Consider the following 144,179-nt stretch of genomic DNA (forward strand, 5'->3'; position numbering starts at 1 on the left):
TATTTATGTTGGTTCACCAAAAACAGATTAGTGACAAACAAAACCCTTACTGTCTAATTGAAACTTTGTCCTCAACCTAGGCAATATGCTTGTGCATGCAAGTCCATTTTGAACAACTGTGCTCTGTACAGCCGTGTATGGTAACCCCTTCCTGTAATAATCAGCAATTATGCAGTCTTTTCCATGGTTGTGGTATATCTTGAGAGAGAAGGATTATGGAGATTCAAAGGGAGAAGTTATTTTTTTTGGGCCTGGGGCTCGGTCACTCAGGCACGGCTGGCTGCCGGCGGAGCTCACGGGCGCGTCACTGCAACTCCCCCTGGCTTCTGCTCCGCGGCTGCTGAGTGAGCCCTCATCTGGGACTCTCCTCAGCTCTTACTGGGACAGTGGCGCGGCTGCCCCTCTGTTGGTCTTCCTTGGTCTCTTGTGTTCTGGGGGCCTCTGGATGTCTGGAGTTTTGATCTCCTCCATACCTGCTTCACACCCCGGAGGACGGGGCTGTGGCCCCCCCACACTCCCTAGCAGATCGTTACATGGAGAAACCTTTGGAATACAAGCGCGCTGATCCACACAGGTATGCACACGGGTGTTCACTGCTCGTAGACCCAAATTACACCTTTCTTGGCTGCTACTTCGAAGCACATCTGTCCTGCGTGCTGCACAACAACATTGAATATTTAGTATTTACTGCTGTTTACACTTAGCTAGATTAATGCAATGGTGTTGTGTTTAGTATGTTGCTTTGTTGTTGTTTGTTTGTCTTTTTGCTTGTTTTCTATTCTTCTCTCAACAGGTGATCCAGGAGATTTTTATTTTTTTTCTCCCCCCCTTTCTCACTGTCCCTCTCCTCTTCTGTTTTTCCTTTCCTTCCTCTTTCTTTCTCCCTTTCCTATCTCTCACTCATGTCTGTCCCGTCTGTAACATCTGGAAATTGTATTGTATTGTATCTTTATTTGTTTCAGACATATAAAACAAAAAACAATATATACACACTACATATATTTTCATTTACAGATACGAATATATATGTAGATACACACACACACACGTATGTGTTCAGATAAACAAAAAATATATAATGAAATAAAACAAAATCGTCTGACATAATGTAACAATGTTTGGTCTGAAAAATATAATAAATAATAAAAACAAAGATCGACCAAATGGACCAATACGGCAATGCCACGATGATCCATTTGGCAAAGTAAATCCATTGGGTATCCTTGTTGGTCTTCAGACAACAATTCTGACGGCTAAAGAACCAAATGGGACAGGCGGGAATAAAATAAAATAAAATAAATAAATAAAATAAATAACCAATACTGATGCAAACAAACTACAACTAAGGCAAAATGATGCAACAGAATATATAAACAATACTTTGTTGAATTATCTCCACCAAGGAGTTTCTGTTGTTTTGTCATGTTTGCATGTGTGAGTCTGTGAACACAACAGCATGAATTCTCATGAAAATCTGTAGAGGTCTAGAGTGGGGTCCTATTAACAATACAATAACTCAGTCTGGCTCATATCCACCAAGGTCTCGAAGCCTCACACCTTAGAAACTGTGAGTCTTATGAGTGTGGTGCGTACGCTCAGCGTTTAGAAAGAGCATCGTCACATTTGACCTCTGATCTTAATTTTACACTTCAGACCGATACTTCAAGTTGACCCAAAAACACATTATTTTTTCTTCAGTATGTTTAAAAACAAAACAACTTTAATACAAACAAAATTCAGTTCCCATAAAAGTAAATACTGCTGAGAGAGTACGGCATTGCATGGACGTATTGAAGTGTTGTACTGCACTGATGCAGGTTTGCACTCTCACAGTGCTTTCTTGTTGTTCATATTCTACATACCCCATGCATGTGATATTCCTGAGTTTGTGCAGCATGTTGAAGACTGTAGTGTCTGTAAATGACGTGCAAAACTTTCCATATTTCCAAAAAGAAAAGACGTTTACGGGTCAAACTGCAACAGTCAATAATTGTAAACACTGTCACGTCGTGTCCATGACAGGAAACAAATTCAGTGGTTCCCCTCAAATCTTTTTTATTTTTCAGTACTTGTGAATATTTTACATGTTACACCATATTTCATAAAATGATGAAGTTGCAGAAATGAAAATGAAACCGATCACATACCAGATCCAGTTTTCTGCCAGTCATACAAAGCTTTGGCTGCAGCTGACCTGATGATGGTGCGGTGTGAGCTTTTAGCCCAGGGACGCTTCTTAACCTAAGTCATCATCAGTAATGACCTTCACACGCATGCTAACCCTGTGAATTTGTCATTTTTGCTTAAAGATTACTCTTCAAAATCTTGGAAATAAGAGGACAAAGAAAAGGACATGATTCTAAGATATACACATCAAAAGTCTTTTACATTTTTTCCCATGACTGCCTGCTGTTTGCTGTCCTGATTTAAAGCAGAAGAGAGACAGATGAAGAGAAGAAAACATTAGGCTGCTTCATTTAAAGACAACTTTTTAAAAAAAATATTGAAGTAAGTGCAGTAAAAACTTTCCATCTAACACCAAGGTGGTACACAAAAACACCAAATACTGCAAAACGTTTTTCAAACTGCACATTGATGTTGATGCTGGAAGCTCTTTCATTTCAGGGGCTCTTTCTGCCCCCGAAAGGGCGAGAGCTGGACTAAACTGTTGATGCTTTGTGCTGATGTCAGCAGTGGTAATATGGAAGTGGAGCGTAGTATAGTAATCTTTTTGTGTCACTGTGATGTCACATAATGTTGTGTAGAGAAAATAATGAGCTCCAACAAAGAAAGTGCCAATGTCCACTAAAATGAAATCTGTCATTGGTTTCACACACAATTTGAAAATGAAATGTTGAAAACTGTGCAACAAACTTCAATTCAGTTTTATTTATGCAGCGCTTCATCACAACAACAGTCACCTGAAGGCAGTAGTTTGTTTTTCCTCATGTGGACAAAGAACGTAAAAAGATCACAACATCCACTAAGATCCATCGTGTCCCTGGCAAATTGTCCAGCGTTAGACACACGATGCTTAAAATGCACAAAAAATAAGAAGAATGACCTGTTCAATAAAGTTATCCACATTCTGGCTTTATAGTGTTTCCATTAAGAGCTTTCCTATTTGGGTCGTACAAACAGGAGATAGTCCTACAACCTATGACCTCCTGACCCAGTATGAACCTTCCAGATCCCTCAGGTCATCTGGATCCGGTCTTTTATCAGTTCCCAGAGTCAGAACCAGACACGGAGAAGCTGCATTCAGCTTTTATGCTCCTTATATCTGGAACAAACTCCCAGAAAGCCTCAGATCAGCTGAAACACTCAGTTTATTTAAATCCAGGTTGAAGACTCACCTGTTCTCAGCTGCATTTGAATAAAGCACCAAATCCACACTTTAAGCTTAAATTTCAAAACTTACATTTAACTACTGATTTTATCTACTGTTCTGATTTTATCTGTTTTGATTTTATCTGTTTTGATTTTATCTGTTTTGATTTTGTATACTGTTTTGTTTGTTTGTTAGTTAGTTTATTTGCTTGTTTTAATCAATTTTAAATCATGCTTTTTATTTGTTCTTGTTTCTAATGTCTCTGTAAAGCACTTTGAATCACCTTGTTGTTGAATTGTGCTGTACAAATAAACTTGCCTTGCCTATAAAAGAGGTGGATGTTAACCCAAACAGGTCTCAGCTGACTCTGTGAAAGTTAAAAAGATTAAGTTTGTTATTTAACACATCAAACTGACTGCATATCTACTTACAGTGTGTTTTTGCCTGCCGTCAGTGTTGAGCTTGCTGTGCATCATAATGAGGAGGGTCCATGTCCCAGCTCATGTTTGTAGCACACACGGATGCCTCATTAAAACAACCAAAGTTAGGTTGCAGTGAAATGTGTTTGATCTGCAGAGTTAATTAATACAAACATCTTTTCCTCCACATTAATGGAGGAAGTCAATGACTGACATGTCTTAATGAGTTGAGTAGTATTGAATTACACAGTAATATGTAGAAAACAGAGTCCACCACCTGCTGCCCGCACTGTGGCAGCATGTTGAAAGTAAAATGTCTTTCCAATATAGAAGCTGCAGAATGAAACTGAGTCAGTCTATTTAACCAGCCCTTTGAGCTCCTTCCAAATGGTCTGTGGACTGCTGGTTATGGGAACGTAACATTTCTCGTGGCGATGATACAGAATGAATCAGAGCAACTGAGCTGTTCATCGTCACAGTAATAGTTTCACTTCTGGGGATCATAGCCAACACAACTCTCAGCGCTCAAGTACTGTTTATATTGCTAATCTGAAAACCTTGAAGCTATTCTGACATAGTGATTACAACCTCTTCAGCTCACTGCTTTATCACGTAGTGATGCAGGGAAAACAAAATCCCCTCACTGGTATTTACATAAACCCAATCTTACTCATTTTGTTTCCAACTTTCCAGATCCCACTAACACAGATACGTATTTGGACACACTTGTTGTCCTGACAGAGCAAAACGAATGTTTCCTGATCAGCAGTTTAACTTCTTCATTGAGTAGCCTCTAAATTTGGAAGCTGTGCTTCGGTTTGTGTATTTATAACGTGTTTACAGTCCCTCCTCCAATGACGAAGAAAAATGTTAGCTTAAACAAAATGAACCAACCGCAGTCGTAACCCTGGGCAACCAGAATATGTCGTTTAAAAAAGAAAAAAAGAAAACTTTTGTTTTGTCAGTCAGTGAAACAAAGAAATAATTGTTATAACTAATAAACATCAAAAATATTTTTAAATATAAAAATGGCCAAAGTTTCCCCAAAGGACAGGTTGAGGGAAGAGTTAAAATGATCTATACCTGTAATGTTTGAGACTCTAAGCATTATTTTGACATGTTGGTAGAAGGAAGTCAGGCTCAGACCACCAACACTTACAGAAAGTTCAAGCCAAGCTTAGCATTTGTTCAGAAATAAGGAGATTTGTAATCTGCCTGCTTTTCTGCATCTTTATCTTGATCACAGATGGGCCTGAGTCCTGTCAGCGATGGGATTTCATTCTGCTTTGATGGCTCATTGGAGTCTAATCATCACATTGAATATCTCAATAAAACATGTTCAAGTCATTCGACAGTGCTGTCCTTGCTGAAATAGATATATGTAGGATAGGAAAGTTTTGTCAAAGTATCAAAAGAGTTTCTTTTCTTTTCTTTTCTTTTCTTTTCTTTTCTTTTGGGTGGAAACACACAGACCACACCAGCACAGAGAGCCAGTCTTTCACCTTTTAAAGTCTACTGGTGACTCCTCTGATTCAGGGTTGTGTTTCCTTTCCTTAGAACTTTTGGAAATAATTTTACCAGAAAAACTGTTCTTCATGCTAACATGTGCGAGCCTTCATTTCAGATGTGTCATTTCCTCTAATTTCTGAAAATGTTTGTAACTAAAACTAAAACCAACCCCAGACCAGTCGACAGTGGACGATAGCAGACTAACTCTCCAGGATTTCTTCTTAAACAATCACAGTCAGACCCACAGTCTGATTTTCTTTCGCACTTGCAGCAAAGTTGCATTAAATTCTTCAAATACATGATGGTAGAGTAAAACTACAAATATGAGATGGAGGGTAGCCTTGAAAGCACGGCAGCTGAGAAATCTTTCCAAGAATTGAACCCATTTCAGTTTGTAATATTGTTGTGTAATGTATACTTGTGAGTGACATACAAAGAGACCCATTCATTATAGTTCAGATGATTTTGCTTTAATTATTTTTTAACAACCAAGTCCTGTAAAAGAGAATCAATAAGCTGACAATCTGAAATCTTACAAACTATCTTTAAATTTTCCAAACAAAGAAAAACTTCCTGCTGCCACTTTCACCCAGTGATTGCAAAGCAATCTGCTTTTATCCACAAAGATCCTGCAACTGTAGCACAAAACAGCTGTGTGTGTGTGTGTGTGTGTGTGTGTGTGTGTGTGTGTGTGTGTGTGTGTGTGTGTGTGTGTGTGTGTGTGTGCGTGTGTGTGTGTGCGTGTGTGTGTGTGTGTGTGTGTGTGTGTGACTGTGGGAAGTGGGGGTGGGGGGTAGATGAACAAATAAAAGGGTGAAGTCAAAACACCAGCCAGGCCGTAGCTCTTCTCATTTATTTGTTGTACAAATATATCTGGGAGACAGAGACAGAGTTGTCGGATGCTTAGCTCACTGACCTGTAGCCACAGCACACTTGCAAAACAAAATCATGCCAGAGACAAACAGGAGATAGGCCATATTTCTTGGTCCCTGTGACAGAAGGGTGAGGTGAGGTGCTGGGATGGGGGTCTCCTCCTGCCAGCTTGTCTGGGTAGGTGCCCTGTGCTCCCTAATAATCGGAGCTGCAGATATAGGCCAAGGCAGGACCTTGTTGTGAGGTCAGAAGGGAAGCACAGTGATCGATAGAAGCGGTCTCCCTGAGCAAACACTTCAGTGGTAGATATGTGCTGTGGTTAGCTTAATGGTCTTTGCATTAAGCAGTTAGACATAACTCATCAATGTCCACCAACAAACTAGGGAAAGGGCAGCAATGATTAATGGTCTATATGTTTAAATGTATCCCGACATCCTGAGCACACTGAAAAGTCAGAAACTCATTTTTCCCAAACCCCAAATTAAATTGGAGACACTACAGTTACCGAAAGATCTGGGCGGGTGGGGAGTGCCAAACATAGAAAATTATGTTCTCTCAATGCAAGCGAGGATTCATGAACATTCTGGGCTGCCACGGCTAAATATTGAGGAAGTATTATGTAAACCATCCTCACCTGTTAGCTTTCTAGGGAAACGCCTAAATGACTTACCTCACGTAACAAAGCACAACCCACTGATATATAATGCTATGTGGACGTGGGGAAAACTGAGAAAACTTTTTAACAGTAGTCATCCGTTTAATATTTTGTCAATGCTTATAAATAATCCAGACCTTCTGACATAGTGTTGAGCTTTGTGGGATGGCATAAAGTAGGTGTAAAGAGGTTTTATGACCTCTTTAAACATGGTGAGTTTAAATCATTTGAATCCCTGAAGTCCCAGTATTCTGTGTCAAAGACTGAGTTTTATAAGTATTCGCAATTGAGACAATATGTGTTAAAAAATGCTAAATCATTACAAATCTCAACAGCCTCTTCTCGGTTGGAGAAGTTTCTTCTGGATAAAAGGGAGCATAAACATTTTGTATCAAAGTTTGATTCAGAGATTTATGCCCTAATTGTGGATAAACTGGCATGGTTGAGAAAATCTTGGGGGACGTTGCTTAAATGTGAAATAGATATACAGGCATGGGACAAAATCCTGCTCCTTCCATCTAAAATCTCTGTTTGTAACCGATTTAAAGAACTGCAGCACAAAATTTTGCACAATGTGTACATTTCTCCGTATATTTATAGTAAGTATAATATGGGAACATCTCCAAATTGTCTCCAGTGTAAGGCCGGAGTGGGCACTAGATTTCATTGCTTGTGGGAAAGTGCTATTATCCAGTCACTTTGGAAAGAGGTCTGCGCCAATGTTAGTACAGCCATTGGTCATCAGGTGACAGAAAACCCATTAATGTGTTTATTGGGATATATCCCTGTCTCACTGGTACAACATGAGCATGTGATTCAGTCACTGTTAATGTTGGCCAGGAAAAGCATTATGTTGAGATGGGAGGGGGCTGAGCCTCCCTCCATTCCTCTATGGAAGTCGCTCATCATTGATGTTATGACTCTGATCAGGCCGGGACATCATATTGATGGGAGCTCCCGAATTTTTGTGGACAAATGGAAGAAACCACTGGAAACACTGGGAGCAACCTGTAAACTGGATTCTAATGGACAACAATTATGGACATAATTTATCACAAGTTCTCTGTGGACTCTGGACAATGTGTAATATTCTAGTGCTGTGCAGTGTTACTGTCTTGGATGTGAAGCAGTCTTGTATTTGTTGGAGAAAAAAAGTTAAATAAAAGTAAAAAAAAAAGAAGAAAAAAAAGAGAAACTCACTTTTTCTTTTTTCATTGTACCGATAAAGGGAAAACAAAAAGTGGACCCTAGTGTGTTTGTTACCATGACGCTTATAAAATATCCATTTATTCTGATGCCAGGTGAAGGCCAGCCACAGACACAACGTGCTGCTGCAGTGTGCCTCACAGAGGAAAACTAAACATTACAAAAACATTTTAAACGTATAAAATTCAATATGTGAAATCAGATTTATGATGCAGTTGTTCTTGTTCCCATGCTACCACTAGGGGGTGCCAAATTTAAAGGACTCCAAATCAATACACTGCCTTTGAAATCTCATCAAGCTGTGTTTTATTGTCATCAGGTTTCATGTCCTGGTCCTGGGTTGGTGACCCAGCGCTTTGTGTTTACTGTTATTATGTTCTAGTTTATTCTGTTTTGTATTTGTTCGTAGGGTTTGAGTCGTGTGTTTACTGCTCCGATCATCCCTACCTGTGTCTGTACCGAGTCTGAATCCTGCATTTTGGGTCCACCACAGAAAACCAGAGTTTTTGTTTTTGTCTGGATATCCTAAACTGCTGCAACACACATACTGTGGAAAAAACAAGGCCAGGAGCACTGAAGGTGCAATCAAGCTCTTTAACTATGGTGTAGACACGAAAACAAGTGGAGCAGTAGTATGTAAAAGTATGTGAACAGCACTGTGGAGAGAAACAGAGTGCCAGACAGGATTCTCCAATGCTGGAGAATGGAGAAGTGCACTGGTACTGAATTTCAAGAACAAGGGTGATGTGAGGAACACCTAGAAGGTCAGTAAGAATCTCACTGCATCCAAGAGAAGAACTGTGGTGCTGTAGGAGAAAGTGACAGAGAAGTACTGACAGTGGTGCATGAAATGCATTCGGACAGCAAAACAGTTGTGAGATGGGTTCAAGGTGGAGATGGGATTACATCAGGCAGCTCTGAGCCTTTTCTTGTTTGCAGTGCGGATAGACAGATGATAGACAGATGCTTAGGAGTTTTCCTAAGCAAGATGTTTGCACACATTACTGTGAGTGAGAGTGGGCGGGTGGAAGAGAGCCGGGATAGCTGAAGGTATACGCTGGAGAGAAGACGAATGAAAAACAGAATATATGTGTGTGAATGAGAAGGAGACAGGTGGAAACAAACATGTGCAGAGGAGGGTTAGAGGATAGACTGGACAAAGTATGGAGCCTCCAGGCAGAAGGAAACAAAGAAGAGCTCAGTGGAGGTTCATGAAGGTGGATGTTCAAAGGGTGGCAGAGGAGGATCCCAGGGATGAAACTGTAACTGTGTGTAACTGTATTGTTGCAGTTTTATTGTGGAACAGGTGTCTTATGTAAATGAGACCTTGAGTCTCAGTGGGCTGAAGGTAATGAAGGTTAGATAAATAAATAAAATGGAAACAGATGATCTGCTGTGGCGGCAAATAAAACAAGAACCCAGAAGAAGTGTGATAAGCAGCAGACACTCAAATTTCATTTCACCAAATCTGAAGTAAAAAGTCCTTGTAGGCCATAACATAATATACTTTTACTCTGACAGTCCATTAGAAATGTTAGTAAAGGCACCAAAAGCAAAGCATGGCAGAAATGCTGCACCAGGGAAACTGTCCAAAGAGGTCAAAAGTGTCTTTCATCCCAGGCTGTAAATGCTGCAGTTTGTGGGACTTCATTTTTCCGCTCTGGATTTTGTCCTCTGGTAATACTGTCTTTATTACATCACTGGACCTGTTTTCTTGTAAACTGAAGAAACACAAAACAAACAGGCCCACCTCCTCAAGGACAGTCAGCGGTCTATGAAACTGTTCTGATATGAATGAATGTGAGAGTTTTGCAGCACAACTGCAGTCACCATTGTGTTCATCCGGTCTTTAAAAATCACACTGGGGGCCTAACAGTTGAGGACTCTCAGCTTTGTCCGTCTCACAGTGACCCTCAGCGCCCTGACGGATCTTCAGGAGCCACCCACGGCTTCCTGCATCAGCTAACAATAGGCAGTTGGACTTTTTCTTTGCGCTTACCAAGCAAAATGACTTGTCAGAGTCAATTATTATTAATGGCGATCTGTATCGTTTTGCTGAAACACCCTCTTATGTGCTGGCACCACTCTGTAGTATGTAATCAATCAGCAAGTGCAGATAAATATAGCAATCTGCCTCATGAAGTAGCAAACATGGTCTCAACAGCCAGTGTAACAATAAGCTGATAGACTTACTAAGCAATATCTATATGTAGGCCTATAAGGAGTTAGCCTGTAGCATAATTAGGTTTAGGGTTTTTAGGCTTATACGATTAAACATAAACTCATTTTTAAAATCTCTTCTGATTACATGAAATGTGCAACACACTCACATAAAAACTAACAAAACTACAGTAACAATATCTTTTAGAGTAATCGTACAGAAATACGCTAAAACACTAAAACAGCCTGTTTCGTTTTTCCCAGTTATTATTATTAACGTTAAATTGTTTTAAGCCTACCAGAGTTGAAACATTTCTTTTTCTACTGTAATGCAACCATGTGGATCATTCAAATGATGAAAGAAGAAAACAAAGATCGAAAGAAAACACGCGTGTTTTATTCTCTAAACGTCGAAAGCTGAGCGCTTTTCTAATCTTCTCTCACAATTTATTCATTCACTTGCACGTTTAGTGCGTCTCCTCCATCGGCTCGGCTCTTCTGTCCAGGCATTTTTCTGTGGCTGCGGAGAGCATCTGTCACATGACTCGGCATCCACCAATAGCAGCGTGGCAGCCTAACTTTGGCGATAAGGGAATCGCAGTAAAGAGCGAGCGAAGGAAAGGAGTTTCACTCTGAGCTCGTGAATGGTCATCATCGTACTACACTTTCTATTGGCCCTTCTGGGTCCTAAAGCATCCCGATATAGACAGCACTCACCCGGAATTCTGTTGGCCTTTCTTTCTTTCTTTCTTTCTTTTTTATTTTGCTCTCCTCTGCAGCCCATGCAAGGCTGCTGCAACACCTACATCCAGGTTTTAATCATCAGACAATCATCACTGCCTGCCTGCTGTCTGCTGCTCAAATGTTGGGAGACAAGGCTCACGGTAAGTGCCTCCGTTTTCCTACATGGCCTTCTACACTCCAGCTTCTGTCACCTTCACAGCTGTGACTTTTTATTTTAACCAAATGCTTGTCAAGAAACAAAAATCAGCGACATGCAGTCAGAAAAATATTCAAAGAAACACACAAGCTCCAAAGAGCCACAACGCGTCGTTTAATTATTAAGTTAATTCAGACTGTTTGAAAATAAGACGGCAGCATTTTTTCCTCAATGCAAATTTCAATTAACTGAAACAATCATCAGTCCAGGAAAACATCTGTCATTTTTTTTACATTGTTTTAAAATCTTGAAATATTGCTGCTCTGTGAAAAATAAAGAAAAAAATATGATATTGCTTATGATCTAATAATAATACTACCCGTCAAACTGCGAGGCCTCCACACTTCACTGTTCAGCGGCCTTCATTTCGTTTTACCGCCGATTCACTTCAGTGTGTGCGGACAGTTTCTACAGAAACGTCAAAGACAAACAAACAAAAACGGTAAAAATAAAAAACTAAAAGTAAACATTCAGTCACCGCCGCGTGTGTCGGTAGGTTCATGAACGACGTCAGCTTAGAGACTGAACCACGAGACTCAGCAGCGGAGTCAGATCAGGTGAAAGCAACAAAACCACAACAACAAACTGCAGACACATTTCGTTGTTAAGAATAGTCTGTCAGTTATTTCATAATGCAATAGAGAGAGTCTCATTGATGCCGATAGTGGCTGTATGTAGATTCATTTTTATTTGACTTTTCTTAATTTAAAATAAAAAAATAAAAAACAGGTAGATATACGCATAACGTTTTTCTGCGGTTTGCCTCCGTAGAGATGAGCTTCTCTAACAACACACAAAATTAAAGCTTAAATTTACTTAAATAACCTTTCGGGCAAAAGTCTTTAAATACATCCGCTCTTGTGTTTTTCATCTAATTTGTTTTTATTTATTTTTTATTTTTATGTATTTAAAAAAATATAATTTATTCATTTAAAATCTTACATAACCCAATAATTCCACTCCTACATAACATTTATTTAACTGTATGATGTAAACACATTTCATAATTTACATCTAGAAATGCCTGTAAAATAATTAAATGATTTATTGCAATTTATGTATTTAAACTTCTATTAGAAAAAAAACACATTATCGTTATTTCATATCACATTCACATGAAAACAAACTGTCAAAGGTTGAGATGAAACTACAATAAATTGTAGGAAAATGATTAAGTGCCGAAAAGTAAAAAGTCATGTTTGTTGGAATAATGCACAATATTACGCGAATCTGTATTTTTTTTTTATTCGTTTTTTATAATTGATAATTCTTTTAAAAAACACGGCAGAAATAATTATCAGAGGCGATTTGCATGGTAGACTCACTGTGCGTGTGTGTGGCAGGTGTGACTTTAAAGGTGATGGAGTACACATACGACGAGGACCTGGAAGAGCTGTGTCCTGTGTGCGGAGACAAAGTGTCTGGATATCACTACGGCCTGCTCACCTGTGAGAGCTGCAAGGTACGCAAACGGTAGCCATGCGCGAGGACATGCGCGAGGACATGGTTTTTTTATTTATTTGAAAATGAGCGCTAACCACAAACCTGCTGCTAATTATTGCTTCTCCAGCTGTTAGAAATAACTGCTGAACTTGTCTGAATTTAATGTCCGTGAAACATAAATGCAGCGAAAAATGGACACTTACGTTATCCCAATTTAGCTAACGTGTGAAGGCTTTAATGTTAATGAAATGTGCTTCGAAATAATTAAATCTAAATACAAAAACGGCAGTCGCTCTCGACCTTTTATTTTGAAATCTAAACCCAGTCGTTTGATACCAGTGTGTCGCTCGTTTTCAGGGCTTCTTCAAGAGGACAGTGCAGAACAACAAGAGGTACACGTGTGCGGAAAACCAGGAGTGTAAAATAGACAAGACCCAGAGGAAAAGATGTCCCTTCTGTCGGTTCCAGAAATGCCTCAGTGTTGGGATGCGGCTGGAAGGTAAACTACTACAACAATAATAATAATAATAATAATAATAATAATAATAATAATAATAATAATAATGAAACAGGGACATTTTGCCTGTGATTTGCCACCATTTATTTTAATATGATAAAATAAATCTAATAAATAATATTAAAGTCTATCTGAGGCCACTTCTTTATGCGATGGTGCTGGCTATCATGCAGTGTTTCCTGCACACATGGGATGGGATTGATTCCCAGACAGCAATGCAAAGGAAAGCACCTGCTTCCGTAGCAGAAAAACGACACATTCTTGTCTTGCTGATAAAATTCTGGAGACTCCCCGGGGAAGAAGGAGTAAAGCTGCACAGACTCCTCGGGGATTCTTCTCAGCCCTAAAAAGGGAAGCAAAAAAAAAAAAAAAAAAGACAGACAAGGCTGTTAATTACTTTGTAGGAATACTGTGAACAAGAGTTTAGTGCTCATAAAGCTCAGCACGTCTGCACAGTGTAAGAGGCAGTCGATGGTTTTTGGGTCTGTAAACCTGTTTTCTCCTTTTGTCTCATGTGTGACAGCGGTGCGTGCAGACCGCATGCGTGGGGGTAGGAATAAATTTGGCCCCATGTACAAGAGAGACAGGGCCTTGAAACAGCAGAAGAAAGCTTTGATACGATCCAACGGTTTCAAGTTGGAGAGCACGGCTCCTCCGCCAGCCTCTCCTCTGCAGGCAGACTACGGCTTCACTGGCACCTTGCACACCCTTCCCACCATCTCTAAAAGCCTGCTCCCCTCCACCCCGAGCTCCATCACTCCCACAGACTACGAGGCTAATCTCTACGGACCCCCGTCTTTGGGTATGGCCATGCAGTCACACGTGCCCCTCACCACCCAGTACCAGTACACAGCCTTTCCCGGAAGGGCGATTAAAGCCGAGTGTCCCGACTACACCAGCTCCCCTGAGACTCTTACAGGATACCCTTACCCAGACATGTACCCCTCAGCCTCGCTGCAACCCCCCAGCCTGCCGCCACTGGTTCTGGAGCTGCTGCGCTGTGACCCGGACGAGCTGGTCGTCCAGAACAAGATTGTGACTCACCTGCAACAGGAGCAAAACGGCCGGGGTCGGCTGGAAAAGCCCAGCACCTTCAGCCTCATGTGTCGGATGGCAGACCAGACTCTGTTCTCCATAGTGGAGTGGGCTCGGAGCTGCATCTTCTTTAAGGAGCTGAGGGTGAGTAGCAAACTCTTTACCGTGTTGAGTGTTTGAAATGAACCGTACATGGTTTCACTTGCAAAACATGTGACAAAGACACAATACATGTACATACAGGCTCCATGCAGTATTTTAGTAAACCTGAGATCTACCAGAAAATGCTTCATAACCCAAAATTAGAATTTTCATGTGGCGCATTCACCCAAAAAGAATCTGTCGGTTTAGATTTGAGGGATGTTTTCTCAGACTCAGCCGCTTGAGTCCCACATTTGGTTTTCCAAGAATTCACAAATAAAAACTGAAATAAAAGATACGAAAGAAAACACATATTGATCCAGTGACAATCAAGCAGTAAAAGCCGAACATTTCTGAAGATCTTTTATGGTTATGTCTAAAATATGCAGAAGTGAAAAAATAAAAGTTCATCACGCTCACAAAAGCTTTTTACAAGGACGGCTGAATCCATTCTTCCTTTGTTTCTGTTTGCTGTTTGTCAGAAAAAGGGAGCACGGTGCCGCGATGTTACTGTTTCTGAAAAGGATTAAGACGATGGCTTGTTTTAAGTCTGTATTAATAAGTTCACAGGCTTTCAGACCCAACAAACACATGAATGCAATTCAAATGTGATGAAGCTGGCGCCCACGGCTGACTCACAATCCACTCGCAGTCCATTCAGAAAGTGTTCCCAGCACTACTGCTGCTGCTATCACGTTCTCATAGAGGCTCTCACTTGCTTGAATTCATGTGAATGCTATTTCTGATTTCACATTTCTCAAATGTCCCGTTAATTTTTACTGCAGAGGAGAATTTCTTTTTCATAACTCTTAAAATATGTTTTTTTCCTCTAAACGAACAGAAAGAAGTGCTCTATTAAACTTCAATAATTATGATGTATGACAGTAATGACAGATTAAAGCGAAAACAAGGGTCTTTCTAAGGTGTTGAGCAACCAGAACAGCTTTAATTCTTCAAATCTCTCTAAATCTGCTGAAGGGAGAAACACCATTCTGCCAAAAAATCTTCTCTTATTTGGTCGAGTATGCTGGTGACATGTCATACAGGTGTTTGGTTGGGCTGAGATCTGGTGTGTGAAGGCCAGTGCATAAACCTGATGATTGTGGCCCGTAGATGGGGATAAGCAAACCTAAACCATGGCAGCAAAAAGCCTCACCAAGCATAACAGAGTCAACCTTTTCCTTTAATTTGTCACCAGTCCCCATTATTACATTATATGATGTCCTGTTACAGTCAGTGCCTTCAATAAGTTTTTCTTGAAAAATCAGTGTTCCTGATATTGAACTGTTATTTCCAACACTGCGCAGCTCTAAAAAGCTGCAGTTGGAGTAACTGGACTAGTTGGTCTGATGTCGTTTAGCTGTGTAACACAGCACTTTCAGCCTCTTATTTCCTCCTGGTAGGTGATAATATCACACACACCTCAGAGAATGATGATCAAACATCTGTCTGTGTGCCGACCCGTCTGTGTACGCTGTAAGCTTTAGCAGCGCAGTCAGAACGAAGTCAGAACTCACTGCGCTGCTGCTGATGGCACTGCTGCACGCACACCTCGTATTCTGAGTGAAAATGGAGAATTATTATTCTTTCCTGACAAATCAGACAGGTAACACAACAAAGACAAAAATGTCACCTTCTTCAATAAGTCATGATATGATGTGTCTGTGCTGACGAACAATCATCTGTCAACCAGCCATGGCCAAAGGGATTCTACCAATTAAACAGTTTAACTAGCAACAAAAGGTTGATGCTGTCCTTGGTGTGATTTGGTCCTTGGTGTCTTTTCATCAGATGCAGTTTATTTACTGAGGTACAGTCAGAGCAGCTCTGCTCCTTTCCTGCTTCACACGCAGTCACGTCTAGATATTTACTCCTGGGTCTTGGATGTGAGGAGCCAGTGGTTCATATTCTTGCATGTGAAAAGCATTGAGTGGTTTCCTTATGACTGGATTTACTGCTTGCAGCAAAAAGATCATGCATACAGCAATTTATGCAGTCAAGTCAAAAACTAATCATGCAAAATTACCAAAAAAAGAAAACACAAGAAAACCTACAATGATCGTCAGATAAACCTTTCTGTGAGTCCAACCTGCATGCAGGGAGATGGAATTTGAATTGTAACAGTTCTTCCCATTGAGCTCAGTTTTTCTTTCTCCAGTGACAAACACTAACCCCCACCCCTCTCTCCCCCATTGTCAGAGGCCGAACAGTTTTTTAAAATGTTAAATATAAGAATGTTTTTCCAAAATCCTTCATGGGTTTTGCTCTGGTCTACAGATCCGATGAATTTTAACATCTAATAAGACTAATAAGACGTAACATCTTATTAGTTTCAAACATTAAACACAGTATTAGGCCCTCTGATGTTTTTGTACGATTTTGTAAGCTCTTTGTGTGTGTGTGTGTGTGTGTGTGTGTGTGTGTGTGTGTGTGTGTGTGTGTGTGTGTGTGTGTGTGTTTGGAAAGCTTTATTGAGTAAGTGTAGCTCACAGCTTCCAGATTTTATAACATTTTATTCGAGCTTACTGTCCTGCTCAAATAGCAACTCAAAGTATGAACTGAATGAACTAAAAATGATTATTTGTTTCTGAGAACATCGATGCATGCTGATTAATTTATTTTATTGTTACTTATTTATTGTTATTTTATTGTTACTTTGTCTGTTTATTGTCGCAGAGACAAAGCTCCCATTGTGGGGATGATGGTTTTTTTGGTTGCATCTTCTCACACTAACACAACGAGGTATCTTTATACTGCGTCTGTGCCTGTGTGAGGGGATACTTGGCCAAACTGCTGCTCAGTCTCAGCAGCACAGGAGGAACACACAGCAGCTCATCATATTTTGTTATCAACAAATATCATCAGAATATACAGTAAATTTTAATATCTGATCATTTTAATCCAGCTGCAGACATTTAATTCTTTCTACTGATAATGTACAAAGTGTGTGTTGGTATACAGTCGACACAAGCACAGTACAAAGTTTTGGGATAAATATCCTCTCAGTTTTAGTTAAAAAGATGTTCTAGTGTTTGGTCCTGACAGCTCCTCTAAGGAGGTCAGGACCTTGGCCTCCTCACCAGTAACATCAAATCATCTGCTTGGGATCATCTTTGACCAACATCTAAATATTGAATCTGACTAAGCTCGCTAAGCTCATCCAGTCTCGTTTCCTTCATCGAAGATATATCCCCCCAAAATCAAATCTTTACTGTCATTCAATCATCTGGAACTTTAACTGCTGCTCCTGCTTAGCCAGTTTCCTGTTGGTGCAGAATACAGCAGCAAGTCAACAGCTACTCAGGACTCACATATCATACCTATTTGCGCTTTCCAGTTTGGCTGAATCTGTGGTTTGTTTTATACAACTGCTGAAAAGTCATTTTTAAAAATCTTTCCCTCTATATTGCATCTATTTGTAGGTATAGAAGTGTGTTGGAATTAATGTTGGACCGCATGGTTGACAATGCGTCTGCATGTTGGAACATGCATGCTTATACATTTGAGCTGAGGAGCACTTTTAACTCTGTGATGCACAAATACATTTATATTAATTATAATTATTATTACTACTTCACTTTATGTGAAGCAACAGTAGAGCATTATGCTCGGCCTATCTCTTCAGTGATTGTCAGAAACCCACTGCACTCATGGTGTCACAGAGTCACAAAACCAAAATGTAAATTTTGTGGAAGAAACACAAAAAACAACACATTATGACAAAATATGCACACGCTGGAACATTCCACAACATGCCCATTCCCAGTTATTAATTTACAGCTAGAAACATAATAATGGTCATTTATTCTCACCAATTATCAGTGATATTTAAAATAATGTAAATGGAGAAGGTATTACGGGGGGGGGGGATACACCTCTGAAGATTAGCATGGGTTACACAAATACTTCATGTTAGTCTTCAAATAATGCAAACTAATTAAAAACTGAATATAAGATACAAAGGTGATTTTCTTTTTGCTAATATCAAATTATTTACTCGTACATATATATAACCCGGCAGCAGGAAATCAATGAGAGCTAACCTTAGCCTTCTGTAACCTTAGGCTTTGTTATTTAATATAAAACATTTTAATCAGACTTAGAAATAGTTGTAATTACAGCATATAATTTGTAGCTTTCATTTAAAAGAGCACATTATTATAATTAGTAGTAGTCATAGTACTAGTAGCAGGACTGCTAGTACATGCTGCACAATTATTTTTCCTGCTTGGACAAACAGACATAATCAATCACGACAGAACAATAATAAATACGAGTGCTTCTTTTTTTAACCCATTGCTTGGTAGTTGGAAGGCAACGTGATGGTATTATAATATCTGATATATATAACATTCTTAGTAAGATATGTTGTAAATGCATTTTCAAGCAAGTATTGCTGCTATAGAGAAACCTAAATCTGACAAACAACAGATTTACTTTGGACTGGTTTGGTTCTCACGGACTTCATGAAATGTCTAATTCTAGATGTCAGACTAAACAACAGCTTTTAAAACATAATTATATCGCTTCAGATTTGAAATATGTTCTAATTTGCATTAATGTCTAATTCCCCGTTCATAAAAGTTTTGTCAGGCCATGAACCAAAATACGGAAAAAGATGAATAATGCTGGTTTTCCTCTTATATCCTTATTTTGAAGTGACAGCTTTTCTCACAAGTTTCATTTCCCTGCCAGGAGTCTCCTTTTATACACATCCAATGTACTTGTGCTGACATTTACACCATTTTTATGCACAGTGGACAGCCAACATGGACAGTGAGAACAAAGCTGTGCATATTTTGCCAAGAAAGCCTCCTGCTGAAAGAGCCGTTTCCCTGGGCTGGATAATTACATTCCATGCAGACGATAACGGGGGAATGTCAGCTCTCCATCGCAGCTCTTCTCTGCGCTTGCCTACATTGTTACTAAATTATTTGCCGAATGAAAGCTATCGATTGCTGCAATTTCCCCAGAGGTGGCCTTTGTCTGTCATATGTTTGACCTTCTGCTCACCTGGTGATGATGGAAAACGTGGCTGAGATGCACACAATGAACACAAACGCTACTAAAGGCTGGAAATTTTACTTAAAATACACGTTATTCATGAAAATATGGACAGAAGGCAAAAACTGCATTTTGGAATGACTGCAGGGTCAAACTTATTAAAGATCACATCTAAATATTAAATCAAAAACTTTGGATTAGTTGAATGTTGCTTTCTGGTCATGAATTATTGCTTGTGTTCTTTGCTCCCCAGAGTGTGTGATATATTAGTGAACGTGCACTCAGAGTGTTACCGCAGTACTCCAAGTGTTTCGCTAGTTACTAAACACAGGTGCACAGAAAGCAAACAACCCCCAGGTTTGTTTGAAAAACTGTCATATCACTTCTCTATCAAAGCTCAGAAGATAAATAACTGACTGATTGGCATGCAAGAAGCTCTGCTGCTATATTCCCATGCTTGCACTGGTGCTGCATGCACATTTCTGTTCCCAAGTTGCCACTTTGACCAGAACTGTCAAAACTAATATATTTTCTTAAAAGTCACTAACACCATATTTGTTAGCTGGCAGGGCCAGGTCCAGCCTCTGCAACTCAAAATGTAATAGCTGTCTTTGGAAGATCAAGGCTGGAAACAGACCTAGAAGGAATGGTGAAGTACATTCATCATTCTCTACCTCGAGAATAAAGCTGTGTTCATATCAGATCATTCTGCCTTGCAGTACTTGGGCCAGTATAGTTGCTGGAACGCTTTTGGAACCCTGAACAGTTAAAACAAGGGTTCAGCTGATAGCTGGAATCAAGTTAAAGTGTTTTGAGATATAATCAATAAGTCCTCTGATTTAGATTTTTTTGTAGCCCTGTTCTTTTGTTCTGTTGTCATTACAAAAAAGCAAACTTCAATCATATAGCTGTGGCTGTCCAATAAGAAGAAAGTAGCAAGAAGCCCAAATTATTACACCAAAGTTTAACCAGACTTTATTTTATCAATGTGAAAACCAACTGATGACCAAATGAAGCCATCTGTGAGGTTACTGCTGACACAACAAAGCATAGAAATAGAATTAGGGGTTGTTTTTGCTACATTCAGAATCTAGAAAATTTGCTTACAGCTTTTTTAACCAAATAGGTGATGATTTTTAAAAATTCCTGAACTGCCAACCCGCCCATCGGTGACCTTTTCCACATGCAACACAGATATCGCTTGGGAAATATCATCACGGTTGGCTGCTCTGCAGAGGAATGGATACAGTATCAGTGTGCGGTTGCGATGTCAGTAAAGGCAGTAGACTATGACAGACAACATTTACAGTTTCCTGTCATTTCATAAAATATGGCCCTCACAGGTAATATGACACTTAACACGTATATACCTGACATATCAGTTTCAACCCAGCAGAGACACAAACATTAAGAATCCATGTGGCAAATGAAAGAAATGCCGTCCTTCTACACTCAGCCTGCTATTTCTGAGCTTTTTTTTGTGGGCCGCAGCTGAGTGTCCAACTTCTCTTGGAGAGGAAGCAAAGGAGGTCGCCGAGACCTCTTGCTTCCTTAACCCCTTCCTTTATCACTGCACGCCCAGACCCCCACCACTGCACCGGTGCAGATGAGTGTTGTGGCAAGACTGCAACCTCTGTGACTGATATATAGCTTCATTCAGATGGACTGTAATTCTGTCAGCTCCATGTCAGATGAATGGGGTCTGGGCCTATTAGCAGCTGCGACCGCAAAATTACTGACTGCTGTGTCCTTCACTTTACAGACAATATTGTGGCAGCAGGATTATGGGTGTGATACAGTCGGGTGGGGGGAAACACATATGCACCCATCCCCCAGAGCAGAGCAGAAAAGGGAAAGGTGGGGGTGCTGGGGAGAGGTGAGGAGGCTGGAGAGGTCCTAGGTGTTGCTGGGCCAGTATGAAAGGAGAGTACACACACACACACACACACACACACACACACACACACACACACACACACACACACACACACACACACACACAGATGTTTTGCTATTAAAAGCCTAATTTTTCCCCCCATAGTCCTTTTATTTTAAACTAATTGGTGACAGTGGTGTAAATATTTTTCGTCTTTCTGGTCAGAAACGAGCTCAATGTGAGAGCGAGTTTATCAAACAATATGAGATGTCTTTTGTTTTCCACTGAGTTCATCTTTGTTCTTTGTCTGCTTTTCTTGCGTCTGTCTGTCTGCGTTTCCTGAAGGTGGGAGATCAAATGAAGCTGCTTCATAACTGCTGGTCTGAACTGCTCGTCCTGGATCACATTTTCAGACAAGTGCAACACGCAAAGGAAGACAGCATTCTGCTGGTGACCGGCCAGGAGGTAACAACTCCCTCGCACAACTTCCCATCAGCACACCACCCAGTGTGCTCCACACATTGCACCCAATCCAGAGGAGTTTTGTTTTTACTGTTTTCGTATAAAAATATATATACACTATGTTTAGCAGTATTCATTTATATTTCACTGGCTGTTGATATCTGTACTAACATATTCTGATCCTAACAGTAGTTCAAATTCTAATGCAAAATCTCCATGCTCTAAACTAAATATAGAGAGACATATGTGTCTCATCAAAAAAAACATATAGTTTTTTTTATTTGCCAACAATTATTAGTGAAATAAACTTAACAGACATATAGAAAAAAAGGGAAACTCTGGAAAGGCCATTTATCCAATAAATCTCTCAAAGTCCAGTTTAGTGTTAAAGTTAAGGCTATTTATGTTTCTTTGTCTTTATTTAATTCACCTTACATCAGTGTTTGCAAGCATATATAATTCTGGTGGTTAGACTGTCATCACTGTGAGGTGCAGGGACTCTGGAATTTCCCCGGGATCGATATTCTCTACAAAATGGGTGCAGTTAACCTCGGGGAACAAGTAAGCTTTAGTGTTTGGAAAGTCAAATACTTAACATGACACTGTGGAAAAAAATTAAATGTCACACTTATGTACTCAGAGGTGATCCAAGCCTTTGGGTTTTGAATGTAATCGTGTCCCCCGCTCACTGCTGCCCCGTCCAGGGGGAGTGGATTTGTTAGCCATGTGCTAAACAGGCAAAAAATCCTCCAACGCACTAACCCGGGATATTTGTCTTTGCTAAAGTCTCATGAATATAAGGGGCAAAGGAAATAACCAGTAGCCCGTGTTGCAGGTGGAGCTGTCATCCATCCTGTCTCAGGCTGAGGGGACACTCTCCAGTCTGGTCCAAAGAGGTCAGGAGCTGGCAGCGAGGCTGCGGGTGCTGCAGGTCGACCGCAGAGAGATCGCCTGTCTGAAATTCCTCCTCCTTTTCAACCCAAGTGAGTCATCTTGTTTGTGCATCATTGCTGCAATACAATGAGGGGATGCATTATGACGGCAAATAACTAGCATCCGGCACCGTTACCGTTGCTTCCATCCAACTTACTACGATGTTTTTACAAACTGCTGATAAGTTTCTCAGCTTAGAGGCTGAAGGAGGAGACACAATACAGACATTTCAGATAGAAAGTCTCTTCTTCTAAAAATGATTATTTAAGTACAGTAAGAGGGAACCTTTTGACCTTTTTTGCAAATAAAACTGTTTTGAAAAGTGTGGACTTATGTGTGTGGTCTGTAAATCACGCATTTTTCAAAGGCTAGCAGATGCAAAAATCAATCAACTTCATGGAGGTGCTGTCTTTTCTCAGATTGTGAATAGCAACACTGACATCCTAATGAAAAAAATGTCACAATTGCAGATAATCTGCAGGAGCATTTTTATCTATGAGGTTACAAGTGTTTTCCAAACTGGCCTTTTTCCCTCCAATAAATTCACTTAATTAAATTTCTAGGCTTGACAAAAGCTGATATTAACAAAGACATCCTCCTCCATTGTCCACTAATGGCATTCAAAAGAAGCGTAATGGATGGGTCTATCATTTGATAGCAGGGCCGGCATTCATGTAGCGGCTTGTGCAGATGGAGAGAGCATAAATGTGGCTCGAACAGATTCCCTGAAGTGTTTGCTGTTTAGCGCTGGCAAAGCAGGGAACAAAGAGCTTTTTGAATGAGGAGAGCACTTGTCATAGGCAGAAAATATTTGCTGCCTTTGGCAGTGGCTCCTTTGCTTGCTCTGTTGCTTTCCCTCATCTTCAGAGTCAGGTTTGTCAGGGGTAATTTAATTGCCCTTAAGCAGTTTGAAAAGATGATTCAGAACATTGATTCAAAACATTTAATTACTGCGTGAATGGATTCTCAACGATGAGCTCAGCTGATGCTGAATGCCAGTCCACCAGAGGGCTCGGCTATTGTCTCACATGCACCGCGCACGCATAAAAACACACACGCAGCCACCCACACGCATTCACCTTACTAAATACATAAAGTATAGGTACATCATACACATAAAGCTAGTACTGAAAAAAGGCCATGTGGACATTGGTTGCACACAACTGTTTTTCTTTGGCAGAAACTTAAACAACTGAGTTAAACCAACACAACTTATTCATATTCAATAAGCCTGTGCATGTTGTGTTGATAAAACGCGACTGAAACATGTTCAGATGAAGTAAGTTGAGCTCTTGGAATATTTTAATTCTTCGCAATTTTGTCATTTTATTTGAACATTACTCAATAACCTTTACCCCAATACTACTTGGTCACTTAAATACTACATGTTGACTTCATATTACATAATGTTCAACAAAGTCTAGAGTGTGGTTAACATAAAAGCTGAATGGATCTACAATGACTACCATCCTCTTTATCCGGGTTGCAGGGGTATAACCCTGAACTGACAGCTCTATCACATAGAGACAAACAACCATTTGCACTCACATTCACGGTAATTAAGAATCACAAATTAACTTAACTCTAATAACTGCACGACTTTTAACTGTGGGAGGAAATCAGAGCACCCAGAGAGAAACCACTGCAAACTAGGCAGATTGTGGATTTGAACCCAGAACCTTCTTGCTATGAGGCAACAGCACTAACCACCAATCCAGAATTAACAAAAGCAGGAAAGCTGTGATTTCAAGGCTTGATGCAGAATTTTCTGTACGTTTTTGTCCTTGACAAGTTAAACCACAATAAATAGCGATAGCATGCACGGTGTGTGTGCAGTTGTCTGCCTCCTATAACTCCACTGATTTTACTGCAGCTTGAAATCTCGTGTGATCTTGTGAATTTCATGAGTCCAGCAACTAACCACTCTCACTAGATTGTATCAGGTCATCTCAACAAGAACAAATTAAACAGATCCTGCATGATTTAATTACATTCAAGAAAGAAACATGAACTTTTTGTGTTCAAATTACAAGGAAGCCTTTTTTAATGTAACAACCACCCAATTTACTGTTTTCGGTAAACTGAAAAAAGTAGAGGCGGCTGCTCGACTTGCCTGAGATGGATGCCTTCCTCAAACCACGATCCAAAGAGTGCGAGACTGGAATCCCGTGCAGGGTCGCGAGATTTAACGTTGCTATATTATTGACTTACTTCAATCAAACATGATATGAACAATTTAATCTACCCTCTCTGCATATCATGTAGCTTCTACACTATATAGTTACACTTAACTTTAAAGCATGAGGCACTTGTGTTAAATACACGCAAGATGCTTACATAAATCCAAGAGATGGCCAATCCCTTTTTTTTCAGTGTATTTATCCCTCAAATGAATGATTTATGAGCGCTTTTAAACCGATTTTGAAATAAAGCCTTGAGTCCTGCTGCACCTTTTGCTCTGAGAGGGAAAAATGTTCTTTTCTTGGCCAGTTCTGGTTGGTCAGTAATGGTAACCTTTACGTCCAAATTTGGCTAAAAAGTGAAGCCGACTTTTCATAATTAAAAAAAAATGTTAAAATTGAATATAGATCAGACCAGGTCATTGTGTGTTGCACGTAGAGCTTGTATGGCCCTCAAATCACTTGCAACACACGTCTTTGTGTGCTACATTTTTGCCAGCCCTTCCCAACCTCCACCCATCCATGGCCCATAATGGCCCCCACCTGTGCCTGGCTCTGCTGGAGGTCTCTTCCCGTTAAAAGGGCTTTATTTCTCCACCACTATTTAAAATGTTGGGTTGAATCGTCGCTGCTATATAAGTAAACTGTTATACTTGGTAGTGGAGTGGTTAGCACTGATATGGAGAAAGGTCTGGATTCAAATCTGCTGTGTTTGAGGAATGCACACGTGTTCAGCGCTCTTCCTTTGAACCTGAGGTGACGTTCGTTGTTGTCAAAAGCGTCTTTTTAACTTATTTTTGCAGGGTGGGAACAGATTACAAACACCAACCACAAAGCCTGTAGAACCTTCATACCGGTGGCTTAACGAGCTGTTCATGTTACTGATAACGCAGCCTTCAAACTGGGCTGAAATGAACCTTCAGCATCATCAAACAGCTAATAATACTGTTCATTCATCGTTTTGTGCTCATCACAACCAGGCCCCGCCCTTCGAGTTAACAGGATTGTTTTGTTTGGGTCTGCACGATATGACTCTGCCTCAGTTTGTGTTTCTGATGCTGTTGGTACAACTGCAATTCCAAGGTGAAAATGTGCAGCTGTGGTGAAGATGAAAAACCCTGTGTGTGTGTGTGTGTGTATATATATATATATATATATATATATATATATATATATATATATATATATATATATATATACACACACACACACACACGTAAAGCCAAGGTTAACTGACATAGCAGAACAATAGTTAGATACTTAGAAATGTTTCTAAATGAAAATGGTCTTTACACAGAGCGCTGCCGGCTATGATCAGTGTGAATCGCTCCATAAGCCTTTACAGAAGTAACAAATTTTCAGAGGTGGGACCAAGTCATTGTTTTGCAAGTCTCAAGTAAGTCTCAAGTCTTTATCCTCAAGTCTCAAGTCAAGTCTCAAGTAATGTCAGGCAAGTCAGAGTCGAGTCTCAAGTCACTGGTGTAAAAGTCCGAGTCAAGTCACAAGTCTGAAACTTTGAATTTCAAGTCCTTTCGAGTCTTTAAAAAAAACAAAACGAAAAAATAATGTTGCAGTTATGCTAAATGTAAATATTAGACCATGTAATTTTAAAATCTGTGTTTTTCTCAACACATGACAAAATAGTGAACTTAGAAAATATACACAAATTGTGAAATTGCACCTCTTTAAAATGCAGCTCAATTAAACCTAGCTCCAAGAATAATTTTCACCGACAGTTCTGAGATAAGCTGCATGTTATTCTTGGATGCGGTTGTAGGACCGGCTTTAAAATCGCATGACAAAAATATCATACACATTAAAAAAAAACTGAATCACCAACGTAGCCTGGACAACATTTGCTAGTTAGATGAAGTCAGCTATCTCATCTTAGCATATTTATATGCATATTTATAATCATACGGTTCTTGGAGTGAGTGCATACACTCATGAAGTTTAGTAACTTCAGGTCACTGCAACAAGCCCAGGTACAGTTTACCGACGGATGGGTGCAGGACCTTGAAACGCACCGTGTAGAACGAAAGACCATCGTACGTATCATAAGTTTACCAGTCTCACAAATCGTCGTCATAAATACACATTCCTTAACCGTTTATTAATAGGACCTTTGAGCTCAACGGTAATTAATTAGTAGTGGAAATAATTTCTGGTAGCATCACAGAAATGTAGCAGTGACAATAATACTGTATGCTGTAATCGTACTGGACAATTAGTGATACAAACCTGTTTTATCCTGTGAATAAAAGTATATGTTTTTGTCAATGTACCATAATAACAGAAGCGAAACACAATATTGTGTCAGGACAATTCACTATTTATGCACAATAAATAAAGGAGCATAGCGCGACAATTTCTGTTCAGCGCCAGACTTGCTTGTAACCTATATCACCAATTATGTTATGAAAATGACGTATTAACTACTAAAAAACACTGACCTTCGTGTAAATGCTTGGAGCAGACTAACCTGTGAGCTGGAGTGTTCTGGGACGTTATATTTGATCTTTGAATGGCTGCGATCCAGGCCATCCGTCGCGTCTTTGTTACTTCAGAAACATGGCTCGAACAATTTCTCTTCAACGACGTAATCCGATAACAACCGATCTCTTTACCCGTCGGCTTCCCGTGGCTGTCATGCGACCGGCTATTGCAGTTAATAATACAACAGCTTCTTGACATTTTTGTGTTTCTTTTTATCGCTGTGTAACTGATTTCAATTAAAAGCCTGCGTGCGCTAGTACCGCTTGCCACGAGTTCCCAGAATCCTTTGCGGTTCTACCCGTGAATGACGTCACATTTTCAATCTCTATATAATATGCATGTTAAATTTTATATTTGGGGTAAAATATCAAGTCTTTTCAAGTAAACCGGTTCAAGTCCAATTCAAGTCCCAAGTCATTGGTGTAAAAGTCCAAGTCAAGTCACAAGTCTTAGAACATTTTTTCAAGTCAAGTCTAAAGTCATAAAATTAATGACTCGAGTCTGACTCGAGTCCAAGTCATGTGACTCGAGTCCACACCTCTGCTAATTTTCACATTGGTGTGAAAAACATACCTGCAAATCTTTTCTGAAGCAGCTCCCAGTCCTCTCTGGTCCATAGTTAACTTTTGATAATAAAACTTTAGTCTCAAGAAGACAGAAATGTGCAGAACAAATTATAACAAGTTATTTTACTTCAAATGGCTAAATGGTGCTGAGTCAACGCTCATCACTGTGGTGACCCATGCAGGGTTTAGTCTGGGGCGTGGTTGTTTGTTAAGCCACCGACATAAAAAGACGAGTTTGTGAAAAAGGAAACATCTGATGTCTTGTTCCAGCTCCACACTGTGCTGATGTACTTCATCCCCAAGTTCACAAAACATTTAAACAGCTTTGATGTTTGTTGGCTTGAATTCCTATTTTTTGACTTTGGAGATGTGCATTTTATACACAACATCCTCCATGTGTGACATTCATGGTGATGGGTAGGGTTTAACATTCTTTATAGAATTTGTTCTGTAGTCTGAACAGGCTGCCAATGTCAAATTTTATATATGAGACAGACTTTGCACAACATCTGCTAGAAAAGCCACATTTCTACTGCAAAAATGTGTCTGTTTACATATGACTTCAAACCCAGCATTAACCAAACCGACCTTGGTCTCCACCTTGGACAGCTCACCGGTGATGTGGCGCATATTAATAAATGAATGATTTCTTTCTGCACTCGTCAGCCAGTTTGTAATTGCTCACACATTAACCTGAACTAACTTTGCTCTCTTTAGATGTAAAATTGCTGGAGAACCAGGCGTTTGTGGAGGGCGTCCAGGAGCAGGTGAACGCTGCTCTGCTGGAGTACACCCTGTCTGCCTACCCTCAGTTCCAAGAGAAGTTCAGCCAGCTGCTGGTACGGTTGCCGGAGCTGCGCTCCCTCAGCACGCAGGCCGAGGACTACCTATGCTACATGCATGTGAGTGGAGAGGTGCCCTGCAACAACCTGCTGATCGAGATGCTGCACGCTAAGAGGGCGTGTGTGTGAGGAGCGTGAGCAGGACGCTCCGCCACCATATATTATTTGTCTAGGTGAGAGTGTGTGTGGACGGAAAAGAGCGAGTGACGAAAATGTTGAATGACACTAGACAGGTTCCCCCGGGTCACCTTTGTGGCACTTTTTATGTTTTGAGTTGGATGGAAAAAAAGTTCCTTAAAGTTTGGAATTATAAAGCTGCGTGTGTGCTCACCGGTAGTTTGGAGATTTTGAATATTAATGTTTTCATGTCCTGCAGAGCTACATTAACGTGACCTTATACCTATAAACTGGATTTTCTAACTTGTTTTCAAGCATCTAAAGTTCGACCTGCGTATAGAGTTACATTCTATCTATTTTGAGCAAATATAACATGAATTCCACAGAGCTGCCCATCAAACAGTTACTCTTTAGATACACGTCATTCATTGCCACCTTTTTCAATCTGTAACATTCACACTCAAACTATCTTTGTCGTATCGCTACCAAATTTTGACAAGGCCTTCAGCGTGAAATTTGCAGTCACATCACTGGATGGAGGTATTTGCTGGATGAGCAAATGTTTACTTTTTACAGCAAATATTTGTTTTCTCTTTCCAAAGTAATATTTTAATATCTGAATGAGACGTTTTTGATCCCAGTATCTGATGCTACATCCTAGATGCTTATCCTAGATTATCTTTATTATTTTGATGATGTCATGTCGTCAGACTAGAGTAGCACTGCTAGAGAAGCCCAACAGACATAAATAAAGTTTAGTTTAAATCTATCTAGATGTTAATATATAAATGCCAAGGCAGTATTGAGAAAAACACATTAAGTGTTTTATCAAACAACAAGAAGAGAAAGTGAGAGAGAGGCAGAGAAGAGAGAGACAAACAACGCAGGAGATAAAAGAGAGAAACTGTACACAGCGAAGCTTTGGAGCTGACAGGAGCTACAATAGACGCATCAATGTGCACTTGGTAATGACAATGACAGCAAACACGTGAGAAGCACGCCTGTAATGTTTGTCCTTCGGCTCAGTCCGTAAAGATGCAGGGAAGTAAAAGGTGCATCTGGTCACATTTGGCTCATCCATGCGAGTCACGTGCTCATTCACACTGGTGTCACTTTTCAACACATCGGGCTGCACGCCATCCAGGAGCGATGCGTCTCACGCGGATTTTGATCAGATGATCCAAACTTGTTGCTTTCAGTAAGTTCCTTTGTTTTCAGAAAATTACAAAAGGAGGTGAAAACCCACATCTCAGTAGCCCTCGACTGCTTTGTGCTTCTGAACTGAGGTTTAAAGAGTTTCAGTTTTCCTTGAAAAAACATGATTTGAGCAAACACACAAAACAAATTTGTGAGGACTATTTTCAGCCACCATTGTCCATGTGGTGGACGGTAGCAGGACAGGGGACTGTTATGTGACATGTTAAAAGGAATGTTTGTGTCCTGTGTCACGCTTAAAGGGGACCTGTTCTGTTCACTTAGAGAGTAGCTTTAATTACAGTTACAAGTTAAAATACATTACCCTACTGGATACACTCAAGCTCGTTTAGCCCCGCCCCCTTTAAATGGTGGGTGGAGCTTCTGTGGTCACAGCCAGGTGACCATGTTTGGGATGCACACGTTCAAACGTATTAATAACTGAATTATTGGCAGCTTCTAAAAACAAAACACTGAAAAGTATAATATTGTATTATTGTTGTACCTTGATTTGGTGCTACATAAATAAAACTGAAGTGAAACATAAGAGAAGGATATTAATGAATCTGGTTAAGCTCATTTCAGCTTCACTTAACATGCTTGAATAAATAATTACAGACGTATACGTGTGTGTGATGTCTCCTGTAACAGCGTCCAGTCAGAGGGAAAACATTCAGGCTCACAGGGATTTCTCTTTATTTGACTTCATTATTTGAATGTTTAATATGAACATACACCTCTGTAACAGGACACAAGACTAAATATAAAATTGGAAACTCCACTACAGATTCCCTTTAAGTGACGGCAATATTTAGAGATATCTGATGACTTTGCTGATGCATTTGCTTGTTTGTTTGTTTTTTAAATTATGTACATAAACAAAAATCAGGTGTTATTCTCATTTGTTGAAATTTGACCTCCAATTTTCAGGATAAATAGTTCATTTGTTTATTCAGCCTTAAGAATGTTAGAAGTTATTTATCTTCATTCTCCGCCCACTGCTCCATTCTGATGACATCATCACGGATGTTGGTGACAGTGCTCAACGAGAGCGGCGAGACAAAGCTAGCTTACAACAAGCTGTACAGCTGACCTGTGGTTGTTGACGTGTTGCTTAGTGGGCATTTCTCTTCAGATTTAGCGAGCACTACGTGAAAGAGCAACGTGTGCAACGACTCGCGGAGCCAAACTTTGTACCACAAAGAATAATGACAGCGTGCTTTAAACCGAGGCAGTCGAGCATCCACTGCATCGCAGCCCTGAAGTCTGTGTTTGCAGCATCATCTGTGGCACTTCCTTTGTCCCACGCTGGGTTAGGGTCTCACACAGTCAGAGTGACAGTGAGAGTTAAAAACAGTCAAATGTTTTAATGTTGTGCAGCTGTTTAAGATCATTTGTTATTGGTCCACTGATGTGGGCGTCGACAATCACTCCTCCAGCCTTACCTTTACGTCTGTCACACCACCTGCACACACGCACACACACACTTAGTGTTCCAATTGAGATAGTTATGTGTAATCACTCTGTATAGTATATTTATGTTGTGAAGTGAATATCTGCTGCAAGATAAAGATACATTTCAGCACAAAAACGTTCTCTGCTTTATGTTGAGGTCAAATTGCTACTACTGTGGAGCTGATTCTCTTGTTTTCACTTTCTTTGTTCTGGTCTTGGTTCTCTCTTCTTTCCTGTGAGTTGAGCGTCTGTCCTGTCTTAAACTGAAGTGCTTTTCTCCTCAAAGAGAGAGTGACCAAAATCTTTTTTTGTTTTTTAAATATATTTTATTGTAACAGCATCAAACCAATAAAAAAAAATCAATGAAGTAAAGCTCGATTGGTGTGTTGGCTGTTTTTACACAACATTCATCAGCTTTGCACTAAAGGCACAGAGCGTTGTTTCATTGTGGAAATATTCCCGTCAGTTATGTTATGTTGTACAACACGAGTGACATCCTGACAGGAATGTCAGTGGTTTGAAATATACAACAGTTATACTGACAGTTCTTCCAAAGGGTAGCATGTCTTTTAAAGATGTTTTTATTTATGCATTTAAAAAATATTTTTAACCTCCCAACATCTACCAGCTGATCAGTGACCTGTCTAGGGTTTGTTTGTTAGCCACATGCTAAACAGGCAGACTAGACAAACAACATGTTTCTGTCTAAAGCTTCTGTTGGCGTTTCAAATAAAATTCTATTTAAAGGTGTAGATGTTAATTTAATCACAGACAGGTCGCCAATGATCTGGTGGATATTAAGCGATTAAGGATGCCAGAACAGAAACTGTCTTCCTCTACTGTCCAACTACATAATCTCTAAATATGCACGATTTATAAAAACATGTCAAATTCTTACTTTGATATCTGAACAGTATTTTGATCATTTCCCCTCCACATACTGAGACCGTTGTTGCTGTAGAACAAATTACACGAGCACACAGTTACTGTGGCAAATAACACGAGCCAGATACATCGGATTTCAGGCACAAACATACTCATTGCTCCACTTGTTTGTTGAGATCTGGTCAGTACAAATCTGTGTTTTACACTCCACATGTTGAACTGTACGTCTACAGTCTTACTTTATGAACATTAAACCCACATTAATAATCTGAGTGGTCCGCTGAATCTGTTCCTTTTTCTCATCTTTAATGCTAAGCTGGATTCGGAGCTATTTCCACTGAACTTGTGGGCAGGAGGAAGCAGAATGAAGCCTGGCATTTATTGTGCATGAGATTTAAACGAATGAGAGAGCAACATGTCTAAATGTGTCTAAATGGGAAATATGATTAGATAACCATCCCATATACAAAGACACTTGCACATGGTTGTATTAGAAATTCATTATGGCAGCAGCTTCCAGTTGTTCCTGTTGTTTCCTGAATATGATGCAGAATTCCCTGGAACAGTTTTCAGGGAGGTACTTTAGATCTGCAATCACAGAAACCTGGAAAAAGCTCTAACTAACTGACTGACAACAGGAGCACCGCGAAACACCTCCGAGCTGATGATATTTGGGTGAAGTGAGGGTGAAGGTTACTGTGACAAAATATTTCTACAGACATTTAAACAAGTGGCCACAAACTCAAAGGTCTCCCGAGAAAAAAAACGAAACATCACTAATTTGTGTCGGATTATATGCACCTGTATATAAAAGATGGACACGCTTCCTCGTGTTTTCTGGACTCAGTATATTTTGCAGCCTGAATGTTTCGGGTGGGATCGTGCTGGTGTTCTGTGCAGGCCCGATCCACAGATATGCGCTAATTAGTGCTTAGCTGAAGACAGACTAATTAATGCGACCAAAATGGAGCACACTGCCCCACGCAGTATTTGTCAGATAACGCTGATGGGGGAGGAGTTAGCACACACCTGTTGGTTACAGGTGCCTGTCAGGAAAAGCAGCATCAGGCTGTAAACATGCTTTTTAATGCTGTCGAGTTTACGGGGACTGATTTGGATTTGGCATCGCACTTGTGCCCTTTTCTCTAATTAACAAAAGATGGAATGATAGAATCTATCGCTGCGGGTCACCTGTGGGACATTGGATTTGCTCACAGTTAAGTGTGAGGTCGTAAAACCTGCTTCTGATTTTGCACTTTGAACTGAAAAACATGGGCACATTGTTCTGGAGCAACAACAGTGAACAGAGCACATTTTTGTGTGTGGACTGCGTGTCCTGGGATTTAAAAGCCTCTTCAGTCCAACATTTGCCAGACATCAAATGAGTAAACTATCAGACGGATTCTGATGAGATCTGAGAAGAGGACAGTGACGGCATCGGGGCTTCATCTTCATCCATTTTTCAGCGTCATGACGATGATGAAGATGCGTGTGTAGATACTGAGTATAGGTTCCACTCCATTTGTAGTTCAACAACCTGCGTTGAAATAGCAAATTGAAAGGCATTAGCTATGACTCCCAGCTCCGTCTGACATTTAATGTTGTCTGCGTTACGGGAGTGAGAGCATGTTTGTGTACAAAAGAGAAGAGGGGGACCGAGAGGAATGAAAGGCTGAGCGAGAGAGAGCAGGTGCTGGAGTGGTTAATGGCTGACAGCATGAATGGCCAGCGCTGAATTTTTCTGATTAAGGGAATGAACTTCTGCTTTGTCTCTGCTGTCAACAATGAACGCCCGCAGCACTCCAAACCGTCCTCCTAGGCGCCTAAACATTTAATGAATCTATTCCAAACTTCCTTCTCTCTACCGGCGGCCAATTTGGAGCCATTGAAGACAACCTAGCCCTCTGGAAATATGGGGACCATCTGTTGTGTGTGTCTGCACATTCATCTTTATGAAAGACAGCTATGCGGCCTAATGCTACACGCTAAGCAGGAAATAGAGACAATGGGAGAAAAGGTAACCTGCCCCTCCTTAATTTTTGCACCCCAGCTCTCTCTATTAAATGTGGATTTTCTTCACACCATTGGAAGGAATCTCATCATCCTAAGTGAAAAATTACAGCTACTATGTTTTCTTCTGCTCTTTGTGCAACAAGCATTGAAATTACTCTAAAAACAGCATTCCACATTCTAACAGCATTATAGAGCTCTTATACTATTAAAAGATAATATCAACAAAAGCCCACTGAAGTATATGAGTCACTTCATTCAGACAACTCAAATGTCAAATGAGGAATTTGAATGAGCATAATTGCAGATGCTTATTTCTATTTTGTTCTCAAGGCTTTTTTGAATACGCCATGTAGTGTAGTTTGAAGGCAGATAAAGAAGAAACAGGTAGGATTCGAAGCACTCCTAACACTGGAATCTGTGAAGGCACAGAGGCCACAGATGGATATTAAAACGGTAGAGGCAGCCAACAGCACGAGGTCATTTTCAGAAACCTATAGGTGATGGCATTGACCAAACTCATCTCACAAAGAGTGAATAAACGCAGCTCTGCCATCAGAGGTTCTCTGATCAGAACGATCACAGAAGTATGGAGCACCCACCATCAGGCCAGGGTTAAGGTTTCATGTGCACATAGAAACAAAGGTTTAATTACACACTCTTTCTACACGTCCGGTCAGTGTAATGGTCGGCAGACTTGTACCGACCGCTCAAGCTGCTTTAACTTTACACACCAATTACAGTTCGGGCTTCAGTATCTTGCCCAAGGACACTTAAAACTGCACACTGGAGGAACAAGGGGCAGGTTGTCCCCACATCAGGTAGTGCAGGGACAACCTGAACCAACTGATGAGCCACAGCTGTCCATAATTCTAAGCCACAAGGACAGTTGTTGGCTACTATACAACAACTGGATATTAAGTGGTCAACAATGCGATTTACTTCTCTGGTACACAGCAAAATCTCCAGTGTTAAATTAACACTTTTGACAGTGTTATATGTTTAAAAGTAACCTAGTCAGTTTTGAAGATTAACAATGACTAACACTGAGAAGTGCTGATTTTCTAACACTGGAAAATAACTCAAAATGTTAGAAATATTCCAGTGTTAGAAAATCAGCACTGCTCAGTGTTAGTCATTGTTAATCTTCAAAACTGACTGGGTTACTTTTAAACATATAACACTGTCAAAAGTGTTAATTTAACACTCAGAGGTGTGGACCCATATAGACACTCTCTAGTGTTAATTTAACACTGGAGATTTTGCTGTGTACTGACGCCGACAATGAGCTGACAGGATTTCACAGATTTCATTTATTTTATGACCCCCTGAAATCCTGTGATTGTCTGATTTTTGCACACTGTGATACATCCAGTTTGCCCGTCTGAAATGGAGAGCACCAAGTAAGGCTTGTGAGCGAGTCCAGCAACAGACTTCAAATCAATTCAATGCAAAAACATTCATATTTTCAACAACTGCTGTTTGTTGTTTTTTTCAGAGAGGGTGTCTCTGTGTGAAGAAGAGCTCCTGCTGCTGTTTACTGTGCAGTTCAGTCACTGCTGCTCACATCAGACCAAAACAACTCGTGGCCTTTAATTCAGTCGTTCCACTTCACTGTTCACCGGCTGCCCTGCATTGCTGTGTTTGCTGTCAGTTTGTAATTATTTATTGCTGCTTCTCCTTAATTCTGACTTTCAGCTCGGTGCCACTATTTCAGCTCATCATGTTTGATACTTTCTTCTTTTCCTCACAAGTTCTCTTTGCATCATTTTCTCTGTTCTGCTGTTGAACTTGTGGTGTGAACGTAAAGCAACACATTCCCAACCAACTCAAACACAGTATCGGGGGATTTTAGCTCTGTACCTGATGGCTTGAACCCCGTCAGCTGTACCACCTGTTAACGACAAAAACACGATACATTCTTAGTCAGCAGATGTAATAGAAAACATTATGTATTGATAACGCATACACATGACTTACTTGGTTTCCGGATCCTGGGTTCAAAAAGAAACTCACAAAGCTCTCCTTTCTGAAACTCTCTGCAAGCACAAAATACACCTAATTGCATTTAAACTTTGCATTTGTCTTTGAGGACACACACAGTTGCTTATGCAAGGCCAAAGTAGTCTTATAAGCACATCACAGTACAAAGGAAGCTTTATAAAACACGGAGAGAATGAAAAATGCAAACAATTTGAATGACAAAAGAGCATTATGAGAATTTTCATGGAGAACTTTTTTCTTTTGTTTCTGCCTCTGTTTATTAACAATGAAGCGTTTAATCACTGCTTATGTCAGCAGGACAGATGGGATCAACTCATCTATGAAAAGAGCCGAGTCTGAAGCACACTATTAAAACGTATCATTCATTCAATCATCATGGCCAGGGGTCGGCAACCTTTCTGATGAGGCAAGGCAAGTTTATTTGTACAGCACAATTCAACAACAAGGTGATTCAAAGTGCTTTACAGAGACATTAGAAACAAGAACAAATAAAAAGCAGGATTTAAAATTGATTAAAACAAGCAAATAAACTAACTAACTAATTAACAAACAAACAAACAAACAACAGTATATAAAATCAAAACAGATAAAATCAGAACAGTAGATAAAATCAGTAGTTAAATGTAAGTTTTGAAATTTAAGCTTAAAGTGTGGATTTGGTGCTTTATTCAAATGCAGCTGAGAACAGGTGAGTCTTCAACCTGGATTTAAACAAACTGAGTGTTTCAGCTGATCTGAGGCTTTCTGGGAGTTTGTTCCAGATATAAGGAGCATAAAAGCTGAATGCAGCTTCTCCGTGTCTGGTTCTGACTCTGGGAACTGATAAAAGACCGGATCCAGATGACCTGAGGGATCTGGAAGGTTCATACTGGGTCAGGAGGTCACTGATGTATTTTGGTCCTAAACCATTCAGAGCTTTATAGACCAGCATCAGAACTTTAAAGTCTATCCTCTGACGGACAGGCAGCCAGTGTAAGGACCTCAGAGCTGGACTGATGTGGTCCACTTTTTTTGGTCTTAGTGAGGACTCGAGCAGCAGAGTTCTGAATGAGCTGTAGTTGTCTGACTGATTTTTTAGGTAGACCTGTAAAGATGCTGTTACAGTAATCAAGCCTACTAAAGATGAATGCATGGACTAGTTTTTCCAGGTCCTGTTGAGACATCAGATCTTTGATCCTTGAAATATTCTTGAGGTGATAGTAAGCTGACTTTGTTATTGTCTTAATGTGTTTTTGAGGAGTGCATCTAAAATTCCCCCAGAGGTCAGTGTGCCATATGATTGCATTAGCAATAAATTTAATAATGCTCTATACTAACAGTTACTCACTCTATAGAACCACTTTATAGAATTGTATTTGTTCGCAGATGTTGGCAGCTGTCAGCGAATAGTTATCAGCTATATGAAACAAATCCATAACAAGAACTCCATAACAGCAAATGAACTGTACAACAGAAAATGCAAATGCTATCTATGGTCTCCTCACAACAATGATAAGAAAAATAAACTGGGCCAATATGGCATGTTTGTTAATACAGAGACACACATGTTAATGTGATCGCTGGTCTCCGAGTGTCCAGCGTTCAGACGGCTACCTGAGGACTCGTGTGAGAGAAAATCTGCTCACACAGACATGTAGAGCCAAACACTGTCAATAAGGCCTCTGCAATGTTCTGAAGACAGTTAAACCTGTCAGGTAGTGATGTCCAGCAGGTGAACATGCAGCTCCATGAACACGCACAGCTGTGGATTCCAGCTGTGCTCGTAGTTCTGCAAACTTTGACCCCACAGAGTCGAGCTTTTCAGTTCAATCAGCTGCATTTCGATGTCCTCTGTGTCCAACCAGTTAACGAGAGACAAATCCAGCTGCTCATTAAAGCTTTCTGGTTTGAATGGTTTGAATCTGGTAGTTGGGGTTGTTAGCTAACATACTGTCATTAAGAAGCAGCACAACTAATGTGTCTATGCGAGCTAATTTGCGATGTGCAAAGTGACAAACAAACAAGAGAGTAAAGCTGATCAGCTGATCATTGATCAGTTTCATGATTGAAGTAGCAACAGTAGAGGGAGGGGGGATATGGAGGACCACAAGAGCCTCGAAATAAAGAATCCTGTGCTTAAATAATGAATTGTACAATTCTGCATTTGTAAATTCATTTTTGAATTCCAATTTAATAAACTTCATTTCAAAAACCATTTTCGAATTGCACTTTAATATTAAGTGATTTTCAAAATGCTTCAATTTCCCTTTCCTGTTTGCTCAGGGATTAATTTTTGGATTAGCAGTTGGATTAACAACTTCATTTTAAAAATCCTGCTGCTATTCAAATTAGCCACACCGTGGGATGTAAGGAGCTCTCTGATTGGTTGGTCAGACACAGGCTGTCTGCCTGGACTTTTGTAGCTCATAGCTTCGCCCTGCTAAGAAGCGTGTGTGCTCGTGCAAAGGCCGTCCAACCTCGGGATTTACACTCGGCTCTACACGGATAAATGAAGAATGAAGGAACCCTGCAGCGAAACGGAGAGCCCAACCTCTGACTGAGTGCCTGTTTATGCAGTCTGACCACCTGTGAAGGTAACGTGCTAACATGGCTAACGCTAGCATCACCGCACGTAGCCCCGTTATTTTAAGGTCATCTTAGCTTAGCTTCTTCACAAATAAAGCTGGAAGCAGCTCAGACTGTTAGAACCAGCACTGAGGCCTGTTACATTTATACAGTGTTAGAGCGACGGCCTTTAAACTAGCGATTAAAATGCTGACAGTAAACCCGTCAGTCCAGATGTTACCACATTACTTTGTGATACTTAAGAGTTAAAACAACTGAGACAGGCTGATTAAAACTGGAGATCACACTACTGGTTTCAGTTCATTTAATATGTGAGTGCACTGATTCATTCTCAACTGGACATAAACGATGATCAAAGGTTGTATGTATGAGGAATTCATCCAATCCCAGCCTCTAACACAGTGCGCTGAATCTTAGCTTTGAATGTCCAATATATTCTAATCAGTGCAATGTAAGCATTCACTGAACCCACAGTATCTACACCTGTGTGGCAAATGTGTGGTAAAGACACAGATAATGAAATTTAATTATTAATACAATATACATCATGAGAAACAAAAGTTGAAATTGATTCAGCTCAGTACTTTTCTCTGTATGCTGTGATTATAAAGGCCTTAAATTCTGTGATATATACTGTAAATGATTTTCACAGAGGTCTTAAAGTAGTTAAATCACTGCTGATAGTCTGGTTGTTCATATTTTCACGTTTTTGTGTCTGTAGGGCTGTTTGATGACGATGTGGACTCCTCTGGGACATGAGGACACACCCACATCTGTTCCATACTGCAGCCATTAGGGCTGCCACGATTAGTCGACTAGTCACGATTACGTCGACTATCAAAATCGTCGACGACTGATTTAATAGTCGACGCGTCGTTTGAAGCTTTGTAAGATCACAAAAGACGCAGGAATAAGTAGCAGGATTTAAGAGTGTAATAACGGACTGAAACAGAAGATGGCAGCACTGCATGTACAAGGATGCCAGCTGCCGTTAAACCCCGAAGAAGAACAAGCTGTGTCCCAGAATTCATAGCGCAGCCCAGCTCAGTTTCCACCAATGGTGGCAGCTGTTAGTTTTAATATTACTTATTATTCTTTCTGGGTCACAAAATAAACGTTTAACATATTTTCAGGCGAGAATGTAGCTGTGTAAACCTCAAATATCTGCTCAGTTTATCAGGACACCACATATTTTCAAAAGCGCTCCGACGTTTTCGGAGACGTCTGTTACCCACTAGCTCGATAGCGAGCCGGGGGCTAGGTCACTAGAGCCGTGAGAACACCGGACTCCCAGCCGTCACTTAGATAACTTTAAAATGTTATTGTTTGGCTTTTTTTTTTTAGTATTTTATTTGTTCCTGAGTAAATCAGTTTGTCTGAGATTAAAGTTATAGTTTTTACTCAGCTGAATAAACATCAAGCAGACAGCTGATCATCAGAAGTGTGAGATGCTCAGAATATACTCCAGTGTCCTGTTATATTTTAGATAGCAAGGAGTTTATTAAACTTCACCGAAACAATCTGCAAATTTAATTAAAATTTAATAAACTATCATCTTGTCTTTATTTTTAGTTAGCACAGACCTTAAACACTTAAAGCTGTAAGCTAATGATAGTTATATAAGAGCAGATGCTGCTGGTGCAATAAGCTGTAGTTTTACGTCCAATGGATGATGATCTGATTAGTCGACTAATCGCAAAAATAATCGGTGACTAGTCGACTATCAGAATAATCGTTTGTGGCAGCCCTAGCAGCCATTGATGCTGTTACGGGTGTGAGTCAGCTTTGGGGCCTCAGACGCACACACTGGAAAACCAGCACCTGGACTTCATGCAGGAGAGACTGCATGAAGTTTTTATCTGATGTCAAATGTATAGAAATCATACATATACCAACAAGACTGTACATCACTGTCACCACAGCGTTTGTTTTCATTCAAAGGCTTCATGGCTTTAATACCTGGGGGGCCGGTCTCTAGGCCGATGTTCTGTCCCAGTCCAGCCCTGCGCACGACACGCAGTGAATTAATCTGAGAAGGTGCATTAAAAAATAAATGGCCGGGCCAGCGCTGCACATCGCAAATTAGCTCGCATAGACACATTAGTTATGCCGCTTCTTAATGACGGTATCTTAGCTAACAACCCCAACTACCAGATTCAACTTGTAATTGGCTAAAAATAACTTCGCCTACCGGTGAGAGGGACGTTGCTAGCTGACAGTTTTTTCAAGTGATGTTGAAATTTCCACGTTCCAACACTTCAAATGCTTCAGCAGCTGTTCGCTCAGCGCAGCATCAGCACTGCGGAAATACACGGATACATCCGTAGACTCGAGACAGATAAAACCAGAAAGCTTTAATGAGCAGCTGGATTTGTCTCGCATTAACTGGCTGGACACAGAGGACATGCGCGTGGCTCTTGTGGTCCTCCATAGGGGGAGAGAATGAGAGGAGAAGAAACAGCTGTGCAGCAAAGACACAGAATAAATCCAGCTTTGCGTCTTTTTCCATTGTAGCTGAAGTCCGGGACAAACTGTGTTCCTTTTCAGCTCAATACGAAACGCGTAATATTTTCTCTGAATACGAGACAGGTTGGCAACTCTACTAACTAACCTTATGAATAAAATAAAGTTCACTATCAGTAACATCATAGCACCACCCAGCTGTATAGAAACTCTGTCATGCTAGCTCACGCAGTACGAGTTATTGCAACTGACTGTAAAAAGTCAGCACAACGAAAATAAACTCCAGCTAAACTTAGTTTATATCTGACCCAGATAGACTGCAGCTCATAACTTCTCACCTGAAGTTCAGTTCACCTGACACTCGGACCGGCAGCCGCCCCGGGTCTCTCCTCCTCCTGCCTCCCCTTTCCCTCATCCACCTGCTGGCCTCTGTGGAAGCTCCGCCACAGCCACCACCAAATAACTGAGTTATTTTTCACATCGGCCAGCATCTGCCCAATCCACCACCTTTTGTTTATACCGTTACAAAACAAAAAAAATCATCGGCCCATAAAAACGAAAAATCACGGCCAGTCCAACTATGGTCGTGCCATCAGTTAACCCTTCGCGTGCCCAGGGTTGCCGACCCCCGATCATGGCTAATGACTTCTGAGGGAAGTCTTGTTCAGAGATGACGATCTTTCAGTGACCTGAAATATGGAGAATAGATTTTTCTTGTTTTTAATGACCTGCTGAAGGTTGGTCCAGCATCTCTGTCAGGACTGTTTGAAAGTGTTGTTTTAGATGATTTACATCACAAACATTACAGAACATATTCTTTGGCACTGATATAGTGATGCAGCTGTCACAGCAATGTGAGCAGTTGTCTTTTAACCCAACATGTTCATAAATGATGCTGACTCAGTGCATTTAAATACGCTGCTGAGGTGTCCTTCACAAACATCGACGTAACAATCTGGGCAAGAGACTCAGCGTTTCACATCACAGACAGCTCGTCATCTCTAATAGAATATTTGAAGCAAACATGCTGTTTTTCTTGACCTTAACTCAAGTTAGTTTTTATTTATATAGCTCAATTTCCAAACAACAACCATCTCAATCATCATAGCAGGGAGGAAGAACTCCACTGAACCAAGCACATAAGGAAGTTATCATGCTTCTACAGGTTGATGGTCCCCTGATTTAGCCCTAACAGGGGACCATGTTAGGGATTGGGTTAGCTGACCAGAGGGGCCGATGGCGCGATATGGCAGCCTTGCTTCTGTCAGTCTGCCCCAGGGCAGCTGTGGCTACAACTGTAGCTGCCTCCACCAGTGTGTGAATGTGAGAGTGAATGAATAGTGGCATTGTAAAGCGCTTTTCGGGGCCCTCAAAGCGCTATATAAATGCAATCCATTATCATTATAACAATAAGTTCTATGATAACAAACTCACTCATATTCATGCCTGGATGAGTTTTCCAGAATCATTTTGATATGAAATGTTTCTAAATGTCACAGTGTTGTTACTGAGTTTGTGCCTTCGTCCAAATACTGAACTAAGTCACCTGACTAACCTTCTAGTTTGCTTAATGTGTGCATTAAAGTACATATCTTGGTTATAAATCAGACTCCATGGTTCTCACTATTCTTCTAGAGGTGAAAAATAACTCGTGCAAGACTTTTTGTCTTCAAAACATGCCTTTAGTTTAACTGAAGGATTTGCAGATAAATATAACTGCGCCACAATAATACTTCATTCAATGTTTTCTTATGATAATATTCACAATGGCCAAAAGTCAGTTGATGATGGCTGCATCACATCCACAGCATCTGATAAGTCTGAAGGATGGCTGATTTATTATAGTTCCCACAATAACAGTTTTTGTAACTCACAAAGACTCATAACACTGAAGCTGGATCAAGGTGATGTTTTCTTGCTGTCTCCAGAGGAGGCAGCCGCTGTGTAGTGTTCACAGAAACATCATTCAGCTACACTGCAGTGGGATTGCTTCATCAGATAGGGTCATAATCAGATTCATTTTGTGTTTTGCATTGGGTGATAAACCTGTTGAGTCATAAATGTATAAAGTGTGATCAAACATTATCATAAAAAAACTTTTTAATCAGCCAAAGCCCAACAATAAGACGATTATGGTGATTGTGAGGCAAATATACAGGCGGGTCTATGTGCATTTAGATAACCAGGGCTACAGAACCTGAAAACATGTAGATGCTAATAATCACTGTCTGTTTCATGGAGTTTGCAAAAAGTTTTTTTGAGATTGCTCCGCCCACCTCACCCACCTCCCTATTCAGTTTTGTTCTCAGTGTTGGGGTGAGAGCAGGCTGGGCAGTTTGCTCTGGGTCATTACTTATTGCACTGTACATCTGACCAGTGCTGCAGCGTTTGGCTGAATCTGAGCCTTCTTCTAACAGCAGACACATGATCAGTAAACTCCAATCAGTGTTCTTAACAAAATGTGTGATATTTGAGTGAGGAGCACATCACGTCAGCTCACCGTTCTTGATGACCATGGATGTGGAAGTAGTGCCGGCAGGTACAGACGTCTCACTGGTCTCAGGGCTGGAGGTCGTCGGTAGGCTGTGGCCCCAGGAAGTGATCGGGGTCCTCTGAGAAGGTAGGAAGCTGGTTGGCTGGGAGCAGTTCTGCCAAAACATCACAATCCAGTCCATATTTCAGTCCACTTTTCTGAAGAGGGAATTTATTTTCTGTCCCGATGGATCCTTCTGCCCACTCACCGTGAAAGATAAGGCCTTTCTCTTTTCTTTGATCCTCTTTATGGCATTCCTCACCTAAATGAGAAGCAGTCTTTACACCCACTGATTTGTCCAAAAGGCTTGCAGCCTCACATAATGCACAAGGATGTGCTCTGATTTTGCAGGACAAAAGCTGGACTGAATGCATTTACCTCACTGTTGTAAACAGCATAGACTAAGAAGATGTACAGACCCTGTGGAGAGAAGAGAGGTGCACTAAGAAGCACGTATGAAGACAGAAAAGAATCATCTCCATTCATACTGACTATATGGATTTCACTGCTCTGTTTTGTAACCTCGCTCAAACAAAGCTTTCATACTGTGGTACCGTCATTCGATGTGGTTTTCTACTCCTGACAAGAGCTGCAGTTAGAGTCAGCAAATTTCAGCTTCAGCTCAACTGAACGCAATACTACAAATTTTAGAGCTGCATTTCATGGCTCCCCAAAAAGCTGATTCTGTTCATGTGGACGTAGAAACGATTCATCACTCATCCAAGTGACTTCATCAGTCTCAGCTGCAGGTTTCCTCAACCTGATAATCAGAGCACTGTTCATTGATCAGTGCCCATGAGTACCATTCACAGAGCGTTGGAAAGTAATCAGATGTTGTGCTAATAATGTAACAATAGGGTAAAATATAATAATTACATGTAAAATACTTAAGGCTGTATAGAATACTTACTGAGATGTGTGACCACTAACCATGTCATATATTAACTTGTCCAAGTGACCCCAGTCACATAGCCCTAGATTGTCAGTGACAGCTGGTCACCACTTGTGTATTACCCAGCTGGCACAACCCTTTTTGTGATTGCTTTGGTTGCTCCAATAGTGCTGCAATTGTAGTTTGAATGGAAGTGATGGACTCTACAAACACTGTCCAGGTTCTCTCAGTCGTAGTGAAACTTTGAAAAATGTGACACAAACTGGAAATGGAGATTAATCGCCTTCAAAGTAAAAGCTGTATCTTCTGAAAAATGGCTGCAAAGGCAAAGCTTCTCCATCTCCAGTCTGTGCCACACTTTTTCAGTTGCATTGCTGCTCAGCTAGTGTTTGCAGACAAACATGCATCTATGGGGAATGAGCCAGCAATCAGAACAATACCTATGAAGGTTTTTACTGCAGCAGCTTGCTTTCACCCAGCAAAGACAGCACCCTCCAGAAACCACTGCCAAGCAGTAACCAGTATTAGTATCACATCCACTATGGCAGACAACTACTGATGATGTGATGTGAGAACTGAACAGGCTGGATTCACAGATTTTGAATTCTGTCAGAATGAGGCTGTCAGACGCCCAAATCAGAAATAAAATAAAATCCTCAGCAAAGAATTCCTCTTCTTCATAATAACTCCACTTTATAAGCATTTTGAATGTAAGCATTCATCCTGTGTGCAACACACCCACCACCCCTCCTCTTCAAATATCCAGCCTTGCGTGTCTCTTACTTTGTCTGAGCTCACAGACTCATTTCTAATTGCGTCCCTTATTACTCCCAAAGACAATGTTAGCATCTCCCATCTTTTTGTTGTGCAACTCTGTCTAAACCAGACGTTGACTGATCTCACTAGCATGTTGTGACGCTCTCCTTGCACTCTTCCTCCACCTTCATTACCTCTGCTTCTTGCATCTTCACCGTTACACCTGTTGCCTTCCCATTCACACATATATATCCTGTCTTCTGCTCTCGACATACATTCCCCTTCTCTACAGAGCATACCTCCACATTTCCAGGTTTCCCCCACCTGCTCCCTACTCTCACTGCAGATCAGTGTTGTCTAATAACATCATTATCACAAAGAGTCTCCTGCCTGACCTCATCTGTCAGCTTGTCCAGCAACATTTAATCTTTGCCCTCACTTGCTGCTTCTTCTTTAATCCTAAAGGTACGCTAACGACTGTGCTGATAGCACCTTGCAGTCTCCTGCACCTTCTTCAGGATGTAGTACACCTGTGGGCACCTTCCTCCTCTCTTATATTTCACTCTGTGAGTTCAGCACAGCCCTTCCAATCCTTGTCAGGAAGTCCACTACCATCTATCCTTCCACATTCCTTTTCCTAATGCCAAACCTACTCAACACCTTGTCATCACCTTCGCTCTGTTCACCTTTATACCAACTGTTGTGTGCTCCAATTACAACTCCAATTAGACAGCAGTAACACAGTATCAGCTGGCAACGTGTTAGCCAAACCACTGCAGGTGTTCGTTGCTAACCTGGGCCTGTTTGATTTGCCCTTTCTGATGCAAACCTCCCAGTTTCTCCAGGCCTGGGACCAGCATTGAGAGTACACTGGTTTGTGGTTCCCCATGGCTGGCTTCTGTTATGCTAGGTCTTTATTATTGTTAATATTTTGTTTCTTGTTAAATTATTGCCTTTGTGTGTATAAATAAGCATGTTCTGTGTGACATAGCTCTTACTAAAGCCTCTGTGTTCTTACTAGTATTTTAAGTACATATGTCCAACATGTCTTTAGTTCTTAATTCTTTTGATTATGAAAACAAATGTAATTTTACTAAAAATTAAAAATATATTTTTTTCATTATTAAGTTACTTTTGTTCTCGGGTCATAGTTAAAAACTACAGTGTGTAAAATGAATGATAAATGTAAACTGAGATGTCGTGAAACATTTAAATACTGCAGTCAGTTCATTGTATGATTAATAGGTAACTGGCTTGAATGGTTCAACTACTGAACTGGACAGTGTGTGAACATTTATTAATTCATCAGCGTTATTTGTTTTCCAACACATGTTGTGTCTTTTCCTGGAGTAACACTTTTAATTTCAGACTTTGCTGAAGGTTCAGAAGACATGCAGTCTCATAAATGCTCATGTAAATACAAAGAGATGGGATATAGTAGCTATGCTGTACTATAGCTACTGTACCCCCCTCCACCATAACCTGCAGTGTGTCTAACCTCAAATGATATGTTATTATTCTTTCTCTCTACACCCTTGTTTTTTCTTTTTGTGGAAAGAAGAAGAAGACAGGCTGGCCCAGCATCCTCCTCCTACCTACATGAGGAAAAACTCCTACTGTAGTGTTATCTGCCCTCAGCTGGACACTGGCAGTAAATCTAAATTAACAAGCAGCTCTCTGAGGGTCACCCAGGGGCTAGCTCATTTTGATTAATTAAAGACCTGGGAAGGGCAAAGAGGGGTGGGAGGTTTAGGAAAGGACAAGAGAAGAAGGAAGGAGGCAGAGAGGGAGAGATGCACAGAAAGCTACAAGAATAACAGAGCCAGTGTGTGGAAAGAGGGACGTAAGGATGAATGTGAGAGAGGAACTGAGTCCTGTGTTATCAGGAGAGCTCGAAGTAGATGTGGTATGACCTGTGGTTCAAAGTACTGACTGCCACCTCCCACACACACACACACACACACGCACATAAACAGAACACAAAGACATATTAAAGTATTTTGTGGTGAACTGCTGCAGCTTGGCGGTGGTGCACTTTTAGAGCTCAAGTCAGTGATGTCACTTCCTGCATCGTCATGATTCTATCAGATAAACAAAACTTGTCTTCTGTCAGCACTCAGATATATGAACATCTGCCAAAAGTTCTTCAAACCAACTACTTATTGAAGTTCAGTGATATAGGAGGTGTCTCCAGCATCTCACACACACACACACACACACACACACACACACACACACACACACACACACACACACACACACTAAAAACAACAGCAGATATCACAGCAAAAAATAAAAAATCATATTACTGCTAAAATACTGATACTAATGACTACTGAGAGAAAGTTGTTCATTGTGACCTGGTGAATGTTGAAAGTTTAAAATATGCCCATATGGAAAAGATATTTATAGGTCTTATAAAGTTTGTATCTGTCTTGTGTGAAACTTGTATGAAAAGCATACAAGAATGAAAACAGATATAAGATCCCTTGAAAAATGATATAAATGAAACTTGTATGTTTTGGATATTTACTAAAACAATATATGAAAGTGGCCACTTTCATGAGTGAATCATATCAGCCTTATATGAGTCACTATATGAAGAAGGCCACATCTGATGCAAGTCTTTTATAAGTTTATTCTATTTCTTTTCCATATGGGGAGCAACTCAGTGGCACCATGATCCTGTATGCACTGTTTTTATGTATTTATTTTTTCCATGCATCTCGAAAACTACTCTGTTAAACAACGCTGCAGATGCTTTACATTCTGTAAAGGCCTGTGCTGGAGATGTGTTTGTGGCTGCATTCTCTTATGAAAGCTGGTATTTGAGGTATAACTGGGGTTATATGGGCTCAAAATGTGGTCATAAATATTTTGTACTTGTAAAAAAGATTTGTATGTGTAAAAAAGATTTGTGTGTGCATAAAAAAGATTTGTATGTGTAAAAAAGATTTGTGTGTGGACTTAGAAAAAAAAAAACCCTGCAAGTTACAAGTACGGATTTTGACCCTATTTTTCTTCCTTTCATCTGATTGGTCAATGTCATGTCAATCACAAATGTAACAATCCAATCAGAGAACAGATGGGTTTGGCTGTCGGGAGGGGCGCTTTTTTGAACTGCAGGTCCTTGAAGGGTGACAATGACAATAAATACTTAAATGAAATGAAATGATACAGTTTGAAGCTGGAGGATCTCTATATAAATATCCGATAGCAGCTAGGTCCCCTAACTTTCAGTAGCTGTTGAAAGGAAAAAGTTGTGGTATATCAGTGGTTAGAAATACCGTTATTACTTTAGGATTAGTTTAACACAAAGTCAGGGCTGACCCAGGACCATTGCTGTGAGTCACAGTGCGCAGCATAAAAGTCCTTTGTGTGTGTGTGTGTGTGTGTGTATATATATATATATATATATATATATATATATATATATATATATAACATTCTGTTACTGTAACTTCTGTCAGTGCTGTGCTTTTGGAAACCGAATTTCCCAGAGGAACCCACCCGAGGGATTAATAAAATTCTATCTTATCTCTTATCTTATCTTATCTTTCACATCGGACGCAGGATGTGCTGCTAATGCTAACTGCTAACTAAAAGCCAAGGATCCAGAATTTGTTACGCTGGCTGCTGGGCTCTGTGGGTTTTTGCAGCAGCTCTACCTGTACTAGATGCACCTGCTCCTTGTCTTTTCTATCTCTGACTTTATGTCCTCTACAAGAGTTTCTGTTTTTTTTGCTGGTTCTTCAAATGTTCAATAAAAACATGTATGCTAATTCATAACGAAGAAAGCTTTGTAATGAAGATTGTCATTTCCAAAACACTGCCCGCCCCCACCCCGCGGTCCGCAGCGCTGTTGAAAAGGCTGTGGAAGTCCCTGTATTAAACACGTAGACCTGTGACACAAAAATCACCAAACTCAGACGACCACAGACTGTTTTCCTTCGTGGTGATGAAGGAAAACGCTGGGTTGGCATGTAAAAGGGCATTTATTCCCTTCAAAGACCTGCAGTTCAAAAAAAGCGCCCCTCCGATAGCCAAACCCATCTGTTCTCTGATTGGATTGTTACATTTGTGATTGATGTGACATTGACCAATCAGATGAAAGGAAGAAAAATGGGGTCAAAATTCGCACTTGTATCTTGCAGGGTTTTTTTTTCTAAGTCCACACACAAATCTTTTTTACACATACAAATCTTTTTTACCCACACACAAATCTTTTTTACACACACAAATCTTTTTTACACACACAAATCTTTTTTACACATACAAATCTTTTTTACCCACACACAAATCTTTTTTACACATACAAATCTTTTTTACCCACACACAAATCTTTTTTACACACACAAATCTTTTTTACACACACAAATCTTTTTTACACACACAAATCTTTTTTACACACACAAATCTTTTTTACGCACACAAATCTTTTTTACACACACAAATCTTTTTTACGCACACACAAATCTTTTTTACAAGTACAAAATATTTATGACCACATTTTGAGCCCATAGGGTTAATCTTATTAGATATAAGTCCCTGTAGCAGTAATGAAGAAATGGAGCCTGCAATGCTGTTTTTTCTTCTTTCTCCCGTAGTGTGGATGTTTTCTGTCTCCTTACAACCTTCTTCTCTTTTCCCTTCTCTTCCCTTTACTCCTAATGGCTGCTCCACCATTAGCCTGGTTCTGCCGGATGTTTTTTCCTGGTGCTTGCTCATAGGTAATTATCTGATTGTTGGTGTGTCTCCCTAATTTTGTTGAGTCATGAATTGGCTTGAACTGAAAGGCAGCCTGATTGCTCATCTCTGTTGCAGGTACTTGTTGGCTTTGGTTGGCATACAGTCAGTTTTAATGCCGTACTGCTTTTTATTGCTACAAACTGTGTGTTAGGTTATTGTCTAAATGACTGAAGAATGTACGTATAAGGACATCACTGTATCAATAATGTGATTGTAATGTGATTTCACATTACACAATACTTCTGACATTACATACGTATGCTGTCTTTGGGAGTAGTGTTAAAAAGATGGCATACATTGTCATTGCTATGCAGATCATATCCAGCTTTATTTATTCAGACATGTCTGCAGTAATCATGTTATCGCCTGGATTTCAGTCCCGCCTTCAATAGAAGGTTATTCTCATTAGATCCCCGCCTGCTTATGAGTCTGCATGTGGCGTTCTCATTTATCATCAAACCTGACAATCGCCCTAAAACTCCTTCACTTCATGCAGAACACTGCAGGCTTACATGTGCTTCCTACAGTTTCCTAAAGTACAATGAGAGGCTTCAGCTATCAGGCCCCTCTACTATGGAACCAGCCCCCAGTTTGAATTATAGTTGTATTATTGTTCATGAATACAAGTGAATTGAATTGAGTTGAATTGGATTTGAACTTTAGGATTAAAATGAGTCTTTTTGATCAAGCTTATAATTGAAGTGAAACTGAATCCCCTGGTGTGGTGCAATAGACTTCTGAGAGGCTTCCCATGATGCACTGAGCATTTCTTCTTCACTCATCACTTTTCAGGCTCTGTGTGTTTATACACCACTACTGTACTGAATTTTAATAGAGGTGGTATTCTCCAGAGGTGGGACCAAGTCATTGTTTTGCAAGTCTCAAGTAAGTCTCAAGTCTTTATCCTCAAGTCTCAAGTCAAGTCTCAAGTAATGTCAGGCAAGTCAGAGTCGAGTCTCAAGTCACTGGTGTAAAAGTCCGAGTCAAGTCACAAGTCTGAAACTTTGAATTTCAAGTCCTTTCGAGTCTTTAAAAAAAAAACGAAAAAATAATGTTGCAGTTATGCTAAATGTAAATATTAGACCATGTAATTTTAAAATCTGTGTTTTTCTCAACACATGACAAAATAGTGAACTTAGAAAATATACACAAATTGTGAAATTGCACCTCTTTAAAATGCAGCTCAATTAAACCTAGCTCCAAGAATAATTTTCACCGACAGTTCTGAGATAAGCTGCATGTTATTCTTGGATGCGGTTGTAGGACCAGCTTTAAAATCGCATGACAAAAATATCATACACATTTAAAAAAAACTGCATCACCAACGTAGCCTGGACAACATTTGCTAGTTAGATGAAGTCAGCTATCTCATCGTAGCATATTTATATGCATATTTATAATCACACGGTTCTTGGAGTGAGTGCATACACTCATGAAGTTTAGTAACTTCCGGTCACTGCAACAAGCCCAGGTACAGTTTACCGACGGATGGGTGCAGGACCTTGAAATGCACCGTGTAGAACGAAAGACCATCGTACGTATCATAAGTTTACCAGTCTCACAAATCGTCGTCATAAATACACATTCGTTAACCGTTTATTAATAGGACCTTTGAGCTCAACGGTAATTAATTAGCAGTGGAAATAATTTCTGGTTCATCACAGAAATGTAGCAGTGACAATAATACTGTATGCTGTAATCGTACTGGACAATTAGTGATACAAAAAACCTGTTTTATCCTGTGAATAAAAGTATATGTTTTTGTCAATGTACCATAATAACAGAAGCGAAACACAATATTGTGTCAGGACAATTCACTATTTATGCACAATAAATAAAGGAGCATAGCGCGACAATTTCTGTTCAGCGCCAGACTTGCTTGTAACCTATATCACCAATTATGTTATGAAAATGACGTATTAACTACAACAGCAGACTGACCTTCGTGTAAATGCTTGGAGCAGACCCGTCGGCTTCCCGTGGCTGTCATGCGACCGGCTATTGCAGTTAATAATACAACAGCTTCTTGACATTTTTGTGTTTCTTTTTATCGCTGTGTAACTGATTTCAATTAAAAGCCTGCGTGCGCTAGTACCGCTTGCCACGAGTTCCCAGAATCCTTTGTGGTTCTACCCGTGAATGACGTCACATTTTCAATCTCTATATAATATGCATGTTAAATTTTATATTTGGGGTAAAATATCAAGTCTTTTCAAGTAAACCGGTTCAAGTCCAATTCAAGTCCCAAGTCATTGGTGTAAAAGTCCAAGTCAAGTCACAAGTCTTAGAACATTTTTTCAAGTCAAGTCTAAAGTCATAAAATTAATGACTCGAGTCCAAGTCATGTGACTCGAGTCCAAGTCATGTGACTCGAGTCCACACCTCTGGTATTCTCCGCTGTTGTGCTGGTTACACTAACATGTATCGTCACAACATCACAGCACTGGATACACTTCACTATGCAGCTGCTAACCAAGAAGGTGGAGGAAGACTGAACCACTGGAAGAGGCTGGGGTTCTTTGTTTCCCTCTTTACAACAAAAGTGCAAAATGCTTTAAACCTTTTTTAATACATTTCATCATTTTAACAATAAACCTTTTTGACAAAAGTAACCAAGTAATTGATTGCTTGAATACCTAATTCAACCCATTCAAGTGAAAAGGCCGCCCGAATGAGCCAATGGGAGATTCTTAAACATTTATTGGGTGTTCAAAGACTTTCCACGCTACACAACACATTCACCAATTCACGAACACATCCATATTGCACTTTATTCTATGCACTTTTTAAATTTTTTGAATCACACCCACTCACTGACTGATGCACCTGGAGCTACTCTCAGTATAGAATTGTTCCCTTGAAAAGCCGAGGTTCAAAGCACTGACATTCCAGTTGGTAGATAACCCCCAATACATAAGCAACTGTAATGTTGCAGTAATTATGATTAATAAAACACAAATGTTACTTTTCACAAGACAGTCTACAGTTACACCTCTGCTTTCTAACCATACAAAACAACCAATACTTGTTATTGTCTCTTTGTTGTATCATTTGAAGTATGCGGTTATCTGAGAGCATCTCATTGGGCAGTTACCTTCAGGGAGTCCTCTGTGCTGTTTGGTCCAAACACCTCTGTGGTGTGTTTTATTAATGTTTCATCACGCTGAGCTTGTGTATTATATGTTTCTGTATGCCATTTACTCATTTAAGAGCCTCTCCTGTAGATGACATGTGCACGTCATAAAGCCAGAAGTGTGGCTTTTGGCATCAAAAGTCTAAATGAATGATGTAATTTGAATTCTCCTCTCTGAGTAAATGAAGAAGAAAGATTATATATCACATCGACACATTGTCTAAATCAGGGCTGCCCAATCCCAGTCCTCGAGAGCTACTATCCTGCAGCTTTTAGATGCATCCCTACTCCAACACAGCTGAATCAAATGAATGGCTTGTTATCAGGCCTTTGCCAAACACGATGGCATGCTGAAGAGGTAATCAAACCATTTGATTCAGCTGTGTTGGAGTAGGGATGCATCTAAAAGCTGCAGGATAGTAGCTCTCGAGGACTGGGATTGGGCAGCCCTGGTCTAAATGAACACAATTCAGCTGCTGTTTTGTTTCCTTTTGCAAGTAACCACTAATATTACAGCAATATGCAAAGAGCTGGGGCTTTGCTTACCTGGAAGGAGTTGAGAGCAATGAAAATATAGGCAACTACCACAGACAGATGGACAAGCACGCCACACAGCCAGGTCAGACCCAGGACAGGCAGCAGGATCAGAACTGGACGGGTCACAGCCCTGCAAGCACACATGTACATGAAACATCCATGAACACCGGGTGTGTGCAAAGATGAGCTCGAGGTCTCACACCTATGAAAGAAAATTCACCTTGTGTTGATTCCTGAGTACTTTTCTTTCTCTTTCTTAACCCTGTTATAAAACTTGAGGACAGACAGAAGGAACGAGCAGAGCGGAGTTTTCAAGTTATTTTGATGACATTTTCTTCTCAGATATTTCCTCCTTGAATTCTCATCAAAGATCTCTCCATAGCTAAAGATTTTACCGCCTACCACAGTCATGCTCCTGTTCCTTTGCAATCTTTCTTTCAATGATCCCGGTGCTTATACGGCCAATAACCATTTCATGGGGCAAGGCAGAAGAGGTTGCCTTTGTTCAAACCACTATTGTTGTCACACTGCTGCACCTGGGTAGAGAGATTGAGTTTTCAGACTACACTGTGTCTGCAAGGACAAAGCCAACACTCTCTTCCCTTTTATTTTTGAAAGTCGTTTTCCCTCTAATCTCTTCAATTGACGTAACACCCCTCTCGCTCTCGCTGTCTCTTCGTTCCCTCACAAACAGACTGAAACAGCTTTGGGCTGAGATAAAAAGGAAGAGAGCTGCTTGATGCTGGGTTGAAGCATTTTGTTTACCTGAATCTGAAATTATCATCAGGTAAAATATGTGAGATCCCAGTTTCTCCTTCAGACAGCAAGACTTTCTAATTGTAATATTTTGACCTGTGCATTATCCTCTGACAAGCACATTACTGAAGAATGCCCACACATTCTACATATAAAATATCTACAGGTACATGTAGATGTGCATTAAATAATAATTTCTTCCCTACCTGTAATGATTTTAACATCTTAACCACTTTTTAAAGAATATCTGCTTAATTGGAAGCAGAAAACTAACATTTATAGGATGTAATGGGAAATATATTTGCACGGTTTAAAAAAGTAACGTTTATTTGGGCCTAAAACAAAAGACACACCTTAAACCGGTCGATGATGAAAGAGTGGATATTAAGGGGGTAAACATCAAATGGTTTGGATTCATTTTGTCCAGAAAATGAAAACTCGACTGTGTCTGAAATAATATTTACGTAAAAAACAACAAAAACTCACCACAGATCTGCATTTTAACAGGAAAAGAAAAAAGCATATCGTAGCAGAGCTACTAAGTTTAACTGTAGCACTGCAACAGAACTGGGTGGAAGTCGTGTTTGCTGCTCAGCATTTGGAAGACTAATACATTTTTACATGTATGTAATTAACAGTTAGTGTAGCAGGACAACAACACTTTGTTGTTTCTGCCACAACTTTAAGGGCAACAATGACTGTTACATAAAACGAACAAACACCGTACTGTACGACATCTACAGAGAGCGTTTGGCTGTCCTCTTCCTCTGTGCCTCTTCCAATCCTGGTGGGGAACTCATTTTTTCAGGTATCTTAATTTTAAGAGGACTTGATAGGAACAGAAATGCTAAATAGGAGAAGGGAACAATCCGGTCCTTTAATGTGAGGAGAAATTCTAAAGAAAAGTGCTTTAAAGAATAACAGTTGTAGCAAAGTTGTAGCAACCGCACGCACGCACACGCACGCACGCACGCACGCACGCGCACACACACACACACACACACACACACACACACACACACAGAAACAATTGTGCAGGGCCCAGGTGTTAAGCTGATAAGCACTTACAACTCCCACAGTAAACTCCCCGTCTCTCACACTGTCTCTATTCATCATGGGTTGCTCAACCAAAAAGAAAATAGCAAGCTTGTGTGTATCTGTGTGAAGAGAGAGAGAGGCAGAGCGAGTTTGGCCAGACAACAGAAGAAAAAAAATCGTAGGAGAGCACAGAAAAAGCAGGAGGAGAGGGAGTGACAGAGAGTGCTACAAACTTTATTGTATCTCACCAGGTAAGGTCATAGGTTTGCATCTTTGATGCTGAGCTTGGACTGAGCATCTTAGCACGGCGACGAGCGCTGGAAACAGTCACCATGACAACCCGACACAGCACAACCGCATTGACCTGCAGGCAGAGGACAACAGCATCAACACGGCCTCCGGCAAACACAAGACGTGCCACTGCAGAACCACTTGGCCTCCAGCTCACATGAGGAGGAGGGAGATGTTCCCCTTCTGCTCAGGCTGCAGGAAATCAAATCACAGCAAACAGCATTCAGTGAATGCAGTGTACGTGATTTCAGTTTGCACAGCTCCTCGCCTCTGTCAGGTGGAGGGAACAGAATATACAAATTAAGGAAACACTCACTGTTATGATTCTGCAACAAATCCAGAATGACCTGATACTCTCATTAAGACATCCAGGTATTTGTTTATATATTTGTATTTCTATTAGTAAAATTTACCGTATGAATAGGCAAACCAAATAAATGCATTTTGTCATAAAGCATTTTTAATAATCTTTTAAAAATATAAAATTTGCATTTTTTGCCCCCACATTTGATTAGCAGGTTCTTTGCAGCTCCTTGTTGATGCATTGTGATGTCATTTTTGTCTACTCTCCAGTTTGTGTTTGGTTTGGTGACTCTGTGTTTCCCTCCCTGAGCCTGGATCTGTTGAAGTCTTCCCATTAAAAGCGGGTTCTTCCTTCCCACTGTCTCATAGGGAATCATTTGATCTTTTGGATGATAATATTCTCCTCTAATATTGCGGTGTTTTAACCTTATAAAATGAAGTGATTGAAAAGAATGGGAACTTATATGTAACACATTTAAATATTCTTAAAAAACATAAAAAACACCACACAAACAGACACATAAGACAAAGTGTAAAGTCTCTTCATCAGGATATAAGTGGCTACAAATAAAAATGTTATTTTTTGTAAACTTTCTTTTCAATCTCACATCACTTGAACCTTCTACTGTTAAAAACGACTCTGTTAGTAACAATAGATGATCTCTAATTTTTTAGTATAAGGATAGTTACTTATGTGGTTACTGTTGGCTTAATTATGGCAACAGCATTCTGTCAGATTATGTCTAAGATTTATTACATCATGGTGATGGTAGTGGTCAGAGGGCCCGGTGGTGCCAGTGTCCGGCAGCCTCGCCTCTGTCAGTGCGCCCCAGGGTGGCTGTAGCTACAATGTAGCTGCCATCACCAGTGTGTGCATGTGTGTGTGAATGGGTGGATGACTGAATGTAGTGTGAAGCGCTTTGGGGTCCTTAAGGACTAGAAAAGCGCTATACAAATGCAGGCCATTTACCATCTATAAACTTTCATGAAATTTGGAACAAAATGTGCGACATGAAATTTTGTTTGCTTGGCCAATAAAGATACTGAATAGAATGAAAATCAGGGACAGATACAGCAAAAATAAGATTACATACTGTCAAGACAAATATCACAGGTCCCACAAAGGCCCAGATTGTATCGGTCTTCACATTGAGCCAGCAATGATCGTCTGCTTTGTATTTGTCCATGGATATCACCAGGGTTACCCCAACAACCAGAACAGGCACACCTGAAAACAGTTTAATAACAGAACAACTGCATATCAAATAATACTATGAGTTATAGTTATAGTTCTATATTTTTACTTCATTTACAGTTTTTTGTGCTTATTAAATTGGTTTTGGGATTTTTGTCTCAGTTTGGTGTGGTATATTACATTATTAGTATGTTAGTGTTCGGTTTTTAAATACATCATTTTTATTATAATGTGTGCATTTTTCAAGGAAATTTTATAAGAAGTTATAAAAGACACAACAGATGTCACGTCTCATCCTCAATGTGCGCCAAGGCTCTCTCACGCCAGTTCTTCACACAAAGACCAAATCCAAAGATATTTCCTCTAATTTTAAATTATTTACTTTTGTAATTCCATAATATGAAAGTTTTGTTTCTAAAGTTCTGTTTTTACTTGTAGTTTTTAGTTTATCGTGCTGAACTATACCAGCCTTGCTGTGCTGGTGTCACAGAGGCGACACGTTTAAAGACGTTGCTTCAACAGAGGAGCGCTATGAAGCCTGTCCCACTGAATGTCTCCTCTGAAGGGTAACTCTGCACATCTGCATGGAGAGATGAGAGGAACACCTGAAAACTGTTTGTGCTTCACTTCTCATCATATGACAAAACACGCAGACTCACAGATGGATCTGGGAAGTTTGAAAGTCAGGTGCAGGAAACTTGTTTTGTTTGGTTTGTTTGCTATTTAGTAGGAATCATGTCTAGAATATAAAAGAGTTCATCTGCAGTTTGACTGATTAACTACTGTAAGCATGTGTAACATGTGGCTTTAGACAACATCAGGGCTCGCCATCATTCTGCTTCTGCACATCTTTCACAGTTTCACTGGCCACCAGTACCAGCTGAGCCAAGCTACAGATCAAAACACAGTTTGGTTGTTGGATGACTTCTGTGCCGTAGTGGTATCTAGTGACAGCAGACATGAGCACATGTTTGAAAGGAATGAAAGTTGGACAAAGAAACATAAGCAGAACTACTTAGTGGCCACTATGTGCTACAGTGACGTCTACATTTTACACTTTTAATGTAGCAGCATCTTCTCTAGACTCAAAGTAAAGCTAGTTAACTCAGTCTTCTTCCCAATCATTGTCTTATTCTTGTAGCAGCTGAACTACGTAATGTAGCTTTAAAAGTGACCTTGTCAGGGATTTGTGAACGCACAGAAACAATAAACGTGTACTCTCTCTGTGGTTAGATTATCTGTATCCTTTGAGGAACCACTTTATAGACAGAATAATTTGACACTGTTGTTAAAGCAGCTGTACCTATTTTTGTTGTTAATACAAATTTCGTCAAAATGTCATTCAGACTGCTGAAAGACTGTGACGGACTTTGCAGTTATTACATTTAAATAATGCACAAATAGCCCAAAAGGTGAGTTTGTAAGGAGAGCCAACCAAACCAAAACTAACTGTCTGTTTAACATACACGACCATTCTTGTTGTATTTATGCTGCTAAATGTTGTTTATGCTACACTGAGCCCACTCAACAAAGTGAACACTTTACTATCATTAAGGCCACTTTGGTGAATATTAGTGATGTGCACAAAAGCATCGGCTCTTTGTATTAACTGTCTTCCCACATCCATCACACACAGCATCACTTCTATGCTGAACGTAAACGCAGCTATGATCTGTGAACAAGTCAAGACTGTGCGTTTTGTGCTCTAATGTTTTGTGACTCGGGTTTCTCATTGGCTCCCACTCTTGCGGAGGTGTAGCACGCACATGAATGAGAGGCGGGAGGCGATTGTAGTTCCTATTAACAGGGTGTTTCCGACTATCCCGCTAATTGCAGAGTTTACTTTTGTCTGGATGTCATATTTACGATTAAAAACAAATTTAATCAAGATAGATATTTACATTTTCATATAGGAATTGATCCTGAAACATGAAACGCTGGTAACGGAAGTATAAATATTTCAGGATTGCGTCACTACCCCTCAGTCAGTGAGTGAGACAAGGACAGCGGTGAGGAGGAGAGTGCGAGTGCATCGCAGAAACACATACATATAACTGACAGCAGCAAATGAAGCAGCATCTGGCTGCAGTTTAAAGAAGCAGATACTAAGAGGAGAAATCACATCAGCCCATCCAAGCTGAGGCTTCTGAGTTTTCTGAATGTCAGCCTGCACTGAGGACAGACTGCTGAGTTTGTTCTGCTTCTGTTCAGTGGATTTGTAAGAATCCTGCTATTGAAACAGAACAAATACACTAAATTAGGCAATTATAAGGCTTCTCATAAAAACGCTAAATGCAAAAGGGTTTATCAACACACAAAGCATTCATATTTGCCAAATAAAGCTAAAATATGAGGCTACAGATGATAACAAATTAAGAGCCGGCTCTTCTTTGGGAGCCGTGCCACAAGAGCCGGCTCTCTGAAGAGAGCCAAACTTCCCATAACTAGTAAATATTTGAAGATTTGGGAAGATGAAGAGTCTTTCTGCCATTATCAGGAGTTTATTTGAGAATTAACTGTTATAAAGTTTTGTGATATTGTAAAGTTGATTTGAAAAGATTTTATTTAAAGATGATGAAATGGAATTAATCCTTGTTGGACTTGTTGCCACTCACTCAATGGCGACACTCTGAGTTTCTAATCTGATATTAAGTTTTTAGAATGAATGTTTCTTTCTGAATGTCATAAACCAGACTGAAACTTGACAAGCTGCTTCAGTGAGATTAGAGTTTACCCCAGCCAATGGCATAGTAGACTTTCATCCTGCGGTCCTCGCTGATATTGACAGACACGACTTTACTCCACAGTAGCAAGCCCTCCACCAGCATCCAGGAAAAAGAAGCCATGAATAAGAGATGAAGTAGTGCAGTCACCAGGAAGCATGCTGTCTGCAGGATTTAAGGAATACAAAAGCAAAGGTGAGCTGTGGGCTGAGCTGCATTGTTAATTACCTCCCTGAATCATGGATGAAAACGATTTTGTTGGTCATGTCTTTGCAGATTTTCATAAAACATAGCCATTAATTACTGGTTAATGGTTATACTTAAAAATTGTGCTAATGACACATGGCTGTATATTTCTGCTATGCTCACAGACTACTCACAGCATGAAGTCATAACATGCACTTATATCATTTACTGCAGTGCACTTTCTCTGCTGAGTCACTGATCAGACTATAAATAGATCCAGGCAGATCCAGGTAGTAATCAACTGGCCCGCACATATGATTAGCCAGGGGCGGAGCGGGGGTGTGGCTTAATGGGCTTAAGCCCGGGTTGTTTTGTCAGAAGCCCGGGGTCTTTTGGAGTGTAATTTTTTCATAGTTAGATGCCTGGCTGACAACTGTATAAAGCAAAAACTACACACAATATTCGAAGCACATAGTGCACACTGTAGGAATTTACGACTGTGCGTGAATCCCCCCTGATATTGGTATGATCCGAGCTCAGGCACTGAGCGAGGGGGCGGGGCAGCTGCTGCCTGCGAGTGCGCTGTTGGAGAAACGCAGCCAGGCAGACAGAGGAGAACTGAAGTTTGACCAGGTACCAAAGCAAATCATTCCTACTGTACAAATAATGTAAATATGACGGTGAATCACGAAAGATTGATATCAAACTGATCACTTGACCCATATTACGTTACTCGCTCTTCGAGTGAATCAACAAATGGCGAAATGAAAAGCCGAACAACAACAAAGCTGTTTCTTTAGAGAGTCTCAGCTTACATGTGTTTATTTCATATTTTCAGTTGTTTCCCTCCACGGCTAAACAAAGCGTTTCAGTTATGTACTGATGAACACAACAATGGACATAAGGAGCTTCTTTCAAAGAAAAAACTCTGGTAGATGTTATTTTATATATTATGCTTTGTATGTTGTTCAGTATATTTCTATGCAAAACAAGAGGAACTTCAACACACAGCAGTATATTCACAGCTGAAACCAGATATTTACACTTTATGGAAAACACAAGAACAGTTTTTTTTTACTGTACAACATCAATTTAAAGTAAACTTGTTTTGTTTTGGGTAAATAAATATTGAAATATCTTTCGAATTAGTTAAATGTCAGAATAAAAAGAGACAGAGCTTCTATTTTTATCACTTTCAAATTTAGGAGTACATGTACACTAAGTTTATTGTTAATTAATAAGAAACTGCAGACGATTCCATTCTGAGCTGAAGAAGCTTCTGATTGGTTCGTAGAGTCCATGTGAGTAAACTGGTGGCACAGCTGTGGATGCATATAAGGCAAAACACAGAGCCTGTTTCTGTGACATGGGAACATCAGGAGATGTCAACAAAACACCAGGAAGAGAACTGTGGAGCTCCATAAGTGTGGCTCAGAATAAAGTTAACAAACATGTTTTTTATATTTATCAATCTAAAAAAATTAACATTTAGTCTGATTTGATGTTACAATTAAAAAAGTGTTTTTATCTGAAGAGTAAATATCTGGTTTCAACTGTATATTTGATGATTTTCAGCACAAAGAGGGAGAGAGAGGAACAGAGAGGGAGAGAGAGGAACAGAGATGAACAAGAGCAGGTGAGACACACATGTTAGTCAAATGGTTGTTTACCAGAAGTATCACCGTATCACAGGTCCTCATGTATCTCGTACCTAGTGTTTCTTTTTAGGTTTACTATTTTTCAAATTCTATATTTATTAAGTTCTGCAGCTTGTTTGCACAACAAGACTAAATAATTATATAAACTTTTCTCAATCTAAATATTGGACTTTGGTAGAATTAAAAAATAAGTGTAGTGCAGGTCTATGATGATTTTTAGTGCTGCTATCATCTAGTTCTGATTCTGGTTCTGTCTTGGTTAAGTCCTCAGTAGTCCTGATTTTGAACTGTTGTAGTCCTGTTTTAATTCCGGATCAGTTAGCTGTGTTTTTACTCACAGACCCGACTCTTGGAACGTCAGACCCGATGCCCTTTTCTGTCAGTTCTTGCCCTTGGATGCCTCTGCAGAGGAGACCACTATATTATCGCCGCCTGTATCGCTGGATTTCTGATGTGGGAGAGCGAGTCCCAGGTTCCCTGATCCAGGTAACGACCCATCCTCAGTTTGATCCCAGGTCATCCATTGGTGGCATGCGGCCAGGTTCACGTGCTATCCAGACTTGGACTGCATGATAATTTTCCTGCAATGTTTGTTTTGGTGGCCTTCCCTCAAAAAGGATGACCGGGAGTATGTGTCAGCTTGTCAGGCGTGTGTCCAAAGTAAGGCTTCCAGTTCCATGCCCGCAGGATTCCTCTGGGGGCATTGGACCCACATGTCTCTGGACTTCATCACCGCCCTTCCTCCTTCAGCAGGTAACATAATTATCCTCACTACTGTTGACCACTTTTCTAAACAACCCATTTTATCACCCAAAGTGCCATCCGCACTGGAGATGGCCCAGCTAATGACTGATGATGGGCTCCAGCTGCATCGTGTCAGACTGTGGCTCTCACTTTGCCTCACAGGTGAGGAAAGAGTTCTGCTCCATTCTGGGAGCCCAGATTTCACCCAGAGACTAATGGTCAGGTGCAGAGGACAAATCAGGAGCTGCAGGCCTCTCTTCAATACACCTGGAGTTCCCAGGTGGAACTCCAGGTTGGCCTGGGTCGAGTATGCGCATAACTCCCTGACATCCTCAGCGACTGGGCTCCCGCTATTGATAGGCTATCAGTGATTCTTGTTGCCCTCTGTGGAAGGTGAGTGTTTGGTACCACCTGTTTAACACCATCTCGGCAGGTGTTGGCAACTCAGGAGGGCGACACAAACAGCCCTGCTCTGGACGAAAGAGCAGAATAAACAATGTGCGCATCGCGGTAGGACACTTGAACCGCGTTACTCACCTGGTCAAAAGGTTTGGCTTTCCAGCAAGCGTTTTAGGTACAGACTGAATCCCGCAAACTCTCTCCTAATTACATCGGAACATTTGAGATCGACTTTCTAATTAACCCTGTCACAGTTTGTTTGTTTGCAACATGTGCATCCATGTTCCACGTCTCTCAGCTCAAGCCCACCGTTTCCAGCCACTGTAAATAAGTTCACCAAACTTCATTCTGAGTCCGCGATTGAGTCTTTTAGATTCTGACATAAAAGGAATACAAACTGAAACATAACCACATGACAAACATCATTTTATTCATTTAAATATGAAATGTAGTGAAAAAAATCTTCGTTATTTGCATATTCTTCACACTTAAATGTTTCAGATAAAGCAATTATCAATAAACAATTAATAATAAATTATCAATTTATTAAGAGCAAAAAGCTTTTTACAAAATCCACATTCTGATAGCGTAGGATTAGGATCAACACTGATGCTGATATCGCTCTAAATGACCTATAAAAATTCAGATATTTTCCACTTGGGTGTCCAAACAGGATTTTTCTTTGTTTTTAAATGGGGGATATTCATTTGCTCTTCCTTAAACCCCAGCTGGGTTTGCCAGTAAATATTAAGAACATAAAGTTACAAAGTTCTCAGGATTTAGAAATTGCTTGATTTAATTTCATGTATTTTTATTTTTAAAACACTTGATGTGTTCAATTATATGCAAAGACTCACCTCGTTTTCAGAAGCCCAACTGCTGCACATCAACAGCAGCTCAGCCACTCCCAGAGCAACTATAAGGTTCTTATGGACAGTTGTGCGGTCTGATTTAGGGACACTGTACAAACACACACACGCAAGGACACACAGTAAAAATATGTGAGCAAAGCTCTTACAGCAGTTCTCGGGATTAAAAAAGTTTTACTGCGATGCTGTTCACCATTTATTGATGGGAATCTAGCAGGGTTATATGAAATGCTTTTCACCCTTGATGCTTTACAGAGTGCACTCTGTGACGTTTGTGACTCACCCCACGGAGATGAAGAGGATGAAGGTGAAGAGGAGGCCACACAGAGACACTCCACAGCCAATGAACGTCAGCACCTGCAGAGCTTTTTCATTCTCTGGGCTCCTCTGACACAGTAACACCCATTTACAGACACACACACACACACACACACACACACACACACACACACACACACACACACACACACACACACACACACACAGAGCAAATGTTGTATTAATAGCTCATAGTGAAGATGAAAGCACAAATAAAATCCAGAGTACCACAGCCGTGACAGTAGAGGAATATTACCTGGGCTTCATACACCTGCAGCAGTAATGCAAAGTTGGTGGTGTGGTTGCAGTAGCACACAGTATATCCATACTGCTTGGACACTATTTCACAGCCCTTGGTATTCCACCACCCACCAGCGTCTGGGCTAATAAGACACAATTTATTCAACAAACACAATTTACATATGTACATCCCCATTTTTGATTAAAAAATTACATTTATTCTGGTTTTATGGGGAATTTAAAGAAATTCAAAATACAAATCCTTAAAAAAAAACCTGTAATTTTTACTTACGTTAGATTAAAATCCCAGAAGGCACACACGGGATCATACACAGTACCATCTGGATTCTGTAGAACATATGAGAAATATGAATATAGTTATAAAAAATGGTAGACATGTACAGTTAGCAGAAAATAGAGAGATTTTGTTGACCTGTACTCTATGTTGGAGCTGGAAGCGAACTGCCATGCTAACTGGTTGGTCATCTCCCAGTACTGTGGTAGAAATGACTGAAGAACCCAAGATGGTGCCTAAATACCTGGTTTGGCACAAAAGATTGTGAATTCTCACAGTGAAAGCACACAAGGTAGAACCAAGTATAAAGAACAGGCACCAAAACCTTTTATCTGAAACAAATACTGATGAATCTTTGTACGTTTGTAAGGTCTTTACCTTACAAGATAAATCTACTGCTGTTGTGATTTGGTGCTGTACAAAAAAAAAAAACTGAATTAAATAACCTGAGGATGAAATTTCAACAGAACAGTATGTAGAAATGTTGGGCGATCGTGGCTCAAGATTTGGGAGTTCGCCTTGTAATCGGAAGGTTGCCGGTTTGAGCCCCGGCTCCGACAGCCATCTCTAGACCCAGCAGTCTTAGCTAATTATAGGCCAACCTCCAACCTTCCTTTCATATCAAACATCCTTGAAAGAGTAGTTGTCAAACAGCTAACAGATCATCTGCAGAGGTTTATTTGAAGAGTTTCAGTCAGGTTTCAGAGCTCATCACAGCACAGAAACAGCTTTAGTGAAGGTTACAAATGATCTTCTTATGGCCTCTGACAGTGGACTCATCTCTGTGCTTGTCCTGCTAGACCTCAGTGCAGCGTTCGATACTGTCGACCATAATATCCTATTAGAGCGATTAGAACATGCTGTAGGTATTACAGGTACTGCACTGCAGTGATTTGTATCATATCTATCTAATAGACTCCAGTTTGTGCATGTAAATGGAGAGTCCTCTTCACACACTGAGGTTAATTATGGAGTTCCACAGGGTTCAGTGCTAGGACCAATTCTGTTTACATTATACATGCTTCCCTTAGGCAGCATCATTAGAAGACATAGCATACATTTACACTGCTATGCTGATGACACCCAGCTCTATCTGTCCATGAAGCCAGATAACACACACCAATGAGTTAAACTGCAGGAATGTCTTAAAGACATAAAGACCTGGATGGCCGCTAACTTTCTGCTTCTTAATTCAGATAAAACTGAGGTTATTGTACTCGGCCCTGAAAATCTTAGAAATATGGTATCTAACCAGATTCTTACTCTGGATGGCATTACCTTGGCCTCCAGTAATGCTGTGAGGAACCTTGGAGTCATTTTTGACCAGGACATGTCCTTCAATGCACATATTAAACAAATATGTAAGACTGCGTTCTTCCATTTGTGCAACATCTCTAAAGTTAGAAATATCCTGTCTCAGAGTGACGCTGAAAAACTAGTTTATGCATTTATTACTTCCAGGCTGGACGACTGTAATTCATTATTATCAGGATGTCCTAAAAACTCCCTGAAAAGCCTTCAGCTGATCCAAAATGCTGCAGCAAGAGTCCTGACAGGGACTAGAAAGAGAGAGCAGATTTCTCCTGTTTTGGCTTCCTGTTAAATCCAGGATTCAAAATCCTGCTCCTCTCATACAAGGTCTTAAATAATCAGGCCCCATCTTATCTTAATGACCTTGTAGTACCATATCACCCTATTAGAGCACTTCGCTCTCGCTCTGCAGGCCTACTTGTTGTTCCTAGAGTATTTAAAAGTAGAATGGGAGGCAGAGCCTTCAGTTTTCAGGCCCCTCTTCTGTGGAACCAGCTTCCAGTTTGGATTCAGGAGACAGACACTATCTCTACTTTTAAGATTAGGCTTCAAACTTTCCTTTTTGCTAAAGCATATAGTTAGGGCTGGACCAGGTGACCCTGAATCCTCCCTTAGTTATGCTGCAATAGACGTAGGCTGCCGGGGATTCCCATGATGCATTGAGTTTTTCCTTTCCAGTCACCTTTCTCACTCACTATGTGTTAACAGACCTCTCTGCATTGAATCATATCTGTTATTAACCTCTGTCTCTCTTCCACAGCATGTCTTTATCCTGTCATCCTTCTCTCACCCCAACCGGTCGCAGCAGATGGCCCCGCCCCTCCCTGAGCCTGGTTCTGCTGGAGGTTTCTTCCTGTTAAAAGGGAGTTTTTCCTTCCAACTGTCGCCAAAGTGCTGCTCATAGGGGGTCACATGATTGTTGGGTTTTTCTCTGTATCTATGAAGCGCCTTGAGGCGACTTTTGTTGTGATTTGGCGCTATATAAATAAAATTGAATTGAATTGAATTGAATTGACAGTCTCGGTCGTTGTGTCCTTGGGCAAGACACTTCACCCGTTGCCTACTGGTGGTGGTCAGAGGGCCCGGTGGCGCCAGTGTCCGGCAGCCTCGCCTCTGTCAGTGCACCCCAGGGCAGCTGTGGCTACAATGTAGCTGCCATCACCAGTGTGTGAATGTGTGTGTGAATGGGTGGATGTGTAAAGCGCTTTGGGGTCCTTAGTGACTAAGTAAAGCGCTATACAAATACAGACCATTTACCATTTAGAAATGCTGCCATGTTCTGTCAGTTACTCTGGGAATGTTACTGTTGAAATGCTTCTGAATGCAGCGCATTTTTAAAATAAAAGTGTATTATATATTATTATACAGATTATTTCATATAGATTTTCTGCTATTTTGCAATGCATTCAAGCAGATGAGGACTCTTTTTTTGGAGCCTTTTCTGGTCTTGTTAACTATAAAGAGAGAGCTACACCTTTTAATATGATGTTTTTTCTGTTTTTGACTATCATGACTATTTACATTTTAGATTCTAACTGAAGGCATCAAAACTATGAATGAACACATATGTATGTATTAAACAAAAAGTGTGAAATAACATGAAAAAACATGTTTTATATTTTAGATTCTTCAAAATAGCCGCCCTGTTGCTTTGACTACTGCTTTGCACGCTCTTGGCATTCTCTCGATGAGCTTCATGAGGTCGTCACCTGAAATGGTTTCCAACAGTCTTGAAGGAGTTCCCAGAGATGCTGAGCACCTGTTGGCCCTTTTGCCTTCACTCTGCAGTCCATCTCATCCCAAACCATCTCCACTGGAATTAGGTCTGGTGACGGGAGGCCAGGCTATGTGGCGCAGCACTCCATCACTCTTCTTCTTGGTCAGGATGCTGTGGTAGCTATGATGGTTCAGTGTGCCTTCAATGTTGAAGGCACAGTGTGTCAACAGTGTCACCAGCAAAGCACCATCATAATAACATTCCTCCTCCTCCATGCTTCATGATGGGAGCCATGCATGTAGAGATCATCCATTTCCCCGTTTCTGTGTCACACAGGTGGAACCAAAGAGCTCAAATTTGGACTCATCAGACCAAAGCACAGATGTCCACAGGTCTAATATCCATTTCTTGTGTTTCTTGGCCCAAACAAATCTCTTCTACTTGTTGCTTTTCCTTAGTCGTGGTTTCTCAGCAGCTATTTGACCATAAAGGCCTGATTCACACAGTCTGCTCTGAACAGCTGATGTAGAGATGTGTCTGCTACTGGAACTCTGTGTGGCATTAATCTGAGGTGCCGTTAACTTGTGATTTCTGAGGCTGGTGACTCGGAAGAACGTATCCTCAGCAGCAGAGGGACTCTGGGTCTTCCTTTCCTGCAGCGGTCCTCATGTGAGCCAGTTTTGTCATAGTGCTTGATGGTTTTTGCGACTGCACTTGGGGACATATTCAAAGTTTTAGCAATTTTTCGACTCACTGACCTTCAGTTGTTAAAGTGATGATGGACTGTCCTTTTTTTACGTAGCTGATTGGTTCTTGCCATAATATGAATTCTAACAGTTGTCAAATACAACACAACTGATGGTCCCAGCTCCATTAAGAAGGCAACAACTAAACCCTCACAAGGCACACCTGTGAAGTGAAATCGAGTTCAGGTGACTACGTCATGAAGCTCATTGAGAGAAGGCCAAGGGTTTGTACCGCTGTCAACAAAGCAAAGGGCAGCTACTTTCAGAAATCTAAAATATAAGACATATTTAGAGTTATTCATCAATTGTTTCTTTGCTACATAATTCCATATATCTTGCTTCATATAGTTGATGTCTTTGGTATGTATCTACAATGTAGAAAGTAATACAAATAAAGAAAAAACAATAAATGAGAAAATATAGCAGATCCCGGGAATAACATCGGAGATCTCTGTCCAGAAGAGCGCAGTCCTGGGAACAGCTAAGATACTGCGCAGGACCCTCAAGCTCCCAGGCCTCTGGTAGAGGACCCGAGCTTGAAGGATAAACCGCCCGCAGGGGCGTGCTGGGTGGTTTTTTTTTTTTTTTTGTATATATATATATATATATATATATATATATATATATATATATATCCTCAGATACTCAACTAATCAAAGTGATGTCATGACAAAAATGAATGACCAACAAAACATTTTTTCTCCTTCATTTCTGTCAAACACAGCTGTATGAGACGTTTCTCGCGGTTAGTATCATGGTTGCTAGGCAACCTGAACAGCGCTACGTAGGCTAGACCGTCCCATTTCACAAGCCTCTCACTTCCGCACTTCTCGTACTTATAGTATGCACCGTACGTAGTGCGCGTACTTCAAGCGTGCAGACCCTGAATTGGGACACAGCCAGAGACTAAATACACATAAGAGATGATCAAGGGAAGTGGAAACACATGAGGGGGAACAGCTGATACACATGAACCTAATGACAGGACAGGGAAAGTGAAACTACATACACTGACATTAGACACAGACTTTCAAAGTAAAACAGGAAACATGGGGATTAGACGTGACCTGAACTGAACATAACCACACACACATGGAACATGACAGGTAGACGCATGAACCAGGAGGAGATGACATAAACAACTAAGAAACAAAGGACTGAACTGCAACCTCGAAATTAACTAGATGAACTAAACTAGGGCACAAATGAATACCAAAATATATAAAAACTCAAACACTGGACCCAGCCCATGACAAAAAATGAATGTACTCCCTAAACTTTTTGGAATGTAAAGTATCACACAGATTTTCTCCATGAAGTTATTATTGTACTTAACACATGTGAGTAATAAGCGTCAAACTAAGAGTGAATTGCTTATGAGAGTGAGCCTACTGGACAGTTTCAACTACGCCTTTTTCTTTGTAACTCAACTTCAAAAGCCAGGATTCTGGGGTTGCCTCAGTACTGTTAATGCTGAGTCCGTGTTTTGAGGGTACCATTCAATAAAACTTGATGTTGAGCCATCTGTTTGTTTAAAAATTACTGAAATCATTGATCTGAATTCACATTTTTACCCAAATTTGAGCCAGCACACCGGGCTTCTCTGAGAAGTCAGAAATTAATCACCTTTATTATAAAATAGTAGATTTGACTAGAACATAATTGTTCAGTATTTAGCACGTTGCTTCAGAGAAAGGAGGCTATCTGATTGAATTGCCCGGTCAGCTGGGACACTAATCAAAATATAAGAGAAAGTAATGTATTTTCTTTGAAACTTTATCCAAAAATGATCAACAATACAGACTGTTGGCTATAAACAGCTAATGCAAGCCAGTGATATGCAGAGTGTTAAATGGGAATAAATGATCCAGGTGCTTATTGGGACAGTTGCTTTGAAACATGGTCAAAATTAACTGCAATTTCATTAAAAACTATATGCACCAAATACCCAGTCGAAATTCATCTAAAAGAATTATTTCAACAAATCAGGTTTTAAAGCCTTTTGCCCGGGAGTTACTTCTCTCACATAACTCCAGAATAATCCTCCATATAAACGTGAACATAAACTGCAGTGCTGTAAATTATATTGAAATTTTCATTTTATCAAATGTCAATGTTTGCTGAAAAGTCCCATCTTTTTACATCACAGTCACAACTTTATGGATAACACATGACAGTGGGTTAAACTTTTACCTTTGGCTGCCATCAGTGACGGTGGGCTCCATGGTGATGTTCTCCTCAGGATTGAAAAAAGGCCACAGAGAGCCGTACCACATGTTGACCAGCGTGAGCTTATGGAAACCTGCACATGTGATAAAATACGATGGCAAAGGTTTGTCAGGTTGAACCAAGAAAAAGAACATGTTTTGTTTTTGCTTGCTTGAAGAGCAAGACAGGGAAGATGGTTTTTGTAGCAATCTCCAACCATTGTTATGGAGATCCTGCATCTTCTGATGTGGGACTGAAATACAGTCTAGGATGGTTGGCGTCTCTGTTTCAGGTCCACAGAAACTCGATCCTCTGAATACTTCCTGCAGCTTCTGCTGCTGCACCACCAATTCTACGAACAGGAGTAAAAAGGTTTAGATACATTATTCATCATTTTAATGCTTATAGTACATATTACAACTCGTGTTATATTCATTTAGTAACACACGTTTACACTTTTTCAGTAGCAGGTTTAAACCAAAGTCTCAAAACAATGACAATAATGTGAATTACAAAGACTGAAAACATCTTAGCAGAAAGCTAAGATACAGAGGTGGGAAGTAATGAAGTACAAATACTTTGTTACTGCATGTCAGCAGCACTTTCAGTTATCTGTACTTTACATGAATATTATTTTTTCTGACAACTTTTTACTTTTACTCCCAACATTTTTAACACAGATCTGTACTTTCTACTCCTTACATTTTCAAAGCAGGCCCGTTACTTCAGGCTCAGCAGTATCATTTATAGCGTTTATACTTAGCAGGTAAAACTGGGCCGAGTGCATGTGTCCATATGTTGTAGTCGAGCTTCTAGAGGAATAAACATGAGTAATGTTTCTACACAACGTAACATTTGTACACATTTTCACCCAGCCCAACAAACATCAGCAAACACACAAACTGTTTGTGTGCAGTTAATATCACATATAGTATAATCTTACAATAAAATATTAGTCATTCTCCCTGTGAATAATACGTTTTGCTTTCTTACTTTGAGTACATTTCAGAGACTGTACCTTTTCACTTTTACTTGAGTAAAGAAGTAGAATCAGTACTGCAACTTTTACTGGAGTATTTTTTAACTCAAGTATCTGTACTTCTACATAAATACAAAAATGTCTGTACCTTTGCCACCTCAGCAAGATAGAACATCTTCCGTAGCAACATTATTTCTATACTGCACCAAACCAGGACTTTAATCTAATAATAGACAGTTTCTTGTTGCAGAGGTGCTTCAAGCTTTATAAGTTTTACAATTTTGTATTTTTACATAACTCAAACATCATCAGAAATTTAAAAAAGTCCTGAAAGCAAATAAAACAAACCAGACAAAGAAATGAGACCAGAATATTAGATTGTAATTATTACATATCTGTGAGTGGGAGATCACATTTGCGGCCTTTTGCTTTTAGTATCAGTGACTTTCAGACTAAATATTATGTTATTATTAATGTTATTATTAGTGATAAGTTCAAACTAAAGATGTCACCCAGAAGCTACACAGTTGCCATTTTCTTAATAATTTTTCCACCAGAACTCTGAAGTGATAACAGGAAACTGAACACGACCTTGTGTTGTGAGGTTTTGTTGTCATGTAGTTTTGTCTCAGACTCTCTATAATTCAATTACAATTCAATTCAATTAATTACACAAACTCACAACAGTCACCTTGAGGTGCTTTATATTGTAAGGTAGACCCTACAATAATACACACAGGGAAAAACTGGGGGGGTCATATGATTGTTGGGTTGGGGGTCAGCTGCTTTATGGTGTGGGTAATAAAGTTCAGAGAATTTGTTAGTGACCATGTTTACATTTGGCTCAGTGAAGTTTGGACTTTACTCTCATATTTTATTTTTTATTTTCTCCATGTTTTATTTTTCAAGGCTAAGAGTGAGCATTGTTTACATGCTTATTGTTTTTCCATCGTGTTTTTTAATTGCTACGACCAATGCTGCATTCATGTGTTCATCCAGTCAGTATATATTAAAAAAATACTATGTTATTTTATCCCAAGACCCAGACCGCATGCAGTGTTTGTTATTGATTCTTTGGAATTGAACTGAATTGTATTCAGTCTGAGAGCATCTGAGTTTTGTTACTTATGTTTCTAGTTTTGGTTCTTGTTTGCTTTCATCTCTGTTCCATTTTTCATGTCCAGTCTGTCTTTGTCTCGTCTCTGTGTCCTGCCTCCATCTGTCTGATCTGTGCTTTGTCCTTTTTCTTCCCAGTCTGTCATGTCTCCATCACTGTTTATTCCCCAGTTGGTTAAATCAAATGAAGAATTGAATTTATTTCTTCTCCTCATATACAAGGTCTTGAATATTCATGTCCCATCACAACTTAAACACCTCACAGTACCTTATCGCCCCAACAGAGCACTTCCCCCTCAGACTGCATCCTATTTGTGGTTCCTGGGTTTTTAAAAGGAGAACAGGAAACAGCTGTCATGCCATCAGCTGTCAGGACCCCTGTCTTGTAGAACCAATTCCCAATCTGGATTCAGGAAACAGACCATCTTTCTACGTTTAAGATTAGGCTTTAAATTTTCCTTAAAAAAAAAAAAAAAAAAAGCTTATAGTTATGCCTGGATCAGGTGACCTTGAATACATCCTTAGTGATGGTGCAATAAGCCTAGGCTGCTGTCGGCTTCCCATGATGCACCGAGTCTTTCTCCTTCACTCACCTCTTTTCACTACCTCTCTGTGTTTATCCACCACTTTGCATTCAATTGTTTGTTATAATTAATCCCTGGCTCTCTTTAACAGTCTGTGTTCTGTCCTGCTCTTTCTCCTCATCCCAAACCGATCGTGGCAGATGTCTATCCCCCAGTTCTTTCTTCCTGTTTTTCACCTGATTGTTGGGGTTTTCTCTGTATTTTCGTAGGGTCGTTAATATAAAGCAACCTTACAATATAAAGCGTCTTGAGGAGATTGTTGTGATCTGATGATAGTAAATGACAGCAACGGACAGGCTGTAACAGGCTGAGCGAGTTAAAATGATGTCACTCTGCAGTGATTCTTCATATTCTTCTTTTCCATTGTCAGCCAGTGCTTGTTCGTGGGTGGGGGGGTCATCTGATTGTTGGAGGCTTCTCTGTATGGGACTTAATCCAGTCTCATCCTTGTCTTTGGACTTACTGTAAGACTTTGTTTTGATGGTGTTGATTTATAGCGGGCCAATAGTGATTTGATTGGTAATGTTATTTTAATGGAGAAAGACAGAATATAAATTAAATATCTATATGAATACAGATCCATCCATAGACAGACATGCAGCCAAGTGATACACCCAGCATATCTACACAGCAAAAACTCCAGAGTTAAATTAACACTGGAGAGTGTCTATATGGGTCCACACCTCTGAGTGTTAAATTAACACTTTTGACAGTGTTATATGTTTAAAAGTAACCTAGTCAGTTTTGAAGATTAACAATGGCTAACACTGAGAAGTGCTGATTTTCTAACACTGGAAAATAACTCAAAATGTTAGAAATATTCCAGTGTTAGAAAATCAGCACTGTTCAGTTTCCTCAGATATTGTGTCATATTAAGTTAGTGTCACATAGTGAAGAAAGGTGAAAAATTACTATACAAAGTGACCATCAGCAGACGAGAAGGCATATACTTAACTTTAAAATAAACACAGGTACACAGGTGTGCATTGTTTGTTTGTGGAGAATTTGTTAAAGCAGTAGCCAATCAGCTTTAATTGTCATAGTTGCACTGAGGACATCAAAATCCACAGGACAATGGCAGATTTTACCATTTGAGCAGTGCAATAAGGAAGTGTCTAACAGATCAGTTTAAACATCGTTTGGATACAGTTTAATCCATCAGTGTCTGAATAATAACAGTGGATTTCATTAAAAACCATCCTTATAGCTCAAATGATACTTGTCAACTGAACTGGCTGCAGTTCCTAAACAGCTAATTCAATAGTTTTGTTAAACAGTGTCTTATGATCCATGTTCATGAATACACGCTGGAAAAAAGGTCTACGATCTTAAAATTAAAGCTAAGATACATTCTGCAGTTAGTCATAGTATATCATTTTGTTAAACGTGTATTTGATTATCAGTACAAAACTCCTTTTTATGTTCTATTATTGTGTTTCTGTCATCACTGGTGAATAGATCTCATCTTTCTGAAGGTCATTTGTTACATAATTGCATTTTTTCAGAAGCTTTCTAAAACTGCCTGTATCTGTTATACCTTTGTGTCCAAATTCCTCTGCTCTATTTTCACATTTAAGCCATTCTAATGTGTGTGTGTGTGTGTGTGTGTGTGTGTGTGTGTGTGTGTGTGTGTGTGTGTCAGAGAGAGAGATAGACTCACTGATGTTGGGGCTGCGGATGGTTAGGTGATTGGTCTCTGCCATTAAGCGAGGGCTCAGGCTGGTCACCATGTGGTCAATGCGTTTGACCACATCCATGGGGCCGTTCACCACCTCAAACACAGACCACGAGCAGGTTAGCAGCAGTGACACGTGCCCACTATGGCCTGCTCACGGCAGTCATCAAACCAAAGAAGGCAGATCTCAAAATGGCCATTCATACAGTACTTTTATCCTCTTAACTGTTTCCCACACTGTTGCAGCAGAACTGGGCACGTACACACCTCAGTGGATGGGCCTATAATGCAGCGCACAAGATTTCCTGTTGTCTGTATTGAAAACCTGCATTCTGATTTCAATTTGCCCATTGAAGAACTGAGCCTTGGAGACAGCTGGGAGCAGAGCAAGAGAGGGAGGTTTATGGATGAGCACATGCACAGCTTTTTTAAATGGCTCATCATTGAGTCTGCGTTGAGTTGGCCTTGGAGCACTGCGAGTTCTGAGGGGGAAGGGAGGCAAAGTGCTGAGAGAAACACTTGTCATAAGGCAACCTTTATACAGATCCATACACATCAATAGTGCAGAAGCAGAGGAGGAAAAAATAACAGAGTCTGGTGACAGAGATGAGGGAAAACACAGTGCAGCGAGTGTGAACAGGGTTACATGGATGCTTTTACTCAATAATTAGAGAAAATTTGGGAAAATCTGGATGACTAAGCAATGACTTGGAGGCAGACTTTAAATTTATCAGCTCTGTTCTTCATCACTGAAGCTGATGTTGAGCTCTTGGAACAACACAAACCATAGAAGCATACTGTCCTCTGGTGGATTTGAAGGAAAATAACACCTATGTTCCTACAAAACCAGTCACTGGAGCGTAAGTGGGACAACAGCCTTTCTCTTGGTCCTCACACTTCCTATCTTTTGATACTGAGCAGTGATTAGACCAGTGCTCTCTTCACCAAATTATAAAGGTTGGGCAAAGCCAATCTAACATGTAGCATCTTTTATTTAGCATCTGACGAAGAAAAGAAACATCACCAATCCTGGATCAATCAAGAGTCAGCTGTCTCATTCTGGAAAGTGCAGCAGGCAGGGAACCACTTGTACAATTAATTAGTTCTCAAAGTTTAAAAAGTTATTTTAGCATAAAGCAGCTTCGCAAATTAGGGAATGTAGTCACAGGTGTTTACGTAGCAGTGAGGTTGTAATGCCTGGGTCCTGAAAGTGTGGCCCATGGACCATCAATATAAATATAATATGATGACCATAAATAATAGAAAGTGTACCAACAGTTATGAGATTCAGCAAAGCATAGTGACATCTAGAACAATTTCTACACGTCTTTAGTACATTTCAGTTTTCAGGTACAAGCACTCTCCTTTCTTGCCATTATCCCCTCGTTGAACCTGGGATTGGGTCATGTGACATGGACTGGGTTTTATAGCACTTTTCTACTCTGAGCACTCAAAGATTGTACGAAAGCTGCCTCATTCACATAAGCACTTTTTTTTTTTTTACACGAGTCCTTTCTATACTCTGACGGATGCATCGGGTTAGTACCCTGCCCGAGGACAATTGGCACGTAGGGGCTTAAGTTGCAGTGCCATTTAGCAGCGTTATGGCTTGAGTGTAAACATTCCTCCTCATTCGTTCTGTCCTGGCAGCCGCACATGGCAGCTTGTTATTAAGGTGGCTGGTTCCCCTGCTGTCCTCCTGGCTGCAGATGCGTAACGTTTGCTGTCTGTCCTACAGATTCAGGAGGTTAAACTAGCTGAATGAGCTACCTTCCTGAGGACCAAATGGTTCCATCAGATGTGTTTCTACTTCCAGGAGGTGATGCTCCAACTCAGGATGCAAGGGTAGACGTTCCTGAGCACCCTGGGTGGGAGTTTGAAGCCCTTTAATCATCTGAGGTACTCATCAGGACTATATCCCTGAAACTAATTTTATGTTAATTGCATATAAAATTCAATACATTTTCAATAGGCTTAACAAAAGGTTTGCAAATCTATATTTAACTGTTTATATTTAGGGATGCGACTTCTGTGGATGATATAAGTGTTACGTCTGTGTGTTTTTGGTGCTTTCTAAAAGTTAGTACTTCATACCTCAAATACTTACAAACAAAGGAAATACCAGAATTCGATCTGTGTGTGCATCATAGAAGAGGACAGTGAATTCATTTTTGCTTCTAAATGTATTTTGAATTTATCAGGATCAGCTCTTGAATAGAGAACCACACACACACTCTTAAATCCACTCCCACGGTGAATTTACAGATCACCAGTGAACCCACTATTTTGTTAGTTACTTTAACTCAAGTTACTTTAAATACATGTAGCAAAGGTTTAATTCCAAATATAGAGAGTACTAAACATCAAAACAAACAGAATAATCAGCGATGAGTTAAGCAGACGTTTCCTGCCTTGCCTCCATTTTAGCCACGTTGAGCGAGAGAGCAGGAGTTTGTGCAGCAGTTCTTCAGCATATACAAAGAATAATGACCCTTAAAGACTTGTTTCCCATTTAGAAGCTGCCATTATTCCATTTATTTGAAAATCTATTCCTACTACTTGAGCTTCGGATCCTTAAAGGAAGAGTGGGTTAAGGCTGACAACTACATTCTTCTGTCTGACTGTACAATAGTAATCAGGTCAGATGTAGAGTTATATATTGCACACATTTGGAAACAAAATATGCATTAATTCCCTGAGAGATGGAACATGATCCCTAAAGTTTAGAATAACTGTCGTAGGCTATGGTTTGGGCCACATCCCATTTTTCCTGGCTGTATCTTAATTGGCCCGTGGGGATAAATAAGGTCTTTCTGATTCTGATTCTGGCAAACTAGAAAAAGTATCCTGAACAATCCTGAAAGTAATCATTTGGCATCTTCTACCTTTACGTTTATTCTAATAACAAAAAGAGGGAAAGATTTTTTGGTCTTAGAGGAACTGGCTGTTCAAACAGAAGATGCTGAAGAGAATGATGACTGTGTTTATTTGTGAATGAGGGTAAATGAAGCTTTGAGTACTCAAGTAGAGTAAAAAAGTACTATGTAAGAATCAGTCCATTTACCCTTTATCCATCAGTTTCCTTCTGTTCACCCAATCCTGGAGTGCGGGCTTGCTGCAGCCTCTCCCAGCTATCACAGGCTGACAGGCCGGTACACCCTGACCAGGACTGCCACAGGGCAGGAAAACAAGGAACTCTAAGCACTTCTGGTACAGTCTGAATGACAAGTTGAGGTTGTGTAAAAACTTCTGATATTGCGACACTGCAGGTAAAAACACACAGTCAGTATCAGAGTCACTCCGTGTGAACTACCTCTTTGATGGCTTGCCACTTTAAGGTGTCTTCTTCACTGATGATGCTGTCAGCCAAGCTGATGAAGTGCTGGCTGAGCTCCTGTATGTTGTCCTGGCTGTAGTTAGTGTCATGGGTAAATGGCTGTGAGGGGACGTCTGCAGTTAGAGACAGAAGCTGTATGAGGGACATCATGTCTGCTGGCTGCAGTCCCTCGTCCCGGGTGTCCTCCAGGGCCTGGACAGAGACGTCAAGCAGGGCAGATGCCTGGGCCAGGCTGCTCAGCCCTGATGGCAGCATCAGCTAGGAGAGGACACAGCGACGCTGAGTTTTTAGTGTGATTAATATTTACTAATAACTTTCTGTGACATCAGGTTGAGTTCATGTGTTTTTATTGGTGTTTTCCTGTTGGAAAGTGGAAAAGGCCTGATAAAGAATAAGAAATCAAATTTAAAAAGTCTGGATACAGTCTGGACACAATTATTGTCACAATTATCATAAATAGCACAATAACAATATGATCACAATGTGTTTAGGAGGTGAAAAATAACAGTTGTGTTATTAGTCAGCGTCATCTCAGATTTATTTTTCATTTTAAAAAAATGCAGATTCATGTAGTTGGCAGGAGACACTAACTGCACAAAAGCATACAAAAAGAAAAAACAGTCTGATTTCCTAATGATAGCATGACCTGTATATCACTGACACACTATCAATATTTCATTTTCATATGTTGCAGTTACCCCTCCGTGAATCGCTCCCTTATCGTGGTGGAGGGGTTTGTGGTAGCGTCTCCCTACCAGGGGAGACCAGACAAAGAGTCATTCAGACCCACTATGAGCAGAGATCAAGGGAATTGTCTGCCTGCCTGGGGTAGGGTTACCGGGGCCCTGTCCTGGAGCCAGGCCCGGGTAGGGTGTGTGTCTGGTAGCAAGCCATTAGTCCGGGTACAGCCTGAAAAAGGGACATGAGCCCACCCTCTTGTAGACCCACCACCCTCAGGGGGCGCATTAGGGGTTGGGTGCAATGTGTTCTGGGCCAGGGGAGGCTAGGGGCAGAGACCCTGGCGGACCGATCCTTGTCTACCAGAACTAGCAATTGTTACATGCAATGTCACCTCTCTGGTGTGGAAGGAGCCTGAGTTAGTGCAGTTGAAAGGTCCCAGCTAGATAAAGTCCACCTCAACCCACGGTGTGGGCTCTGGAACCAGTCTCCTGATACTTTTCAATGCAAAGTATGTTACTAGATTTAAATAAAGATATAAAAAATGCAGTGCAGTTATAAAACATATAAAACATGTAGAAGTGTACCTGGCTCTGGTTGGAGAGCTTCATCAGCTGGCTCATGAAAGCAGTGGGCTGAGAGCTCTGAGAGTCACTCATCTGCTTCATCTTCAGGTAACGCTCTGTGCCAAAAACAATATGACATGAATGTAGGTGATATATAGTAAGAGCAGCATGCACTGCTGCTCACAGATCATTACTCAGTCCTGGGCCTGCTGCAACCTCCGAGAGTACAACACTAAACCCAAATCAAAAGTGACCTCCCGTACTTAGAGCTCAGATAGTGTGATTTAGTTACAGGAGGCAAAGAACTGAGACTTTATTACTCAGTATTAATGCTCAGTCGAGGACTGTAACTCCAGCAACCCTGCTTGAAACCATTTTTTTTACCATAGATCAATTCTTTTGATCAACATTTAGAAGAAACTTGGGGGGGGGGGGGGGGGGGGGGGGGATACAGTGTAGGAAGTCAGTGTAGAAAACATGGAGGATCATTTTCATGGTCATCATGGTTTTGTTTTGTTTTTTGAAGGAGTACAGCATCAACTCCTCTAACAAAGCATCTTTACAGCTCATGTGTCAAAATGTTTCCAACACAGCTGAAAGTTGCATGCAAACAGGAAAGATGTGACCCTGACCTGATTTCAACGCTCAAATTTACAGTTTGTTCTGATGGCTTGAGCACATTTTTTGTAACTATTGGCTATTTTTGCAAAACTCTACACACAAATAAGAAAACTCTTCACCCAATCAGCAAAACATTGTAGTTTTCTTGTAAAAGTGAACAACCCTGCTTACAGTTTTTTCTGAATGCTTAAACCCTAACTGTGATTCCTGTAGCACAATCTCTAAAACTATTCAGACTTATAGCAAAACCACTCACTGAGTGTGCAAAACTAAAAGCACAAAAACTGCTTTGCACTCAGTTTGCAATTTTGTAACACACACTTTGCAAAACTGTAGGCACAATTCACTGCACAACACTCAATTTCCAAATTCCCAACACACTCCTAGCAAAAGTATACACATGTATGGCTATCATTAACACTAATTTGCCAACTGTCTGGCACACTTTCACATGTGAAAACTTTTTTAGATAATTCGTTCACTTTGCAATCAGCCTAAGCACTATAATACAGGTAAGCTGTGTGTGCGGAGTACAATGGAGGGAGCAGAAAGAGTGAGAAGTAGAGGAGGCCGAGGAAGAGGACGTGGAGGTGAAGAAGTAGGATGAAGAGGACGACAAGGACAAGGAGGAGCAAGAGGAAGACGAGGAGGGGGGAGAGGAAGATGAGGAGGGGGGAGAGGAAGGGTAGGAAGAGTAAGAAATAGAATTGCTGATGACATCAGAGCTACAATAGTGGACCATGTAATCAACCGTGGAATGACCCTGAGGGTAGCTGGCCAACGGGTCCAGCCTAACTCGAGCCGCTACACTGGAGCAAGCACCATAAGGACATTTTGAAATGAGAGTCAGTGAATACAGTCACTTCGCACAAAGATTTGTAGCACTGCCATATGCCAATGAGAAACACACCAATACCATTGATGTAAAAATACTGAAATTGTTACTTTACAGAATTGCTAGATGACCAGATGCTGGGGCAGAGGAAGCATGTTCACTGCAGACCAAGTAACCCATATAGTCATTATGGCGATTGCAAATAATCCTATACTTGGAAATAAACACTTGTGTTTGTTTTGATGTGTTTGAATAAACAGCAGTACTTGAAGTTTGGATCCCTCTATGCTTATGGATCTATGACAGAAGTATGAGCTCAAACTGACATAGCCTACCTTGTGCACAGAGAAAGCAAAAGCCAGATGTGTTTTGTATTCATACCATCAGTGTGCAGTTGGCGCATTGTGTGCTTAGTAGATGATGGCTTGTGTGTACTGTTTGATACGGAAACACCATTTTTACGAAGGTGTGAAGAGTTAATCTAGCTGTGTTTGCTTTTGCAAGAGAACTACAATGTTTTGATGATTGGGTGACAGGTTTTCTTATTTGTGTGAAGAGTTTGGCAAAATTAGCCAATAGTTACAAAAAATGTGCTTACAGTTTTTGCCCGTTGCTTGAACACCGTGAACCCATGCCTAGACTAAAGTAACACAAGTTGAAGCTTTTGTTACCATACCTCAAACACATGTACCCCTACCTTAAACAAAAGCGCTGCTTTGCACCCCAGTTCCAATTATGCAACACACCTACTCCTTTATGCAACACACATGGTCCTGCATGCTACACTCCATTTCATACATAAGACACTTCGTTCACAAAATGAAATTTCAGGGTGCCATTCGGAAAACACATGTATCCAAAATACAAAACACATCGGGTAATTGCAACCACTCAAATACACACCTGAAGGCACTTACTTGCAAAACCAAACACCAATTAGCCAACTACAAAAAGCCCTCAGCGTAGCCATTTCAAGAACTTTGCAAGCATGGATGGAGGGAGAGCAAGAGGAGGAAGAGGAGGAGGAGGCCGAAGAGGCCATGCACGGACCCATATTTCTGATGAAATAAGAGCAACTTTGGTGGACCATGTCATCAACCACGGCCTGACTATGAGGGAAGCTGGGCAGAGAGTCCACCCACATCTAAGCCGCTTCACAGTGGCATCTGTAATACGAACATTCCGACTAGAAAACAGGTATGTCTTCACCTCCATACCTTCTGCTCTACTCAGATGGTTTCATAGCACTGTTCTACAGTATATCACATTACCATATCAAGTGTACGGGGTGCTAATGCTCCTTTTTCAGCCAAAGTGGCTGATTCCTTATATTGAAGTACAGTGTTGTACAGTGGATGACACAGTACATACAGTAAAGTACTGTATGAAAAATAAGCAAACCGATGACAATATGTGGTTGTATTCCTCCAGAATGACTCGAAGACCTTCTGGGGGAGGACGGCAACGCCTGTTCACACAACAGCAGGAACTTGTCGTTGTGGACCTAGTGAGGGCAGACAATGCCATCCGTCTCCACCAGCTACGACGGAAAATACTTGCAGACAGGCGAGTGTTCAGCAACATAAACCATGTGAGCATCACCACCATCAGACGCATCTTGGGTAAACACAGCATCACCATGAAGCAGCTCTACAGAGTCCCATTCGAGAGGAACAGTGACAGGGTCAAAGGACTTCGAGCTGAATATGTACGGGTACGTGTAACTGTCCCTTACATTTACAATAGAGTATTGGTGAAGTCCAGTAGCAGCTGAATATGTACCATATCAGTACCACATGGATCTATTCTGAGAGCTACACAGGTACCTGTGTGATGGGGTGAGGGTGCTGTATGTGTAGCACTGTAGTACAGTGACATGTTCCCCTTTTTTTCAGAGAATCTTGGCCATGGATGGAGCTGCACAGCCTCATGAATACATTTTCATTGATGAAGCTGGATTCGACCTGAGCAAAACAAGACGACGGGGTCGTAATGTAATTGGCCAAAGGGCAATTGTGCACGTCCCAGGGCAGCGCGGGGGAAACATCACATTATGTGCCGCCATAAGCCTTCGAGGGCTTCTGCACCATCATGCAATACTAGGTCCATACAATAGCCAACACATACTCACATTTCTAGATGCTCTCCATGATATAGTTGTACAGAACAGACCAGATCAGCCCAGGTTTGTGGTGATATGGGATAATGTCAGTTTCCATCGGGCTGCTCTGGTCCAGGCCTGGTTCTCCAACCACAGTCAACTTGAAGTGGTATACTTGCCCCCTTACTCACCATTTTTGAACCCTATAGAGGAATTTTTTTTCGGCTTGGAGATGGCGTGTATATGACCGCCAACCACATGCCCGCATGCCTCTTCTGCAGGCAATGGAACAGGCCTGCGGCGACATTCAGGTGACAGCAATCCATGGATGGTTTCGACATGCAAGAGGATATTTTCCCCGGTGCCTAGCGGGAGAGGACATTGCTTGCGATGTTGATGAGGTCCTGTGGCCAGACCCCAACAGACGGCGGGATCCATGAGCCCACTTATGCACACTTGTCATGGTTTTTTGTGTTTACAGTATAGTGTTTTTTCTATTGCAGTATTATTGTGTTGTTGTTGTTGTTTTTTTTTGCTTTATCTGAATTCATGGTACTGCAATGTACAATATTGAGTAGGTCTATTTGCTTTTTTGGTTGTTTGAAAATGTGTCTCCTGTAAATGTGCCTTCTGAATAAACAATGGAAATCAAAGACTGCAGTGCTTTATATAAAGTAGACTAGTGTGTTCCCCCTGCTCTGTAAGTGTTTGCATATGATGCAAGTATGTGTCATTTTGTCAACAGAGTTACATTTTGACAAAGGAATGTCAGGTTTTGACAGCAGAGTTTAGGTTTTGGGAGTAGAGTTTCAATTTGGTGCAGATGTGAATGGTATATTTCCCAGTGTTGTGTCATGTGTACTTGTGTGTACAGTTTTGGCACAGAGAGCGGAGTTTTGCAAAATGTGTTCAAGCAGTGGGCAAAAACTGTAAGCAATCAGAAAAAACTGTAACTCTCCACACCTTTGTAAAAATGGTATTTTCGTATCCAACAGTTAACACAAGCCATCACATTAATAAGCACACAATGCACCAACTGCACACTGATGATATGAATAAAAAACACATCTGGCTTTTGCTTTCCCTGTGCACAAGGTAGGCTATGTCAGTTGGAGCTCATACTTCTGTCATAGATCCATAAGCATAGAGGGATCCAAACTTCAAGTACTGGTGTTTATTCACACACATCAAAACAAACACAAGTGTTTATTTCCAAGTATAGGATTATTTGCAATCTGGTCTGCAGTGAACATGCTTCCTCTGCCCCAGCATCTGCTCGTCTAGCAATTCTGTAAAGTAACAATTTCAATATTTTTACATCTATGGTATTGTTGTGTTTCTCATTAGCATACGGCAGTGCTACAGATCTTAGTGCGAAGTGACTGTATTCACCGACTCTCATTTCAAAATGTCCTTATGATGCTTGCTCCAGTGTAGCGGCTCGAGTTAGGCTGGGCCCGTTGGCCAGCTACCCTCAGGGTCATTCCACGGTTGATTACATGGTCCACTATTGTAGCTCTGATGTCATCAGCAATTCTATTTCTTACTCTTCTTACCCTTCCTCACCCCCCTCCTCGTCCTCCTCTTGCTCCTCCTTGTCCTTGTCGTCCTCTTCGTCCTACTTCTTCACCTCCACGTCCTCTTCCTCGGCCTCCTCTACTTCTCACTCTTCCTGCTCCCTCCATTGTACTCCGCACACACAGCTTACCTGTATTATAGTGCTTAGGCTGATTGCAAAGTGAACTAATTATCTAAAACAGTTTCCACATGTGGCAGTGTGCCAGACAGTTGGCAAAATACTGTAAATAATGGCCGTAAATGTGTACAGTTTTGCTAGGAGTGTGTTGATCATTTGGGAATCGAGTGTAAAGCAGTGAGTTGTGTTTACAGTTCTGCAAAGAGAGTGCTGTGCAGTGGATTGTAGCTACAGGTTTGCAAAGTGTGTGTTACAAAATGGCAAACTGAGTGCAAAGCAGTGTTTGTGCTTTTAGTTTTGCACACTCAGTGAGTGGTTTTGCTACAAGTATTAATAGTTTTAGAAATTGTGCTGTAAGAATCACAGTTAGGGTTTAAGCATTCAGAAAAAACTGTAAATGGCTTAAACTGGTGGAAGGTTAAATAAGTCACATCATGTACCAGACCTCTGCAGCGTACAGCCTGTGAGGCTCACCTCTGCTGCTCCTGCAGATGAAAGGCAGGAGATCCAGGCAGTCCGTCAGACCCAACTGTGGAAGCTCAGCTGACCAGCCCTGCAATGTTCTGCAGCCCTGTAGCTCCACCTGCTGGTGCACTGCTGCAAACACGTACCAATGGTCACACAAGACGAGTTAGTATGAAAAAAATATCTGAAGCCTTGTTAGGTGAGAATTAATGGACAGGGTATGACATTTGATTAAAGCAGAAAACTGAATAATGGTTTTAAATTATATCAAATTGCATCTGGGTAATGTGCAAACACAAATGAAACCTATCTTAGTGCTGATAAGAAAAAAAACTGCTCAGATCTAGTAAGAGGAAATATGGGGGAGTAGTCAACACTGCTAGGAGCTGTTCCTTCCCAAGCCGCCCCCCCCACACACTGACTGAGCTCTGGGAATCCCCTGCAGTCATCCAGCCCTCCCTGCACACTTTCTTTCTGCTCGTTCTGGAAGCATCCCAGACTTTTCCTGTATAAATTTAATTCTTTGGTTTTATACTAAAGTAAGAATGTGACAGAAAGGCTTTTCTGTGATGCTTTGTGTAAGAACACATGAAAGAGTTATAAAGATTTTCTTTTTTGTGTAGACAGTACAGTTAGAATCAGTTCCTCCATAGTTAGAATAACAGGATGTAATTATTTTTCATAGTTTAATTTTACTGGTGACTATACATCAGTGAAATTTTAACTGTTTACTGTTATTTTACAGAAGTATTTTTTGTCGCATTCTTAAAAAAGTAACTATTTCAGCCCCTTGACTGTTTTATCCAATGACTACCTTTTACATGGGTTACTGTCAGCTCAACTGTTTATTTGTTCTTGTAAGCTAGGCTGTCAGCCTGGTGGCCAAACCAGGTTGACTTTTGTTGTGAATCGCCACTAAGTAGATCAAACTGAATGAAGTGGATTCAGCTTTATTTCTGTGTTACACGTGGCCAGCTTAACCTTTACATAATTACTTTTTAGTCATTATTTTAGCTTTTGCAGTTCTTTAATAAAATGCACAGATTACGTTTAGCTGTCCTATTAACCTTAAATTTACTTATTCATCACAGCTGTTTAGCTGTTATAATTATTTAACATTTTTAACTATTTATTCATAATTTATTTGTCTTTCAGTTGCTTGTATGTTATTCTGTTTTAGCTGTGACATTTTGTTTATCTGTTACTTCTAACTAACCTACAATAATTTTAAATATTTACCAGTTTTAGATCAAATCTTTATAGTTTACTGGATAGTTTGCGCTACCTGGGACTATTTTATATTTCATTTTTTATTTTTTTAGTTGTCATTCATTTTTAAATTTGAACACTGTCTAATTATTACACTTCTCTGCTAGCTTTCAAGGCAGTTTGACTTTAACCGTCTGACATTGTGCATATTTTTAAAAAATCTACTTTACTTTGTATTTCTCCTTCATAAAGTAGAGCAAAAATCATCAAAGCAAGGTTGACAAGGCCAACAAAGTATACCAACATACAACAGCTCTTATTAGCAGAGAATAAATTTAAGTTATAGATTTTAAAAGGAGTCATCTTACCCGGGCAAAACAATCGGGCCTGCACCTCTTTGACCACAGGGTGGCTACTAAGGAGCTCAAGGTTCCAACTGAAAAGCAGGTCCTGGGTGACTGGTGAACATTCATTTAGCAGACGGACATGGTGTGATTCCAAAGACATGTTCCAGACATTTAGGTCAGTTATATTTCCAAAGAAAGGCTCTGTAAAATTCCCGCCAAAAGAGTCTTGGTCCTGCCCCAGGATCAGAATCCCATCACCGTAGATATCCCTGGAAGTGTCTGTGTCTGAGCCTGTGTCTTTCCTGTCTCCGTCCACATAGGTAGCCCAGTGGCCACCACTCTGCTGCCATGTGACACAGATTTGATGCCACGCACCATCATTTGGGAAGGATGCCTTGTATGGTAGGTGCTTCCCATGGATGATGAGCGCCAGCAAAATGCGACCCTGCATGTCTGCTTGGCCTCGCAGCTGGAACTCATTGGTAAAGACAGGTGCAGCGTAGGAAAATATGGTCGACACCTCACTCCACCATGGGTCCCACTGAACTCGAACACAAACACTGACAGATGAGAGGGCTGGGAAGGACTTGTTGACGTGTGCAAAGCCGTCACGCGACTCCTTTGGAAACTTTAGAGCTGAGAACTGCAAATCTGAAAGATGAGACCAAAAAGGTGTTTCACGTAAAACAAAACAAAACAAAAATCTGCAGCTTAAAACTGCGTTTTCACTCACACTGCTGGGAGAGCGCCACAGGCTTGGAGGCTACTCTGCTGGAATCCCTGACCCAGACGGAGGAATGAAGTCCAGCCTGCCGAAGCAGCTCCAGAACTTCCTTCTGGTCTGAGGTGATGAGAGAGCTAAACCGCCCTCTGCAGAAGCTGTCGGCCCTAGAGAAGGACAGCGAGTCATTGACCAGCTGGAAAGCCCAGTGTGGTGTCAGATACACCAGTGTTTCTCCTAGAAAGTCAGACATATACATGAAGTTTCATTAAACATGGATAATATAGAGATTTTATTTAGCCTTTAGTGGAGAAGCCAGAATTCTCACCATTTGAGCCCTCTACTCTTTCTGGCACGGCATGTGTCGGCTCACTTTCACATCCCACCTACAGGACAAAGGAAACCAGTTCACCAAAATACCAAATTAAAATAATTTGGATTTCCATGTTTTAAATGTTTGTTTGGGGTTTTTGTTTTTACATAAAAAAGGTAACAACAATGAAAAAATCACACATCAAATAATTTGTATCAATTTAAATCATTATGGAAAAATGAGAAGGTTATTACCTCAAACAGGAAGAGTATGAGTCCAGTAAGCAGGGTTCCCATCATCTCTAAGCCAGTGTAGCGTTCTGCTGTAATAAACCATTCAGGTCACCAGTGCAATTATGAATTATATTTCTGCTAAATCTAGATAAACGCCACTGATTATGAGCATTTAAGCCATAAACATTTCAGATGCTGCTGTGAGCAGTGCATGACAGTGCTGGTGGCAAGCATGTGTCACTCTTCCACAGCTGGTTCGCAAATATTCAATTTTTTCCCAGTTTATGGGAGATGTTAAATCCCTTCTTTCCTCCAACCAGTACAAAAAGTAGTGTGAGGTAATATGGGAACAAGATCCAGCTACACCGGATAATGGAACCCAAATCCAGACGAGTACCGCTAATACCTCAACCACAGTGTTCGATATACCCTGCAGTGCAGTCTGATCTCCTGACTGGGAGAGAGCTGGCGATCCCAGTGCATCTGTCCAACAATCCCAGTCTGTCCTGCCTCCTCTTTGCGACAGACTCAAACTCCTCCCTCTCCTTCTGCCCTCCACCCTGAAACCATCGGGCTTTGTCATGCAAATAGAGCCATTTTTAAAAGAAGCCTATTTACGTAAGCAGTGTCAAGCATTTGCCAGAGAGAGTTCAGCAGCAGCAGCAGGGTGGCAGACATTTTTACTGTATGGGCCTTATTTATGTTTACTACAGAACACTTTGTGTTAAGTGGGTGTTAAGGTTCAAAATTGAGGAAGGAGAGTACAAACCACCATTGTTTGACCAAGCTCTTGGTCAAACAATGATTTTAATGACGACACACGTGTGGGAAGACACTCTGTACGCAGACAGCAAGTAGTCTTCGACTTCCTCAAAGCATACACAGATTTTATACCGTCAGGGCTTGATTTACTGACGCCCCTTCATGCGTCACAGACAGGATATATACACATACGTCAAATCAAAACCACAACGACTTTTAACACAGTTTAAAAAGAACATCGTCTTCTATCTTCATGGCTGGCACTTCCTGTCTACCTTTCAGTTCTTGTCTTGTTCCTCTTTCTTGCCGAGACAACAAGGAACGGTTCCTCTTTTACCGAGACAATTTTGCAGTTACAGCCAGACATGACTAAACTCTTTCCTATAAATAAATCTAACTAATGTGTGTGTGTTGACCTCACTCAGCCTCTATGTCACCTCTCGCACTTCTGACCTTTTACCAGACCAGAGGCTCACTGAGACTATGTGTATGTCCTCTACTAAATAAATGTTTTAACCAAGAACCTCTACTAAAACCTTAATATGAAATGACCTGATATATAAGTGTTTTGTAAGCATGTATTGCAATTCCTTCTATGTTCTAGTTTTCCCTCAGCATGTATCACCTGAACAGTCACGTCAGTGAAGCTTAAGACCTTTAAAGAACCTGAACATCAACTCAAATAAGCACAGATATGCATTGTGTACACAATAGTTATAACTGCATCTGAAATACAAAATTAACATCATCATAAACATCTTAAGGCCATCTTAAAGCTATCTGTTACATTGTTAAAGCAATGATCATACTGCAGATTATATTATCAATGCAATGGTACTGATAATAATTATTTAACAATAACAGTAAAATAATTTCCCTGCTCCACATGGGGCATCTGTTTCATTATTGTACTTCAAAGTTAGTAAAACATTAGTGCTACTCATGTAATCCACCCACAAAGTTTGTCTTTGTAGACAGATTTCATCAGGTGGCTTCGTGCATCATGTCAGCAAGCTTTTACAAGCATCAAGCATCTCCTCACCTTCACAGTACACTTCCTGCATCAAACAGGCATCTTCTGCTCTGAGGTTTATCCAGTGGCATTGCACTGACTATGTGTCAACAGCAAAAAGGAAGGGCAAGAAACATACACTGCATTTTACAGGTTGTAAGCAAACCACTGGTTAAACTGGAACTTATATAGCACTTTTCTAGTCTTCTTGGCTGCTCAAAGCATATTAAACTACAAGTCACATTCACCCATTCACATTGTGTACTCTTCAAACACTACATTTACTGTACCTGTACAATTAACCTGACACACATGGACTGTTGGAGGCAGCCAGAAGAAAACCAAATGAGTTATTTCTATTGTGTCATCCTGCGAGGTGGTGCTTGTGTAACAAAGGCTGCTAAAATCACTAACCAACAACAAGAAATCCAGCCAGCAGTCGTACATTACAACGACTTTATGTCTGACAGTTTTAAGTACATGGCGTAGTAAAAGTATTTTCCAAAGACTGCGATTATTGTCTTATTCTGCAGTAGTACTGATACTGCAGTAGTACTGTGCTAAAGCTATTTCCTCCAGTCAGACGCACAGTTGAGGTGAGGTTCTCAAAGATGCAGAAAGTCTGGTTACTCCTGTGTTCATGTGCCTTCCCCTCACAAGAACCTGTAATTCAGTTTGCTAATGCCAAAAAATAACTTTTCATCTAATAGAGTCAACAGCAAGTTCAGTCAGAACACACTTCATAATTTTTTTTAACTGATTTACATGACACTGAGTGAAATAAGTATTTTATCCCTGAGCCAGAATTGTCAAGTAGGGCAGTGGTCTACAGCAACTGGTTGGGCTGAGGCGAGGAAGACCAGTGTTGGTCAAGTTACTTGAAAAAAGTAATCAGTAACTAATTACAGATTACTTCCCCCCAAAAGTAATCCCGTTACTTTACTGATTACTTATTTTCAAAAGTAATTAATTACTTAGTTACTTAGTTACTTTTTAAAAACACGATTTACACCCTGAATAGGTGATAAAGCGATAGATCTTTCAGCCCAATTCTACTTTTTCTGCATAATCCATCATACAAAATGTGATCAAATGGAAAAGTCTCTTTTTAAAATTTGTTTTATTAGTTTTAATCTTTTAACTTTATGCATCAAGCAAAAATTTAATTATATGCAACATTCTCTGACTGGAAGAAATTAGTTTAACATTTAAACCTATTTTCTGCACATTCCAGCACATAAAATAAAATATTTTTTGTGTTTACACTCAGTCTTTCAAATAGATGCAAGTAAAACACAGCAGAAAATAAATAAAGTCACAGACTCAGCGGTCCTGTTGCTCTATTTTCACCTGTAAAGCAGGAGTGGGGTAGGCGGAGGTTTACCCTGGTGCAGGTGTGCCGCGGTCAGTGGAAGGATCCGTGAGTTTCTCTGTGAGTTTCCCATTACGTCGTAGCTACTCGGTGCTTGTTGGAAGTTTAGGGGTTTTTTTGCTGTAAAAAGTTTTCTTCCCACGCACAGCGGACACTAATGTTTTTGTCACTTTGTATGGAATCAAACTCAAAGTAAGGTCAGTACTTCCACGCTGCACGCTCATACTCTCTCTGCACTCGATATATGATCCATTGTTGATCTGCACACAGCTGTTGTCACCAACGTCGCACTCGCTTACGTCACTGTCATGAGACATTCTCGCAAAAAATCACGGTTTTAGTAACGCAGCGTTCCTACGGGAAAGTAACAGTAATCTAATTACCGTTTTTGCGATAGTAATCCCTTACTTTACTCGTTACCTGTAACGCGTTACTGCCCATCTCTGAGGAAGACAGAAAAAAAGACAGGCTGTGGAAGACAGCCAGAGATTACTAACAGCTAATGATTAAATGCAGAAAGCACATAGAGAAATGAAAAAGGTGTCGAAGAATTTTACTATTCTAGGCAAGACTGTAGATCTGCACAAGGCTGGAATGATTATTAAATTAGGCAAGGGGCCAGTTGCATTAAGAGACTTGACTGGGCAATACAATGTCAGTAATGAAAATAAATGACTGGACTGCTGTCAACGCTTATAGGGCTGATGCACAATGGCCCTTCAATTGACTTATTAACCCAAAATCCTGTCAGCTCACCAGGCTAATGCCCAGTATGATTCAGTAAAAGGACTAGCTGTTATAGTCCCTGATGATGCATTGCTTTAAATGGAGAGAATCTTGAGGGATGGCTGTTATGAGGAAAGGCAGCCCAGAAACTTTACCAGCAGCACATACCGACAACAAAGGAGCAGCTAAAGTCCGGTCAAAAATTTCTGGAGGGAGCTGAAGTTTTGAGATGCCAAGTGGCAGCCAAGAAACCGAAATGATGTAGACGGTGTTTGTAAAGAGGAATCGGCTGGAATACCTCCTGAGACAAATCAAATTCACATTTTATTTGTCACATACACAGTCATGCACAGTACGATATGCAGTGAAATGCTTAGACAACTGCTCGTGACCTAAAGAAAAAAAAGAAAAGGCTATGATTAAGATAGGAAATAAATATGAAAAATTAAAAAGGGTAAATTTAACAAGGAAGGAATAAAACAAAATATAAAAATTAAAGTTAAAAATGAAATAACTGTACAACAAAATACACAATACACAGTATAGAACTATATAAGAATGTATGACGAAATATAAATATATATATACACAATAACAGCAGCTGTACAAGTATTAACTGGAAATGAAGAATATAGTGACCAGTGTTGTGCAAAAACAAAGTCCAGAAAGTCCAGTGTGTGTGTAAGAACCATATGTGTGGGTCAGTACTGTGTGGTGGTGTGATTGAGAGACCGTATCGCCTGCGGGAAGAAGCTCCTCCTCAGTCTCTCTGTGTTGGTCTTCAGGGAGTGGAATCGCTTTCCTGACCTCAACAGAGAGAACAGTCTGTTGTTGGGATGGCTGAGGTCCTTCACCATCTTCCTGGCCTTGGTCCAGCACCGCCTGCTGTAGATTGAGTGCAGGTCAGGGAGCTCGGAGCGGATGGTGCGCTCAGCTGACCGCACAACCCTCTGTAGAGCTCGTCTGTCCTGCATGGTGCTGTTCCCGAACCAGGTTAAGATGTTTCCCGCCAGGATGCTCTCTATGGTGCACGAGTAAAAGTTCCTGAGCACCTTGGAGGGCAGTTGGAAGTCTCTCAAGCGTCTGAGGTGGTAGAGACGCTGACGGGCCTTTTTCACCACGGTGTTGATGTGACAGGACCATGACAGGTCCTGCGTGATGTGAACTCCGAGGTATTTGAAGCTGTCCACTCTCTCCACTGGGCACTCGTTGATGACGGGGGTCTGGTAGTTCCTCTCCTGCTTAGTGCTGAAGTCCACTATCAGCTCCTTTGTCTTACTGACGTTTAGAAGGAGGTTGTTCCTCTGGCACCAGTTCTCCAGATTCCTAATCTCCTTCAGGTAGGCCGTCTCGTTGTTATCAGAGATCAGGCCCACCACGACGGTGTCGTCAGCAAACTTGATGATGGTGGTGGAGCTGGTAGTGGCCACACAGTCATATGTGTACAAAGAGTACAGCAGGGGGCTCAGAACACACCCCTGGGGGGCTCCAGTGCTGAGAGTGGTGGAGGCTGAGACATGTCCGCCCATCCTTACTGCCTGTGGTCTGCCAGTTAGGAAGTTGGAGATCCACTGACACATAGATGAGCTGAGTCCCAGATGCTCCAGCTTGGTGGTGAGTGTGGAGGGAATTATGGTGTTAAATGCAGAGCTGTAGTCTATGAAGAGCATTTTAACATAATTCCCCCTTCTAGTGTCCAAGTGAGTGAGTGATGTGTGGAGGAGATGAGAGATGGCATCGTCTGTGGAACGATTTGGACGGTAAGCGAACTGTAGTGGGTCCAGTGTGTCTGGTAGTGAAGAAATGATGAAGTCTCTGACCAGGCGTTCAAAGCACTTCATCACTACTGAGGTGAGGGCTACAGGGCGATAGTCATTGAGAGAAGCAGGGTGGGGTTTCTTCGGGACAGGAACAATGATGGACTCTTTGAAGCATGTGGGGATCACCGACTGAGATAAAGAGATGTTGAATATCTCAGTGAACACAGGAGCTAGCTGGTATGCGCAGTCTCTGAGGATACGACCTGGGATGCCGTCTGGTCCTGCTGCTTTCCTGGTGTTCACTCTCTTGAAGGCTCTCCTTACTTCATGCTCGGAGATGACGAGCACGTTTCCGGTGCTGGCAGTATCTTCCTGTCTGCAGCCGTTAGCGCCGCTAGCACTAGCATCGTTGGAGTCCTTAGCTGCAGCCTCGAAGCGAGCATAGAAAGTGTTCAGCTCGTCTGCCAGAGTCACGGCCGCGTTCGTCATACCGCGGCCGTGAGACGTGTCTAAATCTGGTGACCAACCACAAGTGCCTTACTGCTATATTTGCTAAGAAGTGTTTCTCCACCAAGTACTAACTCATATAATTTTCTTGGGGATCAAATACTCATTTCACTTACCGACATGCAAATCAGTGCATAACTTTTATGTCATGTGTTTTTGGTTTTGGCTGATATTCTCTCTCTCAGTGAAAATGAAACTACCATAAAAGAGACGTTTCATTTCTTTGTAAGTGAAAAACATACAGATTCAGCAGAGGATCAAATAATTATTTCCTCCACTTGTCACGGTTCTGGGTCAGTTTCTACCCAGTATTTTGAGTTTATTATGTTTTGCTTTAATTTTGCATCAGGGATTGTTTTCTTGTTCTCTTGTTGTGTTAATGATGATGATGATGATGATTATGATGTTTATTATTAGAGTTTCATGTTTCTGTTTATTTGTGTTTAGGATTTGTTCTTCGGTTGTGTCTGCTTAGTATATGTCTAGTTCCATGTGTCGTTTTCTGTCTCTCTGTGTTGGGTCCGTGTCTCTGAGTTGTGATTCATGTTTCCTGTTTTGTTGTGGAGGTCTTTGTCTTGTGTTGGTGTGTGCAGCTTTGTTCCCCCTGTCTCGTTGGCCCTGGTCTCTCCCAGCTGTGTCTCCCTCCTGTTGCCGATTCCCCCGTTGTTGCCCTGTGTGTGTGGGCCCTGTGTTTTCCCATGCTCGGTGTCGCGTCGTATCCTCAGATTATGCCTGTGTGTTTTCGTGTCAGTGTTTCACGTTCATTGCCATTGCTCCGTTTATGTTTTGTTTTATGCCAGCAATAAAGCTGAGGTTTTGAGTTACAGTTCAGATTTCCGTGACTGTTTTAATGCAGTACTGCCTGAGGGCCTGAAGATCACACGCATCTAATATTGATTTTAAGCCCTGTCCCTTATGCAGAGAGATTTCTCCAGATTCTCACAATCATTTGATGGTGTTATGTACAGTACGTAATGAGATATTCATAATATGTTTGTAGGTGTTTATTTTATTTATGCATTGCACATTGGTGAACCTCTGTCTAACCTTACTTCTGAGGAACTCCCTCTCTCTTTTTGTACCCAATCACGTTGGGAACTGACCAAATTAATTAAAAAAATTATTTTTTCATCTGATTGGCCAATGTCATGTCAATCACAAATTTAACTATCCAATCAGAGAACAGGTGGGTTTGGCTATTGGAGGGGTGCATTATGGAGCTTCAGGTCCTTGAAGGGAATAAATGCCCTTTTAGATGCCAGCCCAGCGTTTTCCTTCATCACCACGAAGGAAAACAGTCTGTGGTGGTCTGAGTTTTTGTGGGGGGGTGGGCAGTGTTGTTGAAATGACAGTCTTCATTAGTGAGGATACTTACAAAGCTTTCTCCGTTAACATGTTTTTATTGAATATTTGAAGAACCAGCAAAAAAACCCAGAAACTCTTGTAGAGGACATAAAGTCAGAGATAGAAACAACAAGGAGCAGGTGCATCTAGTACAGGTAGAGCTGCTGCAAAAACCCACAGAGCCCAGCAGCCAGCGCAACAAATTCTGGATCCTTGGCTTTTAGTTAGCAGTTAGCATTAGCAGCACATGTGATGTGAAAGGACCTTTATGCTGCACACTGTGACTCACAGCAATGGTCCCGGGTCAGCCCTGACTTTGTGTTAAACTAATACTAAAGTAATAATGGTATTTCTAACCACTGATATACCACAACTTTATCCTTTCAACAGCTGCTGAAAGTTAGGGGACCTAGCTGCTATCGGATATTTACACAGAGATCTTCCAGCTTCAAACTGTATTACCCTTCCAGGACCTGCAGTTCAAAAAAGCGCCCCTCTGACAGCCAAACCCATCTGTTCTCTGATTGTATAGTTAAATTTGTGATTGACATGACATTGGCCAATCAGATGAAAGAAAAAGAAAAACAGGGTCAAAATTCGTACTTGTAACTTGAAACTTGAGTGCAGAGTTTCACACATATTTTTTGGCTAAGTCCACACACAAATTCTTTTTGCACATACAAATCCTGATTTACAAGAACAAAACTGATTTACAAGTACAAAATATTTATGACCACAATTTGAGCCCATATTCACAGGCATGTGTAAAACTGTGGGAATAAGAATTGGCACCTTCACGTCTGAGGCCATGATTTTCAGGAGGAAAGGATGGAATTCCCACTCCAGGTCAAGGACGAGTAGATATCTTTAAGTATCTCAGAGTTTGTTGTGGTAAAGAGAGATAAGCAAAGCTGATGATTCACTGGTTCCTACCTTTACCTGTGGTAATTAGATCACAGATACGTGCTTTCTCCAAAGGTTGGTTAGAGATAGGAGGAGGAATTCAGTCATTCGAGAAGGAGCTCCTGGTCGTCCTCATTGAAGGGTCCCAGCTGAGGTGGTTATGGCATGTCCTACTGGGAGGAGGCTCCAGAGCAGATCAAGGCCCAGGATAGACCCTGGTAAAAATCAAGAAAGAATTGGACTGTAAAGGCACTCTCTCAGAAAGACTGTACTAATTTTCAGTGACTATTCCCCAGATTTAAACCATGATAGGAAAACACTGACCATAAAACAATAGAGCCACCTGATCCCCTCAATGTAGGGGTCAAATATTGCACTGGTTCATGTGTAGCTACTAATTGCTTCGTGATGTAATTTAACTGAACATTTATTAATGATATTAAAAAACTTAGAGTGGTGCCTCTGAGTCAAGTTCTGAAGCTTATTTTGAAATCTAAGTAGAGTTTGACATGTTTATTTGCATATATTTTCCTGCTGAATGTCTCTTTCAGACCACATCTTATAGTGCAATTTCACAAGGTTAAAAAAGTAAAAAATACTAGAATACCCAAGCTTTACAAAAAGGCAGGAAAGAAGCAAACTTATATTCCTCTAGTTATAGTGTAGCAAATTCCTAGTAAACTGGCAGCTGGCGAAAACAGAGAGTGGGTCAGCTGCAACCCAGCAAACTGGGTCATAAAACCAGTGGCAGTCTACAGAAATGCAGAGCAAGAGATACTAAGGCATATCTTTGTGCATCCCAGAGCAATACCACATGATAAAAGCAACCCTGACCTACTTTACAACAATAAAAGATTATTTTTAACAAAAAGACAAAATCACACTTAACCTTTCAAATATATATTCTCCTACCATATGTGCAGACATAATTGCAACCTATCTGGAGGCTGGAGTGAGAGCACTTAGTGTGTTTGTGCATACAGAGTGTTTTCTTTACACTATGAGCTCAGTGTGTAAATAGTTGTTCACAGCTCGTTTTACCAGAGCCAAATCAACACAATAGTGCAAGAAATTGCACTTCAAAAGAGAAGCATTCAGGAAAGGGCTATTTGGGTTCTGCTTTAGTAAAGCCACATAAATCTAACGTCATACCGCGTGACTGTCTCTAAGAGCTGAACCCCAGTTTTTGGGTTTTTCCAAGTTACTTTTTTCCTGAAGCCAACAACATCTCTAGTCAGAGCGCTCTTCATCAACAGGCCAGCAGAGGCTCACAAAAGAGGCCCGGACTAATTGACCTCCTCCCACTGCTCACTCTTTCCTCCACTGTAACTTTGCTGCTGCTGCCCCCAGTGCATTTCCATGACAACCCACAGAATGTAAGAGAGGTATGGAAACGCCAAACACTTGGTGGAAGCACAACGTCACACACAAAAGGCCAACGACCTACATATGGAGCGAAGATGAAGGCTGTTCCCAGAAGAACAGGCCCAGCAGAGGAAGGACAGAAATGCTGTGACAACCCCCTCAAGCTCCTTCTGTTTTAATCTCATCCACCTGCTCTGGGATGAAGATGACTCCAGACTGTAAACCTGCACCTCGTAAGAGAAATTAGTGAAAATAGAGCAGGCTGTGAAGGGAAGACCCTTTTACGAATAAACAAAAGAGAGCTCTGTTTGTACTTTATGGTGCTTCTATTCAAATGAAACAGCAGAAACGTAGTGTGAAACAGCACAAGCCCACATGTAAGGCTCAGGCGACACATATTCGTAAATCTGCAGACTGAAGATGGCGGAATTTTCCATAGTAAACACTTCTGGCTGGTTAGTAGCCATGTTTGTCTGGGCTAATCTGGCAACGGCAGATAGCCTTTATGGCCACCTACTGGCTATCAATCAGACACACTACTGATGAGCAGCAGCAGGGGTCACGCCGTCGCCACGGAGACTGTCTTTAAAAGCAGCCATATAAATGATAGAGGGTGTTGGCAAGATACAAAAAGAATGACAGAGGCAGAGAGGAATGAGCGACTCTGGAGTTAGTTGTGTTGTCTTTGGACTGAAATGGACTTCAGCTCACAGGGGACAGTGCTGAGCTGTACCAACCTCTATCCACCCAGAACAAGAAAGTGAGCTGCACACTGGTAACATCAGTTTGCCAAAATGAAACATTAGTATTTACTTTCATCTTGCATCTGAGAAATAGTGTTAGAACATGACTGTTCTGAGCAATCGCAACTTAGAACAGTTGTGATTGCTTAGAATTACAACTGTTTGGAAGTTGGCTTTGTAGGCCAACTTCCAAAAGTAGGAACCAAATACACACTAACATAAACCTAAAAATAAATCGAAAATCATTCCAAATCAAAACTTTGCATTTAACCTTCTCAATAAAGTTGCAGTGAATGAACAATTACCAGTTAATCTAACCCCACATCTTTGGGCTCTGAGATGAATCACCCAGAAAGAATCCACAGAGACACGGGCAGAACATGCAGTGTCCGCACAGAAAGAACCAGAGCTAATTATTGCACCACCACCACCACAGTTTTCTGTCATTTCATAAAGTCTAGCAGATAATAACATGAAGCTTTCGTATATAAATGTTGACACTTTGTGACTCAGACCAGAACAGACTGTTACCACCCTGGACGTTAGATTTTGGGGAAATAGATGTGACACTGGTCATTCTGGGGGACATAACCTAACCATTACTGCCCTGGCTTATGAAGCTATTTCCATCAGCTACACAAGTTGTAGATTATGGAAGTTGTTGACAAGTTGCTGTGTACCACATAACTTTTTGTGAGACTCACAATCAACAGTTTGCTGAGAGGGACGAGAAATAGGCTGAGGAAGCTGATGAAGGGAACAACTATGAACATTTTTAACACACTGGAGAAATCATGCATACTCTTCAAGGATATGACCTCATAATCATTGCAAAAACAAATAAATAAAAATAAATAAATGCTTCTGAAAAAAACCTTTAACTGAAACACCTTTTATTGTATTGCCAAAGACAGCCATCAGTTTATTTTACTAACCTGTATAGTTATATGTTCATTATGTTAACCACATGCCATATTTTTTGGACCAGAAGGCACATTAAGCAAAACAAAACAGTCAGATAAGTCAAACTTTACTCAGCTCATTCTTCTTGCTTCCTGCTCTACCATTGATTCATTATTGCTGAATTCTCTGGCAGCTGCTCTATTCCCATGTTGTTGCAGTATATTAATGACTAACCTCGTATTCAATGTTCCCTCTAAGCTGCGCACTGCTGGCACTGCGCACAGAAAATCTGTGTTGTGCACAAAAAAAATCTCACCTGAATTGAAATTAAGATTAAAACTTTAACAATTCTGTTCTGCATGTTAGTCAGTGACTGGCTGCTCCAGTATGGGATCAGAACGATGCCACCTTATCCCATAGTCCAGCCAATGATGCAATTCACATTCATATATACGCAGCTGATCAACGTCGTTGACAGGCTATGACAGCGTCCTTATGTGCCGACACCGGTGTTTTAGCGAGCAAAGCGGCTGATGAGGAGTGAAGCCACGTTAATGACAACGTGTACAACCACTGGAGATGTGAGCAGGACAGACGGAACAACTGACGGGAAAAGTGTGGACTTTATACCAGTTTTTAAATTGTGTTGATCGGCCACGTAAAACCAGAGTTATGATAAAATATCTGCAATGTTTGGTTTTCTTCCTGAATACTGTCGTTGTTTATATTTACTGCAGGAAGAAACAGTAAAAACGGCGTTTTAAGATAAGATAAGATAAGAAGAGGTTTATTTATCTCGAGGGAAATTCTTTTGTCATACACATGCTCAGTGCAGCAAGAGAGGCAGAGGAACAGAGTAATAAGATATACAATATGTACAATAGAATACAAGTATACAGTAATATACAGTAGGATAGTGCAAATTATAAGATCAAATAACTGTAACGAGTAACAATATAACTGTATCCTGAGAAATAATAAATAGCTTAGCTTAGCTATCAGTGCAGGTGATTCTAAAGTGACATAGTATTGTCCAAATGGATAAAAGAGTAGCAGCATATGATGGGGAGATGAAACAAACATTCAATGAAAAACTGTTGGTGCATGGTCTGAATGACAGAATAGCTTTGTTATTAATCCTCAGGAAAATCACCTACAGAGTGAGGAGGAGTTGTACAGTTTTATTGCCACCGGCACAAAGGATTTCCTGTGGCGGTCAGTTCTGCATTTCGGGGCAATGAGTCTTTTGCTGCGTGTGCTCTGATGGTTCATCATGGAGGCGTGCATGTGGTGGGCGGGGTTGTCCATGATACAAAGAAGCTTTTTTAGCATTCTCCTCTCAGACACCTCCTCTAGGTCCAGTCTGACACCCAGGACAGAACCAGCCTTTTTAATCGGTTTGTTCAGCCTGTTGGCATCGGCTGTCTTCACCCCACTGCCCCAGCACACAGCTGCAAAGAACACAACACTCTTTACCACAGAGTGATAAACATGGTCAGCATTTTCCTACAAGCATTAAAGGACCTGAGCCGCCTCAGTAGGAAAAGCCGACTCTGCCCTTTTTTAAAGACAGCGTTGGTATTCTTGGTCCAGTCCAGTTTACAGTCCAAGTGTACCCCCAGGTACCGGTAGTCCTCCAGGATCTCTACATCAGCCCCTCTGATGGTGACAGGGGGAGGAGGAGGAGCCTGCTTCCTAAAGTCCATGATCAGTTCCTTTGTCTTTGTGATGTTAAGTTGTAGATGGTTTAGCTCACACCACTCAACAAAGCTGTCCACCACACTCCTGCACTCCTCCTCCTCCTGTCCGTCTGATGCAGCCCACAATGGCAGAGTCATCAGAGAGTTTCTGCAGATGGCATGACTGAAACTTGGACCTGAAGTCAGACGTGTAGAGGGTGAAGAGGAAGGGTGATAGGACCGTCCCCTGCGGCGCCCCAGTGCTGCTCAGGATGTTGTCCGAGCAGCAGCCCTTCAGCCGAACATGCTGTGGTCAACTTGTTAAGTAGTCTGTGATGCAAGCTACCAGTGGGGCATCCACCTGCATTTCTGTGAGCTTATTCCCCAGCAGTGATGGTCTGATTGTGTTAAAAGCACTAGAGAAGTCAAAGAACATGACCCTCACAGTGCTCCCAACAATGTCCAGGTGAGAATAAGCCTGGTCCAGCAGGTAGATGATGGGGTTGATAAGCAAACTGTAGGGGGTCCAGCCAAGGCTCCACCAGCAGACGCAGATGTCTCTCCAGCGTCTTCATGACATGTGAAGTCAGAGCCACTGGCCTGCAGTCACTGGGGGTCGACGGGTTAATCTTTTTAGGGACAGGAACCAGGCAGGATGTCTTCCAGAGTGATGGGACCCTCTGCAGTTTCAGACTCATGTTGAAGATCCGATGCAGAACTCCAGACAGCTGCGAAGCACAGCACCTGAGGGCCCTGGGACTGACACCGTCAGGGCCAGCAGCTTTACTGGAGTGGAGTCTGCCCAATTCTTGATGTCATCTTCTGAGAAGGACAGGGTGAGACAGGCTGAGGGGGCAGGAGAGGGGGGAGGAGAATGGAGTAGATGGAGAAGATGAGAAGAGCTGGGTGTGGAGACAGGAGACGCAGGGCAGTCGAACCTATTGAAGTGTAGATTTAGGTTGTTTGCACTTTCGATGTCCCCATCCATCCCAACACCTCTCTTTTGTTTCAGGCCAGTAATGGCCAACATTCCATTCCACACCTCCCTGGTGTTGTTTTCCAGCCTCCTCCTGTAGGACTCTTTTCCCCCTGCAATCATGGCTTTCAGTTCCTTCTGCACCGTTTTCAACTGATCTCTGTCACCGTTCCTGAAAGCTCTTTTTTTCTTGTTCAGAGTCGCTTTGATGTTCTTGGTTACCCATGGTTTATTATTGGGGAAGCAAAGAATGTTCTTTTGGGAACCACAGTGTCCACACAGAAGTTGATGTAGTCTGTAAGTCTGTTTTTCTATAAGGAAAATGCTCAAAAGCACTCTCCGCCTGTGAGCAAAAACAGCCCCCCTCCCAACCCCCCCCCCCCCCCCCCCCAGCCTTTCCTATTGTGGAAAAATGTACCATGTCGACCAATCAAAACTGATATGGCAACATGGCATTTAGTTGTTCAGGAAGGGGGGAAGTTTTAGGAGTGACGGCGGTGTTTTGAGATGTGAGAGATTTGCGACGTTTAGCACAAATATTGTGTAGTTGTGTAGCTAACTAGCGAGCTAACTTCCTGCTAACTTCTACCTCCGTTAAATTTAATAAATTCTGTTTTCATGGATGCCTGGATGTTAAACTTCATTGTTACACCTGGTAAAGCAGCAATGCTGATCGTTTTATTAAAGATGAAAGAATTTAGACAGTTTTTAACTCTCAGTGATGCTGCAGAGTTTGTGTGACTTTGGGACCTGAAGCGGACAGAGTTTTGGACCCAGATTACTCTGCGAGGCTCCTGACTACGGCAGCCGTAACGCTACGACAATCCATCAAGTGTTGCAACTTTGTAGTTTACCAAAGTCGTACTAAAACATTTTTTGAGAGATTTTTGAGCGCCGTGTACCACATAAAATCGGTTCGAGGTCAGTAAACACAACCAGAATTCATACATAAGGTGCACCGGATTATAAGGTTCACTGTCGATTTTTGAGAAAATCAAAGGATTTTAAGTGCGCCTTATAGTGCGGAAAATACGATACTTGAGATGTAACTGAGTCCTAAAAAGTAAATAAGTTAGACACTTCCAGGAAAACTGTAACAAAATTTAAAATCTTACGTCACCTTGTTTTGAAATAGACTATAGGGGTGTCCAAATTCAGAAAGTAAACGGTTGTGAAATTGGACGGTCTAGCCTTCCGATTTGCGTCACCGCTGTCTCGGTGGAGTCTAATAAACTTGCTCCTTGCTATCTAAAATATAACAAGACACTGGAGTAAATTCTCGACCGTCTCACACTTCTGTTTAATCAGTTTTCTGTTTGACGTTTATTCAGCTGTGCGAAAAACACCCAAGAGATTAATAAAGTTTTATTTTATCTAATCTAATCTAACAACTTTAATCTCAGCCAAACTGATTTACTCATGAACAAATAAAACACTGAAAAAGCCAAACAATAACATTTTAGGTTGTCTAAGTGACTCATATATTACGTTTAACCTGAGTAGCGAAAGTCCGCGGTGATCTGAAAATGATGTGCCGGGAGTTTGCCGTTCTCACCAGTTCTGGTGACCCTTGAGCTCCCGGCTAGCTATCGAGCTGGTGGGTAACAGACGTCTCCGAAAACGTCGGAGCACTTTTGCAAATATGCGATATCTTGATTGACTGAGCAGATATTTGAGGTTTACACATTCTCGCCTGAAAATATCTTAAATGTGACCCACAAAGAGTAATAAAAGTAATATTAAATCTTAGTAGCGGCCCCAATTGTTGAAAACTGGAATTGGCTGGCCCGTGCTATGAATTCTGGGATATGGTGGGTCACGAAGGACACATCCGACCCATCCTTCAAATTCGGAGAAAAGGAGGACGCATTTGCCGGCTGCATTCGGAGAAGTCTACGAATTTGGACAGCCTTCGTGGCATCGCTGTGACGTAATCGGTCTACAAATGCGGCCTCAGGAGGATACAGCCCATGAATTTAGACACCCCCTATGTGCACCTTAGCATATGCTACTTCCGGTGGGGAAACTCCTGTAGATCGCTTTGTTTCCGGTGTGATATTCGTACCTTGTTTACGGTCGGGTTTTCCAAAACAAGTCAACCAAATGCATGAATCAAGTGGTGATTTACATTTCTCAAGATGTCCTGGGCATTTACCGAATATATCTGTAGATGATGTTCATCGTTTTGTCGATATTTTTCCCCCGCCTCAGAGCAAAAGAGAGAAAGGATTTAAATTTTATATTTCTCAGTATTTGTATACAGTGGTCCCTCGTTTATCGTCAGTGTTATGATCTAAAAATAACCAGCGTATAGCACTTCAGAGTCACACTGCTAGCGATCGATGTAGCGATTCTGTACTGTACAGGAGAGAGGGCACGGAGGACATCGACATTGACCTACAGCTGATCAGGACGCAGGACACAATGCGCTGAAAAACTGCGAGGCCGCGAAAAGTGAACCGTGTCATAGCGAAGGACCGCTGTAATTTTGAAGGTACGTCACAACATACCAGTTGTAAATACTAATATATAGAGACTCTTACCAGCAATCATCCATTAATTTTTTTCTGTGGCTTTTTTTCATGTACTTGACTAGCCGATATCAACATAACAGGGGAAACATCTGGCCTTGACTATTGTTCACTTGTAGTTTGAATGCTGAACATTTGCCTGTTTAAATCATAAGAACAGTCACTATACAGAGATGTGCTTCTGAATGTGGACGATGTGTCTTCTGATTTTGTAATGCAGTTCTGCTTGTGTTAAGTGATGTAAACAACTGATCGATCTACACTCTTCAAACGTTAAAATTGATCATTTGATTTGTTTATGAAACAGTAATGGTGAGTGTTCCCAGCTTCCGCTCTTTGTAACTTAATGCGATCTTTCCGTTTTCGTGTTTTGGACTTTTTTGAGTCCACCTTCGCAGTAGCGATTGACAGCAAAATAAAGCTAAATGTACAACCCTACATCCGGTCTTAAAACAGGAAGTTAGCATTTTCTTGTGCACAGGGTCTATTACTGCAGTCACACGATTTTCAAAAAAACACTGACCTTTGGGTCGAGGTCACTGCAATTACAAGCTGCCTGAGATTTTGAGTAGATGCACCTGTGGTATCCATTTGAAGCTACGCTGCCTCGTTCTCGATTCATTGCCTTTATTGTAAATGTCGACAAAGCCCTCCTGCTGATCTGGTGGGGTGACGACAACACCCCATCACAACATGTTTATTGATAAGGTAACAATACCTTCATTTCACAATGCATCTCAAACACAAATGTTACATTAACAGATAATCAAGATTTCTTTGTTTTTACAATATTTTTTACAATATTTGTTTTAGTGCAGTTAAAGTGCAAAGTAAAAAATATACCACATTTGTTAAAGTAAAAAAAAAAAAGTCTGAATTATCCAGGGACGTTTGCTTCACCGGGGAAACTGCTGTAAAATCATCACGTTTCATTTCACAAAATGTTTTTAAGAACACATCAAAACATGTGTGACAAAATGTTAACAAAGGCTTTTTTTTGTTTAACAAGTGAAAGTTGTTTCAAACTATCATCGGTGCTTTGAATCCGCTCTGTGTGAAATATAACCAGAGGTGGCAAAAGTACAGACATTCTTTATTCATGCTGAAGTAGTGATTCAACTTTTTTACTCAAGTAAAAGCAAAAAAGTGCTTTTAAATGTACTTAAAGTTAGAAAGAAAGGACAGTTTACCAGCTATTTCTGTGCAAACTGAACCTTGTAATAATGATTGTAATACATGGGGTTACAAACCTCTTTTGTCGTTTCCTCCTCACCTAAACAGAACAGTGAGTACAGTTGGGGGTTGTAGTGGCTCAGGGTGGGAAATTACCACAATAATTTCTATTGTCAGCTTCTGTAGATTTTCTGTGGTCACTCACTTTGCTCAGCTGACCTGTGCTGGTGCTATTCTGACTTTAACTGGTCTCAGTTTTTACTGAGTTTTTGTGGATTTACACAACTGCATTTGTGTGTTGTGTCCTTGGGCAAGACACTTCACCTACCGCCTGCTGGTGATGGCCAGAGGGGCCGATGGCGCGATATGGCAGCCTCGCTTCTGTCAGTCTGCCCCAGGGCAGCTGTGGCTACAACTGTAGCCTCCACCAGTGTGTGAATGTGAGAGTGAATGAATAGTGGAAGTGTAAAGCGCTTTGAGGGTCTCAAAAAGCACTATATAAATCCAATCCATTATTATTATTATCTAAAATTCCCTCAAAAGTCAGTGTGCCATATGATTGCATTAGCAATAAATTTAATAACGCTCTATATTAACAGTTACACACTATATAGAACCACTTTATAAAATTATATTTGTTCTCAGATGTTGGCAGCTGTTAGCGAATAGTTATCAGCTATTTTGAAACAAAAAAAGACTTTTTATCCATAACAGCAAATGAACTGTACAACAGAAAATACAAATGCTATTTATGGCCTCCTCACAACAATGATAAGAAAAATAAACTGGGCCAATATGGCATGTTTGTTAATACAGAGACACACATGTTAATGTGATCTCTGGTCTCCCACTCAGAGACACAGGTCTCCGAGTGTCCAGCATTCAGACGGATACCTGAGGACTCATGTGAGAGAAAATCTGCTCACACAGACATGTAGAGCCAAACACTGTCAGTAAGGCCTCTGCAACGTTCTGAAGACAGTTAAACCTGTCAGGTAGTGATGTCCAGCAGGTGAACATGCAGCTCCATGAACACGCACAGCTGTGGATTCCAGCTGCTTCGTAGTTCTGCGAACTTTGATAAGATAAGATAAGATAAGATAACTCTTTATTGTCATTGCACAGTCATACATAGTACAGTAGTACAATGAAATTGGAAAAACTGTCCTACGTCGGCACTACATATAACACAACACGACACGATATGACACATCACAACGTAACAAACAACACAACACAGTATATTAACTTAGTATAAAAAAGAAGAATAAGTGTATGTGTATTGCACACTGTTATTATTGCACATTAATTATTATTGCACCTTGTTATAAATATAAATATTATTGTTATCATTTTAAACATTGTTACCTCCCCCTAAAAAGTCCAGGGAGGTATCCAGACCCCACAGAGTCGAGCTTTCAGTTCAATCAGCTGCATTTCGATGTCCTCTGTGTCCAACCAGTTAACGAGAGACAAATCCAGCTGCTCATTAAAGCTTCTGGTTTGATCAGAAAGAAAACATTGGTCCAAACACCTGAAAGTCCCAAAAACACATTGTGAATTCTGTCCTGAGTCTACGGATGTATCCGTGTATTTCCGTGGTGCTGATGCTGAGCGAACAGCTCCTGAAGCATTTGAAGTGTCTGAATGTGGAAATTTCAACATCGCTTGAAAAAACTGTCAGCTAGCAACGTCCCTCTCACCGGTAGGCGAAGTTATTTTTTAGCAAATTACAAGTTGAATCTGGTAGTTGGGGTTGTTAGCTAAGATACCGCCATTAAGAAGCGGCACAACTAATGTGTGTATGCGAGCTAATTTGCGATGTGCAGCGCTGGCCCGGCCATTTATTTTTTAATGCACCTTCTCTGATTAATTCACTGCGTGTCGTGCGCAGGGCTGGACTGGGACACAACATCGGCCTAGAGACCGGCCCACCAGGTATTACAGCCATAAAGCCTTTGAATTAGGGATGCAACGATACCAATTTTTTCAAACCGATACGATACCGATACTTGGATCTGAGTACTTGCCGATACAGAGTACAAAAACCAATACTTCTACCACACACACAGACAAATGCAATGAATTGGAAGAGAGGTTTTATTTTATTCTCTGCCGATAATAAATAATATCTTAATAAAAAAGACCACAAAAAAATTTCAAGTGAAAAATAAGCACTTCTGTTAAATTATTGCAGAGTCTCCACATTGTAATTTAACAAAATATCACTGAACTATTGGCACTGTCTCGAGCTTTCGGAATAATAAATAAACACTTCTGTTTGGAATAAAATAAATACAAATTAGGTTTGAGAATAAAATAAACTTTTAAATTATTGCAGAGTGTCCATATTGTAAACAAACAAACAAAATAACGAAAGTATTTGGCATTGACGAACGAACTCCCCATCTGCCCGTGGATCATCAGTCCACTGTGCCGTTAAATCAAGGACTGACATCGCGCACACACTGCTTGTCTTTACCTCTTTAGAGAGTTTTGGCACCATTATCTCCCTGATGTGTGGGCAGCTGGGAATTTCATATCGCAGCTCGAGTGTGCTGAGAAGAATCCTATGTTTTCCACGGCCGGCATTGGCTGGTCATCCAGAGCGATAAAATGAGTCAGAGCCTCTGTTGTTTTAACTGCCCGTGGATTTTCTCTTGACATTTTTCATCGCTTTTCCAAAACCTGAGTTAAAGTTGGCTGTTCCGGTCCACACTGCTGACATTTTGTTTAGCCTAGCTACAGCAGCCTCCAGTTTCTCTTTTTTTATCTGGAGCTGCCAGTCTGACTCATCTAACCCTGTGCCTGTTTAGCGCGGGATGTCCCCCTAGTGGCCAATCTAAAAAACTACAACAAAAATGACATGCCACCCTCTGATTAATGAAATAAGTTAGTATCGGTTCATGGTATCGGTTAACTTTTACAAGTATGAGTGCACACACATTTTACAGTATCGGCCCCGATACCCGATACCAGTATCGGTATCGGTGCATCCCTACTTTGAATGAAAACAGTCGCTGTGGTGACAGTGATGCACAGTCTTGTTGGTATATGTATGATTTCTATACATGTTACATCAATTAAAAACTTTGGTTGTAAGATTCAGATAATTATTTAATAAAAGCGAGAAATTTTAAATTAAAAGTATTTCTTTGTGCCCCCCTCTCCCTGTTAATGCCCTACCTGCCCCCCTGGCAAAGCTTTGCTAGACCCGCCCCTGCACAGTTACCAGCTGTCAGCTACTTAGAAAAGGATCCTGGTGTTATTTGTGTCTCAGAAACAGTTCATAACTTCAACTCATTCATGTCACCTAAAAGGTAAACCTGTTTCTCCATCACAGCTCTGATGATCCAGTAAGGACATCTCCTGGTTTCATCTTCATGTTTCCCTCTCACCAGATAACCAAACCATATCATGACCAGCAGCTTTACAGCTGTGGCTCCAGCAAACATCAGCTGATACTAGAAATTAATATTAAATAAATTCTAACAACAGCTGATCAAGCTTAAACGTGCTGCTGTTGTTTAGCGCGACATCCGCTGGTTTCCTCTTTCTGGCACAAAGTGGGCGATAAATAAACAAGAGAGAAAAGCCGATCAGCTGATCATTGATCAGTTTCATGATTGAAGTAGCAACAGGAGAGGGAGGGGGAGAGAATGAGAGGAGAAGAGGCAGCTGTGCAGCAAAGACACAGAATAACTCCAGCTTTGTGTCTTTTTCATTGTAGCTGAAGAATGTTGAGCTGAAAAGGAACTGTATTCCTTTTCAGCTCAACATGAAACGCATAATATTTTTTCTGAATACGAGACGATTCCGTTTTTACGGGACGGTTGGCAACTCTAATAACTAACCTTATGAATAAAATAAAGTTCACCATCAGTAACATCATAGCACCACCCAGCTGTATAGAAACTCCGTCATGCTAGCTAGCACGCAGTACGAGTTATTGTAACTGACGGTAAAAAGTCAGCACAAGGAAAATAAACTCCACCTAAACTTGGTTTATATCTGACCCAGACAGACTGCAGGTCATAACTTCTTACCTGAAGTTCAGTTCACCTGACGCTCGGACCGCCGGCCGCCTCGGGTCTCTCCTCCTCCTGCCTCCCCTTTCTCTCATCCACCTGCTGGCCTCTGTGGAAGCTCCGCCACAGCCACCACCAAACAACTGACTTACTTTTACATATCTGCCAGCATCCACCACCTTTCATTGTTTATACTGTTACAAAAAAAATAAAAAATAAAAAATATCGGCCCATCCAACTACGGTCGTGCCATCACGCATGCCCAGGGTTGCCGACCCCTGATGTAGCCTAACTCTGACCATGAACACAGATTTACTGTAAAGTCACCACAGTACAGTGAGCTAAAATGGTTATGCTGCACTAAACTGTTGTGTATCTTAATGGCAACTTTGAATAACACAAACCTTTTATATTTTTTTCACAATATGAAAAAAACACAACTATTAAAAAAACACAACTTACACATCATACACAGACCCAATATCTGATTAAAAATGAACAGATTACATGTAAGCTTTAAATTTCCAGTTTATCACATGCCACTGAGCAGTCTTTACCTTTAAATGTAACCTCTCTGCTTCCTCTCCTTTCCTGCCTTTTCTTACATTTTTCTCCATCTCTGAGTGAAATACAGCAGCTGTACCTTTACGTCTCTTTGTATGTGATCAGGATGTATTTTTATGAATCATTGTTCCCTTCATTTAGGTTCACATCGGTCTGACGTCTCTCTGATCACACTTGCAGACTGAGGTTCAGTCATTTACACATTGCTGTATCATGAAAGACACAGCAATGAATATTCAAAGGTGTTATTATTTATTGTCTCACATCCACATGTATGCCTCCACTGACTCAAATCATTATTAATTCATTTTGTTTCACAGCCAACTTAAATGTGAATTTGATCAAATTAGTTGTCATATATCAAATTAAAAGTAAAATAAATATAAGTTTAATGCATTTGTCTAAGCAATTTTTGAAAATAGTGTTATGCATAAAGTGGACACTGATCAACTTGTCAAACTGTGTGTGTGTGTGTGTGTGTGTGTGTGTGTGTGTGTGTGTGTGTGTGTGTGTGTGTGCCACAGTGCCACCATGTGGTAAACCATGGTAAAAATGTGTATTTGCATGTCTAATGTAATATCTGTATCTCTCGCTCTAATGCTTTTTTTTTGCATTTAATAATTGAAGCAGTTATACACAGTTTTGTGCAAATACCTACACATATCTTTGTAACTGTATTTGTGTTGTTTATGGTTTTTTAAAAATATCTGGACATTTTCAGTGTACTGTGCATGTGAGTGAAGACCGTTTTCCAAAAATATGCTTTTGATGGCCCTTGTTACATGTAACTGTTTACATTTTTAATTTTTTGTAATAGAACTTTTAAAACAACAACTAAAAGAAAGTCATTTAGATCATAACAAGATGTACAGCGGTAGTTCATAAAATGCTATACAACATTATGACTGCAGTTCTGAACAGCTCTGGCAGCCTATCCAGAGTTTACCCACCTCTCCCCTAGTGACGGCAGGAACTGGATGGATAAAAATACATTTATGAAGAGAAGTGTTCTTAGTGGTTCACTGGCTCTGTCAATGTTGCTTTAGTACAGAAAATATAAGCCAAAAATTAGTTAATGAGACAAAGGAGAGGAGGAAAGGTGAGTATGTGTGTCAGAAAGAGGGCAAGAGGGATAGATGGAAAGCCATCAGCCACTAGGTGGTGCTCTGGTGTAAGACTTGAGCATCTCCAGCCACACTCAGTGTGTGTCTCTGTTTCTGTGTATGTGTGTCTGTGCCCAGGAGAAGCTGTCAAAACATCCATCCCAGTTTTCCCTGCCTGTCTCTGCTGATGAGAGAGCAGACAGGTTTCCTGGTCTCGTTTCACCCGCAGTCACCTGCAGCCGGCCTCTGCAGAGATGACTGAGGAGGAGGCAATTACAGGAGCAAGCAACGGAAAACAGATGTGCAATTATGAGAACAGAGGTTTGCACTTAGCCTGCTCATTGCCCCAGCGTCATCGCTGCAATTCACAATGCAATCTGTGGCAGCCAGATCCACAAACAGCTAATTAAGTCCTCATCATACCTAGAGAGCTACAAGCACTGATCATCACAAACACAACTCAGAGTCAAATCTGCTGTTCGTCACGGCGTGCTCAAGCAAAATAAGCATCACCTTTCATTACCCTGATAAATTCTGAGGCCTGGAAACGGAATTAAAATATGCTTTCAGCACACTCCCGAGGTAGTAATGGGTCAGTCAGCTGCTGTGAATTAAATCAAGCACTCACAGTTTTATTTATATATATATATATATATATTTATATATGTGTGTGTGTGTGTGTGTGTTACTTACACGTTTCCTTGCATCTGAAAAGCATTTCTGATGTGTGATGATTCTGATTTGTGGATGTCACACTTGTCTGATGTACATCTGAGGCACCATGAAGTAGGATTTTGGGTTTACTTCAGGTTTTCCCCGGAGTTTCAGGTGGTTCATATCCTACCTGGATACATCACAGTGGCATTAACCTACTCTGGAGTAAGTCATATTTATAGTGTAACACAATGCAAAATCCAGCACAGGTCAGGCATTGCTGGTTGCTGAAAGTCACAAGTTGAAGTGTGTCTGTCCCTCTGCTGCAATAAAGCATGAGAGTATTATGCACTACATCACAAGTGCTGACAGTTCATTTAGTCTTTGAGCACTCAGCACCCAAAACACTTTTCATTACTTTATTGAGTTGAGCACACCTGGTTTTTTTGGTTGTTTTTTTTTTTTTTGACATTTTCATATCCATGTGGCAAAAAAGCCTTTGGAATATTTTACACTATTACACGGGCACTCTCTTCTTAAATGTGTTTATTCGTTTGTTACACAAGTGAACTGTAAAAAGAGACCAGCTTTCTGATTTCAGTTGCTGGACATGATCTCTGGTTCCATTAATGCTTAACTGTTCTACAGCCGTGCTGAATGAAGCCAGTACGGGAATGTTTAAAAGTTCCTGTGGTAGTAGTACGGTGTAAAACTGTGTTTTGGGTGCTTTTTAAAATAACTAAACCATTTGAACTTTAGGCAGGAGCTTACCTAATTTGACTGACATGTTTGGTGACATATCTGTTTGCTATGCTGAACTTCTCAAATGTGTTTGTGTGTCGATGATATGTTTTACTTTTGTTACTCCGCCCTAAGTAGCTTGTAAACATGTCTGTATGATGCACTCGTACAGTACTGATGTAGCTCTTGTTAAGTGGACTTCCAGCACTTCTCTACTCTACATGAGCACTCACAGCGCTTTACACAACTTGCCTCATTCGCCCATTTGCAAAAAGCCCTTTTTTCTATGTAAGTGCTTCTATCTAACATTCATATTAGAGAAACTTGGAGTTATTATCTTGCCCAACGTTATTTAATGTGCACACTGGAGCAGACGGGGCTCAAACCACCAACCTTCCCAGTAGCAGGAGAGCCGCACCACCTCCTGAGCTACAGCCACCCGCTGATAGTTACCAGTGTTACCCGTGTTAGCAGGCTTTACAAAAAACCCCAAAACAAAATATGGCAGCAGCCAAAGCTGCTAAATTCACTGAGTTGTAAAAGGAAAATAAGAGACTATTTTTAAAAATCTAACACAGAAAACACATAAAGAGGACACAGCTTTCACTTTGACCATTTCCCTGGAAAGTCTTTCCTTGCTAGGAAACGTGATCTCATTGGTGATTTCAGTGAGTCTGTACGTTGGATTGATATGCTGACAGACTTGCTTTAATGACTATCAGAGTGGATGTTGCACGACTTACATAAGGAACCACTGCACTGTTTTTCTTGGCCTTCATGCATTAATTACACTGCAGTCTGTGAGGCCTTTTCAAGGTGCTGAAAAAGTCAGGAGTGTTGGTTTGTGGTGATGACACGCAGCACTCTGTATATTATTTTTTTTTGTTTCTGGTAACGTCACTTACACTAAAGTATTTACAACCAACAGATAATGAACAAAGACAAATGCACCGCCTCACCTTTGGCTATGCCAGATAATAATATTTCTCTCATGTGGCAGCACGGTGGACGCCTCACAGCAAGAAGGTCCTGAGTTCAGTTCCACCATCAGGCCCGGGTCGAGTTGGCGTGTTCTCTCTGGGTACTCTGGCTTCCTCCCACAGTCCAAAGACATGTAGTTAGTGGGGATAGGTTAATTTGAAACTCTAAAATTGCCCATAGGTGTGAATGGTTGTGTTAGCCCTGCGACAGACTGGTAACCTGTCCAGGGTGTACCCTCTCACCCTCACTAAGACAGCTGGGATAGGCCCCCTATGACCCTGAAAAGGGGGCCTATAAGTGAATGGATGGATGTCTGATTTACTCGTTCATACCAGTTCAGGAAACTTCAAGTGTGGTGCTGGGAAGAGCTGTGATTGGCTCATATTTGGTCAGGTGCACACTTTGAGAGTGCTTGATTTGTTTTTGATTGCATTTTAAATATCACGCTCATTTAATTGTCAGAAGCCCAAATGAACATTTGATGAACTTTGCAGCTTTACTATGTGACATATTTTAAAATGACTAGTAGATAAAACTGTGCTTTTTTAAGTGGAAGTGTGAAGCACGAATCCACTTGCTTTACTTCTCTGTCACGCCTAGTGTGCTGTCTCTTATTAATAAAAGTGCTGACAGAGAATGAAGTAGAAAAAAAAAGGTTTAGCACACTGAAAAGGACAGCTTAGCTGTGACCCAGCTCTCGTTGCCAGAATGAGGAAGCATTCCTGATTTTATTTTTGCTTATTATTGTTAGAGAATCATCACGCGCATCCATGTGCTGTAAAAGGAGGCAAAATAACCTCTCTGTACACCTGCGACACCACAACGTCTGAATGGCAACAGATCAGATGGAAGCAACAACCTGAGGAAATCTTGACACCCAAATTATTGGTACAGCCCAAACAGAATAGCTTTCATCATTATTAATCATTTTCACTGATAGCTTTCTCTTGTTGTCTGTTACACGAAGCTGTGAGGAGGACAGGACTCCTGAGAAGACAAACAAAATGTCATCATAAGAAATATATTTCCATTAAGGTAGTAGCAGTTCAGAAAACACACGAAATGCTGATGCTCAGTAGCTTCTTAATGTTAATGTTTCTTTACAAAGAAAAAGAAAAACCTGTCCAGAGTAGGATTAATGAGACTCTAGATTTACATGTACTGTACTTTTCCAATGCATACACTTAATGTGGTGGAGAGTACAATACATTTAAATTCAATTACTGTATTAGTGATAAAAATACACCAATGAGAAACGTTACTGTAGCCAAAGGATTTATCAACCAGTGCATTGATGGTTCCATAAATATGACAAATTAAATAAATAAGTATATAAAACACTAATTAATTAAATAAACAAATAAATACATGAACAGTGGCGATTCAGGAATACGAGCATGACATCATCCTCTGTTGTGCTTTGATGTTATTTTACACAGAACATCATTTCTCAGGAGAAACACCACTTGAGCCCAGAAGTCTCTCTGGGAAGCTTCACGAGCTCTGGTGACATCAACATGGCAGTGTGTGAAATATATAACGTTAGTGCAGCTGGCTAAGCTGACAGGTTAGTCAAGGTCATACTAACATGTGACCTGCGGAGCGCTTCAAGTTTATCGCTTCAATGTTCAAACCGGGAATTTCTGAATGGAACGTTGCACAAAGTGTCAGCCTCGGCGTTCCTGCGTCCACTGTCTCTTTGATCTCTCTGCAAGAGCCGCTTTTCTTCGGCACTGCACAGCTCCAGAAAGTCACTCCCTTCAAGCATTCATGGCGTTGCATTCAAATGAATTAGAAATGGAGAGCTCCTAGTGTTGCACATCGTGGGACGCACACTGAAGCCTTTTCCAGTCAGTTCCATGGAGCTCTCTGTATGTTTGAATTAATGGCTAATTTCTTTGATAGTGTTTGTGACTGCGTTCCTGACTGTACAAAACTCAAGACTTCCACATGAGGCAGCATTCGAAGACTTCCTATCAACAGTGTGACTGCCAGTCCTGTCGGCTATTTATACGCTGACACACCTGAACTTTCCCCTCTCCTTTTGACTTATGTATGCCCCTGCTGACTGATGAAAACACAGAGGCCATGCGGAATGAGCTGCGCCTCTGCTGATGAGGGAAAGATTGAAGGACCCAAATGCGTTTCCTGTGTCTCTCCGGGCTTCTGAGGAGATCTGCTGCTTACTCAGGAGTGAAAGCCTCAAATTAAAGTGTGTGTGCTGACAAAGGACAAATGGGATTTTTCCTTTGCGCAAACGGTGCAGGATTGTGTTGGCTTGCTCAAAGTGCCAGGGAAAAATGTCTCCTGGTCGACACCTCTAATGAAACATGCGCATGAAATTAAGGTCTGCATATTGCTGCTGATGTTTTGGTTGTACATGTATAAAGAGGTAGAGGAAAAAAGGGGGAATATATAGAGGAAGGGAACAAACAGAGAATGAGAGATGCCGCTCTTCTCTCCTGTGTATAGACGTCTCTTTCGTACCCTTGAAGCAGGAGTAAACTGAATATTCATGAGTGAGCGTGAATAAGTGCGCTGTCATCCGGCAATGTCACTGATAAATGAGAGGTGGATCTGCATGGCGCTCCAACGGCCATCCGCGATCCATGGAAAACCACAGAGGCAAGGGTGCATCAGGTACAAGGAAGGCTTGCCCTGGAAGCAAGCGAGATGAAAGGGTTAACTCCAATCTGTGCATACATTAAACTTTAGAAGGCCATACCACAGGCAGGCGGGGTCGGGTTGAGTCTTCCTCCACACAGTCTCAGAGCAGTTTGCAAGAAACTCATGAGTGGTACTCGTCTAAAATCACCTCTCTTTCATTACATTTTGCCTGGAAGATGGGAAACAGGTGCAATGATTTATTAAAACACATGCAAACACATGGAAATACTCTATTCATTCATTTCATTCATTTATTTATTCATTTTCAGGCACAACAAATACCTATATTGAACATAAAATACACAAAACAAAAAACAAAACTTGCCTGAAAAAGGAGTGGGATGAAGAAAACTTATTAAATCCCACCCCTATACTCACTCATCAACAAAAAAAAACAATAAACTTCCCGCAGCTACGCCCATCATTGCATACAGACCCATCAACAGCCCCGGGCAGATACAAGCATCTAAGCGGCAGCTCGCAACCAACAATTAGAGCCTTCATAACTGAATACAGAATATATAAATTATAAATTGCATTACCACAGGTAACAGGCAGTAATAACTACAAGTAACAGACACACATACATATACATACATATATATCTACACACACAAGTACATATATGTACATACATACGCACACTTTATTTTTTATTTTTTATTTTGGAATCCATACCAGCAATGGTAAGAGGACAGACATTACAGAGCACACTAAAAGCATCATTGAGTATACTGTGACCAGACCAACTGTTTGTAGAGAAATTTAAATCTATGAATATTTTTGCATTGTTTCAATTGTAAACTCAGACTGTTCCAGATTTTCACACCACATACAGACACACAAAAACCTTTACGGGTTGTTCGAGTTCTGGGTAATTTGAATTCTCCAAAGCCTCTCACATTATAAACCTTTTCTCGAATTTCAAATCTAGTTTGTAAATTTGCCGGTAAAAGTTTAGGAAAAGCTTTATACAAAATTATGGATGTATTGTAATTAACCAGATCCTGGAATTTAAGTAACTTTGCCTGAAGAAAGAATTTGTGAGTATGATCTAGATAACCAGCCTTGTGAATAATACGCAGTGCTCGTTTCTGTACTGTGACTAATGGATTAGTTGTATTTTTATATGTGTTTCCCCACACTTCCACACAATATGTAAGATATGGAAGAACCAGGGTACAGTACAGAGTACGAAGTGCATCTTTACCAAGGTATGGTTTCACTTTGTTCAAAACTGCGAGGCTTCTGGAAATTTTGGTTTTTATGTGTCTGACGTGGGGTTTCCATGAAATTTTGTTATCAATTACGACTCCCAAAAATTTGTTTTCACTCACATTATCAATTGGTACACCTTCAATGATAATTGGTAATTCTATATTATATTTTAAATTACCAAAAAACATTGCTTTAGTTTTATTTATATTTAATGATAATTTATTTATGTCCATCCATTTTTTTATTAATTTTAGCTCCCTGTTTACAGTCATTACAAGATCAGTATAATCATCGCTACTGAAAAATATGTTGGTGTCATCTGCGAACAGTATGAGTTTAAGTACTTGAGAAACATCAAAAATATCATTTATGTATACATTGAAAAGTTTTGGTCCCAACACTGACCCTTGGGGAACACCACATGTAATACCAAGTTTCTCTGAATGGTAATGCCCTATGCTAACATATTGTTCCCGACCTGTTAGGTAACTTTTTAACCAGTTACCAGCTTTCCCTCGAATACCATATCTTTCCAATTTATCCAGTAAAATTGAGTGATTGATTGTGTCGAAGGCCTTTTTGAGGTCAACAAAAATACCAACATATTTATTTTTATCCAGTGTATCAGTAATTTCTTCTACTGCCTCAATTATCGCCATTGAAGTGGTTCTTTGCGTTCTGAAACCATACTGACCAACATTTATTATTTGATGTTATTCAAGGAATTTTTCTAATCTTGAATTAAAAAGTTTTTCTAGAATTTTTGAGAATTGAGGCAGTAGAGAAATAGGCCTATAATTGGTAAAACTGTGTTTGTCATTACTTTTATATAGTGGTATTACTTTCGCAATTTTCATTTTTTTTGGAAAACAACCGGACTGAAATGATAAATTACAGATATATGTTAAGGGACTAGCAATATTCAGAATAACCTGTTTAACTACAGACATATTTATGTCATGATAATCCATTGAAGACTTACTTTTACATTTTAATGTGATATTTATTACTTCTTGCTCATTTGTAGCTGAGAGGAACAGTGAAAAGGGATTTGATTTTATATTACTGATATTTTCATTTTTATGACACGGGATGTCCGCTGCTAGTTCAGGGCCAACATTTATGAAGAATTTATTGAACCCATCGACAATATTACTCATGTTGTGATTTTCACCATTTGCATCAGTAAAATATTCAGGATATGATGTTCCAGAAGATCCTTGTTTAATTAAGTTGTTTAACACATCCCAAGTTCCTTTTATATTGTTTTTATTTTCATATAATCTTCTTCTATAATAAAGTTGTTTGCTCGTTCTTATAATATCAGTCAATTTATTTCTATATGCTTTATATCTTTGTTCCACTTCTTTTGTTTTTACTTTGATAAACTGTTTATACAGATTGTTTTTCTTTTTGCAAGCATTAATAATTCCTTTTGTGAGCCAAGGACTTTTTATCTTTTTTTTCTTTGTCATGTGTTCGTTTACAGGACAATGTTTATTGTACCACATAGTAAAAATATCTAGAAAATTATCATAAGCCTTGTCCACATCTGACTCTTCATACACCGAACTCCAATCTTGTTGTGCTAAATCGAAATTGAAGGCATGAATTGCTTCTTCATTTATTGTTCGCTTTGCTATCATGATCTTGGTATCTATTTTTTTTAAATCACAGTCACACAAAGTAAAAACTGGTAAGTGGTCAGTTATATCACAGACAAGCAGACCACTATTAATTTGGAAATCCATGACATTAGTAAAAATGTTGTCAATAATAGTGGCGCTATGTGAAGTTATTCTGCTTGGCTTTGTTATTGTTGGATATAGTGATAAGCTGTACATCGTGTCAGTAAAGTCATCAATGGCTTTTAACCTTGTTGGATTTAGCAAATCAATGTTAAAATCACCACAGATAAATAGTAATTTTTGGTTCACCGAAGCAAACGTTTTTTCTATCCATTCATTAAAAGTGTCAATACTTGAACTGGGTGTCCGATATATGCAACTTATTATAACATTTCTCTTTTTTTCATTCATAATCTCAATAGTCAAACATTCCAAAATTCCATCAATAGCCATAGACATAGTTGTTACAACATTATATTTTATAGTTATGAACATATATAGCAACCCCGCCGCCCGCCTTATTTAATCTATTCATGTATTTTAAATCATATCCATTCAAACAAAAATCTATTCCTTTATCGACATTGAACCAAGTTTCAGTGATGGCTATAACACTAAAGGGGCGAGAAAATTGTTGCAAATAGTCCTTAATGAAATCAAAATTAGAGTACATACTTCTGCTGTTAAAGTGAATTAATGAGAGCTTCCCGTCTAGGTTAATTTCTTTTTCATATTGTTCCTGAGTGAAATAATTACAATTTTTAACAAAAGAAGAGAGAAAGTTACTTTCAGAATCTATTTCTGGATCTATTATATTATGCTCCTTATATTCACAATCTAGATCAATTACTTTCTGTTGAAGAACTAATTTCAACGTGTCCATGTCATTTCCTGGTGTAATTGATACATTGGTGTCAGTTATACTTGTCCAGATCCTCCATGTTCCTCACTATCAGTACTTTTGCCTCTTCTGGTGTCCCGCTTAGCTTAATGAAAATCTTACAGTTTGTTACCCATGTATGTTGTATTTTACCGTTCTTCTTCAGTTGCCTTGCCTTCCTCGCGATGTCTGCGTTTTTTCGTGTCAGATGCTCATTAATGAAAACGTCCGTGCCTTTCAGTTTGCGTCCTTGTTTCAGCAGTGCGACCTTGTTCTTCCGATTGACAAATCTCATAATGATGGCCGGCAGTCTGTCACTCCTCCTGGGCAGTGAGTGACATGCTTCTATGTGCTCCAGGTCCATCTCTATCCCCTTGCTTTGGAGGAAGGACGCCACCTGTTGCTCTACCGAGCGGGTCTCCTCGTCGCTGGGCTCCCCGACGTTCCCGGCCACCGCGCGCGCGTACGAGCGCGGCTTGATTTTAATACCGCTGATGATCACGTCGTTCGTACGGGTGTACTGCTCCAGCTCATCCACCCGCCGCTCGAGATCCATGATCCGTCTGTCCTTCTCGGCATTTTGGAGGCGTAGCTGTTTTACCTCCTCCAGAAGCCCCAGAAGCAGCTCCTGCTGTGCCCTGACTGCGGCCACGTCTCCGCACAGCGCTCCGAGGGAGGTTTTAATGTCCTCAACCTCCTCTGGTGTTGGGCCTTTCTTGGGTGGCATACTGAAGCGAGAGCACGAGGCGGCCACCACGAGGGACCCGGAAGCGGAATTTCTGATGATGGCGCCTGGCTAGGCCTGCTGGCTGATGGTGGAGCCTGGCTGTGGCCTGCTGGCTGATGGTGGAGCCTGGCTGGGTCTGCTGGATGTGGCCTGCTGGCTGATGGTGGAGCCTGGCTGTGGCCTGCTGGCTGATGGTGGAGCCTGGCTGGGTCTGCTGGATGTGGCCTGCTGGCTGATGGTGGAGCCTGGCTGTGGCCTACTGGCTGATGGTGGAGCCTGGCTGTGGCCTGCTGGCTGATGGTGGAGCCTGGCTGTGGCCTGCTGAGCCTGGCTGTGGCCTGCTGGCTGATGGTGGAGCCTGGCTGTGATTGAGGGTTTTCAAAAGAAAAACCTTTCTGGTAGAAAAGGCAAAGTCAGAGTTTAATTCCATGGAGCTTGAAAGTCAATATTTGGTATGACCTGCTTTTTTCAAAACAACTTGAACCCTCTAAAGAAAGCTTTGGAATAACTCTTCTTTGGATGCTGGCTGCCTTTGGTTCTGTCTTCTGTGAGGATGATCCCACATTGTTTCAGTAATGTTAAGGTCAAACCTCTGAGACAGCTACTGTGTGTTTTTCTATTCAGGTATGCATCCAGTGGGATCTTTGGAAACTGAAGATGATGCCAGTTGAATGCTTTGCACACAGTATTGGATGGTGGAAAAATACTCTGAGCACTTTTCTCTGCTCCTAATTTTGAATTAATTTTGAAAAGAGCCCTGAAATGGGCCCCATTCCATTATAGAGCTTCTACTGTATTTCTAATATGGCTGTAGACACTGTTATACTGTTGTACCTGTCTCTTGACAGCACTCCAGTCCCGAAGTCTGACATCATTAGCCGTTTCTGGGTCCAAACTCCGCTTCAGGTCCTAAGGTCAAATGAACACTGCGGCATCACTGAAAGTTAAAAACTGTCTAAATCCTTTCATCTTTAATAAAATGATCAGTGTTGCTGCTTTACCAGGTGTAACAATTAAGTTAATCATCCAGGCATCCATGAAAACAGAATTTATGAAGTTTTAACAGAGATAGAAGTTAGCAGGAAGTTAGCTCGCTAGCTTCCACCTAAACATGTTCTGACTGAGAGATTGCTGACAAAATTCAAACGTACAGCTCTGCTATCACTTCCAACATAAATGAAGACAGAAAACTAAACAGCAGTGACATTTGTAGGGTTACTGAGGTCGGCTTGCTGGTATATAATGATGTGCTACGTGATCGCTAGCAACACAGCTATGTTAGCATAATATAAACAGTGAAGCTGGAGGATGAATGCTAACTTTTTTCCACTCGACAAAAGGTAACATGAGGGCAGTGATGCCAACTCCTCAGTAAGGAAAATCGCTATTGGTTGTCCTAAAAGTGCTAGAAGTCGCTAAATGACGTCATCGCCTAATTTGCATAATAGGTCATGCTAATGTAATTGTAACCTATGTTGTTGGAGAGAGAAATAACATCGTGGAAGAGACATAAAGTCAGTAAAAAACGTCCTAAATGCATTTAGTGTTTATTTAGAGCTACAAATTAAATTTCTTTTAGCAATTATTGGTTTTTTTTAATGTCACAATTCCAACCCTGCTCCTTTACCCGGGCTTGGACCGGCAAAAGTGACCCGAAATAGGCACTCTGGTGGAGTTACTTATTATTTTTTGATGTAATGTTAACTAGATAGTGAAAGTTGCTCATTTATGAAACATCAAAGATTTATAAGACCTAATGTCAAGAGCATTAAATTATTGCAGGGTTCTTAAAAGCAGTAACTCGCAGGTTGACCAAATCAAGCCTAAACCAGACTACTATATTAAATCTCAAATAAAAATTAATTCATTAAATTAAAAATATAATGATACCGTTTTTTCAACATGCAGCTTTACTCCTGGAAAAGTTTAACACATACCTTTAAATTCCACCAAATTGGATCAGACTATCCTTAGAATTCTGGAAAGTTTGGGTTGTATCTTTAAGGTAGATGTTACTTTGATGTGCAACACCTGCTAGATCCCTTCTATTTTGTCTTATTCATGAGGTTCAACTCAAAGTCTTTTTTATGGGTGCCTTAAAAAGACACAAAAATAACTTCATAAAAAAGGGCAAAAGAGATTCTTTTCCTTTCACACATGGTTTGACGAAAGTCTGGGGGTCTCTTCTCTGATTCCTGTTTTGCAGTCAGTGAGTCCACGGTCCAGAAAGCCCCTCTCATTTCCACTGACAAGTTCTTACAGTTGCTTCTCAATCCCCTGTGTCTATCTCCTCCTCCTCTTCTTCTTCCTCCTCCTCCCCCTCCACGAGAGAAGGAGGCCGACAAAAATGGATAATTTCACCACTGATATTTTGATATGATAATTTTATTCATGATGCCACTCCTCAGGCCGCCGTGCAGCTCGTCTGTACAAGTGTAAATGAGGAGTGTTCCAAATGTAAAATGTTCTGCTGAGGGTGATCAACTAGGCTCTGTGGCCAAAACAAGGCAATATACAGAGTGAGTTGTGTTCCAGTCATAGACTTGTCTGGCCCACACCATCTCCAGTCGGCTTGCCTGGCTCCACCAACATAGACCAGATGGCCTCATCCTCAGGCGGGGAGAAAGACAGAGAGAGAAATAAACACAAAGTGAGACTGAGTGAGAGAAAGCACTGGTGCTTGACATGTCCCAGAGGTGCCAGGCTCAGTTATATCCAACACTGGGTCTAGATGCTACTGGAGCTCATCTAATGTTAAGTCTAACTAACTGGAAAAGCCTAAATCCCACAAAACTGTCATAGTAGGTCACTATTTTCCCCTATTGCTATCTCATCCTGTCTTATTACACATGAGGGCCTCCTGTGCAGAATCAGCCAAACAAAGCGAACCCTTAAAGCAACTTTTAGTAAATTTCACTATTTGCCGGAAATGTGTTTCAACTCTTATTCTTCAGTGTGCTTTTAAGAATGTAGATGTGAAGGCTGTATTTAATGTTTTAAGGGAATATTTTAGTATTACACTTCCACAGTGTTTGGGGGAGTGGCTAATTCATGGTCTGTTTTTATATCTCTTTGTGTGGAATGCTTTAACCTGAATGTGATAGGGGTATGCACAGGTCGAGGGCCGGTTGGTCAAAAACAGGCTTGAACACAAAAATAACTCAACCACAAGAAGAAGAAGCAAGAAAAAACATAAACGATTAAAAAAACACCTTAGAAGCACAACACTTCGTTTCCACTGAAATAAAAATGTTTGTTGTTCACCGTGTTGCGGATGAACACAACAAAATAAAATGATACGACCAAGACAACAACTGTGGTATTTTGTGAATATAATAAGAAACGTGAATTCACTGTGTAATTGTGTAACTTTATTAGCAGCGTCCTCCTGAAATGACAACACTGAGAGTAACATCCTCCTCTCTGTCCCTTATTGCTCTCTGGTCGCTATGGTAACGCGTGAATATTTCTTTCAAAATAAGACGCACAACTACAACACGGGAAAAGACCAAGGAAAATTGAGTTAACGATAAAAACTCTGAAAACCATAATTTTCACACCCGAGCCTCAACTCTCGGTCTGTGGCCTGGGGCTTGGGGACCGCTGCCCCTGAACTCTAAGGTGGAAAGCTACTCTTTGACATGTATCCACCAGATCATCATGGCTAGTTTCCAACCCTTAGCCATGTGGAATTTGGTAAGTATTTGGCATTTACAGTTGTGGTTATAAGTTTACATACACTCATCTTGGGTGTGAATATCTTAATGATTTATTTTGATCTTTTTTCAGGATGGAAGGATAAAGCACACACCTTTAATGATTTGAGGAAAACAAGAGTTTGGCACACATATTTTGGACCTTGACTTAACGACAGAGCATCGCAATTTTATATACAGGCTCAAAAATATACACACAGCTCCACTTATAGTTGATAAATGTCTCTCAGCAATTTCTGCCTGGACCACACTGTAGCCATCAAAAAGCTTCTGAGATAATTCTTACTTGACCAGTCGTCTTAGCAGAATTGGTTCATTTAAGTTGATCCCAGCATGGACCTGACTTATAAGCACAGCCTTTGTGTTGGTCTGCTCTATCCATCCACAAACTTTTGATGTGTGTTTGGAGTCATTGTCATGTTGGAACACTCAGTTATGTCAAATTTGGCGATGCACTGATGTAAATCTCTTTTTTGTGAGGTGGAGGAGACAGGACAAAAGACACACTGTGGAAGAGAGCACGAGTTTAATAACTAAGGATTAAATGCAAATGTAACCCTGTTCCTAAAATCATCTTAAACAAAACAGAAGAAAAAGTAAAAGATTTTATGTTCATTGTTTCTGTTCTTACTGTCCTTGTTTAATGAAAGTGAAACGAGATCAAAATATTTATTAAAAAAAAAAGGGGGGGACACAGATTTATATATTTGTTCTGGTTAAACAAGGGTTAAGTTTCTCCAAGGATTGATGAGCTCTGATGAGATGAGCCTATTGTTTTACTCCTCCTCGCGTGTCAACCAATCGGTGAAGCTCTAGGCAGCTCTTGTCCCTCCTCAGTACCAGCTCCAGTTTTCAGTCTCTTGCTTCTACAGCCGAACAGAGCAGGCAGGCTAAAACTTTGTTATCGGTAAGCTGGAGAAATTAATCTCTAACAAGTTTAAAAAAACCCGGAAGGTTTACTGAGCTGTGGCTTCACGAGCTGTGGCTTACCTTGGTTATTATCCATTGGTACTGTATATAACTCCACGTAAGTGCTACACAAAGCTGCATATAAACACATAAAGTGTCATAGAGCAGCTGTGTGGAAGGCAGAATACATTTAAAAATCAGCTCTAATGCCACGTAAAATACAACAGATACAGGGCAGGGCCAGAGAAAGTGAAAACCAGGAGCACGGAGCAGGGAGACATACAATCATGTGGTATAATGCAACATTGATGCTGCTGGTGGTATGGCCGGAGATCAATGTGATGGAAAACCTTAGGTAAGCTTGGCTGAAGATGGTCACATGTGGAAACCACAAAAACGATTTTATCAGTTGAAAAACAAAATATAGACTCTCACTGGCTCAGAAACACAAAATACAGTCTTTACGTTGGCAAGCTCATGAACAAAAAACACAGAAACTAAAGCTCAGGAATAAAAACGATCACTTCCCAGTTCAAAATCAGAATACTGAATTTACTTATATGCAAACTTGAGTCAGACTTATTCAGGCCTTAAACCCACAAACTGATTGAGGCTGATGTAGATGATGTACTAGGCAGGGATAGCTCAGTAGGTAGAGTGGTGGCCCCATGATCGGAAGGTCGGGGGTTCGATTCCACTGAACGGCTACCCTGAGGTACCCCTGAGCAAGGTACCGTCCCTACACACTGCTCCCCGGGCGCTGCACTGGCGGCTGCCCACTGCTTCACTGGGTGAATGGGTTAAATGCAGAGGAACTATTTCCCTATGGGGACTAACACACACACTTTAGATTACAAGGGAATAAGACAGTTTTACTCACTGTGGCACTAATGTCAGGTGGCCCGGTGTCAGGAGATGTGGCCTGACATGCAGGTTTGAATGAGGGCTGCGTAGGCTACCCAGCGCTGGCAGACTGGGGCTGCTGAGTCTGCAGTTGGGGGCCACACTTTTTATTGTGGGGACATGGACGTGGCCCCATCAATGAGCTGTAAGGCTGCAGTGGCAATGGGGGATGTTGGGATGCAGCAGTCACAATGTGGCAGTGGATTAAAAGAGTGGGGAGGAAGCTCACACCTGAACTACTCATGTTGAAAAGCGTGTCAAGAAACACGAGGACCCAAGGCTTGGATGGCATGAAGCCCTCAAACATAATCAGGTGCACCACTCTCTTATATACATTTTTGACACTGAGAATCTTCCTTAACCTCTAATTGCTCAAACATATTAGGAACAGACCTTCAGTCCTTGCTTGTTCTGGTATATAACAGCTGTGTGTATTCAAGACTTTATATGTGAGGAGAAGCATTTAAAATTTGGTTCCAGATTTAACTGGGAGCCAATAATAAAAAGCTATTATAGGAGAAATATGGTCTCTCGTTCCCTGCTGCAGCATTCTGGATCGACTGAGGGCTTTCAGGGAGCTTTTAGAGCAACTTGATAGTAATGACTTGCAACAGTCTACTTGTTCAGCATTACTCTGAAAAAGTTTGTTTCTAAAAATATCTGTAATTTTAGAGATATTGCAAGAAAACTGTCAGTTTGTTTAATATACACAGTGCAGGACATAGTCTGGTCAAATCAGAGTCAGTTAGACAGATGTTATTCAAACCACTGCATCAGAATACCTGTAATCCCTATAGCATGTTATAACCTTTGTAGTAGACTATTGTGGTCAACAGTATTAAATACTGCGCTGAGGTCTAGCAGAACAAGCACAGAGATGAATCCACTGTCCAAGATCATAAGAAGATCATTCGTAGCTTTCACTAGTGCTCTTTCTGTACTGCGATGAGTTCTGAATCCTGAAAGTCTTCAGATAAACCAGTTAGCTCTTTTACAACAACTCTTTCAAGAATTTTAGAGAAAGGAAGTTTGTACATTGGTCTCTAATTAGGTAAGATAGCTGGGTCAAGTGATGGCTTGTTAAGTAAAAGTAAAAGAAACAGTGGAAAAATTTAACAAGATCTATAGGTCGTATCATAAATTAGCATAATGGAAACACAGTACTTCGATAAACAAAAAGATGGAACATTATTGTGAAAGAGATTAAGTAAAGCTTGACATGCATTAGACATACTATATCCAAGCACCTGATACAACGGATAAAAAGCGAATTTTGAGGAAAAAAATAAATGGACCATTTGGCACATTTGTTACCACCCATATGGAAAAGAAATAGTAAAAACTTACATGATTTACTCATGAAAGTGGCCACTTTCTCATTACTTTCATATATCGTTTTAGTAAGCATCCAAAACATACAAGTTTCATTAAGTAATTTTTCAAGGGATCTTATATGTGTTTTCACCCTTGTATGCTTTTCATACAAGTTTCACACAAGACAGATACAAACTTTGTAAGATTCATAAATATCTTTTCCACATGGGCAGTGTAAATGTCATTCTCAGATATGTAAACTTTAATTGCAAGTTGCATTTATTTGGCATAGTATTGTGATTCTGTTGTCCATGATATGAAGTCTAAGATTCACACTGAGCACTTTGGGAAAAGCAAAATGTGCAGATATCCTTTAAAATGTGCAAAACTGCCAAAAGAATGTGAGCGTATTCAAAACATGCAAACCAAGTGTCATTTCCTGTCTCAGTAAGACGGTTCAGGACCATCATACAGATGGCCCAATGGCTCCTGCTCAACTCCCACTGCTCTTTGTTTTCATTCCTCTCTTTTGGTGATAATGTTATTGTCTGCAGGGTGTCTAATGATCCCTGAGAGCAACCATATTCCACTAACAGGCACTTCTGTCAAACACATCACCAACGCTGTGCCCATTGATTTGTGTTGCCTTTAAAATGGGCTGTTTCCTCCACATTGGGCACAGCTGTAATTGCATCTTGCTTAAATGATTCAAATAAGGCCTTCTATTGCTCGTATCTCCGCTTCCCCTCCCGCTCGTGTCACTGTCACCCTCACTTATTTCATTACAGATTCAGCAGACTTGATAAAACAGCAGGGGTGCCCCATTCCACAGCGCTTAGGCAGCCCGGCTGAGACAAAGAAGTGGTCAAGCGGGGCAACAAATCACACCAAATGGAGCGTTTGCTCTTTGTGCAGCCTAGTTATGGAAAACTGATTGCAGCATCCCGAATACTGAATAGGTGTAATAAATGCTGAAGAAGGAGGAATCTTCTACTAATTGGATCGAGGGGGTGAAAGTACTGGTATTCCCCTTTTTCTATCTAGAAATTAGCTCTCTAAAGAAGCCCCCAGCACCACCTTTTACCTGTTTCAGCCCCCCTCTCAGGTCCTCATGGCCTCCCCCCTCAGACCACCTTCATCCTGGTTATTGGGAACTCTGCGGTTCACAGGGCCAGCCTGGATTCCAAAGGTGAAAAATAAAGAAGTTTTGTTGAAGCTGCTGCTGTGTCTCCAGTATGAAGATGTCTTTATGCAGCGACGCCTGCTTTTATGAAGGCTTACCAGTGTTTCAACAGTGGAATTAAATCTTTACTAAAACTTAACCAAGTATAATTTTTTCAGTGCCTAAACATGAATTGTGGTTTGAATTGAAAGACACTTAAAAGAAAATGAAATTGTGAGTGGAAAAAAAAGCAAAACCGAATAAAAAATATGACAGCCTGAAGGGGATGCAAAAGATTTTCTCCTGAAAGATAAACCTGAAACCTCTGTAACTTCTTTCTAGGGTTAGAAAAAGTATTCAAAGTAATTCAAGTTTGACAGCTGTAACTCATTCTCTCTAGTATACATGAAAATGTATTTGTCTCCAACTAGGCAAGAAGCCAGGATTCCTTTTTTTAGCAAATCACATCACAACAATTTTCTGATCACTTTGAAACCATTTCTGTGTTTTCCTTCAAGCTAAATAACAGAAAAGCTCACCCAGTATGAGCCTCAGCCTCTTAGGTGGGGATCCGTGCACTTACGTCCGTGCACCTCCCCTCAGCAGCACCAAGCTTTGGAACAACCTTTCTGAAGAGACCAAGTAGAAGTGATGAGTTTTTTTGAGGTATTTTTATGTGAAGTAGTCCTTTCAATTTATTACTTTCATTTTTATATTTGCACTCATTTATACTGACAGTTTGCATCATTTACTGAAGCTTAACTTTATATATTACTTCAGCTGGTCCAGTAGCCTGAGTAGAGTTAAAAGGACCTGAGCATCCGCTCTCCTCAGAGCCTTCCTATCTTGTCTTTGGGCTGACTAATAAACATATTGTCAGCTGGCTAACTGCACTACGCTGACAGGCTAGTTGTCTCTACCTGAAGCTTCAGATCTCCTGATGCTGGGGTAACGCACAAAATATAACAGCCACAATGAGGCTGAGCAACTTCTGAGAGGGAACATGGATTCTGTTCCTTGAACAGCGTTAATTTTCCAAACGAGTTAGCTGCAAAAAGAGATAGTGGTCGGGCAGGTGCCGATGGATTAGCTAATGTGACAAGTGTGCTGGGAAATATGACAGCATCTGTCTCATAATAGCACTGCCACGTAGGGAGAAGACAAGACAGACCATTTAAAGGTAACCCGAGAAATTCACATGTTATCATAGCAAAGCGTCTCCTTTTCACAATGAAATAAAGATGTTCAAAACCAATATGCAGCCACATACTGTACATCAATATACATGTGCTGTGGGTCTCAAAAGTATTCTATGGAAGTACCCTTGTCTGAATGGAGTGCAAGTGGTCATAAAAGATGCAGGCCCTCAGCTGGACACTGACTCCCTCCAGTCAGATGAATAATAGTACAAAGGGCTGCTAAATCATTGAGACAGCTTCTCTGCTCTGTCCAGACTGCACCGGTCCAGCACAACACTGCTAACAGATCAATGTGGAGGACATAAGAGGCGTCGAGGCCCACGATCCTCCAGACGAAGGCCCGGCTTGCTTTCAGCGCGAGCGCTCAGAACTCAGGAGGACTTTCAACTCGGGCGTTTGTGGTGGGGAAAAAGGGGCTGATTAGTTGGAAGCATCAAAACCTATTTTGCATAATAAAAATGGGAGGCTGTTTCGATGAATCTGAAACGGTGGAATTCTTAGAGTCTGATCTGTCCTTTTACAGATGACAGAGGAGACTAGTGGACAAACTGTCCTCGTTTCCATGAGCTATAACGATGATCTTGGGGGGGTGGGGTGTCTGATTGTCTTGCACTGTTGAGGAAGTGACCCAAATACGGGGCAAGGTCATTGCAAACCAATTTCATTTGTGTGTTAGCTAAGTGAGTTGGCTGTGGCTGGGAGACAGAGAAGGAGAGAAAGCATGTTGTTTAAGTAAAACCCTCAAGAACATTATGATTTATTTAAGTGAGGAGAAAATATGAATAATGTATTGGCTATACGGAGCATGAATCTCTTTTGTACTAATTGTCAGGAAGGCTTGCATCCAGTGTGTGAGGGGTGGAGGGGCTGGAGGACCCAGAGATCACAGGGGCGCTGTGGCTCAAAGCTGCTGGTCCTAGAGCCACAGCCATTGACTTGCAAATGAGCTCAAGGAGGCTAATTAATGGAGGGGCTAATGAAAGCAGTGGTTGGGCTCCAGTGAAGAAATAATCTGGGACCCCTATTTCACTTTCCCCCTCTTTTCTGACTTTCTCGCTCTCTCTCTCCCCCATTCCCTCGCTTGATCAACCTCTCTCTTCCCACAAGATGGCTCGTGCCATTGAAGTTGATTGCAGTGCGCATCAATATGTGAACAAAGTTGTTGGTGGTGGGGTGCGGGGATGGTGGGTGTGAATAGAATTAGCATTCATTTGAAGAGAGCCCCCTCCTCCTTACAGCTCTGTTATTTATTCTGTAGCTTTTGGCACATTTTCTGGTTCTCCACTCCCAGGAGGAGAGTTAGAGGGAGATCGAGCAGGGTGTTTAAGATGTGTGACGTGCTATAATGGTAACTTTTGCACTTTTTCTTTCTTGTTTGCACTGCAGAGTGTTAGGCAGCAGCGAGAAGCCAAGTCGCCCTCTCCTCTTTGCTTGTCGCGGTGATCGAAGGGTGGAAGTGCGCACAAGGATCAGATGCTCTGGCCTGCAAAAGGCTCTTTTTACTTTGAAGCAGTGTGACTGCAGTGGAACTCCTTGTGACTGGTAACACTGCTGCTGCTGCTGTGGATACTACATAAAAAACCCTTTAAAACTGGCTTTTGCCACATTGTGCAGAAAAAGACCACAACTTCTATGATTCAGGCAAATCTCTTTGTAGTAGTGTCCAGTCATATTAGTAATGATTAGTGATGACATAATGAATGAAAATATAGCATAATATAGCGTATAGCTTTGCCCTTGCCTATTTTTGTGATTTTGCCACATATATATTATTTTAGCTTTTCTCATTGATTTTGTACCTTGTAGCATCAAGTAGAAGGCCCATGGCATGACATTTAAAAGATGCACGAAAAGTACAATATGTGAAGACATTTCATGCAGTTGATGTAATGAAATCACATCAACAACAATAACTTACAACTTAGAACTGATGTGTCATATACACCTCTACGTCTACATTAATCCAGATAAATTTGAAACGCTCCGTGTCCACACTATCGTTGTCAGTCGTTTTCATCCACACTGAAAACACTACGTTCCTGTACTGCACATCCATGAAAAGTAAGACGATTCGATCTGCCTGATTTCCATCTGCCGTTTGTTTACTTTCCGGCTTTTTGAAACGTTGCGGCGAAATGTCGAGGAAAAGTGCCGAGTTTTATCTGGAGCCAACTGCAGCATGTACAAACTGGTATTAATCTTTAATGAGGCTGTCACAATTGAGAGCAAACAAAAGAACTGCTGTACAATGAAGTTTTGCCATCTTAGTTGAATAGGTCACATGACTGCATCATAGGACTAAAATGCGTAATATTTTTCCAAAGCCTCCATTTTTGCAGTCCACACTGCAACACGAAAAACAGCGCTTTCAAATTTATCCGCTTTGGAGAGCGTTTTCAAAAAGCTCAGTTTTCCTTCACCAAAAACAGTGTCTCACTGTGGACAGAAGGACAAAACGGAGAGAAAAAGATCTCAGTGTGGACACGGCCAAAGACGTCTCTTCTGTCAGTTACAGTGTTAAAGCATTGTTCTCATTTAGGGAGTTCACTTGTTTCATTCTTCATGAATCTTGTGACAGTTGCTGTTGTTGGAGGATCTACAAAGCGTTGCTTTTCCTCTCTACATATTTGTGTTGTCATTCTATCCGGTCGTTTAGTGATCTAAAGTAGTCTGCGTTTAATATGGCTTTTGTGTTGTTAACATGTTTAATGTTATGTATTTTCTTCTATTTAATCTCAAAAAGCTCCTAAAACAGTCAGTGATCACTGTTGACCTCCCTCGGCTTTTATTACCGCTAATCATTTATTTAAGCTCAGTTTTTAAAACCTTAGGATGTAACTACAGCCCAGCCCATGCAGCAGTATATGAATGACTAACCTCGTATTGTGGATGGATTATCTCAGTTGTTCTCCTGGCTGAAGTTTGGTCCTTTTACAGCATCCTGCCATGCGATTACATTTGTTCCTGACCACCGAGAACACTCACGTTAACTTTTATCGAGTGGAAAAAAAGTTAGCTTGTTTATATTATGCTAACATAGCTGTGTCACTAGCGGTCACGTAGCACATCATTATATACCAGCTAGCCCAACTTCAGTAACCCTACAAACGTCACTGCTGTTTAGTTTCCTGTCTTCATTTATGTTGGAAGTGATAGCAGAGCTGTACATTTTAATTTGTTTCCAAAACCCCGCAGGCAGGACATGCTATATTGTATTTAGATAGAAGCTAGCGAGCTAACTTCCTGCTAACTTCTAACTCTGTTAAATGTCATAAATTCGGTTTTCATGGATGCCTGGATGTTAAACTCAATTGTTACACCTGGTAGAGCAGAACGCTGATCATTTTATTAAAGATGAAAGACTTTAGACAGTTTTTCAACTCTCAGTAATGCCATAGTGATCGTTTGATATATGGACCTGCAGCGGAGTTTAGGCCCAGACACGGCTAGTGACGTCAGACTGAACGACCGGATAAATGGCATCAACCATTCAGGGACTAGAGAAAAACTAGATGGCTAAATCCACCATGTTCACATATTGATAGCTGGAAATAGCCCCGTAGTCCTTGGATGACCGTCAGTGTTTCTACTGCTTTAGCTTCCAGTGCTATTGCTGTTTGATGATCACCTTTATTACAATCACTCATAACACTCTTATTTGTAACCTCTGCTATAGACCATTCCAAACTCAGCTAGAACTATTGTTACCAGGACTGCTGCTTCAAATACCACTGCTTTGAAGATTTAAAGTGGTCACGTCACAATGTGAACTTTTTCATGCCGTGTGAACACTTCTTCTTCTTTTTTAATGTATCTTTTCTAGTTTATTCTGTAGCTTTTGGCAAATTTTCTGCTGCTCCACTCCCAGGAGGAGAGATTGAGAGAGATGGAGCAGGGTGTTTAAGCTGCATGACAGGCTGTAATTGTAGCCTCTTCACTCCTTCTCTCTTGTTTGCACTGGAGAGAGAGTAAGGCAGCAGTGAATAGAGAAGTCACCCCACCACCCTTACCCCTACCATCCTTGCTGTGGTTGGTTGGAGGGTGAAGGCGCGTGCTTGGATCGGATGCTCTGCCCTGCAGTTGTATCTTGTTTCTTTGAAGCGGTGTGACTCCTCTCAGCCACCCCGGCAGCCCCCGGCACTGCCACCGTCTACAGGGTCCTGCTGTACAGAACCGTGCCGCTGTTTGAAGATATGGAGTGAAAGGCTTCTCGCCTCGACCCCTGCTACTGCCACAGGCACACACACACATACATTGATACGTAGACATGAATGCTTTTCTCTCTGTCTCTTTCACACACACACACACACACACACACACACACGCACGCACGCACGCACGCACGCACACACACACACACACACACACACACACACACACACGCACACACACACACACACACACACACACACACACACACACACACACATTCCCACTCACACAATCAAAATCAGTCTCAGCTTCTTCTTGGTACCCTTTGATATGCGCCCATGGTCTGACTCCCACCCTCTCAGACCCCAGTAACAAGCAGCAACAGTGGTCTTAGAGTTGTAACATAACATTTTATTTAGTTGTGTTTTTATCATTTATTCAGGGTAAGCATTGGTTGCTGCAGCTTGGCACAGATTTAGGTTCAAAACAACAATCTGGCTTAACTGGAGAGATTTTTACAAATGCTAATAAACTGTTGGTTAACTATAGCTTCCTTATGTACAAATACATACTGTGCAGATGTGTCAGATGCTGATGTGTGATGGCCCTGTTTGTTGTGAGGTAGAAGTTCTTCGGCAGCCTGTTCTGGAGCATCCTGCTGGTGTTCGACCACATCGAGATTCACTGAGTTTGCTTTCATCCTTTGTCTTTTTGCTCAAAGCCGATCCTGAGTAATCTTTGCAGTGCGGCAGTGAAACAGCTCTCACTACAAAGTTCTTTTTCAGGCTAATGATAGATTTCTTCGGACCTCATATTTAAAATGACAGTGAAAAGTAATAAGATACAGATTCAACAATCTGAATCAGCTTCAGATATTATGTCTGCTTCATTTGTCACAAAACAACTAGAGAACAGCCATTCACCATGACCATGACACAGTGTGTCACTGCTAGATGTCCCATTAATTTTGAGCCTCTAAAAATTGGGGAGTTTGTAAAACAAGGGCTGTAATTTCTAAACCGTCGGTGCAAAATTTCTGCAAAACTCCTCAAATGAAATCTTGTGGCTAGTTAGTGCATGTAGTAAGTGACTATCATTCATCTGTAGCACGTTTTTAAGCTTTTAGATCCGATGGCCTCAGCATTCAGGACACCAAATATTTGAACACTTCAGAGGCTGATTAGGACTTCAGCGTGCACGTTAAGCTTAGGATCAGGACTTGTTGACTGTAAGTGCTCCCAACCATGTGACACATTAATAACTAACCTTGTGTGTGTTTTCTCTTCTCATCGTGTGACAGGTCTGCTTCCTCCCAAATGATGGCGTTGCAGATGTCTTTGCCCATCTGAGGTTTAATGCTGGTAAAGCTTGTAAATCCTCCTTTTAATTGATGCTCGAAGTTAAACTTTTAATAACTGGGAGAACAGCCACACTGTTCATATTATTGGTTACCTCATGAGGGTTATGCGTTTTATAATGGGAACCGAAGGATCTAGAATTGGCTAATGGGATCAGCCAGACACTTATTTATATGCAGACTGAGCTGTCAGTGTGCATCACAAACAAACACCCGCTGTTGGACACTCTCCAGGGAACATCAAGGAAGGTTTGGTGACCTTTGGTGGAAACAGTTTTGCATGTTTGGCACTTAAAAAAACTTTTCAGGTGATTGGACAAATCATATAACTTAAAACAATGAGAGATTTAATGTAGTAGTGATTATCATTGATTAAAGAGATGAATAAAACAGGCTCTACTACCACTGTCAATGATTACTATGAATAAATGTGGTTCAGTCCTTAGCTTAACTAACTTACATGTTTAAATTTAATGCCTAACTAGAGTTCAGTTAGTGTGGCTGGTAGTTATAGAGTTATTAATTAGCTGCTGTTTTATTTTCACAGATCTCGCCAGTTTTATTGCTGAATGGAACAATGGCCAAAAGATGGAGCGATCCTTTAACATCTGATGCACGGTACATACGCAGTGTTTCAGTCCACTACCTGCTCTTGACTCTTGGTGTGGCCTTTCCTCTGGTTGTTTTTTTCACACTGTCTCCTGCCTGCTAGGTTACTGGTTCATTGGGTTGGTAGAGACCCCTGCCCTGCCTCCCTGTAGCTACTCCTACATTTCCCCAGGTATGTGAACCCCATATACCCTCTGCCTTGCAACCCCTCTTGCCCCATTTTCCCCAGTGGGGACCAGGGGCTGAGATGGATGGTGAGGCAGAACACAGCCCCCCAGATGGGCTGATTTATGGTGTCTCCTTTCGATGCAGGCAGTACAGAGACCCTTGGGGATGAGTCTGAAGAGCGCTGGGGACAGCCGCCGTCTCAGACCTGACGGCCCCGGGCTCCCAGTCCACCTTGATGCCAAGTACCAAACGGCCACTCCAGAATGGTCGCAATCCGTCATGTAGGCAGCGGAGGATCTTCCTTAAGAGCAAAAATATAGAGAGCAGGAACAATGAGACTTGCTCCCTTCCTCCCTCACCTCTTCCCACAGACATTGATCTACACTGCAACAATTTATTATATCACATATGGCTGCTGTCGGGGGGATGCTTGGAGACACTTCCACGTTTTTTTCAAGCAGTATAAATATAGCTACATTACAGGCAGCTGAGAGAAACCATTTTTGTACTGTAGTGACAGCATATGGATACTCAGATCTCAACCCTGAGCTATGCAGCACTGAGACTGTTCTGCAATAATAAAGCCATTAAAGCTGGTATAGCCAAGGATTTAACAAACAATTATCATTAACTAAAATCCTGAATAATCAGAATGTAAAACGACATTTTTGAATCACATCTGACATTTTTCCTCTTCTTGAAACTTGTTGAGAGGGTAGAGTGCCAAGTAATGATTTTATTCTAGAAAGTTTGATTAGCAACCTGCACCCATCATCTCTATATGCACAGATACAGACACCTGTTATAGTGACATACAAATAAAATACAAGAATGTCATTGACCAGAACTGAAGGATAGAATTTTTGGACTGTCTATGTGTCATAGTTGGGTATATTAATTGTGAAATAATTTCATAAAAATTGTGCTGAAGTGGTCCAGTTACGTGACGTGGAGGCGCTAGCAGCCCTGCTTTGTCCCCACACTGTCGATTAAGGCAGCCATGGCTGTAATTTCAGATCTTAACACTATCCTTTGTTATTTCTTATAGCTGATGAGCATATTAATATAGAAGTCTGTCGTGCTGACTTACCTCTGTGATTGCTGCGTTTTTCTTACAAATAATTGGAAGCAAATAGTCTCAAAGTGGCCCACACCACAATATACGTCTCAGCTACAGGAACTGCTCCAGTAGGACATAACTGTTCTTTAGATTAAAATACTTATATACTCCTGAGAGCTTTGGAAAAGATGCAGTTTTTTTAAAAACCCAAGAAACCAACCAGAAGCAAGACAGAGATGAGCAGATTGCTGCTCACACACACACAAAAAAGAATATTTGGCATAGAAATGAACACAAACCTGGTTTCCTCTGGTCCTGTTGTTTTTGTTCTGTTGTTTTTTTTTTTCACTATTATCCATAGTTATTCATGAAATTTAGTTACATTAGACACAGATGTTGCAAAACTAATGAATCACCTCATCAGTCTTTCAAAGGCTAATATGACTGATTAAGACCATTCAAATTTACCTTGTTCAGCTCGTGTTGCTGTAGTGCAGGGGTGTCAAACTCAAATACACAGTGGGCCAAAATTCAAAACTGGAACAAAGTTGCGGGCTAACATTAATATTTACTGAAATATATTTATTCCTCCAGATATAAGAATTAATCTTTTCTTATGGACTCAAACACGTTTTGCTGAAAAACTGAATTGTCAGGGTCCTGGGACTGGGCGACCCAGGATCCCTGGGCAGTCATGGACCTGTGTATTATTATTATTATGTATTTTTGGTGTCGTTTCTCCTTCTCTGTGCGTGTACATATGTGTGTTTCTCTGTGCTGTGTTAGTCTGTGTCCCACTCATATGTTTAGGCGAGGTATGGGTGTGTATGTCTGCGGGTGTGCCTGGAGGATGGAGCTCGGCCACCTGCAGGCCTGAGGGGTGTGGCCCTGCGGAGGGACTGGCCACACCCGAAGCCACACACCTGCCGCTGATCAGGGCTCGTCGGGGGAGCTACTTAGGAGAGTCTTGGAGCTCCCACCGACGCGGGATCATTGAGTTATCTTACCAAGTCAGTGTGTGTTAGCGTAGGTCTGTGCTGTGCGTATATGCCCGCCGAGGGTTAGTGTTGACGGCTGCGTCTCTGGTTTCCCTACAGGAGGAGGAGTGGTCCGGAGAGGCAGCACGCACGGGGGTGCGGAAACACAACAGCGGGGAGCACGAGCACAGATATCGGAGGGAAGCACGCACACGGGGTTCGAGGGAGCAACGGGGAGTTATTGTATTTACAGCCTTTTCACTGTAAATAAAGAGCACTGTTTGCATCGCAGAGTCTGCGTTTTGGGTCCTCCTTTCCCCACATCCCCACGGTCTGCCAGCCAGACCGTGACATGAATATGGAACAAGCAAAGCTTAATACTAAACAATATATATATTAGCTGTATAATACCAGTAGGCCAGCTCTGATAGTAATTTGGTATGGCTTCGCGGGCCAAATGTAATTAGGCTGCGGGCCAAATTTGGCCCGCGGGCCAGAGTTTGACACCTATGCTGTAGTGGAAGGGAGGCAACTTTGAATTCTGTTTTAGAGTTGCAGACACCAAAGCTAATAAAATAATTTAGGAAATATATAAAAACATACTTAAAGGGAAGCTGTTTCTGAATGCCCACAGCTCTACTACTCTATCTGTGAGAGTTCACTCGTTTTCATATAGCAGCATAATTCTTTCTATGGCATCTTGCAAACAGCATTAGCATGCTACATGCTACAAGGTTGTAAGCCAAGCGCGTATGACAGAAGCTCATGGCCTCAGGCATCACTAAACAAAATGCAAACTATGCTTTATGGATTATATAATCCACTATTATTTGACTGTTGCTATTTAACTGAAGAGCATTAGGATGAAAAATCAACAAGCGGCCCACCAAACAACACAACAGTGGAAAAAAAAATCGAAACATCAGAGGAAATCTCCATGGAACGCTGTTTTGTCTGCACAGTGAAGATATTTCTGTCTTTATTAGCTTTTTTCTGATTCCCAACACTGTTATTTCCCTTGAATCTCAACGGACCATTCGTGAATACACAGATGAAAATTGACAATAGGCGAAAGACAATATGAGGAGGATCAGTGGTGCTGTGTTATCTGTGTTTTTTGAAAGTGTTATTTCAATTAAAAAGCGGATAAACTGCTGATTAATTCAGCACACTTCCCAATTACAGATCAAACAGGCCTCCTGGGGGCTGCAAAGCCCCAAAGATGGCAGATGCCGAGCACATATTCAGGCATATTTCATAGGGCTATGAAATATTGAACTGGTGTGTGGCATTGTGGTACCGCTGGGTGTCTGTGTTGTTGGAGCTGTATGTAAATCTGGCTGTGACACCCCTGTCTGCAGCAGGAGACTGATATCTGGGACATGTTGGGAGCTACTACAGGGAAAATGATGCAATGTGAAGCTAAGACGCTCCAGACGAGTGCAGTATCACATTCTGCTTGCTACAGTGGAGCAATGTTGGTGCAACTTTGGAGGCAAATTAATGTAAGATGTGCAATGATGTTGGTAAAAGTTCAAGTAAGAGAGCATGTAAAGCGTGGATATGAAGACAAACAGAAAAGAAGGATTTTGTTCGTTCAGTATTCATCTCACACCGAATCTTAAAGAATCAACTAGAATAATCTTTAAAAGTTTGGCCTTTATTATAATTTGATATTATTATACTGAGCAAATTTTAAACTGAAAACTTTCTACAGATTTTATGACATGTAACGCTTCTCTTTGATATTTGGGCATATTGGGGTCCGATGAATTTAAAAACAAAGAATTACCAGATTTATTTTTTTTTACCTTATTTTTGCTTTTAAGAAAAATAAGAGCCACATATGAGGATATTTGTTTAAGATTTTGATAGAACGGTAGCAGGATAATGTCCTCGTAAGTGGATATCAGGCCCTTGTAGAGCAAAATGGAGTATTTTGGTCTAAATAACCCAAAATGTGATGTCCACACATGTGGACGCAGGTCCTAGGAGGTTAAAGTTAAAAATTTGGACATGCATTTTAAAAGTGAATAAAAACTTTTTTCAATGTAAAAGTATATGGTCAAGTTTACAAACATTGTTTACCATTGACAGTTTTTATTATTTTTTATGCTGCTTGTTTATTATTAGCTTTCTGCGTCTTTCCATTTACAACAAGCAGCCTGGGTAGCAAAACCTTTTTATTATAAAATAGGTACATATGACTTCTTTCTACTTTTAGTTGTCAGAATTTATGTTCACTAATTACAGCAGGTGAAATTATTCCATTGAGGGGGTTAACAGTTATTCAGTACATGGCACTGACAGTGCTCACTAAGAAGTGCAGCTCTGCTGGTATAAATCAGTGACATGATTTATCCAAAACACATTTTCAATGCTTCAGAACAGAACATTTAATTGTAATTTTAATTACATTTTTTATTCCTCCCTTACAATAAGACACAAATCTACATCCAAGCCTGTTGTTTTACTTGTTTTATGTCAGGTCAGGTTTATAGCGGCAGAGAACACATCAAGCACACTTTGTTTTGTAATTTGACGTATGAACACGGGTGAAACATTCAGCGAAAACAAATTCCAAAATAAAAACAAGATTTTGAAACAGAACAAAGACAAAATAATGACTGTTCAATCTGAAAACTGCGACTCTTCCTCCAGACATGTTTACTCATTCAGAGCTTGATGCCAGTAACACATTTTAAAAAAAGTTGACAGGAGTATGTTTATCACTGTGTTTCATCATCTTTTAACAACACGCACTAAGTGTATGTTACCTGAGTAAACTAATGGTTTTCTGTTGCGTTTTGTTGTTCCCCTGTTCTCCCAGTCATATCGTTTGAAATGAGGGCAGTGTAGTTGTATGAAGCCACGCTGTTGGAAAAACTTTACCTGACATTGTCCGGCTGAAGTGTGCAGCTTTCACTAAAAAAGACCATTTATCATTTTACTACAGAATTGTGCCCATTTTTTAAAAAATAGTTTAAATCAGTATCAACTTTAATCTTTGTTACTTGAGTACAGTAACAATTGTCATGTCAGATGTTACTCCTCATGAATCTTTTCCTGTGTTACTTCTGAAACATGTTTTATACCCATTAATTAACCCCATTAGCTGAGACATCACACGGCGATGCCTTGTTTTATCTTTTCCTAAGCAATAGTGAGGATCTTAGGTGGTGTCAACCTATCCTGATGATAGCTTCTTACACTACAAGATTCATGGAGAGCATTGCCAGCCTTCCCTCCCTCCATAACTCATTTGAGTGTAAGCGCAAACAAACTGCTGTAACAGCTCTCTGGACAGGAGTTTGTATGGTCCAGTTATATGATGCTGCTCTTCTCTCACTGTGCCGCCTCCCAAACAAGCCTGCGGCACTTTGTAACCACCGCTTTATGTCCCAAAAGACGGCAGACCAATAGTTGCCGAAATCCGATGTGACCATAACACATAAATCATCTTTTAAGCACTGAGAAGAGCAGGTGCAGGCATAAACAGTGTCGACGCTGCTTTCTCATTGATGTAAATAATTTATCAAACCTACACACACACACACGCACGCACACAAGGCTGTTTATTCCTTCCCAGTCATTGTGTAATCCTCAGACGCCATTTTAGTGGAGGGCCTGTCAAGACACACACACTGGCACGCGTGCACAAACACACGCACACACTCGGTCAGATTTTTAGAGGCGGCCCTGTCTGTCGCCATAATGAATCCCACTGTGATCACTCTGGCAGTTGTGGTCATCACTCTCTGACCAACACACACACATGCAGACTCCCCCTTTCTCTCTCTCTCTCTCTCTCTCTCTCACACACACACACACACACACACACACACACACACACACACACACACACACACACACACAGAGGTCCTGCTGACTGTCTGCTCATTCATCATGCGACCCCTCATGGAGTTGCTTGTGGGAGTCTGGGGATGCAATGGAGATGGAAGAGGAGGAGGGGAGAGTTGGTGTTGGAGGTGTGCGGTGGTGGAAGGCTAGTAAGGGTGTCGGAGCACAGGATGTGGGGGAGCCTGGGTGAGAGAGAGGGATGTGTCTGTACACGCGAAGGATGGAAGAGGAAGAAGTCCTCATGGCTCTGTGCCTGGGGACTCACAGGCAGAACTGGAGGGGGTGGGGGTGCAGGGGCACTCTTGGATTAAAACCACCCTTTATTCTTCTCGCCGCTCTTGTGCAAAAAACCCCAGCCACCTCAGTATAGTTTTGCTTTGTTTTGGCCTTGCATGGTCCACCAAAGAACTCCTCTTTTCTCATCCCCTGGCCATTATTTTGACAAGTGTTTCCTCTCCCTCTGCCCGCCAGCAGCTCGATGTTAGCTTCCCCAGGAGCGTTAAGTGCATATCTAAATAGTTGATGAGCACTAAGCTGGAAGGGGAAAGTGTCGCCGGTGGCGCCTCATTGAAAGCTGCCTCAGAGACACCCAGTGGGATTGCTTTAAACAACCAGGCGTCCCACTGCTCTGCAACCTGGGAAAGGAGATGGTTCCGAGCCCAGCGGGTCCCTCACCTCTCCAGTCTTTTAAGATAATTATCAGAAGACACAACGGTGTTTTTACTTCAATCAAACGATGGAGGTAAAAATGCAGACGGAGCGGATGTATGCAGGGAGATTCACAGATTTAACAAAGACTTTCTCTTGATGCTGTTATTCTTCATCAATGTGTTACAGTACATGAAAACGTGCTCCTTTATTTTGGGGGGATCACGTTTCCTGTCAACCTGTTTTGACAGTGACTGTTTATGATTTCTTACATTTCCAAGCCTTCAAAAGAAGACGTGAGAGAGGTTTGCTCTCAGTTCAAGTCACTTTACATGTGTGAGCATACATGAACTTTGACAGTGTCTTTTGTAGAGATGGACCGATCCGATATTACGTATCTGTATCGGTCTGATACTGACCTAAATTACTGGATCGGATATCGGAGAAAAATAAAAAATGTAATCCGATCCATTAAATATCACGAAAGCACCTCACAAAACTTGCAACACGCCGTAACTCACCTCAGAACGTTAGCACGTTGGAGCAGTATGCATCACGTGATAGAGCGGCTGTGGCATGCGGGACCTGTCGGTGGTCTGGATAGCATGTGGAGCTTCGCTAGCAACCCGGCATTTCATCTCCGACAAAGTTATCCCGAGAGAAGTAAAGCAAGTGTGTAAGTCCATCTCTGAATGTTTGTAAAGCATTCCTGCGTTAAGCTTAACAAGCGATATATGGAGCGACTGCCTCTTCTTGCTGCTACTTCAATCATGAAACTGCTAATGATCAGCTGATCGGCTTTTCTCTTTTGTTTGTTTTTGGCCCACTTTGCACCAGAAAGAG

General features: G+C 40.9%; 3 protein-coding genes and 2 long non-coding RNA genes across 6 annotated transcripts; 4 read left to right on the plus strand and 1 right to left on the minus strand.

Annotated features, from left to right (window-relative positions):
* Window positions 1-10,764: 10,764 nt before the first annotated feature.
* Window positions 10,765-31,726, plus strand: LOC146696286 (nuclear receptor subfamily 5 group A member 2-like). Of its 2 annotated transcripts, none has more exons than XM_085474375.1 (7): window positions 10,765-11,037; window positions 12,437-12,555; window positions 12,894-13,035; window positions 13,577-14,232; window positions 21,455-21,574; window positions 22,407-22,554; window positions 28,464-31,726. In XM_085474375.1, the coding sequence occupies exons 1-7, from the start codon at window positions 11,016-11,018 to the stop codon at window positions 28,715-28,717; spliced, it is 1,461 nt and encodes a 486-aa protein (XP_085330501.1). In that variant the 5' UTR covers window positions 10,765-11,015; the 3' UTR covers window positions 28,718-31,726. The 2 variants fall into 2 exon arrangements, with proteins under 2 accessions (XP_085330501.1, XP_085330502.1); XM_085474376.1 differs by lacking the exon at window positions 10,765-11,037 and adding an exon at window positions 11,570-11,650.
* Window positions 31,727-32,865: 1,139 nt separating this feature from the next.
* On the minus strand, window positions 32,866-88,826 carry adgrd2 (adhesion G protein-coupled receptor D2). Its single transcript, XM_085474372.1, has 25 exons — window positions 88,376-88,826; window positions 88,137-88,194; window positions 87,821-88,045; window positions 87,109-87,738; window positions 85,541-85,663; window positions 79,835-79,929; window positions 78,546-78,827; window positions 75,218-75,329; window positions 71,096-71,230; window positions 70,864-70,972; window positions 65,035-65,140; window positions 64,894-64,949; window positions 64,618-64,744; window positions 64,327-64,430; window positions 64,032-64,134; window positions 60,199-60,352; window positions 57,364-57,497; window positions 55,924-56,039; window positions 53,891-54,011; window positions 44,193-44,234; window positions 44,023-44,076; window positions 43,782-43,929; window positions 36,230-36,288; window positions 36,113-36,143; window positions 32,866-33,776 (listed from the first exon to the last, which is right to left on the minus strand). Exons 1-25 carry the CDS (start codon window positions 88,418-88,420, stop codon window positions 33,769-33,771), a joined length of 3,177 nt encoding a protein of 1,058 aa, XP_085330498.1. The 5' UTR covers window positions 88,421-88,826; the 3' UTR covers window positions 32,866-33,768.
* On the plus strand, window positions 61,964-64,487 carry LOC146696288 (uncharacterized). The gene is made up of 4 exons (XR_014923221.1): window positions 61,964-62,009; window positions 62,372-62,517; window positions 62,649-62,784; window positions 64,299-64,487. It is a non-coding gene; the product is annotated as an uncharacterized LOC146696288 (long non-coding RNA).
* On the plus strand, window positions 82,640-83,818 carry LOC146696289 (uncharacterized). The gene is made up of 2 exons (XM_085474377.1): window positions 82,640-82,983; window positions 83,165-83,818. Exons 1-2 carry the CDS (start codon window positions 82,654-82,656, stop codon window positions 83,615-83,617), a joined length of 783 nt encoding a protein of 260 aa, XP_085330503.1. The 5' UTR covers window positions 82,640-82,653; the 3' UTR covers window positions 83,618-83,818.
* A 46,299-nt stretch (window positions 88,827-135,125) lies between the features above and the next one.
* On the plus strand, window positions 135,126-138,103 carry LOC146696290 (uncharacterized). The gene is made up of 4 exons (XR_014923085.1): window positions 135,126-136,017; window positions 136,561-136,631; window positions 136,726-136,794; window positions 136,935-138,103. It is a non-coding gene; the product is annotated as an uncharacterized LOC146696290 (long non-coding RNA).
* Window positions 138,104-144,179: the final 6,076 nt, after the last annotated feature.

Source organism: Copadichromis virginalis, linkage group LG12 (genome assembly GCF_057382275.1).
Source record: "Copadichromis virginalis isolate Kocher_CV1m ecotype Utaka linkage group LG12, C_Virginalis_male_GT1.1, whole genome shotgun sequence".
In the NCBI taxonomy this organism is placed as follows: domain Eukaryota; kingdom Metazoa; phylum Chordata; class Actinopteri; order Cichliformes; family Cichlidae; genus Copadichromis; species Copadichromis virginalis.

Excerpts from the sequence above, each read along its gene's own strand:
- LOC146696286 (XM_085474375.1), top strand. The coding sequence starts at position 11,016 with ATGTTGGGAGACAAGGCTCACG. Across the intron at positions 13,036-13,576 it reads TGTTGGGATGCGGCTGGAAG|CGGTGCGTGCAGACCGCATG; the intron begins GTAAACTACTAC and ends CATGTGTGACAG. Across the intron at positions 22,555-28,463 it reads CCTCCTCCTTTTCAACCCAA|ATGTAAAATTGCTGGAGAAC; the intron begins GTGAGTCATCTT and ends TGCTCTCTTTAG.
- LOC146696289 (XM_085474377.1), top strand. The coding sequence starts at position 82,654 with ATGAAAAATAAGCAAACCGATGACAATATGTGGTTGTATTCCTCCAGA. Across the intron at positions 82,984-83,164 it reads TTCGAGCTGAATATGTACGG|AGAATCTTGGCCATGGATGG; the intron begins GTACGTGTAACT and ends CCTTTTTTTCAG.
- adgrd2 (XM_085474372.1), bottom strand. The coding sequence starts at position 88,420 with ATGATGGGAACCCTGCTTACTGGACTCATACTCTTCCTGTTTGAG. Across the intron at positions 88,195-88,375 it reads TCATACTCTTCCTGTTTGAG|GTGGGATGTGAAAGTGAGCC; the intron begins GTAATAACCTTC and ends TTTGTCCTGTAG. Across the intron at positions 70,973-71,095 it reads GCAGGATCTCCATAACAATG|GTTTCCATAAGCTCACGCTG; the intron begins GTTGGAGATTGC and ends TCACATGTGCAG.